The sequence below is a fragment of the Myodes glareolus genome, chromosome 22 (genome assembly GCF_982192425.1).
Source record: "Myodes glareolus chromosome 22, mMyoGla1.1, whole genome shotgun sequence".
Classification (NCBI taxonomy): Eukaryota; Metazoa; Chordata; class Mammalia; order Rodentia; family Cricetidae; genus Myodes; species Myodes glareolus.
This window is the reverse complement of record NC_142047.1, coordinates 50,708,450-50,843,409: the sequence shown is the minus strand read 5'-3', so window position 1 is coordinate 50,843,409 and position 134,960 is coordinate 50,708,450. Positions and strand designations below refer to the sequence as shown.

At 48.4% G+C, this 134,960-nt stretch overlaps 2 protein-coding genes across 3 annotated transcripts; one reads left to right on the top strand and one right to left on the bottom strand.

Annotated features, from left to right (window-relative positions):
• The first annotated feature begins 56,383 nt into the window (after positions 1–56,383).
• Zcchc14 (zinc finger CCHC-type containing 14) lies at positions 56,384–117,020 on the top strand. 2 transcript variants are annotated; one of them, XM_087900505.1, is made up of 13 exons: positions 56,384–56,980; positions 82,885–83,008; positions 97,566–97,639; positions 104,005–104,076; positions 104,915–105,024; positions 105,966–106,060; positions 106,142–106,196; positions 106,701–106,983; positions 108,417–108,508; positions 109,058–109,185; positions 110,440–110,580; positions 110,670–112,130; positions 113,389–117,020. In XM_087900505.1, the coding sequence occupies exons 1-13, from the start codon at positions 56,399–56,401 to the stop codon at positions 113,406–113,408; spliced, it is 3,237 nt and encodes a 1,078-aa protein (XP_087756631.1). In that variant the 5' UTR covers positions 56,384–56,398; the 3' UTR covers positions 113,409–117,020. The 2 variants fall into 2 exon arrangements, with proteins under 2 accessions (XP_087756631.1, XP_048293384.3); XM_048437427.3 differs by having other exon boundaries at positions 113,309–117,020.
• A 681-nt stretch (positions 117,021–117,701) lies between these two features.
• Positions 117,702–127,217, bottom strand: Map1lc3b (microtubule associated protein 1 light chain 3 beta). The gene is made up of 4 exons (XM_048437428.3): positions 127,066–127,217; positions 122,749–122,804; positions 119,720–119,826; positions 117,702–119,156 (listed from the first exon to the last, which is right to left on the bottom strand). The coding sequence occupies exons 1-4, from the start codon at positions 127,103–127,105 to the stop codon at positions 118,982–118,984; spliced, it is 378 nt and encodes a 125-aa protein (XP_048293385.1). The 5' UTR covers positions 127,106–127,217; the 3' UTR covers positions 117,702–118,981.
• Positions 127,218–134,960: the final 7,743 nt, after the last annotated feature.

Below are 134,960 nucleotides of genomic sequence, written 5' to 3'. Positions count from 1 at the left end.
TTAAACAGAATGTGCATGGCGGATTGACTAATGGACAAACTCTCTCTTCTGGAAATACAGACAGATGCCATTTCCAGGTGTCCCTTGCAGTCAGAGCTGCATATAACAGAGTGTGTTCAATGGCATTGAGATAGTCATGGTAGGCATCGTATCTGAGCCTGGCCTCTCCATCCCTGGGATATGCCAGAACTCAGCCCCTACACTGAGGCCCCAGATGATGGGGACCAACCACACAGAAGGTGCCTGCCTGCCTGCCCCGCTGAATTATCCAATAGAGGATGCACAAATTGTCGGTTAAGGTTATGTGAAAAGGGAGTCCGCCACCTTGATTCCCACAAATGTCAGAGTGAGATCACGGCAGCCACCCACACAGATTTGAGACAGTCATTTTGTCTTAGAAGAAAGAAAGCTGGTTGGGGCCGGGAGGACAGGCCAGTCAGTGAAGTGCTAGCTACACAGGCGTGAGGACCCGAGCTTGGGTGTCCCACCCAATTCTGTGAGCCCCTGTTCCCTGATACGGTGCACGCTTTCCGTATTGAGCCGCGAGCTTGGAACAATGTCCTAGGAGTTAAAAACAGACACACAGAGAGAGACCTGGATCATTTGCCCAAAAGGTAAATGTCAACTTTATTCAGCGAAATTCCAGGTTTAAATACTTGGGGGCCAAAGGACGAGAACACCCTCCCAGTCGGAAATGAGATCAAGGTGTTGGGTGCCACTGCGAGAGCCCTTGTTTGCAGGTGGAATTACCATGCCAATAGAGGATAAGGCTCTCTATGCTAATTCCCCTAACTGGTGGAGTGAGCAGAGGAGATGGCAGGAAGCTAGACTGGTTGAGTAAACAGTCCTGCATAGCACCTCGAGGAGCCAGGAAAGGCCTGGGACCCAACACTTGGGTCCTAGGCAGTTTAGCCAATCAGCAAGCTCCAGGATCAGTGAGTGATTCTGGCTCAAAAAAAGTGGAGAATGATTGTGAAAGACAGTAATACCAACTCTGGTCTCCATATGTGCATGCGCACACATGGACAAGCACATGGACACAGATACAGACATGGACACGTGAACACATACATAAGGAAGGAAGCTGGGGTTGAAGAAGAGGAAGGTTGCTTTTCTCGGCTCACCTCTTGAGGTTAGGGTTTGTCCCTTTGAATCAGGGACTCACTTACTTATGCCAGGCTACCCTGGAACTTGCCAATCCTCCTGCATCAGCTCCACATGCCAGGGTCTCAGGCTGTGGCACCTCCCTCCCCCGAGGAGCTTCCATTTAGATGCTGCAGGGGCCTGATCTTCTGCTTCAAACCAGCTCTCAAAGTTCTGACTTGGTTCCTGAAGCAGGTCCTTTTCCTTGTACGTCTGAGTTTGTGACGCTTGAGCCCATTCAGGTTGCCACTGTCCCTATTAAATGCTGAAATGACATTTGTGCAGAGAACTCCCATAGCGTGGGATCCGTGACTTGGGACAGTATACCGCCACCTGCCTCTTGTGGAAGTGGTCCTTGTCAGAGCCACACAGAGTGGACCATAGCCAGCATCCTCTGTGTGTGTATGTGTGTGTGTGTAAATCTGAAGTGATTTGGGTTATTGAGGATTTGGGTGGGGGGATGATGTTTTCCTCTCCAGTTTGCAGCAAAGAAACCTATGGCTCAGGGGTCCACTGACTTTTCCTGTGCCTTCAGATTTGCATATGTGTGGCCTCTGTAATAATCACTGGGCTCTACCCTGTAGAACTGCAATAGCCAAACAGATGTGACCTTAAATTCATTTCGTAGCATAGGCAGGTCTAGAACTTGCAATCCTCCTGCCTTTGGTCTCCCAGTTGCAGAACTGTGACCACGGCCACTGTAACTTTAATGGATCTCCAGTAGAACCTCTCCCCCAGAACCAACCTCAGCTGGATTCAGTCCGAGAACAACCGAGCCTGCGTGGCTCAACCGCCCTCACACCCTCAGTGAACACCCTGCTTCAGCTTCCAGGGCCTTCAAACAACAAAGAGCCTTCGAACCAGATCTGGAGGGACAGGGAAGGAACAGAGTCACCTCAATATACATCAGCGGTGTGACTCCAACAGTCTCCAACTTTTTACCCTGGTAGAAAGGAAGCTGTAATCCCAGATCACTGGAAAGCTGAGGCAGGAGGATTGCAGGTCATAGACCTGCCTGGGCTACAGGACTGAAGTCAAGGTCAGTTTAGCTAACCTATGGAGGACCTTACTCAAGAAAGGTGAAAAAGAGGGCGGGGCTAGGGCTCTGCAGCAAAGTGTTTGCCTAGTTCCCCCCCCCCCCGCCCCCGCAATGAGAGTGATTGGTCTCATTGAGAGTGATTGAGAGTGCCTGGTCTCAATCGCCTGTATTGTAAAAGAAACTAAAATAAATGAAAGGAAACGGGGAGCGGGGAGGTGCATGTGTGCACACACACCCCTACCTCTCTGGGGTGTGGTTGGAATAACTGCTGTTGTGCCAGGGGCTCAGCCTAGCTGCTGAACTGATGGACTGGGCTGTCATTCTAGAAGGGACAGGATGCTCTTTGGGGCTATGAGACCAAAGCACTTGAGAGCGAGCAAAGGCATTGGAGAGAGGCAGAAGTAATTAACAGGCAGGTCCTACGGGGCGGGAGGGAGAAATTGAGGGCGGGCTGGAAGCAGAGGCAGGAGGTGGAGCAGCTCTATAGCACAGGTGATGAAGGGGCAGCTTGTCACCTTGTCCTCTATCCTTGCCCCCACCTCCAGGCCTCTGCTCTCCAGGTAGCCAGAGTCATTGTCAGCACCATGTCCTCAGCAGGTGTTCCAAAGAGAGAGAACAGAGCAGCCAGGCTGCTCCCACAACCAGCCAGGTAAGTGGGCTAGCGGGCAGAGAGGGACAGCAGCCTTAGCAGGAGGACTTAATGTGAGGCCTGTCTGGATCCTAATGATGAGCACAAGAACTTGAGGTGAGGCCTGTCTGGATCCTAATGATGAGGAAACCCCATAAAAACAGCATTGGGTAGCTGCAGACATTTGAGCATGACTTCTGAGTCTTAGATCATGTGTGGAAATGTTGCTACTGGTTTCCAATGCCAGAATGCTGAGGCCATGTGGTTTGTTAAGAAAAGTCATTAGAAGTCGGGCGGGGGGGGGTAATATGCCTTTAATCCCAGCTTTGGGTGGCAGAGGCAGACGGATCTTTGTGAGTTTGAGGTCAGCCTGGTCTACAGAGTGAGTCCCAGGAGAAACTCTGTCTTGGGGGGAAAAAATAAAGGAAAGGAAAGAAAAGAAAAAAGGAAAGTCGTTAGTCAGAAAACACAGACTGTTGTGCTTTATACTGTTGTTACATCAGAGTAACCAACACTGAAATGCTTTAAACCTGTCTGAGGGCCGGTGAGATGGCTCAACGCGAAAGGATTCTGCCGCCAAATCCAAAGGTCTGAGAGTGACGCCCAGAACCTCTTGGTGGGAGGAAAGACCTGATCCCTTCAAGCTGCCCTCTGTCCTGGAATGTACAGGCACTTTCCTCAGCACCAAAAATAAATTAATTAAAAAGGAGATGATGTATAACTTCATTTAATTTAAAAGGCCGGAAGTTCCAGCACGGTGCCGAGGTCAGCACAACTGAGGTCAACACTCCAGCATGTGTTAGGTGCAGACCTCACTTTGCCATAGCCTGGCTTGGGGGTGTGAAGAGACTTGTCATGAATGATATGGCTGAGACCTCAGGGTGTCCAGGTACACATCCACAGCACCCTTACCAAATTACACACATTAAATACGGGCAGGGGGTGCTGGAGACATGGCTCAGAGGTTAAGAGCACTGACTGTTCTTCCGGAGGTCCTGAGTTCAATTCTCAGCAACCACATGGTGGCTCACAACCACCTATAATGAGATCTGGTGCCCTCTTCTGGCCTGCAGGCGTGGAGGCTGAATACTGTGTATAATAATAATAATTTATAGTAAATTTATAATAAATAAATAAATCTTTAAAATAAATAAATAAATAAATACAGGCAGGGCTTGGTATACTAATTTTACCTTAATAAGTCTACTTTTTTTTTCAGGTGAAAATCTTCTTTATTGAAAATACTATGGCCAGGCATGGTGGCACACACTTTTAATACTAGCACTTGGAGGCAGAGGCAGGAGGATCTCTGAGTTTAAGGCCAGTTATGTCTACAGATCAAGCTCCAGGACAGCCAGGGCTACACGAAGAAACCCTGTCTCAAAAGAACAAAAAAGATGGAGGCGGAAGAAAAGAGAGGAGAAGAAGGCCAGCTGAGCATCAGCATCCATGCACAATGGCCGCATGTAGACCATCTGTAGGATTGTCCACATACAGGCTCAGTGGACATCAGGGGTTGCAAGTCTGGAGGCTCTGAGGATCTCCACACACTGAGTCAGATTGGAACTGCTGGGGCAAAACCCTCAGAGGCAAACTTAAACTGAAACCATAAAATACAGGCCCGAGAGGGTCTGTGTCATTCCTGTCTGGCAGAACACCACTGAGGGGCTCAGCTGAGAAACGACCTGGATCCCGGCTCCACAGGATGTCTGAAGCCCCAGCCTCATCCATCCCAAGTAATCCCTCCGCCCCAGGCTTGAACAGGCCAAGTCTCTTTGTTCCTTACAAAACCACAAAACCAAGTGGGGGTAGATGGCAAATGACCTCAGCAAGATTGTCACTGAGAAGAAATGAAGTCAGGACGTGTGCATTTTGAAGTGGCGAGGACTCTGTGCTCCTGGAGCACTCTGGGGTCATTTCTCTTGTGCCCAAAGAAGTCAATGCTATTGGATGGTGGCACCCACTTGGCAAAATGGAGGCTTCCCTGCTCCCACCCCAGAAAGGCCCAACCTCTCCCTGGGATCCACACATTTACAATCTTGTGAGGTAACAAAACCAATGGGCAAGGGAAGGGAGAGACTTTCTGGCTGGTTATCTGCTTATTTTCATTTTATTGTGTGCAGTGTATGTATGCACATGTGTCTGCAGTGCCTCTGTGTGAGCGTAGAGGTCAGGGAGGCCTGAGGAGGATGTCAGGTCCCCTGACCTAGCACATCCCTCCTCTCTTCCCTGAGGTAAATTCTCCCACTGAAGCTGAAGCTAGGCTGGTAGTCAGCGTGCCCTAGTGATCCTCATGTCCCTTGCCCCTGACAGTTTTGGAGTCATAGGCGTGGGCTAGGCCATGCCTCTATTTTCACACGGGTGCTTGGGATTTGAACTCTGGTCCTCATGCTTATACAGCAAGTTCTCTGACTCTCTGAGCCGTCTCCCTAGCGTGTGTGTGTGTGTGTGTGTGTGTGTGTGTGTGCCTTTACCTGGGAGCTGCACATGGGCACATGCACACGAAGGTCAGAAGACAACCCTGTGTTGTTCTTTATTGACAAACCCACCTTGTTTATTGAGACAGGGTTTCCTATCAACCTTGAGCTTGTCAATTAGGCTAAGATGGTCAGTGAGGGGTGGGGCGGCCAGAAAGATGGCTCAACTGCTCTTCCAGAAGACTGGTGTTCAATTCCCAGCACCCACATGTCAGCTAACAACTATTTATAACTCTCCAGGATTTATAACACCTTCACATAGACATACACCAATGCACATAAAAAAAATGGCCAGAGAGTCCCAGGGATTCCTGTCTCTGCTTCTCTGACATCAGGACTACACATGTGCACCACCACAACTGGCTCGTTGCACATGGATCCCGTGAATAAAATCCACATCCTCACACGTGAAGAGCAAATCCTTTACCACTTGAGCCATTTCCCCCAGCCCCTCTCCTTTTTTAGAGTTTTGCGTTGCAGGGGTCACACTAAGTTTCCCTGGCTGGCTTTAGTTGCCAAAGTGACCATGACCACAGACTCAAGGACTGCTCCTGGCTAGGTAATATGGTCTTTAAGGCTTTCACTGTGAATCTTCCTTAACAGCCAGTCCATGCTGAGAGTGTTTGGAAAGGTGCTCCTGGAAGAAGAGCACCCACCTGGATGATGGGAGCCATGAGGTCCTCCCAGGTACATCCCTTCCCCAGGTTCTGTGTCTCCTTTCTCTCAGTGGGACTGAGATCTGCTGCTATGCCCACTTCTCAGATGGTATTCAAAGAGTCTCATGTCAGATCGGACCAGGATATCAGCCACACCCAGCAAAGCTTAACCAAGCAGGATCAGGTGTCAGTGGGAAGCACATTCCAAGGACCCTTTGGATGAAGCTCTCCAGGCACCACCACCCCATGAGGTCACTTCTGTCCCCCTGAGGACCTCAGTCCACTTTACACACAGCTCTTCACAGATCATGCCCCCTTCCAGGCCTCATCCAAAACAGCAAGTAGAACAGGCTGTGATTACTCCCAGATCGGTCTCTGGTTGCTGGCAGCTAATGTCAATAGAAGGGGCGGTGCAGAGCTGGGTGTGATCCGATGAACAGTGGCCTCCAGAACATCGACATCATAACCTACGGAGGTTGTGACTCTAAGTCAGGGAGTGATTCTAGGTGGCCTGATGACACCAGGAGTCACCACAGGGTCCTTTGCAGGAGGGAGGCAAAGAGAAATATGTGGGTGCTGGCCACTAAACTCAGGGTCGTATCCTGAAATGGACACTCCCTGGGTGAGCTGTGTCTGTAGCCCTGAGCCCACAGTGTCTGACTCTAAGACCCTCAGTGTTCTTCATCTTGAGAGTAAGGGAAGGAAGGGCTCCTCCTCCAGCCAGCAGTAAGCTCCCATCAGAGTGAGTCATCAAACTCAGGGGACAGGGGTATACAGATGGAAAGACAGCCAACCCTGACACTTGGACCATCTCCGTGTTAGTCAGATTAGCCTCCGGGCTTCTTTAGAACAATCCCTTCCCTGGATCACTCCCGCATTGCTGGTGGGAGTGCAAGCTGGTACAGCCGCTTTGGATATCAGTGTGCCGATTTCTCAGAAAATTAGGAAACAGCCTTCCTCAAGACCCAGCAATACCACTTTGGGGTATATACCTAAAGGATGCTTAACTGTGCCCCAAGGACATGTGCTCAACTATATTTATAGCAGCATTGTTTGTCACAGCCAGAACCTGGAAACAACCTAAATGCCCCTCAGCCAAAGAATGGATATGGAAAATGTGGCATATTTACACAATGGAGTACTACACAGCAGAAAAAAAACCAATGATATCTTGAATTTTGCAGACAAATGGATGGAGCTAGAAAACATCATTTTGAGTGAAGTAACCCAGACCCAGAAGGACAATTATCATATGTACTCACTTATAAGTGGTTTTTAAACATAAATCAAAGAAAACCAGCCTACAATTCACAATCCCAGAGAACTTAGACAACAATGAGGACCCTAAGAGAGACATACATGGATCTAATCTACATGAGAAGTAGAAAAAGACAAGATCTCCTGAATAAATTGGTGGTGCAGGAGAATTATCTGTATTCTGTCAATCATATTTTAATAAAACGCTGATTGGCCAGGCAGGCAGTATAGGCAGGAAAGCCAGACAGGAAGTAGAGGTGGAGCAAAGAGACTGGGAGTATTCTAGGAAGCTCCCTGTAACATGAGGGCCGGCTTGTTGGGATATCTGTCACGCCTGGCACCCCACAGCGGGCAAGTCCCAAAGAAAATCAATCACACAGAGATCTCTATAAGTTATAAAGCTGATTGGCCCATTAGGTCAGGCTACTTATTAGTTCTTATAACTTATGTTACCCCATTATCCTTATCTATGTTAGCTCATGGCTCAGTACCTTTTTCAGCTGGACAGGTTACATGCTGCCTCTTCGGTGGTCTGCGCAGGAGTGGCAGAGGGACTTCTCTGCTTCCCAGAATTCTCCTGTTCTCATTGCATCACCTCTACTTCCTGTCTGGTTTTCCCGCCTATACTGCCTGCCTGGCCAATCAGCTTTTATTAAAATATGATTGAAAGAATACAGACAATTCTCCCGCATCATTTCCCTCTTTTTTTTTTAAACAAAGGAAAATACCCATAGTCCATTTGTTGGGAATGTGGGCGTAGTATTTCAGGCTACTTCCTGCTGGTTGGGGGCGCTGATAATCTTATGGGGACCTAAAGAAAATTTAGAGTTATAATCAAGTTCTGACTGGAGTATCCTGTGAGTCTTGATCATCTCAGGCAGCAGTCTTGAATCTGTTCTGGATGTAGAACTCTGTCATCTGGGCCATCTGTTCCTGTCGGAGATTTCTCAGGTGGCCTCCCTTGGTCAAAGATGATTTTTCTTAACTCTGAATAAATCCAGAGCCTCTCATTTTCTGTGGAAACAAAAGCAGAATCTCTTCTCCAAAGTAACATTTCTTTTGACTTCAGTTTTGAAGCCAAGGTATTTTCAAAATACCTATCTTGGGTTAGTTCAGCAGCATTTATAAACAAAAGTCTTTCAGCAGCTGTGACTCCTTCCTCGGCATTCAAACAATTAAAAGAGAGCATAATAATATACAGTATCAAGATTCTCTTTGTATTTTCCATCTTTGTGTGGCTTTACTTTAACCTCTATTTCTTTTATTTTTACTTTTACTTTTTGAGACAGGTTCTCTGTATATCTTTGTCCTGGAATAACACTGTAGACCAGGCTGTCCTTGAACTCACAGAGATCCTTCCTTCTCTGGCTCAAAGTACTGGGCTCAAAGGTGTTTGCTACCACACCTTGAACTCACAGAGATCCACGTGTCTGTTCCCTCTGCCAGTTCTGCCCAGACCACCGGAGAGGAAAGATGTAAGCTGCCCAGCTGAGAAAGGTACTGAGCCATGTGGCTAACATAGATAAGGATAATGGGGTAACATAAGTTATAAGAGCTAATAAGCAGCCTGACCTAATGGGCCAATCAGTTTATAATCTTATGGAGTCCTGTGTGTGATTTTCGTTGGGAGTTGCCGGCTGTAGGGTACCGGGCGGGACAGAAACCCCAACAAGCCGGCCCTCATGTTACAAACTGGGAGCACGGGGACCTTGGGAGAGGGCTGAAGGGGAGGGAAGAGGCAGGGAGGGAAGCAGAGAAAAATGTAGAGCTCAATAAAAATCAATAATAATAATAAAAGAACAATCCCTTCCCTCCCTTGACACAGGGAGGCCCTGTGGTCCTTAGAATGGCTGGTCTCCATGGACCAGGCTCCTGGCTCAGATTCCAGATACCCTCACAGCTCTGAATTAACCACAAGGTTGGGACACCACACTGAGGCCATACTCAAAGGAGACACTAGGGGCGTTACTCTTTAGCCATTCCAGCTTCCCCAGAGCTCAGGGCTGGAGTTCTCTGAACTCCATTCTCTGCTGATGGGCAGAGGGAGGCCCAAGATGGGGAAGGGTTTACCTCATTTCCCTCAAGCAGGAGCATCAGATTCCCTGACACTTGGTCAAGGTCAGGTTCTCTGAGGCCTTGTTGGAGCCAGAAACCCAGGGTTCGTGGTAAGAGGGATAGGGCCTGGAAGTCTGAGACTCAGGGAGCTGCCCAGCACCTAATATCCTGTCTTCCTCATCTGTCCCTAGGGAACAACACCAGTAGGCCTTCAAGCGACTTTTAAGATGAACATCACGAAGTAGCCAGGGCTATCCTCAGCAGCTGCAAACCTGCTCCAGGGACTTCGCATCTTGGGTTTCAGTTGCCTTGTTGGGAAGTACAGTACTGGCAGTGACATCAGGGTGGTGGCAACCGTGCAGGGACTAAATAGAATGTGACTTAGGGCAAGATCATGTGCCCTGAAGACTGTCTGAAAGTGCGTGTGAGTGTATAGACAGCAACGGGCTTCCAGCATCTCAGCACCTGGGAGTTTGTCTGAAACGGTAGTTGTGGGCCCTGCAGATGCCAGGCCTGCAAAGTGGTGGAGCTCAAGAACCACCTGAAACAAACCCAGCGACTAAGAAGCCTAGGCAACTTTGAGGACCAACTCTGGGCTTACAGGGGGCGTCGAAGGACATGTGATATGCAGACAAGGTTAGCCAGTTTATCACACGGGCAGCCATAAGCCCTGACCTTGTCCCCAGGCTCGCTCAGCCACTGACAAACACAGCCTGGTAGCAGGCTACCTCATTCCTTCTTAGACTGACACCCCCCTCAGTCACCATCTGCTGCTTCACCTGGCACCTGGCACAGTCCCATCCTCCTGCCAGGAAGGGACAGTCCTGTTGCCTTGGACCTTCTCCCTGCTAGTTCTGCTTGCATCCTGCCCCACAGGGGGCTCAGAGCAAACAAGACCATGCTAGCTTGTAACAGAGTCACACTAGGGCAGGAGACGGCTTGGTGGCTCGGGGCTTGTTTTCCAGCCTCCGTCCTGGGCTCTATGTTGAAGAGCAGGTAACAACCACAGAGCACAGGATTTATAGATGCCGAGGGCCCCTTCCACGGCTCCGCGCTTTCTACAGATTCAGTTCGGGGCAGGGCGAGCACAGTTGGGAACATTTACCACCCTCCTTGAGGCCCCAGGCAATGCTGGCTTCTGGGAGAAGCCCTCCCCACTCAGTGGCCCCTAGTCCATGGACTGCATTCACTCTTGGGCCTCTGGACCTTGACAGAGGAGCCACACTGCCAACCTTGAGCACAGACAGGAGCCAGCAGACGCCCTTCTTGCCACAGTGGACTTGCTGTCCTGGCCAGGGCTGGCCATATCTAAGTGGGATAAGCGTGTGTAATGTTTTATTGCTGTAATCCCAGCACTCAGGAGGTTGAAGCAGGAGAACTGTTGTGAGCTCAAGACCAGTCTAGGTTTCATAGAGAGACCCTACTTTAAAATGAGGGACTGAGTAGGAGGGAGAAAAAAAGACAGAGAAGGAGGGAAGGAAAGAAAATTAGGAAAGAAGGAAGGATAAAGTTCCCTAGGGTCCCAGACTCCCCAGAGGTGGGTCATGTGACCAATTTCTGGATGCAGGACTAGAAAAACACCCAGCAGTTTCTCTTTTTACCCAAATGACACCCCAACACCAGCAGCCCCTCTTTGGTCCTTGTTTTTCTACCTAATAAGGTGCTTGGCCTTCCTCTGAGGGGCTGCCCTCAGCAGTCACTGTGTGTAAAGCCAGCCTCAGTAGGCTTGTCCAACTTCCCACTGAGAGGGCCACAGCCCTTTTCTATCTTAGCGAACATATCAGCCATGATTTGGGCCAGAGTTGAGTCTGGTACACCGAGGTGGCCCAGTGACAGCCAGATGGAAAGCCAGCGGGATGGCCAGCAGGATGCCATTCGAGAAGCCTGCCCCCACCCCTGAACTTGGCTTCTACCAACATTGGCCTCCACTGGGGCTAGCCTAGCCCCAGGAAGGCTGGCTTCTACCCTAGGAAAGATCCTTATCACAGGAGGTCTGGCTATACCCTCAATTTAGCCCTGTGCCCAGGAGACCTGTCTTAACCCCCGTAAACTTGGCCATTTCCCCGGGACAATAACCACACCCCCAACTTGGCCCTATAGACCTGATCTCTCCCCAAGAAGGCATGTTATCCTTATACACTTGGCCCCTCCCCCAGCTGGCATGGCCACACCTCCTCTATACCTTGCTCCTCCCCCAGGAGACACGACCCCCACTCCCCCACCTCTCACACTCCCCTCTCCGCTCTTGCGTTTCTCCTCCAACCGGGCTGCGTCTGCATCAGACTCTACCCTCTAGCTCCCAGACTCTACACTCCGTCTCCCAGGTTCCCACTCTGTTTCCTCCCCATTCACTGTGTGTCACCTCCAGTTAGACCTTCCCACCAGGAATGAGGATGTCCTCACCCTCCCTTCTGCAGTGACAGCCAGCTGCAACATCAACCTATCCCCTCTGCCCCCATCGCCCTAGCTACCCCTGCTGGCCCAGTTCTCAGAGCTGGTGGCCTGGGGCATCCTAATCCTGCTTTCCCTACCATCTTCTCACTTAATTCTCCACCGGTTCTAGGTCAGACCATTGTTACGACGAAGCCTGTTTGTATTACACTCCCCTGGGATCCACACCCGGGACTTGCTGGTTAAGAGAACACATAAATGAAGCAAGCAAAGGAGAAAGAAGAGGCAAAGAAAATCCCCGGTTTCCATAGCAACAACAAGGATGTAGTCCTGTGAACCAAGGAGCCTGTCTTCTTTCTGTGAACGGTGAGGTGCCGTTGTGAGCTGAAGTGGAGGTCCCCTGGGGAGGGGACAAGTCACAGGCTTTCAAGACAGGAGTAGACCTGGATTTCCTCTAATCTAGGGGTCCCTAGCTGGAGCACATCCCTGAGGGACATTCTGTGGTGGCCGGAGGTCATCACTTTGGTGCACAGGTCATTCGTACCACAAGAGCTATCTGGCCCAAAATATCGATGACGTCAAGGCCGAGACCTGAATCAGTTCAGTCCCTGCTCTGGGTTGTGCCTCCCTACCCCCGCAGGGTAGTCTCTGTCTTTGCTTCCCGCGATGGAAGCATGCTGCCTCTGGGAGCTGCTGGCCTGAGGTAGTAAGCTGGGCAGCAGAACCAGTGCTGGCACATGCAGGGGAGGTGGAGTATAGATCGCTGTCAGGAAAGCAACAGTGGGCTCCTACTGAGGGGTTTTCCTTCAGTAGAGGTTGGGGACAGAATGGAGGGAGGTGAAGGCCCTCCCTGCAGGGGCTCAGCCTGGAATCTCCCAGCCTGGAGCTGCAGGATCAGCACGGGAGAGACCAGAAAGAGAGGCAAGATTTGACAATTGTTTCTAGAAGTAAATTTATACTTCTAAGATATTAAGGTTTTGTTAGTGATGCTGGGGAGATGGCTCGGTGGTTAAGATTGCTCTTCCAGCAGGGCAGTGGTGGCGCACGCCTATAATCCCAGCAGAGGAAGGTGGATCTCTGTGAGTTCGAGGCCAGTTTGGTCTACAGAGCAAGTTCCAGGACAGCCAGGGCTACACAGAGAAACCCTGCCTCAAACAAAAACAAAAACCAAAAAGAAAAAAAAAAAAAGATTGCTCTTCTAAAGAACCCAGATCCAGTTCTCAGCACCAACGTGGAGGTTCACAACTGTCTGTAACTTCAGCTCCAGGAGATCCAATGCCCTCTTCCAGTCTCCCCAGACACCAGGCACACACACAGTGCACAGACATACACACAGGCAGAACTCCCTTACAGATAAAAGAAATAAAACAAAATACAACTTTGTTAGTGGTATGTGTTCTGAGCTACTGGAGCGGATATTTCTAACACATTAAAAGTAAGATTGTTAGGTTGTTAGGTGATGGGTAGTGGGTGGATGGGTAGATAGATCATGGATGGATAGTGAATAGGTGGATGGATGGATGGATGGATGGATGGATGGATGGATGGATGGATAGATGGATGGATGGATGGATGGATGGATGGATGGATGGACGGACGGATACTGCCTCACATGCCTTCCCCACCATGACTGACTTTATCCTCAAGGTGTGACCCAAAATGAACTCTTCCTTCTTTATGTTGCTTTTGCCAGATATTTAATGACAACAGTGAGTGAAGTGGATCGTTAATAGGTGGGTGAGTGAAGAACAGATGGAAGGGTGGAGAAGTGGGTGGGTGGAAGATGGAGGTGGGGAATTCATGGGTGGAAGGGCGGATGGTGGATGTATAAGCAAACGAGTGGAGGACGGATGGGTGAGTGGGCAACCTAGGGATGGTTTTGGTACAGGGCATCACTGTGGAACCGAGGCTGGCCTCTAATTGCAGGAGTCCCAGTGTGCACAGACAGACCTAGGATGAACAGACAGACCTGGGATGGAAGTCCAGATCTGCAGCTCACACGCTGGGGACCTGGGCTAGAGAGGGACTTGCCAACTCTTGGCTTTATCCTCGGTGAAACGAAAATGTTTGCAGCACCTGCCTGAGGTCTGGAGGCAAGAACGTGTGGGAACCATAAGGTCTCACTCCACTTTGGCTGCTGTGACCATGCCCTATATATACAGCAAAGCCACAGCCAGAAACCCCTGAGCCCCGGGCCTGTGGGCACTAGTTCAAGACTGGTGAAGACCAGGGGATGATTTATTTTTTTTTCTAACTTCACAGATCCCTGCATTCTCGCCGTGTCCCTGAAAGAACCTCTGTTCCAGTGGGAGCCGGTCAGGGACCCAGCCCTTCCATGTCCTCCTCTGGGCTGTGGAAACTTAAACCTCCTTATCCAGGGGCTGGAGAGATGGCTCAGGGGGGATGAACACTTGTTTCTTGTGTCGAGCACCCGGAGTCAGCTCCCACATAAAGGCTCATGACAGTGGGTAACTCCAATTCCAGGGCCTTGGACACCTTCTTCTGACCTACGTAGGTACCAGACATGCGTGTGGTGCACATACATAAATGCGGGCAAACACTTATACATTTAAAATAAATCTTAAGAAAATAAAAGTTCCCAGTACTCGGGAGGCAGAGGCAGGCAGATCTCTGTGAGCTCAAAGCCAGCCTTGTCTACAAAGCAAGTTCCATAAAAGAAAAGTTATTGGTCCCCATGGTCCTGGGCACTGGTCCAACCAGTGTGCTCTACCCAGACCAGTGGACTGGTGGTTTGCTTTTTCTTCCCTTCCTTTCCAACCTCCTTATTTGTTTGAGAAAGAGTCTCCTATAGTGTCTGTTCTGTAGCTGAGGCTGACCTTGAACTTCTGATTCTCAAGCCTCTACTTCCCGAGTGCTGGGATAACAGGCCAGGATCGCCACATGTGGTTTATGTGGTATTAGGATTTGAACCCAGGGCCTTGCACACACTAGGCAAGCACTCTGCCAACTAAGCCACACTCCCTGACGTTGGGCTTTCTGTTCCACCTGGAAGGAAGCAGGCCTAGCCTTAGGTGCCACCAGGCTGCTGGTCCCATGCTGGAGGCTAAGGAACAAGGAGGTTGTTCTGTTCCTGCCATGCCCCTAGGGCCCAGTTCGCCAGAAAACCTCTAATTCGGATGGCCAGGCCCCTCTTGCCACTCACTGCCCAGCTGTTTTCCTGGAAGTCCTGGCTGGGTGGGTCATGCTGGCCTGGCCCAGAGGTAGAGACATCAGCCAGCCATGAGTAAGCACAGCCACGGCTGGCCAGGAGGCTAGCTGGCAAAAAGTCCAGACTGTTGCCACTGGCCTTTTTGCCCTAGGTGCTGGAACCCTGCCCACATACTCCTGCCTCAGGGACAGGAGCAATGAGGGCATGCCAGACAAAGGTGACACGTAGGCAAAGGTAAGGCCACAGCCCTGAGACACGGGGATCAACACCGGAAGAGATCAGAGAGGAGACCCCTGCTGGTCCTCAGGGTATGGGGGTCTCAGTTCAACTACTTCCTCTTGCAACATTATTTTATTTGTTACAAAACAGCCACACATGCAGGTTCCAAAATATTCAGGAAATAAAAAGTATAACAAGGGCTGAGGACGCGGCTTAGTGAGCCGAGTGCTTGCCTACCTTAAACAAGGCCCTGGGTTCAACATCCCAGCACCGCATAAACTGTGCACAGCGACACACACCTAGAATCCCAGTATAATCAGGAGGGAGAGGTGGGAGACTGAAGAGTTCAAGGCCAACCTGGGCTACAAAGAAAATGTAAGGTTAGCCTGGGTTCACAAGCCCCTGTCTCAAAAAAGAAAAACACTGTCACCTTAGATCTTGGCACACTTGGGTCCATGGTTAGATGCTGAGCCATCTCCCCAGTGTGCGCTCTGCCGGGCCCACTGCCTGTCTGGTCTATATCCCATCTCCCCTGCTTTCCCCCTACCGCATGCCCCAGGTGGCCTACTTGTCCCCAGACCCCTGAGCCCTCTGTCTTCTTGACTAATAGGAGAATCTGGCCAGGAGAAGCTGAGAGGACGGAAGAGATGCAATTTATCCCATGGGCATCCTCAGCCCAAATCACTGTAGGTGGCAGTCATGACCCTCCCCAAGGACCTCTGCTCCCAGGCCCGGCAGCGTCTCTCATAAGCCTAGTGCTGTGTCTCCTCTTCAGTGGTGACAATGGGTTTTTTGGTTTCTTTCCCCCATGGCCATGAAAACTCTCATTCTTATTTCTTTATCTATTCTGTTATAAAAATCTTTGAGATAAATTCTAGGAAGTAAAATCTCTGGGTCCCTGGATAGGCACTTTACAGTGTCTGGCCGTCACTTTTGACGACTTCCATCTGAAGAAAGCAGCACCGTTTATCCTACGGACCCCACAGCAGGTTGTTTCCAGTCTCCCCATGGAGACTCATGGCAAAGGGGGACATCTGTACACTCCGGTTATCCTGCTGGCTGCTTTTATTGCACTGGGTCCAGAGAAGGAGCTTGAGGATCATTGAAGCAGCGTTTGGTGGTTTATATAAAACATGCCACTCTCAGCTGGATGGTGGTGGCACACGCCTTTAATCCCAGCACTCGGTAGGTAGAAGCAGGCAGATCTCTGTGAGTTTGAGGCCAGCCTGGTCTATAGTCCTGGACAGTCAGAGTTGTCACACAGAGAAACCCTGTCTTGAAAACCAAAACAAGCAAACAAAAAATGGGCCACTCTCACTGGACAATGGTGGTGCACGCCTTTAATCCCAGCACCCAGGAGACAGAAGCAGATAGATCTCTACGAGTTCTACAAAGGTCTACAAAGTGAGTTCCAGGACAGCCAGAAGTGTTATACAGAGAAACTCTGTCTCAAACCCCACCCTCACCCCCAAAAGATAAAATAAAACGTGTTGCTCTCATCTCCACCTCTGCAATGACTTTATCTGTAACCTGGCATTTCCCTATAGCCATCCTGTTTAGGGTCACCCTGCTCCTGTGTGACCTCGTCTTACTTGGTGACAACTGTAAATAACTCACTTCCACATAAATTCCTGTTCACGGGTCCTGGGATCAAACCTGAACATGGTTGTTCACAACCCAACCCATCATATCCTCCAATGAGATCAGGAGAGGCTGTTCAGGTGTGAAGGCCCCAGTGCTGCCGAGAACCCTCTGTCCTGCTGGGACCCTCTGTGTTGGGGACATCCAACCACACATTGCAGTGAAGGAAAAGAGGCTCTGGGAAGCTCAGCCATGCCCAAAGCCACACAGCTGAAGCGTGATGCAGCTGAGAGAACTCCGTAAGCAGACGCCACAGCACCGCAAGCTGTTCCCAGGACAGGCTGCCTGTGCCCAAGGAAGGCAGACCCGAGGGACTCCCCAGTCTGCTAGGAGAAACGAGGGGCCCATGGCAGCACCTGTCCTGTAGGACCCCGAGTAGCACAGATGCACTGTGCTGGTGTAGAATGAGCAATGTCTAGGATCAGGCCCTCCCCACGGGCATGACCCTCTCAACACTTTGGAGAGGCGGCCCTGGTGCTTCAGCTCATCACGACTTCCACGCCCCAGAAGAGGCCAAAAGCCTCAGACATGGAACTGAGGAACTATCCAACTTGCAAGGGAAAGAAGATGCTCCAGCCTCAGTTTCCTCACCAGCATCAAGGAGCTGGGACAGAGGCCCAAGAAAGCCTCCTGCAAATCGCCCAGGCTGAGCCACCTGCTGGTTGTCCTCGGTAATGCAGCAGCCTGCACCAGGTGGGGCTCGTGGTCTGTCTACCCTGAGCGACTGGTGCTCACAGCTGCCCAGTCAGTCCCTGTGATCCTTCTGCTGCTGCTGGGTTCTGCCTTCAGGGACCACAGGCTGTGGTGACCGAATGACCCAACTGCCTGTGATAGGGAGGTCCCCAAAGAAGGGCCAGCCTGGGGCTATCCCAACGGCACCTGGTATGGAAGCCACAGTCGCATCCCTGAGAACCAGATCCCGTGCTCAGCAAGTACACGTGCACACTGTTGCACACATATGCTCACACCCACATTCTCATAGGCACTGCATCATGTACTGATACTCATAGGTGAGTGTGTGTGTGTGTGTGTGTGTGTGTATGTGTGTGCATTCTCTCTCTCACACACAAGAATGCATGCTTACACACACATACTCATCTCCTCCCTGCACTGTACAGGGATGCTCTCTTAAGCGCTCCCAAGGTGGGAGGAAGACCTAGCTCCCTTCTCTGGGATCTTCCCAGACTTCCTATAGAGGACCCTGTTGCTCGCACTGCTCGGCTTTTCTGACTCCACACCACATTCGAAGCTTCCATTTTTTCCACGGTCGTCGCTTCAGAATCCTCTCTCACGAGTCTGCTGCGATTTACTCATCCTGTCAGTACTGACATGGTCACAGGCCCCAGCACATTGATTTCAGTTCAGTGGACAGGATGTGTGACTTCTCCTGGAGATGTGTGACCAGATATGTGACTTCTCCTGGAGAGAAGTCAACAAAGGTCTATGTGTATCAGATAGGAGGTAGAGCACAGACTGGAGGAAGGTCTCCACACACAGCCAGCTTAGTGAGCCAGTGTGTTCACTACAGCGTGGGTGAGGGTCACTCCCAGGAGCAGGGATCAGGGGTCACTCCCAGGAGCAGGGTTCAGGGGTCACTCCCAGGAGCAGGGATCAGGGGTCACTCCCAGGAGCAGAGATCAGGGGTTACTCACAGGAGCATGGGTGAGGGTCACTCACAGGAGCATGGGTCAGAGGTCACTCATTCCTAGCAGCACAGGTGAGGGTCACTCACAGGAGCATGGGTGACTCACTGACAAGCCCACTCCAGCATGGGTGACACCTCAGGACAGAAAGCCGTACACCATAGCTCTCCACAGAACGTGCAGGCAACCGCACAGCAGTTGTGACGACTTACAGATAGCCCTTACTTAGGCAGGGCCTCATGAGTCCTGCATGTTTCGGGGATTTCCTGTAGGTTTTGTTTACTTCCTGAGTCTCGTGATCCTCCCTCCTCTCTCCAGAAGGGAGTGTTTAAAATGGAAGGGAATCACCACCTAGACATGACCCCAGCCATGGGGGAGACACCTCTACTCTGTTGGACACTGACGACAGTGAGCCTCTGACCGAGTCACACACTCTTTCTTCCTTTCCCCGTCCATGCCTCAGTGTGGTCAGGAGTCTCAGGCTCTGCTAGTCTGCCGGGTGTGGATAGCAATCCACTGTGATCCCTGAGAGCCCTTTTTGACCAACTGTCAAGTTCCCTTCTTTGAGGGCAAGTCATGCCCTCTGCCCATCTCTCCATTCCTTGTGTGTCCTTTAGGTTTTGAGCTCTTATCAATAAGGATACTCTCCTTCCCTTGCGAATGACTTCAGGAAGCTTCTAACCCATGCCTGGGCATCCATTACTCAGGCCACGGAAACTCTTCAGCGCTGTGACAGGACACTTACCATAAATGACCTAGGAATGAAGGATTTATTTGGGCTCTCTGATTCAGAGGGTTCGGTCCACAGTCCTTTGAGGATCCTGGTCCAAGGTGAGAGGTACTAGCACGTGGCACAGATGCTACCTCTTGGCCAACTAGAAAGCAACCCAGAGGACAAGATACATTCCCAAAGGCACCACCCAATGACTTACTTCCTTTAGATAGGCCCCACTCCTAAAATTTCCAGAACCTTCTAAAATAGTGCCACTAGGGGGCTGTAGAGATGGCTCAGCGGTTAAGAGCATTGCCTGTTCTTCCAAAGGTTCTGAGTTCAATTCCCAGCAACCACATGGTGGCTCACAACCATCTGTAATGAGGCCTGGTGCCCTCTTCTGGACTGAAGAAAGAATACTGTATACATAATAAGCAAATAAATAAATATTAAAATAGTGCCGCTAGTGGGAGATCAAGAATTCATCCCACCAGCCTTCTGGAAAGACACTTCCCATCTAGGTTGTAAAGCATAGGTTTTGTTTTTGGGTTTTTTTTTTTTTTGGTATGTGTTTTGGTTTTTGTTTTTTAGCCCTGACTGACCTGAAACTCACAGAGATCAGTCTGCCTCTGCCTGCCTGGTGTTGGGATTAGAGGGTGTGCCATCATGCATGGTCTGGTTCTGTTGTTTTGAGACAGGGTCTCAAGTTGTTCAGGTTGGCCTTGAACTTGCTATACATCTGAGGATGTCCTTGAAGTCCTGACCACCCCCTCACTTCCAGCGTGCTGGGATGGTGGACACAGGCCACAGCACCTAGTCTTCCACTATTTGTATTTTGGGATCTTGTTAAAGAAGTTTTTCAGGCAGGTGAGCTGGTTCGAGGGGAAAGGCATTGCCACCAAGCCTAAGACCTGGGACCCACACTGTGGAAGAGCACTGCCTCCTGAAAGCTGACTTCTGACCTCCACATTGTGTGCCATGGCAGGTGCACACCCACACAGAATCAGTAACTAGGTGCAATGTTTTGAAAAGAGAACTCATTCCTCATGCCTGAGTCACACGTGTTCCAGGGGTTCTCCCAAATGTTCCACGCCTTTGTTTAGTTTGACACTGTCCTGGAATGTAGGTGTCCCTCCTGACCTTTGCTGGCTCCTTTCTTTTCTCTCTGCCACTCCTCATGCCACATTTCCACCTCTGAGTCCCCACCCCCAATCTATTGCAGAACCATCTGTCCTCTAAGGTCCGGGACCTGGTCCTGCCTTCCTACAGGAACAGTAATGACCAAAGACAAGATCCAGGCTCAGCCCAGCCCAGCGCTTCTGTCCCACGAGCCCATCTCCCAGCCCGGAACACCTGTCTGCTGGCGCATTTCAAATCAGTGGTGCGCAGCTGTCACCTGTGACATGGTGCCTGCTGCAGGAAGGGTGTGCCACCAAAACTGACCCCACTTAGGGCTCTGGGCTTTGCTGCTACTGCTCTGGGGTTGGGTAGCTGGGGCAAGATCCTCATCCTCTGAGCCTCTTGCAGAATGGTTGGGATTTCACAGGACTCCTGGGAAAGTCCAGGCCTGAGGTAGCTGTTAGCCATCCATTTAGTCAGAGCTGCAGAATCCTTCCAGTGCCTGTTACGTGCAGCCAGAACTAAAGGCATCCTTTGATCTCAGAGAAAATATTAGGTGTCTTCAGGATGCTGGGGCTGTGATGGCTCACTGACCTGTGCTCCTCAGCTGTACAGAGCAGAACACTGAGGCCCAGCAGAGGTGGCAGGCTTGCTCAGTGTGACACAGCAGGAGGAATTCCTACAGGTCAGGACTTCTGAGTGTCAGTACAGTATTGTTCATGGTAGACTCACGCAGTTCTTATGAGGCAACAAGCCTGAGACCTGCTTCCAACCAACCACATGAGCACGCTTGTGACTTTACCAGTTGTCTGTATTTGCAAGCTTGAGGCCTGCCAAGCTGGGGAAGCCTTTGCGGAGGCCACACAGCAGGGAACAGAGATGGTCAGGGACCTGAGGAGCCTCAGGTGACAGACAGCCACAGAATCAGGCTTTCTAGCCTGTAGCCAAGGAATTGAACTTGGAAGCAGACACTCCAACAGCCAAGTCTACAGGGAAAACTCAGCTCTACTAGTCCCTGTGGCTACTTCCTTGAACAGCAACCTGGACAAGCTGAACTGGATGACTCTGGACCCTCAGAAGCACCTAGATGATGGCTGTGTGTTGTTCTGAGCTGCTGCGTTTGTAGGTACATTTGCAGCACACATACCTGCTGGGTGCTCCTAACCCAAGATCAATTGTTCTGATACATCACCATCCTGGGTTTACATCATCATCCTGTGCTGTGAGCTGCTGCCAGCGCAGCCTGGATAGCCAAGACTGGTGGACGGGTGTCAGGATTGAGACACGGAGGCTTCTTTCAGGTGGAAGAACAGCAACTTTTATTTTGCCCAGCAACCTTTTATACCTCTACTCCTTCTGTGGAGACCCACTGGCCAGAAAGAAGACAAACATCCTTGTCAATTACAGACCACAAGGAAGTTCCTCTGTCAGTCAGGGGGAGTGAGGGCAGCTGGATCACAACAGCTGTGCTTACACCTTCATCATCCTGGGTTTACATCATCATCATCCTGGGTTTACATCATCACCATCCTGGGTTTACATCATCACCATCCTGGGTTTACATCATCACCATCCCGTGCTCACATCTTCACCATCCTGGGTTTACATCATCACCATCCTGTGTTTACATCATCACCATCCTGTGTTTACATCATCACCATCCTGGGTTTACACCATCACCATCCTGTGTTTACACCATCACCATCCTGTGTTTACATCATCACCATCCTGTGTTTACATCATCACCATCCTGTGTTTACAGCATCACCATCCTGTGTTTACATCATCACCATCCCTTGTTTACATCATCACCATCCTGTGCTTCCATCATCACTCCGTGTTTACATCATCATCACCATCCTGTGTTTACATCATCACCATCCTGTGCTTACATCATCACCATCCCGTGCTCACATCATCATCCTGTGTTTACATCATCACCATCCCGTGCTTATATCATCACCATCCTGTGCTTCCATTACCATCCCGTGGCTTTCTTCTTTACACTCACATCTAAGCATGGAGGCCATGCAGATGCCAGGTGCCATGGATTTCCCTTTACTGAACGAATCGCTGCCTTCTAACATGGCAGTTTTAAGTATTCTGCTTCCAGCCTCCCTTGTTAGCAGGCTGTGATACAATTGTGGGGGCCACTCCCCAGTCTTTTTGTGGCTGGGTCACTGGGTCCTGTGAATTTGAACTAATCTGCAAACTAAACCCTGGCTTCTCAGGCCTGTTGTCTAAGGAGTCTTCATATCTTGTCAGGGTAAGATCTGGGCTCTCCGGCTGATGGTTCTGTGGTAACCGCTGTGAAGGTCTTAGAGATGAACGGGCTGCCTGAGACCTCTGCCTGCTGTGGGCAGGTTCCATTGCCATCAGACACAAAGCAAAGGTCTCTTCACAGAGTGAAGACAGAGCGTGGACTTCTGGGGAAGTCGCATTGCTGGGTCCTCTGGTATCTTTAGCAGATGGAAGGTCATTCATGACAAGCTGAGGGAGGAAGATACTCTTGTGTCCTTCCTCAGATGTGTGACAAGGACAAGTGAGCGAGTAAGGCTGACCACGTGAAGATGTGCCTTTGGTGACGCAGAGAACAGTTAGCCATCGCCTGGGTCCACCACGCTGGTGTCTTCCAGCTGTAGAACGGTCTCGTGCCCATCTTGTTTGAGCAGTTGCATGGCGCTGTGCTGACATTTGTCATTGTCCACGTTGAGCCACCATGAGAAGTGAATTTGCCTTTTATTTTTTTTTTCCAGACAAGGTCTCACCATCCAGCCCTTGCTGACCTGAATTCACTATGTAGGCCTAGAACTGCCTCTGCCTCCTGAGTGCTGGAGTTACAGGCATGAGCCACCACTGAATGGTTAAATTTGCCCCTTGTTTCCCCTGGGCCTAGCTAGCACAGTTCTAGATGGCTTCATGGATAGACATAAACACAATCCAACAACTAACAGGCCCTCAAAACCCAGGGCTGTGGGGGGAGTTCCACCCCAGGTCTCTCTAATGGTGGCTACGAGCCCAGACCTCCTGGGTAGAAATCGACCACTATCAAGGCCTCCACCAGTCCCTGGGAGCCTGCTGCTTCTCATATTCCCTGTTGCCATGGCAACAGCAGACAATGGTTTCTGTGGAGTTCGGGTCTATAAATAATTTCTAGATCGGCCAGGGTGATGTGAGTGAGGTGGGCTCTGCCAGCAGGTTCTTGGTGGCCAATGTCACAACAGGGAAGCTGGAGCGAGGTCTTGGCCTGAGAGATTAGCTCAGGCTCTGCCCTGGCTGACTGGGTCTTTTCATCCTGAAGCAGTTAGAGGTAGGGCTGCAGCTGAGAGATCAGAGGCCGCCTTGAGCAGTGCAACCCAACCTGGAGGCTCAGTATACTAATCGGGAATTCCACGGGCTTCCTAAGGAGGACCTGTCTGTGGCTCAACACAAGCTCCTGGAACGGACGGCAAAGGGCAGCTGGGGAATCAGTTGCAGGAAGACGAGGGCAGAACTGCTTAGTGTTGAGTCTGGGAGCGTAGGGAGGAGCAGCTGGAAGCCCAGAGAAAGCGGGGGAAAGGACAGGGGGAGCAGGTCTCTAGGTGGAGTGTTAGAAAAACATGCACAAAGCCCTGGGTCCATCCCCAGCACCACACAGATGTGGCGGCTCACACCGTATCCACTGGGGGCGACAAGACAATTATCAGAAGTTCAAGGTCATTCTCCAATATACAGATTGACCCTATCTCAAAAATAAGTAAATAAATAAAAATAAGAGGCAAGAGATTGGGGAGATGACTCAGAGGTTAAGAGCGCAGGCCGTTGAGCCGGGCAGTGGTGGTGCACGCCTTTGATCTCGGTGAGTTCCAGGACAGCCAAGGTTACACAGAGAAACTCTAAGACAAAACAAAACAGACAAATGAGAAAGAGCACTGGCTGTTGTTCTTCTGGAGAACCTGGTTCAATTCCCGGCCCCCACACAATAACTCACAAATGTAACTCCAGTTCCAGGAGATCGGATGCCATGTTATGGGCTCTGTGGACACCAGACATGCATGGGGTGCACAGACATACATGCAGACAAAACACTCACATGCAAGCCCTGAATATTCCTCATATACTAGGTGAAGGCCGATCACCAAGCTTTGACCTGGACACCTACAGTCTCTGCTTTGGCAGGGGAGTGTGACCACATAAACACTGACCCCCTGAGGTCAAAAGTCAAGTGTCATAGCAACTCATAGTTGTTAACCGAGAAAATCTCCCCTCTTTGAGCAGCAGAGTGGGCCTGGGCACTGCTCTCGATTTTGACTCCGAAGGCTCCCGTGTCTTGGGAAGGGACTCTGACACTGCTGGAGTCACTTGGGTGTCAGCTTGGTGACAGGAGCCTCGGTAGCCAAGCACTCAGAAGACCCAGAAGGCAGAGATGGTCCTGACTTTGGAGTGTCTGTGGCTGGCAGATCCCAGTGGGTCCTGAGTTTTCCCTCAAACATCAGGAACGTTTTCTTCAGACGGCAATGGGTCCCAGGTGTGTGGCGATATCTCAGTGAGTAACGGCGCTTGCTGTGCCGTCCCAACGACCTGAGTGTGATCCCCAGATCCTATGATAGGAAGAGAGCGCTAACTCCCAAAAGTTTTCCTCTGACCTCTGAATGAAAAAAATAAACAAAAAAGGAAGGCCATAACTACTCCTAGGTATGGTGAAGGAGAAGGTTTAGTGTAGCTATGCCGGAGAGCGTAGCCAGAGGCGGAGACCTCTAGGAGAGTCCAGAGTGAACCTGACCCTGAGCCAGGCCATGGGAGAACAGGAGGAGAGGAGAGGGGAGAGCCAGGAGACCAGGAGATTGGTTTTCCAAAATGGCTGGATTATATAGGAAGGTCAGCCCAGCCCCTAGGCTGGAGAAGTTTAGGGTAGGGGACAGGGTATACTAGCCGTATCCTCAGTATGGACCGAGGGATCCTGAGAGAACCTGGCAGCCAGGTCCATTTTGGTATGTTGAGTAGGTCCCTCAGTTAGCCATTTGTCCCCGGTTTGAAACCTAACAACCTCCATATGTGTGCCATGACACACATGTACCCATGCTTACTTATCATGCACACGCACAGAATGATGTTAACAAGTAAAAAGCAGGTATGGCAACACATAGCCGTAATCCCAGTATTTGGTCAAGTAGAGACAGGATCAGGAGTTCAAGTCTTCAGATAATGAGTTTGAGGACAGCCTGGGCCCTGATTCAAGGGGAAAAAAAAACAAAAAAACAAAACAAAGCAAAAACACAAGAACAAAACAAAACAAAACAACACAAAACAAAACAAAAGAACAAGAAAACCCTTTTCCAAAACCAAGTTCCACTGGGAGTTCAGGAAGATGTATTCAGCTTGCCACAAGGGCTGAGAGGCCGTTAGGCTGGAGAACCCCAGGCTAGACCCACATGCCAATGATAGATGGAAATGCAGGTACAAATTTGGAGTCAGGATGCAAAAAGGTCAGATGAGGCCATGAGGTAGGGCCCTCAGGATGAGTTTAGCGCCCTGTAACAGACGGCACCAGGGGGCGCTCTCTCCTTCTCTTCCTCTGGAATGTAAATGAAGGCAGACACTAACACACCAGGGAGGGCCCTTACCAGTCTGGCTATGCTGCCCTGCTGCAGGTCGACTGCTCCAGGCTGGGACGCTGGTCTGGCCAGACCACCGAGGTCAAGGTGACAACGCACTATGACAGGTCACTTCTGTGGCAAGGGGAACGACCAAAGGGTGAGGTGGGGGTTCAGGAGAGAAAGTCCCACTGTCCCTCCACCCACACTGAGATTTTTACCTCTTCTTCCATTAAGAACCCCAGTCTGGGTTTTTCACCCAGGTCTGGGAGGGCCATCGCAGAACGGGTCATAAAAGGGAATGTCCAAGTTACCAGGTCTGGAGTGGTTTGTTTGGCAGCAATCATTAGCAAAAATGGCAGAGGAGAAAGCAGAGGAGAGGCCCCTCCATCAGAGCCTTTCTTTCCGAAAAACTAGAAAAAACAAGAGGCAGAGGAGGGATCAGCACTGAAGGGCCTGAGTGCTGAAACCAGAGCGGGGCCCAGTCACCTGAGGGCATCTCTGCCTTGTAGATAAGAAATCCAACCTTAGGAGGTGCTGAGAGAATAGTTAAGCTTCGAAGGGCTCCCCCACCCTCTCCAGTCTGCTCTCTCCTCAGGTAGAGCCCAGGGCACACAGTGTCCCCCGTTCTTGAACCACTGCTGGCCTTTGGTAGATGTCATTCTAGGGATGTGGCTCTGAGAGGGACTTTTGTTTTTTGTTTTATCAAATGGTATTATTAGTGTGTGCATGAAAACATGTGGGTGGGTGGGCAGGTGTGAGCAAGACGCGTGTGTAAGACACGTAGGTGGGCAGGCATGTGTGTGTAAGACATGTGGGTGGGCGGGCGTGTGGGCGCAAGATGCATGTGTAAGACATTTGGGTGGGTGGACGTGTGTGCGTAAGATGTGTGTGTAAGACATTTGGGTGGGCAGGCATGTGTGTGTAAGATACGTGTGTAAGACGTGGGTGGGCGGGCATGTGTGCATAAGACATGTGTGTAAGACTTGTAGGTGGGTAGGCATGTGTATATAAGACATCTGGGTGGGTGAACATGTGTGCCACAATGCACATGTTGATATCAGAGGCAACTTGTGGGGGTCAGTTCCACCATTTGGATTCCATGGATCAAACTCAGATTGCCAGGCTCGGCAGCAAAGCGCCTTTAACAGCAGAGCCAACCGCCCACATGAAACAAAAACAACAAATAAAAAACATGAACAAAACCTAGGGCACCCTTGGTAGCCCAGGCTGGCCTTGAACTCACATCGACCCTGAAGCAGCCCCTCACGTGCTGGGGTGACAGGTTTGCACCACCACACCCGGCTTGGGTTCTGCTCTTGCAGCAAGACACTGGGCCGTTCGTCCAGCTCTACTCTGCTAAGCTTTGCCTCCTGGCTTTTAGCTTAGGAATTACTGGACAAGGACACAAGCTTGTGAAATTCTTTTATAATTTCTAGTAGTGTTTCTCCTATACAATCAAGTTTTTTTTTTAAGGACTTATGTGTGTGTGTGTGTGTGTGTGTGTGTGTGTGTGTGTATGTGTGTGTAGCGGCCAGAGATCAAGGGTGTCTTCTCCACTCACTCCGCCTCCTTATGCCAACCCTCTCGGGCACTGGGCAGCTTGACAGAAAACACTATGAGTTGTGATGTGCTGATATGCACGTAACACCTGACTCTCTGGGGAGGGGGGTGGAGTGAGCTGTGATTGAAGATCCGTGGTTCCTTAAACGTATATTGGTTGATTCCAGGCTCCTGGTGTGGACCGCTGGACAGGGAGTTGGATGGATTCAGTGGGCTCTCAGGAGCCCTACCAGCAAGCTGCTGCAGCCCTGGCCAAACCACGGACTCTGTCTTCTGAAGTGAGGGAGTAGGACACCCTGGCTAGGAATGGCCGAGGCATTGAGGGGCTGCTGCAGGCGGACGAGAGGCTGAGCACTCTCCACCCCGAGTGCCAGGCACTTTCAATACCATCTCTATCCCACAGCTATCTGTGGCAGGAGAGAAAACTGAAGTCAGAGGGGTCACAGCGCACAGTGACACGTGGAGTGGGGACCAGCCACAAGTCTGGACATGTTCAAAGACTAAGTGACTTACTCATGGGCAGAGAATCCTCAAATGAGAGAGCTGGCATGCACAGAGGCCCAACTGATTCACAGTGCATTCTGGATCCTTCTCTGTAAAATGGGATGGAGATCCCTGGGGGAGTCCCTCTTTCTCCTTCCAGGGTGCTGGTTCATAAGGTTATTTAGCTTGGAAGTTCAGTGTTTCTCTTGGCCAGAAAACAGAAATCAGGTGCCAAGGGGAAGGGGCCAGGGCTAAGATGGGAGCATCCTGATCCCTTGTGCAGCCGTCCTGCTGGCAACTGTGGGACAGTGACATGCGTTCTGCCTGAATCTCACTTTCAGCTTCAGTTTGCTGAACTGAAAAAAATGATCAGATGGCTGGATGTGGTGGCACACACTTTTAATCCCAGCACTCCAGAAGCAGAGGCAGGCGGATCTCTGTGAGTTTGAGGCCAGCCTTGTCTAAAAGGTGAGTTCTATCTAGGACAGCCAGGGCCGTTACACAGAGAAATTCTATCTCAAAAAACAAAACAAACAATTAAATGACCAGATGACCAGGTGGTGGTGGCACACTTGGGAGGTAGAGGCAGGTGAATCTCTCTGAGTTCGAGATCAGCCTGGGCTACAGAATGAGTTCCAGAACAGCCAGGACAGCTAAGGCTACACAGAGAAACCCTATCTCAAAAAAACCAAAAGAAGAAAAAAAAATGACCAGACCAGGGACTGGAGAGATGGCTCAGTGGTTAAGAGCACTTGTTGCTCTTCTAGGGGACCTGGGTTCAATTCCCAGCACCTTATGGCCATTCCCAGGCATCTGTAACTCCAGTCCTAGGGACCTGATACCCTCTACCGGCCTCCTTAGGCACCAGGCAAGCATATGGTACACAGACACACACGCGTAAACACATGAAATACTTTTAAATGACCAGATAGGAGCTGGGGTGTGGCTCAGTGGGTAGAACGCTTGTCTAGCATGCACAAAGTCTTGGTTCAATTCCCAGCACAGCATAATCCAGGTAATGATGCAAGCCTGTCAAAGCCACCCTAGGTTACCTACGAGACGGAGGAGGAAAGGAGAGGAGAGAGCAGCTAAGGATGAAGTTGCATACCTGCTGTAATCCTTGTGCTCAGCAGACAAGAAGACTGCCCCAATATTAGGCTGGTCTAAATAGGGAGCTACAGGCCAGCCTGAGCTACATAGGGAGACTTTGTCTCAAAATAACAGATCTGGAGAGATGACTCAGTGAGTAAGGCGCTTTGCTTCGTAAGCATGAGGGTCTGAGTTTGGATTCTAGCACCTACAGAAAAGTCAAGCATGGTGGCACACACCTTTAATCCCAGTGATGTGAAGGAGGAGACAGGAAGATGGTTGGGCTTGAAGCTTGCTGATTAGCCAGTCTAGACAAAAATGCTAAGTTACAGGCTCAGTGATACACCCTGTGTCAAAAAATAGGTGGAGAATGACACCCATAAGACACCTGACACTGACCTCTGACTTTCACAGATGCACAGGGCCTCCGATCCCCTGGGAACTGGAGTTGCAGATGGTTGTGAGCTGCCATGTGGATGATGGGAACCTAAATCTTCTGGAAGAGCAGCCAGTGCTCTTAATTGATGAGCCATCTCTCTAGTCCCAGGGATATATTTTCTGTTAATTTCATTTCAAAATAATCACAACATCATCCTGAAGTATTTTTAGAAGTCATGGTGGGGTGGGAGGGGCTGAATAGATGGTCCATTGGTTAAGAGCACAAGACCCAAGTTCAATTCTTAGCACCCACATTGGGTGGCTCACAATCTCCTGTAACTCCAGCTCCAGAGGGACCCCACACCTCTGGCCTCTGCAGGCATTTGTACATACATATGTACATACATGTGTATATACATATACAAAATTAAAAGTAATAAAAATCTTTTTTTTTCTGTTTGTCTGAGACAGGGTCTCTCTACACAGCCCTGGCTGTCCTGGGACTCGTTATGTAGACCAGGCTGGCCTCGAACTCACAAAGATCCACCTGCCTCTGCCCCCTAAGTGCTGGGATTAAATGTGTGCAACTCCATGCTCAGGAAAGAGAAGCCACCGGACAAGGGGATGGAGCGAGGGCTCAGTGGTTAAGAACACCGGTTGCTTCCACGGAGAATCCAGGTTCACTTCCCAGCACGCATATATACGATGACTCACAACACTCTGTAACTCCAGTCCCAGGGGATCGGGTGCTCTTTCCTGACCTCTGTGGCACTGCACACGAGCGGTGCGCCAACATACCTACATGCAAGCAAAATATTCATCCACATAAGTTTTAAAACACTGGGGGCAGTGAGATAGCTCAGTAGGGAAAGGTGCTGGCTGCCAGGACTGATAATCTGAGTTTGATCTTTAGGAAGCACATGGTGCATGGAGAGAATTGATTCCTACAAGCTGTCCTCTCTCTCTCTTTCTCTTTCTCTCCTCCCTCTCTCTCCTTCTTCCTCCCTCCCCCCTCTCTCTAAATTGATGCAACTTAAAAAAAAATTAATGTCATTGTGTCAATGTGGTTCCAAGAGCTGTTGAGACAGATCATTTCATTCCTTTAAGCTTTCAAAAAAAAAATAATGAAACTGGATTACAAAATAAACAAACAAACAAATATTTTTTTCCTTGATTTCAATAGAGCAAAGTGTAGGGTGCCCTTGAAACTCATACCCTCTGAGGAAGTGCATAGTGCAGCTCACAGCAAGCAGAAGGCTCTGGCCCTGAGGACTCTTTGCTTGGTTTTGTTTTCTTTAAGACAGGGTCTCACTGTGGGTGGCCTCAGACTCACAGAGACCCACCTGCCTCTGCCTCCTGAGTGCTGGGATTAAAGACAGGTGCCACCATGTCTGGTCCCACACCTGTTTTGTAAAAACAGAGTCTCCCTAATTGCCCAGGCTGGCGTGGAACCAACCCTCAATCCCCATCTCTGCCTTCTGAACGCTGGGATGGCAGGTGAACGCTGCCATGCCTGAAGACTCAAGAAAAGTCTCCTCAATTGCCCTGTAAGACAACTTCGCCTGCCACCTTCGGCTGCTGGTTTGCCCCGTTTGTCTCCCTTTCCCTTCTAAAGGGAGGGGGGAGGCTGACGTCCCAAACCCAGTCTGTCTTAGGCAATCTCGGTGCCTTGACAAGTTAAACGCTTAACTGGAATGCTTTGTCGTTGTTGTTTTACTGGAAGGAAAAATAAAATAAGAACCAGCGCTCCAAGGAAGTGTCTGGTAACAGAGTCCCACGTGCTCATGCGGTTCAAGCCGCGTGACAGGCTCTGCTGCTCCCTGGGCTCGTCCCCCTACTAACATGCTCTCTTAACAGCAGCCCAGAAGGGCTGGCTGGGCGCTGCCTTTCCCTCAGTGCAAACAGACCGCTCATGACGGCTGGTGTCAGAGACGCCTTGCAGAACCCGCAGATGTGCCAGGGAATGGGGGCGGGTAGTGTAGGGAGAGTAGACTCACCCAAACAGAGCTAGGTCCACTGCACAAAAGGGGGCGCTCAGGGCTGCATAGTGTCCTCCGAAAATCTGCAGGCAGCCCTGACCGCAGCATGTTGTTTTGCTTGGAAATAGAGTCTCTCTGTTAATGGAGTTCATTGGGGTAAAGTCAGGCTGGATCTGGGGACCCTGGGCATGACAGGGGTGTCTTTGTAAGAAGAGCAGAAGTCAGAGGGACGCATAGGGGAAGCCATGTGAAGATGGAAGCAGAGCGGTGTGGCCAAAATCTGCGGGACACCAAGAACTTCAGGAGTTACCAGGAGCTGAGAAGTCACGGCAAGTTCTTCCTGGAGCTGTGGGGTGCATGCAACTGCCCACACTTAGACTTTAGACTGCTCAGTCAGACACTCTGGAAAACACATTCTTGTTAGCTTCCTCCTTGGGCATCTGCCATGGCGGACATGGGAAGCGCACCCAAGCCATATGATGGAAAATAAAAAGTTATCTCTGGCAGTGGTGGTGCGCACCTTTAGTCCCAGTCCCAGCCCATGGGAGGCAGGCAGATCTCTGTGAGTTCGAAGCCAGCCTGGTCTACAGAGTGAGTTCCAGAACAGTCAGGGCTGTGACACAGAGAAACCCTGTCTTGGGAGAAAAAAGACCTATTTTTATTTATGCATATGCACACCTACGTGCTGAGCCCTCGGAGGACAAAAGAGGGCATCACATCCCCCTGAGTTGGGGTTACAATTGGTTGTGAGCCACCTGAGGCAGGTGCTAAGAACTGAATTCTGGTCCTCAGCAAGAGCAGGGATCTCTCTTAACCACCGAGCTGTCTCTCAAGCCTCTGCATTGGTAAGGTTATCGATGCATAGATGTGAGTCCACTGATGAAGCTACCCTCCAAACAACTGTGCGGTAGGTCGCAGAATATTCGGTTCCGTTCATTCGCAGGGTTACATTGTTATAGATTATTTAAGGGTGGCTATAACCCTCCTTCAAACTTGTCATCACTTGTAAACACATCTTCGGAGCTGCTAAAGTGCAATATTAGAGTTGGCGAGATCTGGTGTTAACAGCCCCTTGCGTCATGGATGAGGAATGTGAGGCTCAAGTCAGGTAGCTGTTTCCAGGGAGAGCCAATATGGCAACTCTAGACCTAGTGCATTGGCACTGTCTGTACCTCCTCCCTCCCAGATGTCAAGCTGGGTAGAGCTTGACATCTACCCAGCGCAGAATGTCTTAGGCTGTGCCAGTTACTACTATTCAGGGTCCATTCTTCCCACCTTCTTCTTTTAACATGTTAACATTTTACCTTCATTGTGGCATAGTGATCGCTCACTGAAGACTACATGTCCCAGCCTCCCTTGCAGTTACATGTGACCATGTGACAAAGTTTTAACTGACTGGATAGGATCTGAAGAGGAGGAACCTTCTAGGCATCACCCTTTGTAAGGAAGTGAGTTCCCATTCATCTCCCCTTCCCTTTGTGCGGCTGAAATGTAGATGTGTTGTAGAAGCAGAAGCATGCAGCGTAGGGCTTAGGCTACAAACCACATGTTAGGGTTGGCAGGCAAACCCCAGAGAGGCCTGTTGGCTAGAACTGCTTAATCCTTGACAGTTTCACAGGAAATAATCTGCTCTCGCCTATAAGGCACTGTGAGTTTGGCTTTTGTTGGAGCAGCAATGCAGATGAACCCACACCTTTAATCTCTGGGCACCCTGGGGGCTGTCCCTGTCCTCTGAGGGCAGTAGGCTGACTTACCAGGGATGAGAATCAAGTACCTAACTCAAGGTTGAGCCCAGAACCCGGACATCAGCACCCTGTCTGACTAGGAAAGGAAAAAATAATTCTCCCTCTACTGCCTTGCCCTTCCCCTGTCCCTACACCCCCAATAAATAAAATGTCCCTGTGCTAGGCAGCCCCAGACATGCTATTCCGTGCTATAATAGGCCCTGAGGAACATCTTCTCTCCTCCCCATCAGACATCCCCACCTCCCCACGAGGAGACCCCTGCCCAGTTCCTCATAAGCCTGATGAGGTGAACTCTTTCTGCCCCCCTATCCTTTGTCAGGACGGGGCCATTTGTGACCCAACCTGGGCAGCTGCCTGGAGTTTGCCATCTCTCTGTCCACGGGGATTGTCTAAGCTTGAGGCCTTGATCACAGAAAGGAGGAAAAAAAAAACCAAACTGTTTGTTTTGGCTTCTTGTTTCAGAGGCTTCAGTCTGTCATGGGAGGGAGGGTGTTGGAAGATTGACTCATACCATGGAGGAGAGAGAGTGTGGAAGGGAGGAGGAGAAGGGCAGAGAGGGGAGAGAGAGAGAGAGAGAGAGAGAGAGAGAGAGAGAGAAAAAGAGAGAGAGAGCGCTCACCTGCAATCCCTAGCAGTTTCCTTCTCGCCTTTTACTCCATCCAGGCTCTCAGCCATGAGGTGGTACCCCCAGCATCTCAGGGCTCCCCACACTCCCGCAGACACACTGGTGTGTTACAACCCTCCTCAGCTCTTCTCAGGTCAGTCTAGTCGACAGTCAAGATCAACCGTCCAAGGCCCTGAGCCGTGGGATGAAACACTGTTGTGACCTTTCTGCTCTGCGCCATGGGAGGGGGGAGGACCTGGGGGACTCAGCCCTTAAAGCTGGAACTGTCTGGGTCCTGTGTGCCCTGCAGTTGGTACTGACTGCCCCAGGGGGCTCATCAGGCCCTGGCCTGCGTCTCTCTGCTGAACCTAGTGTGGACTCACACCCCACCTCCACACTCATCCGTATCACAGGGCTTCTGGTTCAAAAGGCTACATGTCACCAGAGCAAGAGAATCAGGCAGAAGCCATGGTACCTTTTAAGACCCAATCGTAGAAGTCTTGTGCGACTTCTACCTTTCCAGAGACAAGGTCAAGAGGAGGGGTCTGAAGGATCCTTGTTCACACTGTAAGAACATTTGGGTAGACATTAAGATAGAAACCAAGTTCAGAACATACAACCTGGTATGTATGACATGTGGGACTGCCCACCATTTTCCTTTCTCAAACAGACAAACCTACCTATGAAATGACCCTAACACAGTAAAGACAAGGGTCCCTTCTTAGTCCCTTCTTAGTCCCCCGATCCAGTGGGACCTGAATCCAGACTCATGAATGGATTTCTTTCCATTTAATAAGCCAGCAAAGGGGCTTTCGTTGTGAGTTAGTCAGTGGAGTGCTCATCCAGTGTGCATGAAGCCTTGGGTTCAATGCCCAACAGCTCATGAAATGGTGTGCAGTAATGCACATCTGTGTGGCAGTGCACATCTATGTAGCTGTGCACATCTGTGTGGTGGTGCACATCTGTGCGGCGGTGCACATCTGCGCGACAGTGCACATCTGTACGTCAGAGCACATCTATGTGGCAGTGTACATCTGTGCGGCGGTGCACATCTGCGCGACAGTGCACATCTGTGCTGTGGTGCACATCTATGTGGCAGTGTACATCTGTGCAGTGGTGCACATCTGTAACCACTAAACTTTCAGGAGGTGAAGGTGAGAAAGTCAGAAGCTTAAAGTCATACCAATACAGAGGGTTTTTTTTTTAAATTCTTATTTTGTGTGTATTGGTGTTTTGCCTAGATATATGTCTATGCACTGTGTGTGCCTGCCCACAGAGGCGGGAAAGGGCATTATTTGTTATAGCCAGAACCTGGAAACAACCTAAATGCCTCTCAGTCGAAGAATGAATAAGGAAAAATGTGGTATATTTACACAATGGAGTACTACACAGCAGAAAAAAAATGACGTCTAGAAATTTGCGGGCAAATGGATGGAGCTAGAAAACCTCATATTGAGTGAGGTAACCCAGAACCAGAAAGACAAATACCATATGTACTCACTCATAAGTGGCTTTTAGACACAATGCAAAAGCAAAACAAAACAAACAACAACAACAAACAGCCTACAATTCACAATCCCAGAGAACCTAGACAACAAAGAGGACCCTATGAGAGACATACATGGTTCTAATCTACATGGGAAGTAGAAAAGACAAGATCTCCTGAGTACATTGGGAGCACAGGGATCATGGAAGAGGGTAGAAGAGGAGGGGAAAAGAAGGGAGGGGAGCGGAAATATATATAGCTCAATAAAAACAATTTAAAAAAAGAAAAAAGAAAAAAAAGAAAGACAACTTTGCAGAATATAGCATTCTTGGACCACAAAAAAATTATTTGGGCCATTAAGTGTAACTCATTGTCAAAGTTTGTTGTGATGGTACAATTACACACACTTAGTTGTTACAGCTGGTAGCTGGTCTTCTACCGTTGGCATTCAAGAGAGTCCTGAGTAATGCCAGGAGTGCATGGAGGTGCCCAGTCGGTACCAGGACACTGGCTAGTGCTGTTAACTTTCCTTTGCTTGTGTGTGTGTGTGGGGGGGGTTGAGATATTATAGCCCAGGTTGGTCTTAAACTCACTATGCAGTCCAGACTGGCCTCCAACTTGTGACCCGTCTGCCTCAGCTTCCTGATTATAGGTATGTGCCACCATGCCTAGTGTTGCTGATGCTTCAAAGGGACAGCTCTCCTCTGTCCCTGACTGGCAGATGCTTCCCTGGTGTGCACTCTCATGCCCTATGGATACAAGCTTTTGTTCAGCCAGGTTTCGTTTATTAGAATTTAATTTATCCACTTATTGTGTATGTGTGTGTGTGTGTGTGTGTGTGTGTGTGTATGTGTGTGTGTCATATGGGGAGTGACACACACCTGCCGTGGTGCACTCATGGAGGTCAGAGGAGAACTTGAGGGTACTGGTTCCTTCCTCTCAATTTGTAGGTTTTAGGGATTGAACTCAGATTGCCAAGCTTGGCCGCAAGTACCTTTACCTGCTGAGCCATCTTGCTAGCCTTTCTTGGGGTTTTTACTACCCAGAGCATCCCCTTCTTGCCCTGAGGACAGCACATCATCCATCTTACAGCCTCTGGATGGTGTTGTGAAGTGGCCTGGTTCAGGGGTGGGCAGCCCTAGGCAGAAACTTTCCTCCAGCCTGGGTCTCTGGGAGGGTGGAACATTCCTCCAGCCCGGGTCCCTGGGAGGAACAGCAAGTTTGCAGGACTGATACCCATGCCATGCCTGGCATCCACCTGGTGACTAATAACAGCCCTGCAAAAGGGGTCTTATCCCTGTGTCACACAGGAGAAAATAAGGGGGGGTGGCTTATTTTGGCTGTCAACCTGATATCAGCCTAGGGAAGAGAAACCCTCCCTTGAGGAATTGGCTCTATCAGATTGACCTGCGGGCATATCTGTGAGGTATTTTCTTGATTGCTAATTGATCTAGAAGGGTTCAGCCCACTGCAGGTGGAGGGCCTGGGGTGTGTTTACAAAAGTAGCTGAGCAGGCCAGAGGCTCCCGTAAGCAGTACTCCTCTGTGTTTTCTGCTTCAGACTTCAGTGTTGAGATTCTGCCTTGACTTCTTTCGATAATTAACTGTAATGTAAGTTTAAATAAACCCTGTCCTCCCAAATTGCTTTCTTTTCTTTTCTCTTTTCTTTTCTTCTTTCCTTCCTTCTGTCCTCCCTCCCTCCCTCCCTCCCTCTCTTCCTTTCTTTCATACAAATCAAACCAGCACATGGAGGCAGATAAAAGTGGTCCACTATATCCAAGAGCCACAACTGGGAAGCTGGGAAGCCAGGCGTGAGGTCAAACTTTCTTCATCACGGGTCCAAGGAGCCTGAAGGGGCATGGGAATGCAGACTAGGGGAGAGAAACACAGAGGCGGGTGGTGATGTACAGTAAAGAGGGGGTGCTCGGCGGGAGGAAGGGAGGGACTTGGCTTCTGGAGAGTCCAGCCTAGCCAGCTGAGAGGGGGTTGTGTGGTTGCAGACCGCCCCCTGCCAGTCTCTTGGCGGGGTGGCTACAAGTGAGTCACACTCCCCATGCCTGCCTGGCCCCCCTTCTGCCTGGTCCTCAGTCTCATGATCCAAAGAAACAATGTGTCTGAGGTTGCCGGATCTGGGAGGGAGCCCTGATCCGGGTATCTAGGGATGGGAACCTCATCCTCTCTAGGGAGGACCCTAGTGACCTTAGCATTGGGGGAGCACTACATCCACAGAGGTCCGACTGAGCTCTTTGTAAAATGGAAGAGTCTGGAAGAAGCAGAATCCCCCTTTGGCCTGCATGCCCCACCCCCCACTCCCAGAGCCACTCCCCTGCAGCCTTCCTGGGACCTAGTTGTCACCTTTCCCTGGAGAGACTCCCTGAGACCCCTGAAGCAACTACCCTAGCCCCATCCCGGCTATCCAGGGTCTGCTTCTGTGATTACAGCCACGGAGTCCTGGCTGGAAGATCAGTAGGGGCTCCTCCTGCTCATCAGCTCACAACCTCCAAGGTTCTTGAAGGGGCCAGCAGCACCCTGGGCCTTCAGGCCCTGGTGGGAGGGGCCCTGCCTCCTGTGGTGCCAGTACAGACTGAAGACGGTAGAGGGATCCAGCAAGGGAGGCAGCACCCTGTGCAGTTTGCAGGGAGGGTGCTCTTGAGTGGGGTGGGGCTACATGTGTCAGAGCTGCTGAGATGCCAGGCAGGATGTGATTAACGTTGCAGTGGGTGTGACAGCCCTCCCGCCTGCCAGCCCCCAAGCCCATTGTTCAGCAGCCCAGCAGCCCCCTTTCCTTTGCCCCACCCTGCTGCCGCATGCCCAGCCCTCCCTCCCCCCCCGCATGTCAGGTCCCCTCTGCTCCCTACCCAGCACTTATCCATGGTGCCAGCCCCCTAAAAATAGCAGCCAGCCTGAAATGTAGGCCTGAGGCGGAACTCCGCAAGACGCAAGACAAGGCAGCCTCCCCCTGGTGCCTTGGCGCAAGCCATTCATGAGCTGTCCACCCAGAAGCTGAGCTGAGGGCCTGCCTCTGCCTTCTGCTCTAGACAGATGGAAAGCCATTCGTAGGCTTCTGCTTATGGCTTGGGCACTGGTTGTGCTTCTGCCTTTCCAGGGACACTCGTTTCTCTCCAGGCATCCTCTCTCCAGGCCCTCTATATCTCCCTGGGTTCAGCCTTGGCATGAGATAGGACAGAGGAAGACTGGCCATGACCAGACAGAGAGCTTGTGGTCCTGCACCCCTCTACCTCACCTTCATCCCACGGCTTGGTCCTGGACCCCTCTGATCACATCTTGTTGGTATCCTTGAAAACAGCAGAAAACAGGGCTGGAACAATGGCTCGGGGGTCAAGAGTACTGACTGCTCTTGCAGAGGACGGGGTTCGATTCCATGTAGTGGCTCACAACTGTCTGCAACTCCAGTCCTGGGGGATGCATACCTTTTCTGGTCTCCAAAGGCATAGCACACACAGAGTTCACAGACGGACATTCAGGGCAAACAATCATATACACAAAATAATTTAGATTTAGAAAAAGTTAGCAGAAGAGCTGAGTGTGGTGCTGCACACTGGTGTGGGAGAATTGTCTGTATTCTGTCAATCATATTTTAATAAAATGCTGATTGGTCAGGCAGGCAGTATAGGTGGGTCAACCAGACAGAAAGTGGAGGCAGGGCAATGAGAAGAGGAGAAGGCTAGGGAGGAGGAAACTCCCTCCGCCACTCCTGCGCAGACCACCGAAGAGGCAACATGTAAGCTGTCACACTGAGAAAGGTACGGAGTCCATGTGGCTAACGTAGATAAGGATAATGGGGTAACATAAGTTATAAGAGCTAATAAGAAGCCTGACCTAATGGGCCAATCAGTTTATAATCTTATGGAGTCCTGTGTATGATTTTCTTTGGGATATACCGGTTGTGGGGTACCGGGCGGGACAGAAACCCCAACAAGTCTTGTGTTACAGCACACCTTCAGTGTCAGCACAGCTGTGAGTTCAATATATACATATGTGTGTGTGTGTGTGTGTGTGTGTATACTGAATTGTGTTGTGATCCAGCTGCCCTCACTTCCCCTGACTGACAGAGGAACTTCCTTGTGGTCTGTAATTGACAAGGATGTTTGTGTTCTTTCTGGCCGGTGGGTCTCCACAGAAGGAGTAGAGGTATAAAAGGTTGCTGTTTTTCCACCTGAAAAGAAGCCTCTGTGTCTCAATCCTGGCACACATCCCCTCCAGTCTTGGCTATCCAGGCCGCAATACATATACACACATACACATATATGTTCTGGTACATATATGACCTTGGAAGAATGCTGGAAACTGGAGTGGCTCTGGAGGCTGTAGCAAAGCCCTGAGGAGTCCTGTGTGGCCTCTGGAAGCGTCCTCCTCTCATCCTTAGATGCCGTGACACGTTAGTCATGACACTGCGTTGGTAAGCCCATTCCGGAAGGAGGGGAAGAAATGGATGGAATGCATCTTCTGAGGTTCATCCTGCAGAACATCTGCGAGCCTGGTGTGTTGATAATACCCCAGCACTTGGGAGATGGAGGCAGGAGGATGATGGGTTTGAGGCCAGTCTGGGTTATATGGTGAGTTCTGGGACGTTACTCAAACAGAAACAAACTATGATGGACCAGGGCGAGGGCTCTCCCCTGTTGGCCCCGGCACTCTAGAGGTGCAGTCAAGGGGTCAGGAGATCAAGATCATCCTTGATTACACGGCAAGGCCCTGTTTCTAAACTATAGCCTGCCAACAAAGCAACAAACACACCTTTGTGTCATAAATACCAAGCTGAAAAGTACACACTGTGGTAAAATGTTGTAACTTGGGGATATACCCTTTTTAAAGGTTTGGTTTATATGTTTGGGTGCTTTGCCAGCATGTGTGTCTGTGCACCACATGTGTGCCTGGTGTCCTCAGAGGCCAGGAGAGGGTTCAGATTTTCTGGAACTGGAGTGACAGGAGGTACAAAGAGCTATGAATCACTATGTAGATTCTGGGAGGGGAGAAGGGGAGAGGGAGAGAGAGGGGGAGAAGGAAGGAGGGAGGGAGGGAGGGAGGCAGGAGCAGAGAAGTTTGAGACAGGGTAGGATTCTATTTTGTTTTTTTATTTTACTTTATTATTTTATGTTATTCAGTCAGGGTCTCATTGTGTTGTCCAGTATGGGGGTGATGTAGGAGTCCCCTCTATATGCTGTGAATATGTTTCATTGCCATTGGTTAATAAAGAAGCTGCTTTGGCCTATCACAGGGCAGAAAAAAACCAGGCAGGATACTGAAGGAGACAGATGCCGGAACCTGACAGGTAGGCCACAGCCTTGTGGCAGCACACAGATTAATAGAAATGGGTTAATTTAAGATATAAGAGTTACAGAGGCAGGTGGATCTTTGTGAGTTTGAGGCCAGCCTGGTCTACAAGAGCTCATTCCAGGACAGGTTTCAAAGCTACAGAGAAACCCTGTCTCAAAAAAAACCAAAAAAAAAAAAAAAAAAAAAAAAAAAAAGATATGAGTTAGCCAGAAATATGTCTGAGCCATTGACTAACTAGTGTTGTAATTAATATAGTTTCTGTGTGGTTATTTGCGTCTGAGCAGTCGGGGAAACAAACAAACAGCCTCCATCTACACGGTAGTTTGAAAGAAAACAGCCCCAATAGGAGTGACACTATTAGGAGATTGGGCTTTGTTGGAGTGGGTGTGTCCTTACTGGAGGAAGTGTGTCATTGTGGGGGTGGGCTTTGAGGTCTCATATATGCTCAGTTCACACCTATTGTCTCACACCACTTCCTGTTGTCTTCAGATCAAGATATAGAATTCTCATCTACTTTTTCAGTACCATGTCTGCCTGAACACCACCTTATTCCCAGCCATGATAATGGATAAACCTCTAAAACTGTAATGTTTTCCTTTATATGAGTTGCCATGGTCATGGTGTCTCTTCACAGCAATAGAAACCCTAAGACACCCAGGCTGGCTTTGAACTCACAGATATCCACATGGCTCTGCCTCTGGAATGTGCCTCAGGATTAGAGGTATGTGCCACCATACCCAGCTGACTTGAGTTTTAAAAGGTAGTGTGTTGAGGAGATAGCTCAGTTGGTAAAGTGTTCACCATATAAGCATGAGAACCATGTTCAAATCCATAGTGTCCATGGAGAAAGCCAATCTTGGCGTTTCATGTTGCAAGCCCAGCTGCAGGGAGGAGGAAAGAGAATCCCGCAGGCCCACTGGCCAGAAAGTCTAGGTAGCTGAATTGGTGAGGTCTAGGTTCAGCAAAAGACCCTGTCTCAAAAAGCGCAGTGTAGAGAGACGGAAGCCTGGAGACACAGCTGCCCTTCTAGGTTTCCTCCCGCAGCTATGGGAGCGCACTGATGCACGTGCCATAGATCCATTTACCGTTGCGGAAAGACAGTTTACATATGGACACACACGCTAGCTTTTCTCAGTACTCAGCAAGCTGTCTTTGGTCTGTGTGTGGTGTGTGTACATGTCCATGCAGACAGGTTCATGCGTGTGTATGCAGGCCAGAGCTAGACATCTGGGGACTCCTGCCTCAGCCCCTGAGAGCCAGGATTACGGACGCGGCCACCGTGCCAGGCTTTTTCCAGCTTATGATTAACTTTGGCTCTCAGTGCTTTTCTGCTTCTGATTTAATAATTAGACTAAGATAAGCACACCTCTCCTTCCTCCTTCCCACACACCAGCTCTTCCCCCTCTGCAAGGACTATTCTGCCAAAACTTCCTAATGGTCCATCAGGGTAGGAATATGGAGCCATTCCCCCCAAAGCCACACAACTGTCAGTGACAACATTGGGATTCAAACCTTGGGGCATTCTGGCCCCAGAAGAGGCTGTAACCATTCCATGATCGACACAAACTCAATAGGCTAATTCTTTTTTTTTTTTTACTTTTTTTTTTTTGAGATAGGGTTTCTTTGTGTAGCCTTGGCTGTCCTAGAACAAACTCTGTAGACCAGGATGACCTCGAACTCAGAGATCTGCCTGCCTCTGCCTTCTGAGTGCTGGGATTAAGGTATGCACCACCACGGCCTGGCTTCTTAAAAACAGAGAAGGCCGATGACAGAGCTCAGAGGGTAAAGGAGCTTACTGTTCAATCCTTGTGACCTTAGCTTGATCCCTGGAACCCACACAAAGGTGGAAAGAGAACCTGACTCCACAGGGTTGTCCTCTGTCTTCCACACGTGCTGTGGCACATGCCCCCTGCGTAATAATAAACAAAAAAAATATTACTTTTTATTTTCTTAAGAACATAGTTCAACTTGGGTGAAGAGCATGCAAGAAAAATGCCTGCCGTCAGCCATGACGCTGTGGCGTGCTTCGTGACACCAAACGGCCCCTGTGGCTTGAGCAGAAACGTCAAGCTTCGGGTGTTGGGTACAGAGGTCAGGCACTGTGGCAGAGCAAGGCAAATGAGGTGTGGGTACTCAGTGCACACTAGGACTGGGGCGAGCCCTGCGTTAACTCGAGGCTGAGCTGCTTTTGCCCAAAAGAGCCACCGAGGGACAGCTGGGAGCCTTCCAAGAGCAGGCAGTGCGGGCTCACTTCCTGGAACTCAGCTGAGCCTCTTTCTCTAGGAGACCCCAGACGTTGTCCAAATAAACAAAAGGCTGCTGGGAAACGGTGGCCAGGAGGTCAGGGAGGCTGGTGGAGCCCTGGGGGGGGGCAGGGTGGGGGAGGAGGAAGTCAGTGGTTCCTGGGATCCTGGGATTGTGGGCTGTGGGCTCTGTGGCTAGCAGCTGGCTCCTGGAGACTAGGCTCTTCTCAACAAACAGCCCATGTGCTGGCAAGCCTGTCCCTGCCACACAGACTCGGAGGGTGAAGGGGGGTGAGGCACTGGGGACCATGACTGTACCAGGCTGAACACAGATGCTTGCGTTCATTCTTAGATTCCCCTGGTCCTGCAGCTTCTTGTAAAAGTTACAGACTCTTGAGCCTTAGAAACAGACTGGGGCTCAGGAGGTGACCAACCATAAAGCGCTCTCCTTGCGAGCACGGTGACCTGAGTTTGATCCCCAGAACCACATTAAAATAAATCAATAAATAACAAAAGCTGGGTGTAATAGCATACACTTGTAATCCTAGCACTGGGGAGGCAGAAACAAGGAGATCCCTAAGGTTCTCTGGCCAGCTGGCCTAACCTATTCAACAAGGTCCATGCCAGTGAGATCCTGACCCAGCTACAACAGAAAAGTCTGGAAGGTGCCTGAAGAATAATTCCTGAGGTTGACTTCTGGCCTCCAGAAAACAGAAAGGCAGGCACGCCCGCACACACACCCCCCGAATAGGGGCCTTCACTGGGTACAGGTGTATATAAATTCAAAGTGGTTTTCATCTGAGGATCAGGAACACCATTGGCCACTCCAAACTACTCATTTGCCTTGTATCTGTGTCCATCCAGGGCCTGAGGATGTTGGGAGGACGCTTTCTCCATCAGTCTGTCTTCAAAATGACCCAGAATGATACTTTCTCTGGTGCATTTGGGACCAGAATTTTAGAGGCCGGAGGGGCCAGGACTGCCCTCTAGGTCTGTCTGGCTATGGGAAGCTGAAGATTCCTTCCAGCAAACTACCCAGAAAGGGGAGGTATAGGGAAGAGTTCCTTCATGTTTGACACATCCCTAAGACTGAATAAAATCAACACTAAACACACCCGTCCCAGTCTACCCACAAGACCCCTCTAGAACTCTGGGTCTTTTGTCACCTGCTGTGTGGGTATCCCAACACACTGCATGCTGTGTGCACATGGTCCCCAACTTATGTGACTTCCACTTCACTGTGACATGAGAACAAACCCCACGTTGTGGAAGCTGTTCTTGACTTTCTCCTGGGCGAACGCTACAAAGTCCCTCTCTGGTGGTGCTGGACAGGGACACCAAGTGTGAGAATCCTGTGTCGTGTGCTGTGCTGGCGCAGCTGCCTAGCGGACATTTTCAGTTTATTGCATGAATTCAAGGATGGCTTGCTGTGACAGTCTTGTGACAAACCTCATTTAGGAGCACTGGTCATCAGTCTGGAATTTTTCCAACAGGCCCTACACACAAACTTGTTGGGTTTTGTGTGCGTGCGTGCGTGCTGTGTCCTCCCTCTCTCACACACAGGTATATGCCACCCTATCTAGCACACACCAGGTCTTTTGTAGTGTGAGGAGATGATGTGGGTTGGGCATCAAGGCTAGGAAACCAGAGGATCCCTGCTTCATGAATGCATTTATTTATGCTCCCTCATGGAGAACAAACATCCTCAAAAAAGCCTGGGGATCCCTGTGCTGGTCCAGTGCTGTTCTCCCGATTCACTGAGAGACTCAGGGGACCGTCTGCCTCACCTTTCCAAGTGGGCTGAAGTCCTGCGGGCTCTGCTTGTTCTTTTGACTTCTTGATGTCTTTCCAGGCAGGACTTGGTGAGTAAACCTCTGCTGTACTCAGCTCATGCTTCTCTTGGGTCCCCTGGCCATCCACACAATGTTGTGTGTGTGTGTGTGTGTGTGTGTGTGTGTGTGTGTGTTCCTGTTGCTGTAATAAATCACCCCGACAAAGCCACCTAAGGGAAAAAGGGCTATTCTGGCCCATAGATCAAAGGTGCAGTTTATCATGGCGGGGAAGACAAGGCAGCAGGGCATGGGGCAGCTGGGCATATCGCAGCCACAGTCAAGAAGCAGAAAGAGATGCTGTTCAGCTGGTTTCCTCCATTTTATACAGTTCAGGATCCCTGCCCAGGGAATAGCCCTGCCCACAGTCAAGAAGGTTGTTCCCTTGTTAATGAATATAGTCAAGACAATCCCCCACAGGTGTGCTCAGAGGCTCACCTCCATGTGGTGCTGGGTTCTCTCGAGTTGGCCGAGTTGACCATTGACACCAGCCATTACCGTTGGCAAATGAGATATAAGAAGGAATTTGTTAGACGGTCTCTCAGAAGAAGAAAGATGGGTTTAGCTTTTAGCTCTGTAAGGAGGTATTACACCTTTGTCTCCTGGTCCTGCATTCACTGCACGGTGTGAGGCCCGGAGCTCTGACAGACAGAATGGTAGTACAGAAACGATCCAGAGACTTGTGAGCATTGTCCCGGACGTAAGTGACCAACCCTGGGCTTACCGTCCTGTGAGAAAATAAATCCTGTGTTTATGTCACTGTTCATTGCAGCCTATGACAATCCGGCATTGCAGCTGCTACTGGTCACGGGGATAAAATGCTTGGCTAAAGGGACTTAATGGATTTATTTGGGCTCACACTTTTAAGAGGACAGTATGCTATGGCAGGGAGGCCATGGCTGAGAGCTGCTCGCTCTTTGTTCCCGGAGAGCTGTTCGCTCTTTTTTCCATCTCAGCTGATCAGGAAGAAGGAAGACTGAATGGAACCAGAGGAGGTGAAGTCAGACCCCTCAAGACGCAGCTCCCAGCGGCGGTCCACTTCTTCCAACAAGGCTCCGCCTCCTCATGGGACCACAACCTCTCTAAACAGCACCATTTGGGAGCCAGGTGTTCAAACACACCTGTTTGAAATGTCTGTGAGGGACATTTCACAGCATAGTGCAGCAGACCAGAAGCCACGGGAAGGGATTGTTGGGCTCAGAGACAAGCTATTGCGACCCCCTTCTGGTTTCATTGGCATTCAACAATGCATACACCCTGACTGCTCCTGCAGGCTAGACCCCAGGAGCCTGCCCTGAGAGCTTCTGGAGAGCAGGTTATATGGACATTGTCTTCTCTAGAGACACAAAAACAGCCAGCGAGCAGCATGTGTCTTTCAGAACATTGCCATAGCCAGGACATGGAAGAGTCTCGTCAAACACATCACTGATGCAAATCTGAAATTGCTAGATGGGGCTGGAAAGATAGCTCAGTGGTTAAAAGCCTGTATTGTTCTTGCAGAGGACTCGAGTTCAATTCCCAGCACCCACATCAGGCAGCTTACAACTGCTTGTAACTCTAGTTCCAAGTATGGCTCTAACCTGAGGTATATGCACATATACAGACATGCACACATGTACACTTAAATAAATAATTTTTTTTAAAAGAAGTTGCTGGATCAAGCCAACCAGCTCCCCAGTTCCCCAGTACAGTTAGTGATTAGTGGCTAAAAATGTTACCTGTTTGGTTTGGTTTTTGTTTATTTTGAGATGGGGTCACATGTAGCCCAAGCTGGCCTCAAACTAAGCTAGCTAAGGATGACCCTGAACAACCTGACCATCCTGCTTCTACCTCCTGAGTAATGGGATTACAAATTCGTGCTGCTATACCTGGTTTTTGCAATGCTGGCAATAGATTTTGGGGTTTTCCTCATAATGGGCAAGAACTCTACCAACTGAGCTACAGCCCCAGCCCACGTTGCTTCTGGGAATTCACGTTTTTCATTTGCTGACTTAACCTTGATGGCCCAGCAATTTGCTTCCAGCACAGGTCTTTCCCATCCCATTGGGGATTATTGCCAAAAGATAAGGAAATACTAACACTGTGCTGGAAAACTTCCATTCCGCAAGCATTCCAAGGGAACACAGAGACACTTATGACTACTCCTACGTGGGGGATAAGGCATAACATTAACGAAGGAAGGGCCGAAGTCTACAGTCTGCACAGAAGCGGACTTTGTTTGGAAGAAGCATTACCAAGGCTTATACAGGAAGTTGTACTGACCACTGACAAGCACTGATTGAGCACCTGCTGCATACACAGGATCCACCGAGCATTGGAAATCCACAGTGACAGGGTATTAGAACAGTCCTTGCCTTCTCTGATAGTGGTTCTCATCCTTCCTAATACTGCGACCCCTTAACACAGCTCCTCATGTCGTGGTGACCCCCCCCAGCCATAATATTATTTTTGTTGCTACTTCATAATGTAATTTTGCTACTGTGAGTCCTAGTTTAAATATCTGCTCTGCAGAGGGTCTTGGGTGACTTGTGTGAAGGGGTCTTGACCTGAAGGTCGAGAGCCTCTGCTCTAGGGGCTTCTGCTCTCACTAGGTTCTGTGTTGTGTACCAGCAGCACTGACTTCCTGCCAGGACAGCACAAGCTACAGGGTGTTTGATTATATGGATGACCGTCCTGATGGTCTGCACAGGTGTCCCTGCGCAGGAGTCATCTCCGGAGAAAAGGATGTGTTGGGATACCAAGGAGGATAAAGGGTTAGAAAAGGACCACAGGGTGACAGTGGATGTGCAGGTTAAGAGCATCTAGACCCAGGGCTGGGAGGCCGTTCAGGCAGTAAAGTACTTGCCCTGCAAGCAAGAGGGTCTGAGTTCAGTCCCTAGAACCCATGCAAAAAGAGCTGAACATGATGACGTGTGCTTATAGTCATAACACTGGGGAGACAGGTAGAGCCCCGAGGCTTGCAAGTCAGCCAGCCTAGCCTGATGGGTGGGTTAAAGGCGAGCGAGAGAGGCTGTTTATAAAAAACAAAGTGGATGGTGCCTGGGGAAGGGCAGATGAGACTGTAGTCTGGTCTCCATGTGCACACATGTGCAGATGAACACATAAACACATACACACAAACTACAGACCCCCAAACTTTTCCAAATGGGTTGGGGCTAGATCATTCACACACACACACACACACACACACACACACACACACACACACACACACACACACACACACACACACATTCCCAGAGCCACTGGGACTCAAGCATAGGGGGCCGTGCTATCACAGTGGGGAGAACAGGCACTGTAATCAACAGACTGATCTACTTCCTGTCTATGCCAGGCAACTGGCCTTCTGAGCTTCAGTTTCTCTGGCTGTAAGGGGTAAGGGTATCACACTGGTAAAGCCACGAAGAGCCACCGCAACGAGACGGTTAGCAGGGCTGAGTCATTTGCCTCGTTCACCCACAGGATCTGAGATACTGGCTGCCATTGTGGGTTCCCCTCCCACACAATTGCCGTGGGGACCCAGTGTAATCAGGACCACATGCTGTCCCCACTGCCTGACCTCTACACGTGGGGACAATGATATACTGACTTCAAAGTGCACCACAAGGGTGAAATGAGCCATGAAGGTGCTCTGCCTTCTGGCATCGCTTCCCTTCCTGTTCTTGATGCCAAAACCTTTACTCTGGTAGGCTTGACAGCCACAAGACCTAGCTCTGCCACTTGCTGTGTGTCCTCTGCAAGTGATTTAGCCTCTCTGTGGTCAGTATTTTGTCTGTTAAATTATGACATGTAGAACTGTGGTATATTAGAATTAGTCCACAGGAAGTTGCCAATCATGTCGGGGTGTCGGCATGCACACGCATGCACGCACACACACACACATTTGTCAAGCACAGATGCACTCATAGTCATGTGCGAGAGATGCTTGTGACTTTGAGAGCCCTGGCAGCCAAGTCTACCAAGCTACTGCAAAGGTCCACCAAGCTTTGCTACCTCTAGCTCTCCCAGTACGCTGCTGAGGCCATTTCACAGGGAGACAGGTGTGCGACCAGGGTGAGCTGCTAGCTGTGAATTAGACAGAGGCCTGCAGGGGAGTCATCCAGCTGAGAACAGAGGTGGTGTCTGGAGGGATGATGTATTCACAAGCCACAGGATAATAGAGAGGTCCTAGCCACCAAGAGCTGGGGGTCTAGAGCCACAGGAGGGAGCAGCTTGCCTACTTTAATGGCAGACCTCTGACCTGCAGAGCCAGCAGAGAATATATTTTTATTCTTTTATATTTTAACCACCAAGCTTGTGGCCCTTTATAGCTGTCTTAACGAGCAGGGTTAGCTACTGGTGTTAAGGGGTTGGAGAACTGGCTCAGTCATTAAGAGTGCTGGCTCTTCTGGCAAAGGACCTGGGTTCAGATCCCAGCACTCACATGGTGGCTCACAACTGTCTATACCCTTAACTCCAGGGGATCTGACATCTTTTTCTGACCTCCTCCAGTACCAGGAACACGCCTGGTGCTCATACACACAAGCAACTTTTTAAAAAAATAAGTTTAGATAATTTTTTTAAAATAAATGCTTTAAAAATAAATTTAAAACTGGTGTACTGAATGTCTGATTAGGGGCTGAGGTATAGCTCAGTTAGTAGAGTGTCTAGAACACACGAAGCCGTTTGTTTTAACCCAACCTCAACATCTCATAAATTGGGCACAGTGACACACAACAGCAATTCTGTCCCTTAGAAGACAGAGGTAGACCAGAAGTTCAGGGTCATTTTTGGGTATATAGTGAATTTGAGGTCAGCCTAAAAAGAGATTTTACTTTAAAATTTATAATTGTAGGGTGGCGAGGGTCTTCCATAGTGCAGCCATGTGGAGATTAGCAATTTTGTGGGGTTGAGTCTTTCACTTTTATGTCAAACTCAGATGGCTAGCTTGCACCAGCAAGGTCTTTACCCACTGAGATGTCTCACCTATCCCACACTTTATTTTCTGAGCAGGGTCACCCTATGCTGCTCAAGCCGGCCTTGAATTTGCCAGGTACTCCAGACTGGCCTCAAACTCAATCCTCCTACCTCAGCCTTGCAAGTTCTAGGATTACAAGTGTGTAAGACCACACCTGTCTTGCCTCGAGTATTTTAGATGTCTACTCTCTGTCACTCAACTAGTGTAGTCTGGGTGTGTCCCCTGAGACTATCAGAACAGCAGTGGAGGCAGAAAGGCTTGACTGGGTGGCATGAGGAAGCCGGTCAATTCCTCTATCTTTCCTGTTTCTCTGGAATGTGATCTTTCTATGAACCCCAGCCCAACCCAGAGGAGCCAAAGTCCACGACTGGTAAAACTGTCCTCAGTATCTCCCTTAGCATGGACTTGAGTCCCCTGAACTGGGAGACTCGTCCAATAGGTCAAGGTACAGCAAAGCTCTTTACTGCCCTTGTACCACCATTGACAACAGCACCACTGGTTTGGAGACATGCCAGGGAGCCAATTTAAAAAACATGTATGTATTGATAGTGGTGGGACAGGCCTTTAATTCCAGTAAATAGGAGGCAAAGACAGGCAGATCTCTTTGAGTTTGAGGCCAGCCTGGTCTACAGAGTGAGTTCCAGGATAGCCAGGGCTACACAGTGAAAAAACAAATAAAAATTATATCTGTATATCTATACAGGACTTAGTGGTTAAGAGTCCTTACTGATCTTCCAGAGAACCTGTGTTTGGTTCTCAGTACCCATGTTGTAGGACAGCTCACAACCTCCTATAGCTCCAGCTCCGGGGAATCTGACACCTCTGACTTCTGTGGACACCCTCACTTGCAGGCACATACCTCCTCACATAGCTAAAACTAAAATAGCCTTAAAAGTGTATTATCTACAAGCACATATATATCCACACATTTTATAAAAGTGTTTAAACGTTTTTATTATACAAAAGTCTTTATAAACAAATCTATCTTAGATGAAACCAGGACTAGGGGCGTGAGGAGTTGCTCTCCCTACTTTGGGGTATTTTGACATTTCCCTAATGTCTCATTGAAAGGATGAAAACAAGCAGAACCCAACACCCTGTGAGGGTGGTGAGTTAGGCATTGGCTTTAAAGCACACTATTGTGGAATATAGGAAATACCACACAAACCTGGAAGGAGCACACACACACACACACACACACACACGAGAGAGAGAGAGAGAGAGAGAGAGAGAGAGCGAGAGCTAAGCAGCAGGCCATGAGAGACCCCTGAAGCCATGGACTGTGTGACCTCAGCTCAGGGACCTACCATGCCAAGACTTAGTTTCCCCTTCTGGAATACAAAGAGTGCCTTTGCCAAGTGGTATGCATTTTTTAAATTTCAATAATTTTAGTTGTGCTTTTTGACTTTTTAAACCATGAATTCTGAGCTGACAGTGAATTCTATGTAGCCCGGGCTAGTAATCCTCTTACCTGAGAATCCTAAATGCTGAGATAACACGTGGGAGCCACTCTACCCAACAAAGGGTTTTTCATGTGGAAAAGCCCCTAGGGAGGGAAAAACAATTTTGATTTCTCTTTTTAAAAGTATATGGTAAATTGTTTTAAAAAATCATTCCATTCATAATTCTCTAATCATGCTCATTTACAAGGCCACCAAGACAAAGTCAAACTTTTAAGATTAAGAACAAAGTAAAATTTGTATATTCAGTCAGCTAAGCATAACAGAAATGTCAGCGCCTTGGTTTGGTTTCAGCATTTTACCAGCGTTTTCTTCTGCCCGTTAACCTAGAGTTAACAGTTTATGATAATGTGAAAATGTATGTACAAAATTTCAGTTTAGTTTGTTTCAAAATATTGAATATATAAAAAACATGTTTCTAAGCCGGGCGGTGGTGGCGCACGCCTTTAATCCCAGCACTCGGGAGGCAGAGCCAGGTGGATCCCTGTGAGTTCAAGGCCAGCCTGGTCTACAAGAGCTAGTTCCAGGACAGGCACCAAAAACTACGGAGAAACCCTGTCTCGAAAATCAAAAACAAACAAACAAACAAAAAAACATGTTTCTATTTTAAAATAAGTTTCTTGTAAGATATGACTGGAAAAAAAGAAAGAAAGAAAAGAAAAAAGAGAAACCCCCTAGGGGCCTGGAAGCAGAAACACCACACCCCAGGAATAGTGCTTCCATTGTGTGTGTGTGTGTGTGTGTCTGGGGGGGCTACAACACCATGGCACATATGTAGAAGCGAGAGGACGACTGGCAGAAGTAGGCTGTCTCTATATTTGGGTTCTGGGTAGTGAACTTAGGTTGTCAGGCTTGGCAGCAGGTGAACTACCTTGCTACTTGGCAGCAGGTGAACTACCTACCTACTGAACTACCTTGCTAGCTCCATTGTTTTTAAGGCAGGGTCTCTTGATGTTTCTGTAGTGTTACATATTCAGGCCAGCTGGACCTTGAACATCTGGGAGATTCTGATCTCCACGTTCCTCCCATCTTCCTGTAGGAGTGATTACAATGGTACTCTGTTACCCATTGAGCCGTCTCATTGGCTTTAGGCTCCTGTATCTCAGGCTGGTGTTGATGTTTTGATCCTTCTGCCTCAGCGGCCTGAGCTGTAGGGTGACAGATGTATGCCACCACACCTGCAAGGACTCTCCATTTTAAATAGGAGTCCAGATGTTTTTTTTCCTGTTTCCATTGGGAAAACAGGACCTCCGACCCTGTACTAGACATTTGGGAGAACAGCTCTGCTATGGGCAAACCTTGCCTGTGTAACTGCCAGGTCCAGAAGTTCTGGGGGCAGATACCTGCTTATGGCTATAGGTGACCTCAGCGGTAGAAGTTAGCATACAGAAGACAGGCTTGCTGCCTTGGGCTGGCAAAACACTGAGTCAATGAGTTGTGCCTACGATTCTTCCCTGGGAAGGGTGCCATCAGTAGGTGATTGACATGCCAGATTCCACTTCCAACATGAATAAGCTGCCCTGCCAGACTGGTGTCTGGACTGTTTCACATCTGGGAGCTGTGATTTGGATGGCAGCACCAGGACCCAATTCTGAGGTGGTGGTGTTAGGAAGTTAGGTCTGACATAAGAATCACATCAGTAGGAGCTGGAGAGATGGCTCAAAAGTTAAGAGCATTTGGTACTATGGCAGAGGACTTGGGTTCGGTTCCCAACACCCACATGGTGGCTCATAACCATCTCTAAGTCCAGCTCCAGTAGATCCAATGTCCTTACTTGACCTCTGTAAGCACCAGAAATACATGTGAACATACAGAGATGCAGACAAAACATTCATACACATAATATGAAAAAAATTTTAAAAAGAACCCCACCAGCAAGTTAGGATTTACTTGAATAATAGCCCCCACTTAGGGGCTTAAGGTCCCAAGACCTCCTCAATCACAGCAGGCTTGGGCCAGGGGACAGAGGGACAGCTAGAGCCTGTTCCCTCTGCCCATGTATCCATTTCACATGGAGCTCTTTGCCCTAATCAGAGCCGTGTTTTGGTTTGTCTTCATGGATTCATGGCTGCTGGGCCCCCATGTTAACCTTTCTCCCTGGCTGGATGCTGAGGCAGAAGAAAAGCAGGATACTGGCATGGGAGGGGGAGGACACTTGGGGAGCAGGGTGATGAGCAATCCCGCAGAGCTGAGATTACTAGTACAGATGCAGAAACAGTTATGGGCACCTCACACCACTGGGCGGCTTGCTCTGGGAAGTTGGGGTGACCACATTTCTGTAACTAAGGAATCTGTGCTCTGCTCAGTTCTTTTGACTGGACTTTGTTCTTCCAGATCTTACTCCCAAAGGAAGCCATTTTGGAACAAATATACATACAGGCAGGCAATCCAAGCTACCCTAGATTGGACTGCACTTTGGATGGTTTCAGGGTCCATATGCATCAGCAGCACCCCACACCTGCCTCTCCAGGCATGGGGGTTTGGGACCTGAATGACAGTCAATTTACAGCCATCTCTGTTCCCTGCAAACCTTCCCCTGTGTTGCTCCCACAGACACTCAGCAGCCCTTCTGGCTCATCCTGAGCCCTAGGGTTAGTTCCCAGCATGCCCTAGGAGCCCCCAATATTCAGTTCTCTAGTTCTTTGGAAGGAGACAAACAGGCACACTGAGGAAAATATGTAAGGAAGCCTGCAAGCCCTTGAACCCAGGCAAACATAGAGTGGAAAGTTCAGGAGTCCACAGCCCAGGCTGTGCCAAGGAAGGAGCTCTGAGCCCTGGGACCTGCCACAGACACTCAGAGCTTTGCAATATGAGGCCTTGAGTAGGGACAGCAACAGTGGCACGGACAGTGGCTATCTCCTCCCGGGACAGTGTGCCACTGAGCTGAGCTGGGAACCATGAGAAGGGAGGCTAGGGAGCAGAGACCTCTAAAGCTGGGTGTGTGGACTTGGGTCTTACTCATTTCTAAAGCCCCAATCTCAAAATGAGGTCTGGTCCTATAGCTGAAGCAAAGGGGGAAATCATCTCCTGGTTTCCTGTGGTTGCCCGACCTCCATCATAAGCTACATCCTCCTCCCTTGGAGACCTTGATCTAGAGTCAAGGTGTGGTGGCCAGCATCCCCACAGAAGGCACAGGGGAGGATCTGGCCCGCCTCTTGCCATCCTTCAACTATCTGTAAAGATCTTTACAGTCATCTTCTGCCCTTGTCTCCTGTGCCCAGGAAGACACGACTTTTCTATTAGGATATTCTCATTGAATTTGGGACCTAGCCTTAATATGGCACAGTGTCTCTTGATTCTGGCCATTATTGTATCTGCAGAGACCCTATTTCTAAATAAGGCCACATTTACAGGCTCTAGGTGGACACGAACTTTTGGGGGGGTGTTATTCAACCCAGCATGGCCTTAATTAACACACCATACAGCAAGAAGGAAGAACTCCATCCAGAGCCTTCTATGGTTCCAAGCCCTGCTTTCCAGCTAGAAAAAGCTTTGGGTAACACCCATGACCTCCAGTGGGCCCTGCCAGGTTGGGCTCTAGGCTGCCTTTACAGATGAGGTAACTGAGGCTCAGAAAGGTTAAGTAGGTGGCCAGGTCTCATAGCCAGTCAGAGGTGGGGCAAGGCACCCAGGTGCCCATGGTTTCTGGGGCATTCCTGCAGCAAGTAGTGGTGTGTTGTATTCCAGGTTAGGCTTCTTTGCTTCCTGGCTCTCAGACTTAGGGGTGGATGTCTTCTCAGCAACTACAGAGAACTATGATTCATTCAGTAGTTTGCCCTAGGAAACCAGGTGGGGGACAGTGGACTCCCCAGGAACCCTACTTCCCCCTAAGCCCTCCAGCACACCGGGGTAGTCAGAAAAATGCTTCCAAAGGGCTTGTTAGGGCCGGGGAACAATTTACCGGCTCTTGGCGGACAATGTCCGTTCAAGGTGGGAGATGCAAGGCCAAGAATGTTCTGCCTAGAGTTTTCAGCACCTTGGACCAGACGAAAAGGATCTATTTCCTGGCTTCACAGACTTGGCTGCAGACTCTGCAGCGGGGCTCAGCTTGACCCAGGTCCCGATACCCTATGCCAGGAAGGGACCTAGGGCATCAGAGAATGTCATCCAGGAACGGGAGTGGGGTGTCTCAGTTTCTCTGTCTGCACAAGGTGGGCCCTGCATCCCAAATCACTGCAAGGGGCTGGGTGCCCGCCTCCCCCTCTCCCAGATGCATCCCGGTGCCAATCAAAAGCCAGGGTTGTGGCAGTCCTTGAGCTCTGCCCCTGACCGCGGGTTTGCATTTTCTCGGCTCCAGGGCCCGAGGTTTCCCGCTGGCAGGGCGGGCTGACTGGCCGGTTGACAGACCTGGCTGACAGATCTGGGGAGACGGCTTGCTCTTCCCATCACCTTCGCCCTAAGAGGGCCTGCCGCCTCAAAAACGCAGGTGCTCGCCCACTGTGAGCTCACCACCTTCTCAGCAGCCCCCAGGGAGGGTATTATTACCCGCGTCTTCCCCGGGAGGCGCCTAGGGGCTTAGGGAGAAATACCGACGCCCAAGGTCACACAGCTTGACTCGGGCAGTCTGAGGGAAACCCGGCGCCAGTAGTTCTTCTAGGTCCATCGCCACCTCCTTGCCATCACGTTCGTGAATAAAGCACGAAGGCCCAATGCCCGTCTTTTCCCAAAAACAAGGCTCCGGGCTAATCTGAGGGAACAAAAGCACCCAAAAATCCATCCCGGGTTTTCCATCACTCCGATTCCCGCCGACCAATCGGCTGGCTCCGGTGGTCGGGGGGGGCAAGTGAAGGTGGTCCCGGGGTGATCGACAGTCCCTCTCAAAGGCGGGGCCTCAGCTTCGACCAATCCTGCGAAGGTTCTGGGCCGAGTCCGGGAGCAGGACAGGTGGTTGGGCCAATCGGCGTGGGGGGGCGGGTCCGGCCAGCCCGGGCTGTCGCGAGAGGCGGCCACCCCGCCCACTCCGCTGGCCGCGGCCGCCCGTGCTCGCGAGCGCGCTCTGCTCAGCTCCGACGGCCCGGGCCGCGATCCGTCCGCGGGTCCGGCTGGATCACTCCGCCACTCCAGGCCCGTCCGGGCGCCGCGCCCAGCCTCGCAGCGGGTAACGGCCGGCCTGGGCGCAAGCGCAGGAAGCGGCATGGCCGGGGCGGCTCCGTCGGGGGGCGGCCCGCACTGACAGACCCTGCGGCGCGCGGGGAGATGGGGGCGGCCGCCTCCCGGGCGACGACGACGACGACGAGGAGCGGCCGCCGCCGCTGCCGCGCACCGGCCGCCGCTGGGGACGGGCGCGGGCAGGGCGCCTCCCCGTGAGCGGCGGCCCCGAGGCCGCTCGCCGCCCCCAGCCGCCCCGGCCGCGGCCCCGGCTCCGGCCGCCGCGGGGCCCCTGGCGGGCGGCTCCCCCGGCCCGCGCGCGCCCGGCCCGCGCCCGCGTCCGCGCCCGGCCCGCGCGCGCGCGGCCTCGCCCGGCCCCGGCCCCGGTCCCGGCGCCCGGCCGCGGCCCTGCGCGCCCCCCGGCCGCCCGCGCGCGGCTCCCGGGCCCGGCGGCGGGCGCGGCGCGGGCGGCAGCATGGTGGAGAAGCGCTGCCCGTTGCAGAGGGACGGCGTGTACCGCTGGTTCTCCGAGCTGCCGTCGCCGCAGCGCGTGGAGTTCCTGTGCGGCCTGCTGGACCTGTGCATCCCTCTCGAGTTGCGCTTCCTCGGCTCGTGCCTGGAGGACCTGGCACGCAAGGACTACCATTCCCTGCGCGACTCGGAGATTAAGGCCAACAACCCGGCGGACCTTGGCAGCCTCACCAACCTGACGGACGAGGTGGTGCGGAGCAAACTGCTGGTGTCGCTGGCGCTGCTGGGCTCGGAGCAGCGCGAGGCGGCGGGCGTGTTGTACCGCACGCTCACGCACACCGACTCCATCATCCACAACTACGGGCTGCAGCTCAACGAGGGACGCACGGGCGATGAGTTCCTTCTGCTCTTCACCATGGCCTCCAACCACCCGGCCTTCAGCTTCCATCAGAAGCAGGTGCTGCGCCAGGAGCTCACGCAGATCCAAAGCAGCCTGAACGGCAACGGCGGTGGTGGTGGCGGCGGCGGCGGCAAGAGCGCGCCCGGTCCCGGCGGCGCTCTGCCCACCTGCTCGACCTGCCACAAGGTGAGCGCGCGCGTGCGGTGGGGGCAGAGCGCCTGGGGACCTTCCCTGGCTGGCAAGCAGAGGACCCACTAGGGACCCGGTGGCCGGCGTCAGTGCGCAGCCCCTTTGTGTGCTCTGTGTCACAGCCCACGCTGGAGACGCGATAAGGCCTTTGTCCTGTCACCCGGTCTCTTAGGTGACAGATAACAGTTCAGCGAGGTGTCCGACTTGCTCTGGCCAGAGCTGGTGTTTCGGAGAAGGCTCTGGAACCTTGGCCCAGGTGGGCCCTGCCCCTGCCTTCCTGGCACAGGTGTCCCCGGGCCGGCGGGAGGGCGCGCGCGCGTGCATGGCAGGGGTACGATGTACGCGAACGTGTGTATGCGTGTGCGTTCGTGTGGTTTGTGCAGGCTAGTGAGCACGTCTGTCTGGAGAGCCTGGCCGTTGACAGGGGCTTTGCAGTCCCGGCGCCTCTATATGTTAGTTGCCACTAGTGACCCGCTGTCAGGGAGAGCCCAAACCCACTGAGGTGGGATCCGGCCTAAGATAAGTCAGCTTGCTGGACAGCGAGGGCAGGCAGCCTGACAGACTGTTCAGAAATGCCAGCTTTGGCCCAAGTGTTTGAGGATTGGTGCAGCACCTGCTTCTGATGGAAGCTGAAGGCCCGATTTTGGAGGCCATGGTGACGAGCAGAAGGAACTCATTCTCCTGTGCCCTCTTAGCCTATAGTTGTGGATGGGCATTTGAACCTTTGAAGGCAGCCCTGGATCCGGGAGCCCATATTTGCTGTAAGAGAAAGTCTTTTCAGTGCCAGGGGACCATTGAGGTACCACACTGTGTCCTTGGCAGTAGGAGTCCACAATTGGGCCTTCTGCCCAGCTTCTCTGCAGCCTTTGAAAAAAAATTTTTTTAAAGTTAAAACTCTAATAGGCTTCCCCTGCCCAAGGTGAACAAGATGCGGTGGTCAGGAAAGCAGGCTTTTTTGTTTTCTTTCAGCTCTCTTTGAACCTTGGGTTGTGGCTTCTCCTTTTTAATGTCTTCCTCTAAGAAGTGGTTGTGGTTCCTAGATGGGCTTCTATGGTGTCTTGCCTTTTCAGTGACATTTACCTCTGAGACTGTGGTTTTTCTGTTTTGTTTTTTCCTTGCCCCCCCCCATACAGTTTCCCACCTCACTTCCCTATTGTGTACTGGGCAGCTGTTGACAAGAAAGGCAGGGCCCAAGGCAATTTCAGCTCCCCAACCTAACAGACTGTCCCCTGGCTCGGGAGGCTAGGTTGCTGTGGTCTCCTCATCTGCAATTAGTTTTGCTCAAGATCATGCACTTGTCGTGTGCTTGCTGTAGCCAGACTGCTGTGAGTGACACTCACAGTGCATCCAGGGTACCACTCTGTGTCGGAGATTGTGACACTGAGTTTAGTAGGGTAGTCGATTCAGAGTAGAAGTGTCTAGAAAACATGTCTCGGGTCCTCTTCCACCTACAGTGTTGGGGATGGGACCTAGAACCTTGTGCATACCAGGCAGGTGCTCTGCCCTCGAGCTTCACCCCACTCTAGCCAGCCCTCGGAGTGTCTTGTTTAAGATAGTCTTTGTCTCAGGCAAAAGTCCTTTGAGAGATGAAGGAGTTAATCTAGTCCCCAGGGTGTGGGCACTGGTCACCAGCTGTGTAACCTCAGCCTTTGTCTCCAGTGCGGTAGAAGCTGGGCTAAAGTACTCCAGAGGTGACAGGGCAGCTGGCAGCTATGCCATTAATATAGCCTTCCCGACCATGCTGGCTTTTCAGTGCGTTTCACAGAAGTGTGCGTTGTCTGGCTTAAATATCTGTCTTTTCTTGGGCATCACAGCTCTTTCAGGAGTTATGTGGGCCTGACAGGGTTGGGGTCCTTTTTGGAACATTAGGGACACTGCTTGACCCTGGAACAGGGTCTCAACTTAGCAATGAAGGCTGGGTCATGTTTGCCCAGGTCCAAACAGACTTTTTTCTTTTTCTTCTCCCTGGCTCTTAGAAGTCACTCCAAAGGGACTTTAGCTCCTTTAACTGAACTTTGGGCTCACTTGTAGCTCTGCAATTGAAGGCTGATGGTGTGCTTGGGGAGGGGGGATCTTTGGAGGGTGAAGTCCAGCTGAGTACCTGCTTAGCACTGGACTGAACTGGACCTGGGCCTCCGTGTCATCAGGAGAAGGCAGCCCTTGCATTCCTTCCTAAGTGTCGCACTTGCTCTTGAGGCTCTGCCCTCAGAAATGAAGATGTGGGTTGCTTTTGGATGTCTTTGTCTGATTTAAATTTTTATTTCTTTTAACTTTCTGAAAAAAACTCACTATTTGTAGTCACTTCTCTAAGCCCTCACTTTTCATTTTGTTTAAAAATACAAAATGTTCTGAGTAATCTAGGAGATTAAAAGCGTGGTTTATTGATTTTATTTTCTTTTTGTTGTTGTTGTTGTTTGTTTGTTTTTTCAAGACAGGGTTTCTCTGTAGTTTTGGAGCCTGTCCTGGAACTGGCTCTTGTAGATCAGTCTGGCCTCAAACTCAGAGATCCGCCTGCCTCTGCCACCCGAGTGCTGGGATTAAAGGCATGCGCCACCACCGCCCTGCTATTGATTTTAAAGACCAGCATCTCACTGTGTTGTTCACCCTGGGTTGGGAGTCGCTATCCTTCTGCCTCAGCCTACTGAGAGTTGAGAAGATAGGTATTCACCAAGCCCAGCTGTGAATGGCATTAAATAGGCATGACTTATTTCAGAAAACCATTTGCTGTATCATGCACACTAGTATGGAAAGCTGAGGGGCTGCAGGGCTTAATTTCCTGAGTGCTGCCAATGCTTTCTATCCTCTAGACATGGTCATAGGGTGCTATAGTGAGAACAGTGTTTGCATTTTATTTAAATAAAAAAGCCTTGGTTTTGGAAGCAGGTTAAATCAAGACCTTTGACTGGGCAATGAGGTACTCAATCTCAGTACTTAGGAGGCTGAGGAAGGAGGAGCTGGAGTTCTGCTGCCTGGGTGACTTGTACACTTGTTCAAGTTGGTGGTAGGGAGCTGGTGCAAGAGAACATTTACTCTGAGTTGTGCTGGTTAAGGGTGTTGTGTCTGTAGTCATTATCATGATTGAACTTCAAGTCATCTGATCATTCTTGAAAGACACTCTGAGCCATCACTCCCATTCACCCTACTGGTCCCTCAAAAGACAGGTCTCTCGAGACAGGGTTTCTCTGTAGCTTTGGAGCCTATCCTGAAACTAGCTCTTATAGACCAGGCTGACCTCAAAGTCACAGAGATCTGCCTGTCTCTGCCTCCTGAGAGTTGGGATTAAAAGCATGCATCATCACTGCCTGGCTGCCCTTTTTTTAATGGCTGAGTAATATTCATTAATCATGTGGCTGAGGTTTTTTGGATTGATGCTTAGTTGAGGTCTTTCATGGTAAACTCCTGAATGCCCAACATTAATACATGCTCCTTGGCACTCTGTTATCACATGCCATTCCAAGGGACTTCATTCTTGGGGTGGACTGCCAACTGAGGGACTGCTGGGCAGTGCTGCATAGCTGTCAGACCCTTTGGGCACTATGGTTACAATGGCAGGTGGAGCTGGCTGTGGGTCTGTCCTATTACAGGTGTGACCCTGGTGTCTGTTCTGCAAGCCAGAACTACTTCATAGGGGTGTTTTTCTCTTAGAGGAAGTGTAGCACGAGTAATAAAAAACCCAGAGACAGATATTGGGGTTCAAACTGAAAAAATAAGAGAAGCAAAGCAGCCAATTACTAAAGAGCTCCTACCTCTGTGAAGTCTTCAGACAGAAAAGAGAGTGAGTTCCTGTCTCATTCCCGCCTTACATTCTTCTCTAGTGCTGGGATTAAAGGTGTGTGCCGAGTGCCTGACCTGTATGACTGACTAATGTGGGTTAGCTTTGCACTCTGATCTTCAGGCAAGCTTTATTTGTTAGATCATAAACAAAATAGCACTATAAGGAGGTCTGAAATGGTGTGCTGCATATGGTGTGTATTGGGGTCCAGGTCTTGCTTTCTGGCACATGTCTGTACAATTGCAGAGCTTGGCTGTGTGTATCCTAGGGTTTGCCTTGTGCAGACAGCAGTGTCCACAGACTACAGATAAAATTGCTAATAAACTCTTGCCCGAGACAGGCTACACTTCTGCTTGGCCAGTTGTCTGTGGTAAGCTCTTGCAAGTTGTTGCAGTTCAAAGGTCAGACATTGAGGCAGTTTGTCCTGTGGGTATCATGTGAGGAGCAGATGGCTTCGCTTGGTTTCTCTTATAACCCTGAACACTTCACACTGCTGCCAAAAGCCCCCAGCATTCTAAAGAGCTAGAGTAGGTTGTATCTTCAGAGGACCTGGGACTGAGATGCTATTTCTTTTCTCCAGGGCAGCTGGATCTTCTCTCCTGAGTCCACTGTCTGTCCACATTGCTCCCAGTGTTTCTACCTAGGTGGGAGTACTTCAGTGCATGGCCAAAGCATTTTCCTCTTCACAGTGAAGTGCATGACGTGGGCTTTTAGACACCCTCAAACTCTGTTTTAATGGCCTTCTTAGTGTGGCATGATCTCCAACAGTAAGCAGAAGCCTAGTCATGTCTTAGAGTCATAGCAGGTTCTCTTGCTGCCATGGAGTGGTGTGGCTGTGTGGCTCTGAAGTGACTGTGTTTTTCCCTCACGTTGAGCTCTAAAATTGTTGCTTTCACGGTAGTCAGTCCATGGTACACCTTCGTCACCATTTGAGCCCCATCTAAGCTGTGTACTGGAGCATCAGAACCTGGAAGCTGTCACGACAGGACAGGGTCTTATACATAGCATGGTGGCATTGTGTGCGTAGGTAGCTAGCAAATGCCCCAAGTCTTACTGCTTTTCTGAAGCCATGTTTGCTGAAGTTCCATGCACCCATGCATGAAGTGCCATGGGGCACTGTCCATTGTGCCCCAGTCCTGTGTGTCATATTTACCTTGCCTTTGGGTTGAGAGCGCACTTACAATACACAGTTTCCAAAACATTGGCATGCAATTTGCTAAAGGTGCCGCCCAGGTGTGTTGTGTCTGTAGGCTGGTCTTGCACCAGCCAGCTTGCCTACCCCTCCTTGACCACAGATAGGAAGGTACAAGCCTTTAAGAGGTTTTCTCTTGATATTCTGGCCTTGACATCTCTGTTCCCTCCCTCAGACCTCTACTTGAGTTGTGTCCTCTGTTTCCTCAGGGACGTTGCAGGGTCAGATGTCTGAACTTTGCTATTTCCTGTCTCCCTTCTTCCCCTTCATCACCTTTGACCTCTACTGTTTTTGTGTTTGGTTCTTAAGCATGTTCATTGGCTTTCTAAACAAAGCTAGCCATCCTTCTTTGTCCTTCCTGAACATGTGCCCGTGATGTCTACTCTCATCTTCAGATATACCCAGCCTTCTGTCACTTCCTTTTGGCCTCTCGTTTCTTTAGCTAAGATGTTTGATTTTTTGTTGTTGTTTGGTTTTTTGAGACAGTGCTTCTCGTGTAACAGCTGTGACTGTCCTGGAACTCACTCTGTAGACCAGGATGGCCTCAAACTAACAAATCCACCTGCCTCCTCTTCCTGTGCTGAGGTTAAAGGCATGTGCCACCACTGCTCATCATGCTAAGTTACTTTTTTATTGGTAGGAATTTAGTAGTTTCTTGATTTTTTTTTTTTAAAGTTTAAGTAGGTTATGTAATCAGAGACAAGTGGCCAAAATGGTATAAAAGGACTTTGGATGAAGAGTTCCCTCACCAGGCCGGATGTTGCTCCTTTCCTTCTCTGGGGCTTGGGCTAGTTAGTTTTACATTTAAGGTGCTTGCTGGCCATGGTGTTTTCCAGTCAGCACTTTAGAGGCAAAGACTCTGCCTCAAAACAAAGTCCTCAAAAAAACAAAAACATAGATTTTTGTCTTTTCCCCAGATACCCAAACCCTTTTGTAAAACAGTTCTTTCTAGAACTTTTGGGAGAAACTTACATGTTTCTTCCTCCTACATCCATCTCTTTAACTCTTTCTGTGCAGTCTATCAGCATCACGTGTGCCTACCATATAAGTATGACTGAATTGTTCACCTTGTCCTTGTAAACATGGCCATTTACCTGCCATTAGTGTCACCTGCACCATTCCAGTGATACATCTTGCTGAGTACTGACAGGCTCTGTAGTGTGTGTGTGTGTGTGTGTGTTAGTCTGTGCTCTTTAATACTGCAGTAGAGTGTAGTATGTGTGTGTTAGTCTGTGGACTTTAAAGCTGCAGTAGAGTATAGTGTGTGTGTGTGTGTGTGTGTGTGTGTGTGTGTGTGTTAGTCTATGCTTTTTAAAGCTGCAGTTGCAGAGCCGGGCAGTGGTGGCACATGCCTTTAATCCCAGCACTTAGGAGGCAGAGGCAGGTGGATCTCTCTGAGTTCTAGGCTAGCCTGGTCTACAGAGTGAATGCCAGGACAGGCTCCAAAGCTACACAGAGAAACTCTGTCTCGGGGAAAAAAAACAAAAATAAATCAATAAAATAAAATATTAGAGTTGTCTGTGTATGTGTAGTCTGTGTTGTGTAGAATGGTAGCAGAATGCTCCTAGCTGCTTGCTCCTTTCCCCACTCCTACCAGTGCAAAAGCAGACCTTGGTCATTGCCATTCAGAGAGAAGAACCATCCTCAGGGTCCTCTCCAGGTGATGTTACACATTTTTTCTGGTCACCAACTGTTGGTATCTCTTTGTGTTCCCTATGCTTTCCTACCAGGGAGTGAATGGGTCTTCGAGTTCTAGTAGTACCTGGACTTCTGAGGACATTGACTCCAGGAAGAGTTTTGTTTGTTTTCCTAGCTTTGACTTTTCCAAACAGTTTGGTTTGTTATATCACATATGGCATTTGACCTAAGTAGAAATTTGTTATAGAACAAATCTACTATAAAAGATACATATGTGACATATGCGTGTTAAGCATGACACAGCTTAAGAGAGGGTGCTTCCCAGTATCATCTGGTGAGAACTTGTTCAGTATCTTTCCGTTGAATCACCCCATCTGGAATTGATTTGGTGTGAGGGACAAAGCTCCTTGACTGTACACCCAGTCCCTTTCTCAGCACTGTCTGTTGGATGGTGGTCCTTCCTCCCGAGGTGGGACTGCTGTCACCACACACCTCATCACTATCTGAATTTGCTTCTCAGCTCTCTGCATGGTTTTGAGGATGTGTGGGACTTTTTTGTTTTTGTTGTTGTTAAATTTTTAATTAATTAATTTACTTATTTTGAAATGGAGTCTCACCCTCTAGCCCAGGCTTGCCTGCCTGGAACTCATGATCCTCCTATCTTAGCCTCGCTAGGGCTAGGAATATAGCTGTGCACCATCAGGCTGGCTCCTGTGAAGGTGCTGTGGACTCCCCTCTGCCGGGCCCGCAGTTCTCAGCATGGCATGCCTGTCTCTACATACCATTTTCTCTTGCAGTTCCTGCTGTTCTCTGACTTCTCCACACCATGAGCCTGTACAGGAGCGGCTGCTCCACTGCCCAATTAATGGCTCACATATTCCAGTCTTTCCGTCACATCCTTTGAGATTTTCTACCCAGTATGATCATATATGCCTTTGTGTTTCTGTTGAAATACTCACTCATGGGAGCACAGAAATGGTGATCATCCAGCTTCCCTGTCTTACAGCTCCAAGGAACATCTGTTCTAGCCAGTGAGAGAAGGGAGGGGCTGGTGCTGTGGCCAGTTCCTGGTGGAGCTCCGTGGCATGGCAGGAACTGTTTTTCTCATGTACTGTGGGCTGTTCCCAGGGAATTGCATCCTCTGTGTCCTGTGTAGTGGTCTTTGACTTGATCTTTCTCTGGTGCTGGCTGCATAGCTCTCAGGTAAATGCTGTGCCATGGTTCTGGGCTTCGTGCTGTCTTCACTGCCAACACATGGAACCCACAAAATCCTGATTAGGTACACTGAGTGGTGAGGGCCCTGTGAGGCTTTGGACTGTTTTCCTGTGGTAGTCTGGGGAGTTTAATTCATTTTTGCAGAGTAACTGTTAGTCCCAAGAAAGGCTTGTGTATACTGTGTTCCTTTTGTGTTCATGTAACCCTGGCTTGTGACGAAACTGGGTGCTGTGGTTGCTAATGATTAGAAGTAAAGGGAGGAGACGTGTCATTCCAGTGTCTAGCCTGCTTCTCTCTTAGTCTAACCAGTGATGCCAGGTTCATCCTCAGGAGGGAGAACCATGGAATCATTCTTGATTGTTTGGGAACCACAGGGAAGTATCAGCAGAGTTCCTACAAAGGAATTAGTGTGCCCTCAGGCCTTGTACTGACCTACAGTGAGCCTCATTAAAGCACATGCAGGTGGGAAGTCCTAGATGTGCCCAGTGCAGCCACAGGGGATTCTGCAATTTGCAGTTAAGATTTAAAAGTTTATGAAACAGAAACCCAAGCCCCTCCCCCATCACTCTGGACATGTGAGAATGATGCTTGGCAGTCTCTTGGTGCTGTTTGGTTAAAGTTGAAGGGGCATTTGAAGGTGCCAGGTGGCAGCTGTGGGAAGGTTGGTGTGGTACACCCATGTATTGCCAAGCTCCAGGCTTTTTGAGATGGGGTAGAGGCTTCTGTGCTATGCAGGGTGCTAAAGGTCAGCAGGCACAGCACAGTCTTCTGAGAGTGTATTTGGGTGTGGGTGCCTGCACCGGAAAGAGAGCAGGAGCCATCTGGGGGTGGATGAGGAGGCTCTGACTACACTGTCTTCCCCTTCAGAGTCATGTGAATGGGAGATAGAGAACAAGGGTCCAAGAAGGGAGGATGGATGATAGCTCACTTCTGCCATGTGCTCAGCACTGTCCTCCCTGCATTCCAGGGACGTGTTGAATCATCACTACGGAGTTAGTTGACCCGTGTTCCTCTTTTGGTACCAAGGAAACAAACAGGTAAGCCTTAGCAGTTTGCAAAGGTGATATCAGTTGGTGACTATTTTTGTTATGTGAAGACAAAATGATGACATTTAGTTCATTGTTAGAAATGAAAGGAATCTCAGGAGAGTGAGATGGGAAGGCAACTTGGTGCTAGGATGCTGCAGAGGTGGGCAGGGCCATTTACACACCAGTACTTCTCTGTCATTCAATTACAAGCAAAACTTACACTGGGTGAAATGCACAGTTTCCTTTGCTTTTTTTTTTGTTGTTGTTGTTGGTTTGGTTTGGTTTTTTTTGAGATAGGGTTTTTCTGTAGCTTTGGAGCCTGTCCTGGAACTAGCTCTGTAGCCCAGGCTGGCCTTGAACTCACAGAAATCCACCTGTCTCTGCCTCCCAAGTGCTGGGATTAAAGGCGTGCGCCACCACCCCCTGCCTTTTGCCATGTATTTTGACAGCTGTGTGAGCCAGTGTGACACAAGTCTCTGGCAGGGTAAAGAAGGGGCCATTTTCTACTCCCTTGCTGTTTTCCACTCTGTTTCTGCCTTCATCCTGTGCTCTCCTCGGGCTTTTTTTTTTTTAATTTAACTTTATTTTATGTGCATTGGTGTGAAGGTGTCAGAGCCCCCGGAACTGGGTTTTCAGACAGTTGTGAGCTGCCATGTGGGTGCTGGGAATTGAACCCGGGTCCTCTGGAAGAGCAGTCAGTGCTCTTAACCGCTGAGCCATCTCTCCAGCCCCCTCCTCAGGCTTTTTTGCTCTTTTTCTTTGTTCTGTTCTGCTACTTTTCTGTTATTGGTTACTTTCGTGTACTCTGAAGGCTTCATTTAACAGAGTCATGGAATTCGGTTTTATCTCCTGCTTCTTTTACATTGTGGGGCTTCATGGTGGATCTTGTGGTAACTTGGTGCTGTCTTACCTCTCAAGTCCACTTTGAGTGTGCAGTATTTCACACCTGTGGTGGAGGCTACCTTTGTCCGGGCCGGTGGGGGTGGGTGTATTCCTATGCCAACAACAGAGGCCCTAAGCCTCACAGTGCATTGTAGTAGTTTGCTTCAATAGGATTTTTTTTTTTAAATCAAGATGAAGATAGATGCTGGACTGAAGCTCAGTGTGGCAGAGTACTTACTTAGTGTGCACAAGGCCCTTACACCTTACACACACACACACACACACACACACACACACACACACACACAGAGGAGGGAAAGAGAGGGGGGGAGAGGCAGGAAGTGGTGCCACATACCTATAATTCCAACATTTGGAAAGCTGAAGTAGGAAGGCCACAAGTTCGAGGCCAGCTTGGGCTACAGGACAAAACCACATCTTGAGTGAGTGAGTGAGTGAGTGAGTGAAGAGTCTTTTACATTTGCTCACATAGCAAAGATGCGATTTTTTTTTTTCTTAGAAGATGCACTTGGTACTGCATCCTTTGAGCCTGTGCTGGCACACAGCTTTGCTTTCCCTGTGTCATCAGAGATGCTGATACTGAGTTCAGGACTTTTGGTTGATGGCTTTTTTAAAAGTGGTGAGCCGGCTGGCTGTTCTGAACCTCCCTCTTGTCTGTGTCATCCTCTGGCTAGGCTCAGGGTCTTCTTGTATTGGTGGCTCTGCTGTGTCTGTGTGCTCTCCTGAGCTCTCCTGTTGGGTGCTTTCTGAATGTTTTGGAGCTGTGAATTTATACCTTTTGATAAATTTGGGGGCTTCAGCATCATATCCCAGTTGTTAATGTCTATTTCCAGTGGGGGTGCAGTTGCAGGCATTTACCTGCTGTTGGAACACCTCCATGAATTCATCTTCAGAGCCATTGAGATGACAGTGTCTTGTTGCCTCTAGTCTGCTGCTAGGCCTTCCCGTGGGCTACTAGTTCAAAAATGTCATTTTCTGGTTCTGAAGTTTCACTCTTTTTGGTTTTTGTTGTTGTTTATTTGTTTTTTTGAGACAGGGTTTTTCTAGACAGTTTTTCTAAACTTTTGGTGCCTGTCCTGGAATTCACTCTGTAGACCAGGCTGGCCTCAAACTCAGAGAGATCCGCCTGCCTCTGCCTCCCAAGTGCTGGGATTAAAGGTGTGCACCACTACCGCCCGACTTTGAAATTTCACTTTTAAAATTCCATTTTCTTGAAGGGTATGTTCGCATACATTTTTAATCTCAGCACCCGGGAGTCAGAGGCAGGTGGATCTCTGTGAGTTCTAGATCAGCTAGAATTAGTTAGATCCTGTCTCAAAAAAACCAACCAACCAACCAACATCATCCCCCAAACCATCTCTGTTTTTTTCTTGGTGCCCTTTTGTTTTTCAGCCTGTGCTTCCCTTGTATTGCTTAATAATACTTCCCTGCTCTTCCTACCCGAGACTCTTTACCACCTTAGTCGTTTCCAAGAGGCTTTTGCTCTGCCAGGGGCGTATTTTTGTTTCTCTGGTTGCTTCTTGGATTCTGTGAGGGAGATATTGTAGGACCTGTGGATTGCTTCTGAAGAGTAAGGATGCTCAGGTTGGCTAGGCATCCCACACATTTCTCTTTCAAATCCATGGTTTATTGTTCACACACCAGGGAAAGAGAAACTCTTAAGTGACACCAGTATCCAGGGGGAGAGTTGACACATGGGCAGTGGGTAGAGGTGACACAAGCCAGTCACGAGTCTGTTTTGTTTTCTGAGACAGGTTTTCTCTGTTTAACTGTCCTGGAACTCACTTTGTATGACTGGCCCCCCACTCGCAGAGATTTGCCTGCCTCTGCCACCTGAATGCTGTGGTTAAAGGTGTGTGCCACCACTGCCTGGTCCGGTTACAAGTCTGAATGACCAATGCACAGCAAGTCACCATGTTCATATCTACAGTGAGTGGGTTCTGACTCTGCATAAGATGCTGCTTGAGAGTAACAGAGGTTAGCTAGTTACAGCCTCAGTTGTGCTTATCCAGGTCAGCCAGGATGCCTGAGACTTAGCAGTCACTGAGGTCAGAGCCAAGCCAGAGGCAGGAGCTCCTGGTGGGAGATGTGGTCACTGAAAGGGTCCTTTGCTGCTAGTGTGCATTGGAGACCAGCATCTGCTGAACTGCTGGGAGACTTGGTTTTTAGAGCCCTTCAGAGCATTTTTAGTCTTCCAAATAAACTTCCAATTGGTGGGGTCACCAGAGCTTTGCACCTAGGTGCTTGCTTCTGGTGGCAGGATGTTGAGCGGAGTGCTTCCATCTTCCTTTTCTTTATTTTTGTGTTTTAGGTGTTCCTATGCATGTAAAATGTCTTGGAACCAGCTCCATACCTGTGTTTCTCAGAACTGTGCTGAGACGTGGCACAGTTGATAGGTTGGGTATGGGCATCTCTCTTGGAAGTATTGGGGTTCTCTTTGTGTAGTTGTACTGAAACTCTACCAATAGGCTGTACCCCAGATCAGCTCATGGCATGGGTTCCTTCTCCCTTCTCTGGGCACAATGGGTTGAGATACCTACCCCTTGTCTGTCCAGTGGTAGTGTTGCCAGTGTTTGTTGCCCTTGGTGCTGTTCACCTTGTCAGTATTTGTAAGTTTGAGCTGGTTACTGGATAAGTCTATTGCTTTGGCGGTGTGGAGCCCGTGTTCTAAGGCTGCACAGCAGTCACATTAGCATTCTACTTGCTGTGGAGGGTCCATCTTAGGCAGTTGAGTTTTTAGTGAGTTTACTGTGATTTGGCCAGTTCGCACAAAACTCCAGAGTGGAAACATGCTTCTGAGCCAGACTCAGAGATACACACCTGTGGTCACATACCCTGAGAGCCTGAGGCGCGAACATTGCTTGAGCCTAAGAGTTTGGGAGCTTAGGGCTGGTCTGAGCAAGGTAGCAAGACCCCTTCCCACTTGTTAATGAAACATATTTCTAGCCAGAATATTCACTGTAACAATATTGTGTATAATATGTTTTTAATATCAGCAGTCCTTGGGATAAACACCCACAACTGTGCCCATTGCTGCCTCTTGGATGTGGGATTGGGGACCTAACTTCCACTTGCAGGCGCAGAGCCAAGGGTAGCAACTGCTTCCTGGGTGTAGACATCCTGGGACTCTCCTATTGGGTGTTCCAGGAGGACAGCTGAGGAATGGTTTGTGCTTTACTTTAGATGGAGTGGGCTTCTTGTACTGTGGTTCATTATGCCTTTAAACTTGGACCCTGGGGGCTGGAGAGATGGCTTATCAGTTAAGAGCACTGGCTGCTTTTCCAGAGGACCTGGGAACTGGGTTCAATTTCCAGCACACCTAATGGCAACTCACAAAATGTCTGTAATTCCAGTTCCAGGGCATCTGACACCCTCTCTGGCCTCCTGGGTCCTGCACTCATGTGGTACACAGATAAACACACAGACAAAACACATAAATAAAATAAAAACAAATAATCGCTTAGTGTGGTGGTACACACTTTTAATTCTAGCAGTTAGGAGACAGGCAGGTAGGTCTGAGTTCAATGCCAGCCTGGTCTATATAGAAAGCTCCAAGTCAGCCAAGGCCTCTGTGGGCACCTTCACTCATGTGTACATACATATACATGGAATTTAAAAAATTTAAACTTGGCTTCTGAGCATTCTCTCACCTTCATGATTATGATTACACCTCACTGCTGATAGTGGACCTTTTTCTGGCAGCTGTGGCATTTCCTGCTTCTCCGACCCTAGCCAGACAGCCCCTCACCACATATCATAGAGAAGACACTGAAACCAAAGCCTGAATCCTAGGCTGGCATGCATTGCACAGCATTCCTTCTGCCTGTGTATGTCTTCTGACAGTGCTGGTGGCAGCTGATTCTGTGATTATGACAGGCCCCATTCTAAGCTGCTCCCGAGAGCCAGCAGCTTTAGTCTTAAGGATGATACAAGCTTTTGGAGATGCCACCTGCTTCCTCTAGCTGCATGCACAATCAGTGCATGGCTGAGGGTCCCCAAGGGCATGAGTGCAAGCCATGGCTCTTGATTATAGGAAGATGATAAGGTTTAACACCCTGTTCCTCCTCCTTTCTCTCTCTATACCTGGACTCACTGCAAACCTCCAATGGAATGCTGTGTAGTAAAGCAGAAGCTGTAAGCGGTTAGGCTGTAGCTAGTCCCAGTCAGCAGTGATGGTCCCTTGGACCTGCCTCATACCATGTCAGAAAGGGCATGGTGATGAGAAGCAGGTTATTATTTTCAGGGGCATCTTCTGTGTACCATCTCAGCCCTCATTACATCTATGGAGACATGTGTCAGCGTCATAAACTAGTACCTGGTCACCAGGAAGAGCCTGTTTACACAGTTCCCAGCCTCCTTTTCGTGTCTAGCAGGGTTCTTCCAGCAGGCAGGGCTCTTTTGCTGACTGTGTTGAGTAGCTTCCTGTGCAGGATGTGGGAATAGCTTGTGGTGGGGTGTTTAGGCCCTCAGAGCTGTGTCCTAGCAGACCTCACTGGATGTGGAAGAAGCCCATTCTCCCACCACCTTGAGGATTCCTCCCTGTGCCTCTGCCACAGTCGAGCAGTCTCTTCTTTTCTCTCCATTTTCTCTATCTGTCTGGTAGGAAACATTAAAAGGAATTTTCTTTGTGGAAAGTGGTTTTGGTTAGCATTGGCTTTCATTTGCCTAAGTCAGCAAATAGCTTTCTCTATTAAACTATTTTCTTGTTCTGGTTTAGAGACACAAAATGACTATTTTAGTTAAAGTGCTTACAAATCAGTTTTATTTTTTTTTCTTTTACATTGACTTGAAAGCATGTAGCAGATGTTACTCTTTCCTGCTTAGGCATCGCTGGTAGTTGGCTAGACTGTGTTTGGGTAGTAGTGCCAGCTTCTGTTGCCTTGGCTCGATGCATACCCTTACACCCAAAGGCCCATCCCCAGGTTTGGTAGCTCTTCCTGCCAGTTTGGTCCCAGCTCCATGGTGGTTTCCTGACCACTCTCTCATCCTCTCCACTTGATTATCCTGAAGTTGTCATCTTCTCAGTGAGAAACAGGGCATCTGGGATCTTTATCAGGTGCCTCTCTACCCATCCCACAGTCCTGGGGTAGTACCCTGGGACCTAGCTTGTGGAAAAGGGTATATGGAGGCTGTAGAAGGCAAGCACAGCTGTGTGTACCTTTCTGAGCTGCTTGTACCTCGTAGGAAGGCGTCTATATTTAGACTGGATCTTTAGCTTTTTTTTTTTTCCTAAAAGTTGTGTTTGCTCTTTGTAGAAAAGTTGAAAAATAAAAAATTAGAAAATAAAGCCAGACGTGTGTACCTATAACCTCATTGTTCCAGAGACTGGGGCTAAAGGATCACTGTGAATTTGAGGCCATTGTGGGCTATAAAGTAAGACCATCTCAAAAACTTACCTTGTCTTTAACTACTTTACTCTATCGCATCTGTTCTGATACCACTGGTGCTGAAGGGCCTGACTGGCTCCACCCTGTGACTGCCAGTGCTTATGCCCAGGACCATTCCAGGATGCTGCTGGAGTAGCTGAGGGCTCACTTCCTGCTTCCTGTGTTGCCTCCTGCCTGTGGGCAAGGTCCTGTCACATCTGGAGGACTCCTAAGAAGCAGGAGAGAAGGGATATAAGTGCTGTGAACTCCTTGGTTTTTCTTTTCCTGTGTTCCCAGTGGCTGTCAGCTTGTAGACACATTTTCCTCTTTTCACATACCTGTGAGCATTTCCCTATACATTTTGTTTCCTCTGATTCTATTTAAAGGACTTCTGATCTGCACTTAGGAGGCAGGCGGATCTCTGTGAGTTTGAGGTCTACAAGAACTAGTTTCCAAAGCTACAGAGAAACCCTGTCTTGAAAAAACAAAAACAAACAAAAAAAGCTCTCCTGGTCTGTAGTCAGACAGCTGTGGCTTTGTGTCACCTGTGAATTTGATGCATGTTGATGTCATTGATTTTCATTCCGTGAAAGTGAATTGTGTCTTCCTACATACAAGTCCTTTGTTACATTGCTGGTTGGTGATAGCTTAGGAATCTGTTGACTCCTGGGTAGCTTCAGAAGATCAGAATGCGCAGAATGTCACAGTTAGCTGTGTCCTGCCTACTGGCTGTCCAGCAGTGGCACCAGTCAATACTTGCCAGCTAAGACTTAGACTGTTACCTGTCTTGTTATGGTGATTTTGTTTAACTGAGATTTGGGTAATGAAATGACTTCTCAAGCTGTCATTGCTAATTATAGATGGACTGATGGTCTATCGTGATGGACATATAAGAAGGATCTGTTTGAAGGAAGAGAGACTCCCTGTATTCTATCTAATACAGGGAGGTGGATGTTGGGGTAGCCATCTTCTCAAGTTGTCATTGCTAGTCTTAGATGGAGGGATGACCTGTTGAAATGGACATATAAGAAGGGTCTGTTTGAAGGAAGAGAGACCTCCTCTATTCTAACACAGGGATGTGGGATGTGGATGTTAGGGTGGCTGCTTGGAGTTCTGCCCAGTACCAGGGGAAGTCCAGGAAGGCAGAGAGTCTCTGAGGATCCATGGCTATGACCACCCTCCTAAGTGGTCATGTGTTTTTCATTGTGCTGTCAGGGGCAGTACTTTAGTCCATTGAGGTGACTTAGCAGCCCCACTGTGTGTACCACAGCAGTCGTAGTAACAGTGTCTAGTATCTGTCTTCCAGCTTGGTAAACTTTATAAATGCATTTTAATTACCATCAAAGCCCTGTGAGCTACTTACTATCATTTCCAGGTTGCAGTGAAAGAGGTTGTGACAGAACAGAAATGAAATCTCCTGACCAGTCTCATCAGTGAGCAAAAGGTCTGCAAACTGTGTGCCCATGTTATCTGCTCATACTCTTGTTCACCTTCTTTTCTTCCTTCCCTCCCTCTCATCATGTAGCTTAGGATGACCTGGAACTTGTGATTCTTCTGTCTCAGCTCCCATGAGTTCTGGGACTGTAGGTATTTGCCACCATGTCCACTGCTCTTCTTGATGTCATTGCTGCTGTGCTTCACTCTTTTCTTCCTAGCTGGGCATGTGGCCCTAGACAAAGTGTTGGAAGTTGTACTCCAGTTTTATTTGTAATGTGGGGATAACTTGGTGTGTTATGTGGGCTGATGTGTGTACCTACTCCAGCAGCTCACTTCCATTTCCTGTTGGAACAGTGGCACTGGGCTATGAGAGGCCCATGCTTCCTCTGCTTGGCTTGTCTGATGCATCTGTATTGTTGGGGGGCTCTACTTCCAGAAATATGACTGCATGTGAGCATGTCCTCTTTGAAAATGGAATTGCTGTTTAAAAATTAAATTTCTAAAGATTGTTTCCCTGATCTATGAATATTAAAGTGAATTTATGCATAGTTTTAAAGAAACCTGCTGTAGCTCATGCTCTTGTACAGTGTAAAGATTTATCACTTGTATTGGTTTAATAAAACACTGATTAGTCAGTAGCCTTGCAGGAAGTATAGTTGGGACAATCAGACTAAGAGAATTCTGGGAAGAGGAAAGATAGACATGCAGTCTCAAGCCAGATACAGAAGTAAGATGAGAATGCCTTACTGAGAAAAGGTATCAAGCCACATGGCTAAACATAGACAAGAATTATGGGTTAATTTAAGTTGTAAGAGGTAGTTAGTAACAAGCCTGAGCAATAGGCTAAACAGGCTATAATTAATTTAAGCCTCTGTGTGTTTCTTTTGGACTGAATGATTGCGGGACCGGGCAGGAAAGAAATTTCCATCTACAGAAGCCTATAAATGTGAGCTTTTTCACAGGATATTACAGTCTAAGGAAAACCTTTTTTAAAAATTGTCTATGTTTGAGGAACAGTTTTTAGTTATCATGATAGGACTGACATCAGCCATCAAGCCACAATACCCCCATGACTTACTTCCCTTTAAGTAAGATACAAGTCCATCTGGTCTGATTATCCATATGCTAATGTTCTAATGCTAATGTCCGTTGTAGGAGTTACCTAGCCTTTGGTCTGACCCAGGAATAATCCTTTATTTTGAAATGTCGTTGTAGTCGGGAATGCAGAATCTTCCCCCCCCTTTTTTTATTGATATTTATTGAGCTCTACATTTTTCTCTGCTCCCCTTCTTGCCTCTCCCCTCCTCCCTTCAATTCTCCCCCAAGGTCTTCATGCTCCCTATCTTGTCTTTTTATACTTTCTACTTCTCATGTAGTTTATATCTATGTAAGTCTCTCTTAGTGTCCGCATTGTTGTCTAAGTTCTCTGGGATTGTGGTTTGTAGGCTGGCTTTCTTTGCTTTATGTTTAAAAACCACCTATGAGTGAGTACATGTGATAATTGTTTTTCTGTGTCTGGGTTACCTCACTCAAAATAATGTTTTCTAGTTCCATCCATTTCCCTGCAAAATTCAAGCTGTCGTTATTTTTTTCTGCTGTGTATTACTCCATTATGTAAATGTACCACATTTTTCTAATCCATTCTTCGATCAAGGGACATTTAGGTTGTTTCCAGGTTCTGGCTATGACAAAGCTAGGAATGCAGAATCTTGAGGTTCACCATGGACCCAAGTTAGACTACACATGTGCCATGATTTGGAAGTGCTTGTTTTATTTTGTTTTACATGACCCTGGGGAATCCAGTCTAGGGCCTTGCATATTCCAGGTGAGACTCTGAGTGAACTGAGGACACTCTGCCCCCTTTTCACTTTTTGAGACAGGCCATCACTAAGTCACCCAGGCTGACCTTGAATTTGGTCTCTAGCTTGGACAGGCCCTGAACCTTCCATTCTCTTGTTATAGTCTCCTGGTTAACTGAGATTACATGCCTATGCCACCAGGCTGGATGTATAGGTCTTTACTTATGTCTGGATGTACCAGTTCATCTCTATGTGCTAGCAGATATACCTCAAGAGCCAGGGGTATGCTGCTTGCGGCCAGTGGCCTGAACTCCACTCCAGCAAGGTCCTTCTGAGCAGGCAGCAGCACTAGAGCTCAGGTGATCTCTACTGGGACCCCAGGAGAGAGGAGTGTGTCTTGTGTTCCGGCAGGTGCTGAACATCAGATCTGCCTGCAGCCATTGCTTGTTGGTGCCTGAGCAGAGCTGCTGAGACCCTAGTGATGACAGCTAGGCAAGATGGGAGTACAGAGAATCACCTGGAAATCAGTGCCACTGGGGCCTTTGGAACTTGGTGCTGTAACTGAATGTCTTATAGATATCGAGTGCTTCTAAATGGAAGACATTGTTGTATGTTGCAGAGGATCCCTCCATGAATAGACCAGCCCAAAAGGAAAAGAAGAAACAAACAAACAAAATGCAAAACAAAACCATGCTTCGCTGAATGCTGGCAGTGCAGCTGTTTAGAAGTGAGAGGTACTGAGGGAGCCATATGGACAAGGACAACAGAGCCCAAGGTCTTACGGATGGGACTTGGTGTCTATTGGGCCAGGGTGAGAAGTAGGGCCAGGTAAATGAGATGGTGATGCCCACCTGAGTCCCTGTGGGCTGTGCCACAGGCCCTGATGGCCTTGGAAATGTTGACCATGATGATGAAATAATAGTTAGTTGGAAGGGAAAACCTGTGACCTTTCCTTGGAAATAAAGTAAGGTACTCTGCTCAGAGAGGATTTGAACTCACAGGAAGAGCTGGGCAACAGAGTGCCTTGACTTAGCCTATAGGCTTTGCACAGGATGGTAGGGCAACATGTGAACATCAGGTCCACTGGGGCTGTGCTGAAAGTGAGTCAGAGAGTATCTCTGTTGAACTGTGGGTCATGTGGACAAATTAACCTAACCAAAAATAACTTAAAACAGCATTTCTGGGAATTGGAGTTGAAGGCAGCATTCAGTGTAAACAGAAGAGCAAGAGGCGAGGGGAAGAAGACCAGACAGACAAACAGGCAGACCATTTGACCTTGGGGTCATCACTTCTTAAAGCATTTTTCCCCCTGCATGTGTTTTCATTACACAGCTAGCTCACAGCTTTGCCCTGTCCTAGACCTGGCCACTGGCCTGGGGACAGCAGCTCTCAGCTCTGGGCTGAATCTAACAGGGACATAGGAAATGCTTCCTGTTGTTGTCATTACTGAAGTCAGCTGGTAGGCAAGCCGATTCTTCGTGAAATGGTCCTTACCTCCTGGGTCTCAACATCTGGCCCCACACAAGGATAAACCCCTGCAGGACTCTGGCCTGGATGTGTAGGGGTACCCTAATGAGGCAGCACACCCCCTCTCTGCCTTCATATGTAGGCTGGGGGTAGAAAGCTGGGTTTTGCTAGTGGGCTCTCTGGTGATGGAGGATGCTGGTTTCCTGTGACTAGTCAGAACAATTCTGGTCCCTTCTTGGAATCAGGATGTAGAGTCAGGAGCTCAAGCAACCAGGATGGGTTGCTGGTGGCTGGCGGCCATATACTGAGAAGTTATATATATGCTACTCACAAAGTTGTGTGAGAATCTTGTCTCCCAATAAGGGTGTGTCTTGTTCTTAATGTTCAACTATTAAATGATGAAAGCTGGTAAACTGAAGGCTGCTTGCTGTGCAGTCCAGTTTGGTTTGAAACTCAGGGTCCTTCTGTTTTGACTTCCAAGTGCAGGGATTATAGACATATGTGAAATTCCAGGTTTATAATTTAACTCTTTTCTGTCTTTTATGATCATATTTTATTATTAATATGTGTATATACATGATGAGGTGCATGTCTCCATGTCATTGTGTTCATGGAAGTCAGAAGACAACCCTGTAGAGTCAGTTTTCCTACCTTTTTACTTTGTTTTCAGGGATTGAACTGAGGCTTGTAAGTCAAATGTTTTCATTTTTCAGTTTTCATCCACTGAGCCATTTTACCCTGCCCTCTTCATTGACCTTCCTTCCTGAGACAGAATTTCATGCAGCCCAGGTTAACATTGAACTTGCTGTATAGCCAGGAAAAATACTGAACTTTTGATCCTTCTGCCTCTACCTCCTGGATACTAGGATTATAGGTGTGAAATATCGTGCCTGGGGATCTAACTTAGGGATTTGTGAATGCTAGGCAGGTACTCTGCCAACGCCTCCAGACCCAAATTTAACTTCCTTGATAACTTTTTGGTAATGTCTTTTTAAATTAAATGAATGACCAGGATTGTTTCCTTGAGTTCTGTTGAAGTTCATAGAGACTGGCTGGTGGCACACTGCTTATAGGCATCTGTTGTGCTCTGCTGGATACTGGGATGCAGAGTAAGCCCTTTGTTGTTGAGTCAGCGTCTCCTAATGTAGCCCTGGTTGGCCTGGAAATCACAATGTAGGTCAGGTTGGCCTATAACTCAAAGAGATCCACAATCCTCTGCTTCCCAAGTACTGAAATTAAAGGCATACATCACCATTCTAGGTCAGAATAAGCTTTCTTGATCCCAGTTTGACCAGGCTTCTACTGAGTGACTCTGACAAACTGGGTAGTGGTCTATTGTTGGAGGAGGCCACTTGAAAATAATCACTCAGAAACCATATTATTTGTTATACTGTTTGACCAATAACTTAAGCATATTTCTAGCTTGCTCTTACATCTCAAACTAACCCATCTACATTAATCTGTATATTGCCACGTGGCTGTGGCTAACCAGCAAGGTTCCGGCACATCAGTCCTCAGCTGTGGCTACATGGCTTCTCCTTGACTCTGCCTTCTTTCTCCCAGTATTTAGTTTAATTTTCCTACCTAGCTCTATTCTACTAAGCCACTGGCTGAAACAGCTTTATTCATTAACCAATAAAAGCAAAACATAGAAGGACTTCCCACACCATTTCCCCTTTTCTGTTTAAATAAAAAGGAAGATTTTAACTTTAACATAGTAAAATTACATATAACAAAACAGGTATTAAGCAAGAATTACAGTTACAATATTTATATCTTTTATCATAACTAAAGAAAACTATAACTTTTTATTCTTCAACTCCATCAAAGACTCCAGAAGTACATTGTAAACAACTTCCAAAACTCTAGAATTGACAGAGCTATCTCGCTGCCTGAACAGTCACCCAAAGTTCTTCTATAATGTTGGGGCATCCATCTTCAGCCTACAGGCTCATCGTATCCAGCAGACTTTCCCATGAAGCAGGGAACTTGAAGAGTTCATCAGTTGCTTTCTTCTGTGTCCTGCAGAATGTCTTGCAGACTCTTTATGAAGCAGGAACCTCAAAGGACAGTCTCACCTTTAGGCAAATTCAGTAGTCATTTCTCTGTGAGTCCTGCATGTCCAGTTCACACAGCATACCATCAAGCAGTCCAGTCAAGATTGGTTTCTTGCCCAAATAGCTAACAAATTCCATAAGGAGCCTCTTCAATGCTCATCATCCTCTTGAAGTAGATTGTTTCTGCCAGGAACATGTGTGTCTCATGTCATGAAAAGTCCTAAGTTCTTAAAACATTTTAAATGCCATATTCTGAAGGTGTCTGAAAGATTTGAAGAATACCTATCTAACTGAAATATATCTCTATATGTCTAGAAAACCTAACTAACATGACTACAAGCTTGACTATTATAGATGACTATTAACCTATATTTCTTAATTATACATTACATTTTTAAATAAGCTGCACAAACACAATACCCTAATCAAGAGCAGAAATACACATTTAACAAATTGACCTTAAATTTGTATCAATAGACCAAGATCCATACCAGTGTAAAGTATCCATCTCTATAGCATACCCCCTTTAAATGTAAACAAACATTTATAAACAATATTTGTGAAATTGGGTGAAGTTCTCTCCAAACTGCTTCCTGCTTTTTGTTGGGTGAAGTAATTTTTTTAGGGGTGTTCATAGTGACCTTTTTTTGGGGGGGGGTATCTTGGTCTATCAAACCACATTAGCCTGGAAGGAATCCACAGGTTCTCATCTTCTGTGGAAACAAAAGGAGAACTTCTTTTCCAAAGCAACATATCCTTAGGCTCAAATTTTGAAGTCAAGGTAACCTCCAAAACATATATTTTGGTTTAGCTTAGCAGCCTGAACAATAAAATGTCTCTCTGTACTTAGCTCATTTACAGTCAAAAAATTCAAAGAAAACACAGTAATGTACATAATCCAGACTTTCTGTGTATATTTCATTTTTCTGTGCCTTATTTTTTTCTGTTTCTTTTTATGCAAGTTTAATATTTATTTTATTATCCTTACTCCTTTAATCTATGTCTGTCTGTACTCTTTTATATTACATTTACTGTCCCTTTACTGTTTTTCTTCTCTCTCCCAAGCCGACGTACATATTTTTAAACACACTGTGCCTCGTTTAGAGGCCTTTTATGTCTGAATCTATCCTATTATGTATCTAAAATCCTTTTCTGTTCAGGAGCACTTCTTAAAATGCTAAGCAGCATTACCAGTCTAAGGCTGCTTTGCCTTTTGACTCTACCCAGTCAGTCCATCATGGCAGAGGTCTGTTCAGTGCGAGCCATGCTCACAAACCCATTTTCAGGCACACAGCAGGTCTATGTTGCTATTAAGCAAGTTGTAGCACTCTGCTCACAAACCCTATTTAAATTCTCAGCCTCCTGAAAGAGTCAGAGTTTGTTCTGCCACAGCCCAGGAAGCCTCAGTTTCAAAACCTCACATTTTTTTTTTGTTTTGGGTTTTTTGTTGTTGTTATTTGTTTGTCTTGCTACTAATGAGTCAGGAAAACCTCTCTTAAAGGAATCATGCCTCTGCTTGCTTCTAGCAAACAGAGCCCACCTGAGAAAATGCTGCTACCAAAAAAACATGCTTAACTTTGTTCTTTTGTGTCTAAAATTCTTTTTTAAGCTTTCTCAGATTTTACGTGGATATAGTTGACCACGTTGGTGCACCAATTTGTAGCCACTCTGACTCAAAATAATCACACAGAAACTGTATTAATTAAGTCATTGTTTGGCCAATCACTTAAGCATATTGCTAGCTAGCTCTTATATCTTTGGTTAACCCATTCCTATTAATCTGTATATCGCCACATGGCTGTGACTTACTGGCGAGGTTCTGACACGTCTGTCCCCAGCTGCAGCTTCATTGCTTCTCCTTGACTTCACCTTCTTTCTCCCAGCATTCGGTTTAATTTTCCCACCTAGGTCTATTCTTCTAAGCCACTGGCCAAAACAGCTTTATTCATTAACTAGTAAAAACAAAACATAGACATAAGGACTTCCCACACCAGTCTGTGCCTTCATTAAACTGCCTCTGTCTACTTCAGAGCCTCAGGGCATAGCCTCTGAACAGCCAGTGCCACTGCCACCACCAGGCAGGTAACAATGGGAAGCCATGGGCACATGGCTAGAATATTAGGAGCAGGCATGTCCTAATGCTCACTGCTTAAGGTACAGGCTGGACCAAGAGTAGCTGCTAGTTCTTCAACTTCCTGCTCCATGGTACACACAGTAGGCTATTCAGTCATGGAACCCACAAGTCTTTTCCCAATTTTTAAGATCTTGGACCTTTTTCTAATATTTGAAATCCTAAGGTAGGACTGAAGTGAAAACATTGCTATTTTTTATTTTATATCTAGTCTATTTGTGCTATAAATTTTACCAATACTGATAAGGAGGGGAAATGGAGGATAATGCAGTCCACTCCTTCCCAGTGGCCAGTCAACTGCCCAGGGCTTGTGGTCACAGTTCTGTATGTGTACACAATAAGAATCTTCTCCTTACACCTGGCAATGGCAGAAGCTGTCAGTCTAGCTTGGGTGTCCGATATAAAGTTTTTTTGTTGGTTTGTTTTTGTTTTCTTTTTTTTTAAAGATTTATTTATTTATTATGTACACAGTGTTCAGCCTCCACGTATGCCTGTAGGCCAGAAGAGGGCACCAGATCTCATTACAGATGGTTGTGAGCCACCATGTGGTTCCTGGGAATTGAACTCAGGACTTCTGGAAGAGCAGCCAGTGCTCTTAACCTCTGAGCCATCTCTCCAGCCCTCTCTTTCTTTTTTCCCTTTTTTTCTTCTTTCTTTCTTTTTTTTTCTTTTCTTTCTTTCTTTTTTTCTTTTTTTTTTTTTGACACAGGGTTTCTCTGTGTAACAGTACTGATTGGCCTGTAACTTGCTTTTGTATACCAGGCTGCCCTTGAACTTACTGAGATCTGTCTGCTTCTGCACCTCAAATGCTGGGATTAAAGGCATGCGCCACCACTGCCTGGTGATAATAAAGTACAGTGTCTGGTTTCTTCCTGTGTAAAAACTTAATATGGTGAATCCTTTTTTGTGATGGCCCTTTTTCTGGGGAGATGCAACACGTGCCTTCTCACCCTAGATGGGGACCCCAGGGCAGACCAAAGTATGGATTTGGTTAAATTTGGTGAGCCAGTGAGTTTTACTGAGGTTACTTACATGGCTATAGTAAGGGGTTACTTACAGGAGCATAAGTGACTCAAAAGACAACTGTATCACCAAGGCCCACCCCAGTAGGGGTAACAACTCAGAGCTGGGAACCTGGAGCAGACTGCACTGCATGCCTGCAGGCAGCTCAGCAGGTTAAGAGAGTGCCCATTCCAGATGCCTCAGATGCCTGCTCTTTTGTGCATCTCTGGTTGGTTTTTGCTTTTTCCAGGCAGCTGTCTTGGTCTTAGAGTCTTCTTGGCAACTGTTCTCCTCTGAGAGTTAACTTCACAGCTTAGCTTCACATCCATCTTCTTGGCAGCTCAGCCACAGCTGTGCTGCTCACTCCCTTCCATCAGAATGGACTCTCAGCTTTTCTGTTCATTCTGGCAGAGAAGGACCTAGTGAGTCTGGTCAGTTTCAGGGATTTCCGGAAGCTATTTTGAGTTGTTTACCTTCCTGCTCCAGAAGCTTCCTTGCAGGATGGAATGTTTCAATCTCTAGAAGTGGAATTGTTATGGGATTATCTTAAGTGTTTTTCAAATTGTACTTGGCCAGGTATGCTGTGTTCTTTTTCTGTGGCTTCCAGAGCTCTGTGGAATTTGTTATAAGGAAAGCATTTAATTTAAAGACGTAAAAACAGGCTTTTGCCACATGCTACAGTGGCTAAGACTGGTGTTCTGTCTGATGACCTAACCTAGACAAAAGCCCAGGACTGTTTATGGGTTTGGGAGAAGCAGTGGATGGTGGTGTTTCATCTTTCTCTGGAAGAACATTGTGTTATGGTAGGAAAACTCAGAGCTACATTTGTGTGTATAACTTTCAACAAGAGACAGCTGTGCAGAAAAAAAATAAGAGGATAATATTTTGTCTCCTCAGATGGCGCCCAGAACTGAGACCCCTGTCAGCAGCATCAACAACAGTCTGGAGAATGCATTGCATACATCAGCACATTCCACGGAGGAATCCTTGCCCAAGAGGCCTTTGGGAAAACATGGCAAAGGTGGGTGAGTTATGCTAGACATTAGTGAGAGGTCTCAGGTGCAGGGAGACGGCATCCACAGTACAGAGCTGTGGACTACTGGGGCATAGTGTCATTAGTGAGAGAAAAAGAGTCAGCTCAGGACCCCCAAGACAAAGTCTTTTTTAGCACAAGGGAGATTTATTTGCCCCAGAGGGACAGAGGGCAGATAATAAGAGACAAAGATGGAGATAGAGGATGAGAGAGAAGGGAGAGGGACAGGGATATTTGTCCTGGAAGGACAAAGGACTGCCTCGATAGAGAGGAGACAGATGTGGCATGTAGGAAAATGGTGGTTTTGTAAAGGTACAAGGGTGAATCCTATGTTAGGATGAGGTATTTAATTGACCATATTAATTAAGTGAGCCAAAGGGAGTTTTTCATTGCTGGACCTCAATATTTTGATAGTTGGACCTTGGTAGTCGACCTCAGGAGGAGGAAGTGGCCAAATAAGGGGCTAGACCTTGGTGGCTAGCTTTAGGGATGCAGTCTAAGGGTTTTTAGCGAGGCAGAGAGAATCAGGAAGAAAGGTAAGGCCTGCCATGTTTTCCACATTTGAGCTGGCCAGAGTCCAGACGTGTTCAGAGGGAGTTGTTTTCTTTCCAGTTCTCCCAAGGAACTCAAGACCACATTTCAACGATGTAAACTTTAAATACTGGTGTTTGTTAAGGAAGAAAAAAGAAAGATTTAAATACCCTCTGCTCCTCACACCAGAACCAAACCTAGAATCTAAAGCTGCTGGGCCATAGAACACTTCTTTCCCAACTCAATGGTCTTCTGAGACTTACCCCATGCTGATGTGGTGACAGGTACTCCTATCTTCACTCACTCAGTGCCACCAGCCTCAGTGAATGTAACATGACGGGCCGGCTTGTTGGGGTATCTGTCCCGCCCAGTGCTCCACAGCTGGCAAGCCCCAAAGGAAAATCAACTACACAGAGATCTCTATAAGTTATAAAGCTGATTGGTCCATTAGGTCAGGCTACTTATTAGCACTTATAACTTATGTTACCCCATTATCCTTATCTATGTTAGCCACATGGGCTCAGTACCTTTCTCAGTGTGACAGCTTACATGTTGCCTCTTCGGTGGTCTGCGCAGGAATGGCTGAGGAACCTCCCTGCTTCCCAGAATTCTCCTGTTCTCATTGCTCCACCCCTACTTCCTGTCTGGCTTTCCCACCTATACTGCCTGCCTGGCCAATCAGCGTTTTATTAAAATATGATTGACAGATACAGACAATTCTCCCACACCATTTCCCTCTTTTTTTTTTTTTAAACAAAGGAAAATACCCATAGTCCATTTGTTGAGAATGTGGGCGTAGTATTTCAGGCTACTTCCTGCTGGTTGGGGGCGCTGATAATCTTATGGGGACCTAAAGAAAATTTAGAGTTATAATCAAGTTCTGACTGGAGTATCCTGTGAGTCTTGATCATCTCAGGCAGCAGTCTTGAATCTGTTCTGGATGTAGAACTCTGTCATCTGGGCCATCTGTTCCTGTCGGAGATTTCTCAGGTGGCCTCCCTTGGTCAAAGATGATTTTTCTTAACTCTGAATAAATCCAGAGCCTCTCATTTTCTGTGGAAACAAAAGCAGAATCTCTTCTCCAAAGTAACATTTCTTTTGACTTCAGTTTTGAAGCCAAGGAATTTTCAAAATACCTATCTTGGGTTAGTTCAGCAGCATTTATAAACAAAAGTATTTTAGCAGCTGTTGCTCCTTCCTCAGCATTCAAACAATTAAAAGAGAGCATAATAATATACAGTATCAAGATTCTCTTTGTATTTTCCATCTTTGTGTGGCTTTACTTTAACCTCTATTTCTTTTATTTTTACTTTTACTTTTTGAGACAGGTTCTCTGTATATCTTTGTCCTGGAATAACACTGTAGACCAGGCTGTCCTTGAATTCACAGAGATCCTTCCGTCTCTGCTTCCTCAGTGCTAGGATTAAAGGTGTGTGCTACCACACCTTGAACTCAGAGATCTGTCTGTCTCTGCCTCCCAGGCATTAGGATTATAGGTGTGTGCTACCACACCTTGAAGTCACAGAGGTCAACTACCTCTGCCCCTTAAAGTCTCAGAGGTCAATGTACCTCTGCCTCTCAGGCATTGGGATTAAAGGTGTGTACCACCATACCCTATTTCTCCCTTTCTTTCTTTTTTATTTTTAACGACTTTAACCTTTAGCCTGCATATATTTTTAACACACTGTAAACTCTTTAGAGGTTTTCTTCATCTTTGAACCTCTCTTTACTGTATCTCTCTCTCTTTTTTGACTACATGAGTCTTTAAGGAGAAGATTAAAGCCGTGGCTTTGACGGCTAGATCCAGCCCATTTCTTAACTTTCCAGCCTCACGGCTGAGATACCAGCCAGAGCTGTGTTCACTGCCACAACTCTATGGTGTTTCAAGGTCCTTGCTAGCAAGCAAGCTGCAGCATTCTGCTCACAGACCACACTCAGTCGGACTGCCTGCCTGAAAGAGTCAGAGATTGCCTTGGCAGGACAGCCCAGAAAGCCGACATTTTAAAACAGCACAGCTTATTTCTTGCTATAGCTTAAAACCGAAAAGCATGCGTCCAGCTTTTCATCAACACCATTTAAGTGTTTCGTGGCAGGACCTCTTAATGAGCTGCAAGGTTTTGCAGCTAAAGCTGAGTCAGGAAGCCTCTCTTAGATGAGAGCCTTGCTTGCCTCTAGTAAGCAAAGTAGACCCGAGAAATTGCTGCTACCAACAAAACATGCTTTACTCTATTCTTTCCCAAGCTTTCTCAGGCTTTCTGTGGATTCTGTTATCCACACATTGGCGCCAAGTGAAGTTCCATATTCCTCGTGCCACTGAACAAGTACAATTTTTAAAAGTGTATTTGGAGAGTGGGTTTGCTGAGTGTAGATCTGCAGCTGATGAAACCTCTCACCACAGGCCCTGGGCTTCCTCTCTTTCTGCCAGATTGATTCTGAAAGCACCTGGGCGATTATTTTAAATTAGATGAAGTTATTTGTGGGACCAAGTCTTAGCAGAGTTAGGCAGGGACATCGGTCCTGACTGGTCATGTACCTTGAGGCTCCTGGGAGTCTGTCCATCCCTACTCATGATTTGCACTGCTTTGCTACTCATAGCTGTTGTGCCTTTTGTAAGTTGAGCTGGTCCTTCTGCCCTTCTCTGTCTCTTGTGTCCCAAGCATCAGCTTTTTATCCCACAGGTACATTCCATGCTGTTGCTTTAAAGGCCTGAGCTCACTCTATGTGGAGTGCTGTCTGCTCTGCTAGATTGCAGCTCAGGGTGTTTCTGCTTTTTTGCCATGGTGCCACATCTGTGTCTTAAGACCATGGCACAGGGGAGAGTAGTGGGTGACAGCAATGCTGGAAAGCCTATTCTCCCACCTTGCATTAGCTGCAAGGTCACAGTGCACATGATGCAGGCTGTTCCCAGGAGACTATGTCCCTCTGTTTTCTGTTTGTCCCACCAGGTCTTCCTAGCAGTGTGACCCCAGAATGGAATTGGCACCTAGAGTGCAGGGCTGTCTGCTGGGCCTCTTGTGAGGCCTGATTGTTTTCTGTAGTACTCTCTAGACCAAGTAGGGTATCCACGGTGCTTTTTCTTGAGACATGACCAAGACCCTGGGTTGTGGAATATAATTTCTTTTTCTTTTCTTTTTTCCTTCCTTCTTTCCTTCCTTCTTTTCTTCCTTCCTTCCTTCTTTCCTTCCTTCTTTTCTTCCTTCCTTCCTTCCTTCCTTCCTTCCATCTTTCTTTCTTTTTTAAAGATTTAATTTTATGTGTATGGGTATTTTGCCTGCATGTATGTCTGTGCCATTTCTGTATAGTGTCTGTGGAGGTCAGAAGAGGACATTGGTTCCCTGGGACAGGACTTACAGACAGTTGTGAGCATGGATGCTAGGAACTGAACCCAGGTTTTCTGGAAGATCAGCCAGTACCCTAACCTGGGTATAAATTAACAACATGGCTGTTGTCTGCTGCTCTCTGATTGTATACTTTAGTGCTGAGGAGGATAAAGGCTCAGCAGCTGTAGCAATGGCTGTGGTGGAGCACACTGGAGAGATTGTCCTGTAAGACCGTGCTGTCCACTTTTAGCCAGTCCAGCATTCCACCACTCATCAATAACCCAACACCAGGAGTTTCTTCTATCCAGCATAGGCAGGTAAACTAGCTGAGTTTTTGGTGCCTTTCTCATGATCCTTTCTCCTGTGCTGGGCATTAGTCTGTGGTTACTGTAGTCTGAAGTTTTACCTAGTTTTCTCTTAGAAGTCTTTTTTTTTTTTTTTTTTTGGTTGTTGTTTTTGTTTTTTTGAGACAGGGTTTCTCTGTAGCTTTGGAGCCTATCCTGGAACTAGCTCTTGTAAACCAGGCTGGCCTCGAAGTCACAGAGATCCGCCTGCCTCTGCCTCCTTAGTGCTAGGATTAAAGGCATGCACCACCACCGCCCGGCTCAGAAGTCTTATAGTAATATGATGGAGCTTGCAGAATAATCAGGCTTTGGGCAACATTCCTAAAACATCTGGTGTTCCCACTCTCACAGTGCTCTCAGTGATCCTGAGAGCATGGAATCGGAACCCGTATTCCCAGGAGTAATACACCCCATTTTCCAGAAGAGATTTAAGTCACAGGTGAGCTCCTGAGACACAAACCTCCTGTGCTGTGGGGATGAAGAGAGTGGGAAGGAGAATGAAAACGTTATTGCCAGAGAGCACTCACTCTCGGTGCTGTTTCTTATCTTTCTGTGTAGGAGCAGAGGTCTTGGTTTGATACGGAAGTCCACAGGCCTGGTGATTGGTTGTCTCCCTTCCTCCCTGCCATGATTTGGGACCATTGTATAAAAGATAACTCATCTCAGGTCCTAATCCCTGTGCCAGTTGTTACTGGTGCCAAAGGATTAGGAGGTGTAAGAGGAGACATCCCCAGAGATGCTCAGTGTAGGAGGTTCTGTGCCTTTACAACTAGAACTAGAGTCTGTCTCTGGCAAGACAGGAAAGGGGCTGCTTCTGTCACCTTGATTAAATGGCAGACCTGAAGTAATCTCTGAACTCAGGTTCTTTTTATTCTTAAAAATGTTGGACTTGAAGGAGTTTACGTTTACGTATATCCTGTCTGTAGCAACTTTATACCATCAGACAAAGTGAAGTATTTCAACCCGAGAACTGTACTGAGGCTGTGGCTTTGTTATGTAATGTTATTATGATGAAGAGCAGTTTAAGTACTGAACCTTGAGCCAGGCACTGATGGCAAGCACCTTTAGTCCAGCACTCAGGAGGCAGAGGCAGGCAGATCTCTGTGAGTTCAAGGCTAGCCTGGTCTACAACGAGAGTTTCAGAGCATCCAGGGCTACACAAAGACACCCTGTCTCAAGAAAAGCAAACAAACAAAGACTGAACCTCAAAAGTCTTAGACTTTTCTTTCTTTTGTTTCATTTTTGTTTGTTTTTCGAGACAGGGTTTCTCTGTTGCTTTGGAACCTGTCCTAGAACTAGCTATATAGACCAAGCTGGCCTATATAGCAGATCCAGAGATGGATCTGCCTCTGTCTTCCAGTGCTGGGATTAAAGGTGTGTGCCACCACCACCTAGCAATATTTTGTTTGTTCTGTTTTCTGAGACAAGGTTTCTCTGTGTAGCCCTTGCTGACCTGGAACTCTTGTTTTAGAGCAGGCTGGCCTCAAACTGACAGAGATTCTCCTGCCTCTGCCTCCTGAATACTGGAATTAAAGGCAAGTTCCACCACACCCAGTTTATTCTTGGACTTTAAAAAACTCAAAACACGAGCATGAGTTTTAACAAGACAGGAACTGGAGAGAAAAGCTATCTTCTGAAACCACAGCTGTGTGCTGCCTCTCCTGAGGTGCACTGGGATCGCAGTGTGGCAGGGATAAAAAGCCTTTGTGCATGGAACATCCTGGTTCTGCGTTTGATTCTCACTGTGAGTTAGCAGAGTTCAGAGCTTTGCAGTGAGTGGCTATCCCCCAGATCACACAGTTTTATTTTACTGTACTTACTACTTTTTTGGGTTTTAATTTATTATTGTCATTATTATTTTACAGTTCTGAGAATCGACCCTCGGGCCTTGCACGTGTGTACTAGGTTAGTGCTGTCCCCCTTTCTAAGCAGGCTGCTCACAGCCTTCCTCAGCAGTTCTCCTTTGAACCAAGGCACATACACAACTAGCCAAATGACTGATTCCTCAGTTTCCCTAAAGAAAATGAGGCTGAGGATTTGGGATTGAGGGATGTTCCTCTCACAATTTCTACAGTCAGTGGATGAGTTGGAGGAAGTATAATGTACACCTTTCACTTTCAAACTCTACTTTGAGCTAATATCTCACCACTTTAGATAAATATAAGAATCTGGGCTAGAGAGGTGGTTCAGCAGCCTAGAACACAGGCTATTCTTTAAGAGAACCCTGGTTTGATTCCAAATAATGACTCAAAACCATACTAACTCCAGTCCCAGGAAATCCATTGCTCTTTCCTGACCTCTGTGGACATCAGACACACATGTGGTACACATACATACATGTAGGCAACACATACATGCACATAAAATTAAGAAAATTAAAAAAATAGAACTCTAAGAACCTTGCAACTATGTGTGTATATACTGACTCTTGGAGAGTCAATACTGAACATCCAGATGTGTCTTGGTAACAGGGTTACCTACAAGTGGCAGGTGCTGTGCATGAGGGTGGTTACAGTGCTGGCATGGTTCTCCATGTGCCCTGTGTAGAGGTGCCACATGTATCGTAGCTTAGCTGTTGTATACCTTGTGCCCAATGATGTTCTTACGGTTTTTGTATATATTTTGAGAAGGGGAAAGAAGGATAGTCTTTGAATACTCTGTGTGTTTACCCCTTGGCTGCCCTTTTTCTTCCCGAAAACTGAAGCTCCCAGTTCATTTTGTATAGCTCTGCGGATGTGGACTCTGCCCATTTTCATTAGCCTGAAGTTGTGGTTCTCTGTGACTTCATTCTTGCTGATCATGGAATGCTTGACTGAATTGGTTTTACTCTTTAGTTTTGCCAGAGGCATTCTGTCTGCTGGCCTCCTTTAATGAGAGTCTTCCTGCAGTGTGCGATTGGCTGTCTGTATGCCAGTGCCATTTTTCTCTGGTTGTTTTTACAGTTTTCTTTGGTCCCTATGTGAGATTTTTCTTATAACTCTTTTACGTCTTGTACCAAGTCTGGAGGATTTCCAGCTGTTACAGACTCACTCTTCCTCCTCCTCCTTTTCAGCTGGCACTCCAGGGGCTGTGCGTGCTGTGCCCTCACTATGTCAGAGCCTATAAACCGTCCTCCTCTTTAGACAGGACACTTTTCTTCTTCTTCTTTTTATAATTTATTTATGTGTGTTGATGTTTCACCTGCATGTATGTCTGTGTGAGCCTGACAGAAGCCCTGAAACTGGAGTTACAGACAGGCGTAAGCTGTTGTGTGGGTGCTAAGAATTGAACCCAGATCCTTTTGAAGAGTAGACAGTGCTCTTAACCCCTGAGCCATCTCTCCAGTTCCAGACAGGACACTTTCTTTGCTCTATAAATTCAGTCCCTCTTGTGATTCCCAGCCTGTTGTCCCACTGGATGTTCTTATGTCATATTTCTGTCTGTCTGTCTGCCTGCCTGCCCCCCCCCCCCGTGTCTCTGTCTCTCTCTTTCTTTGTGGTTCTTTTTGCTTTGCTTTATTGAGGCGGGATCTCACATAGCCCAGGCTGGCTTCAAACTCAACTGCATAACTGATGATGACCCTGGACTTATAATGTCCCTGTCCCTACCTCTCTAATGCTAGGATTAAGGTTTGGCTACCACACCCAGCAGATTGATTGTTCTGGTACTGATGGTAACTATGGTAACTAGGGGTGCAGAGATGGTTTGTTTTCTCCACTGAGCACAGAATTAAAAGGTAGGAAAGAGGTTTGAAAAGCTAAGATAGAAAGAAGATACTTTGATAACAGGGCTGTAACCTGGGAGTCGCAGCAGAGCCACTGTACGATAACCAGGGAATTTGGATCTGCTCTCTTAGTTTCATTAATAAAATAATTTAAGAAGGGACACAAACTGGGTGGTGGTGGCACACACCTTTAATCCCAGCACTCAGGTAGCAGAGGCAGGCAGATCTTTGTGAGTTTGAGGTCAGTCTGGTTTACAGAACAAGTTCCAGGACAGGCTCCAAAGCTACACGGAGAAACCTGTCTCAAAAAAAAAAAAAAACAAAAAACAAAACACACACACACACACACACACACACACACAAAAGGTGGGAGGGGTAGGAAGATGACACACAAATGGAAGCTTGAAGGCAATTTACTAAAATCTGAAAGGAAAACCCAAGGCAGGCAAGCTATAAATCTCACAGCTGCCTGGAGGGGAATAGAGGTGATAAGCTAGTATAGAGGGTAGCCACATAGCAGCAAGCGACTACACAGAGGGTACTTTTGGAAAAGATCATGGAAGCCTAAAGCAATAGTTAGGAACTGTAAGCACATAGTTAGACCTTAGCCATCTGAAAGAAAAAGAAGTAATTAAATCAGGAGCCAGACTGACTTAGCCAAACCTGCCCCATGTGGCTTATAGGGACTGCTAGGAAGAAAAAATATCTTACAGTGAACCTGCATTTCTAGAAATGGTCCCAGTCTTTCTTTTCTTTTTCCTTTTGTTGTTTGTTTTGCTTTTCAAGACAGGGTTTCTCTCTGTTGCCCTGGCTGTTCCAGAATTTACTCTGTAGACCAGGCTGATTCTGAACTCAGAGATTTGCTTGCCTCTGCCTGTCAAGTTCTGGGATTAAAGGTGTGTGCCTGGCTGGTCCCAGTCTTTACTTTTTTTATTTTTAAATTTGTTTTTGAGTTTGTGCTGGCATGGATATATGTGCACCATGTGGTGTCTGGTGTCCACAGAGATGATAAGAGGGCATCAGATCCCCTACAACTGGAGTCATAAACTGTTGTGAGCTGCCATGTGGGCGCAGGGAACTGAACCCAGGTTCTCTGAATGAGAAGCAAATATTCATAATTGCTGAGACATCTCTCCAGCCCCCCTTACTTTTCTGTTCCTGTAGTAAAACACAATGACCAAGGCAACACATAGAAGGAAGAGTTTATTTTGCTTAACAAGGTTCCAGATAGTTAAGAGTTTAGAATGTTAGGTCAGCGGCAGTATACGGCGTGGTGGGTGGGGCAGCACGCTGAAAGCTCACAGCTTTGAACCAGAGGCACAAAGAAGAGACGGAAAACTGGAACTGTCACAAGTCTTTTTAAACTCGTAAAGCCCCCCGGATGGTGGTGGCACAGGCTGCTGGATCTCTGTGAGTTTGAAACCAGCCTGGACTACAGAGCAAGTTCCAGGACATCCAGGGCTACACAAAGAAACTCTGTCTCGAAAAACAATCAAAACCAAACCAAAAGAAAAAAAAACTCTTTTAACACGTTTCAGTGACATACTTCCTCCAACAATACCACATGTTCAAAACATCCCCAAATAATGCCATCAACTGGGAACCAAGTGTTCAAGTGCCCAGACAATGGAGGACATTCTCATTCAAACCACCATTTAGGACCAGAGTTTGGTTCCCAGCACCTAAATGTTGGCTCAAAACCATCTATAACTCCAGTCCTGGAAGGTTCTGTGCCTTCTTCTGACCTCCACAGGCACCAGGCACCCATGTGGTATACATACATATATTTCGGCAAAACATTCATACACACAAAATAAAAATTTTGAAAAAATTTTTAAGAAAAAGGGAATTTCAGGTAGCTTGTTTTTCACAGGATGGTCCTAGCCCTGTGAACCTGGAGGCCTAGTCCTGTAGGACTCAGTTTCTTTTTGTTTCTGCTTCTTCATCATTTCCTCCTTTCCTGTCCCTCTGGTTTTGTCCTCTAGGTGAGAACAATTGTTGTAGCTCAGAGCCTGGCAGCATCAAGCCCCAGTGCTGTCTGCATTGGTCTGCTGTGCTATAGTCCTGTGGAGCTGGGCTAGGGTTTCTCTGCCAAAGTGACTACATGAGGCTTACAGGGACCCAGTAACTGCCAGTTCTATGAGCAGCAAGCCTCATACCACCAGCAGGCTCTCTGAAGAGAATTGTGAGCTGACCAGAGCCTATTGGAGAGCTCATAATTCCGTCATATGCTGTCATGGTTGTGGCCCTAGCTCTGGTCTGGTCTCGTCTGACGTCACTCTCATGGTGGTTGAGAACAACTGTCCCTGTCCTGCCCCTGGACCCTGGCATGCCTCAGCTGACTTGTCCACATAGTCCTGAGTAAAATCCAGGGGACACAGTGCCAGCCCTGCACATGCTTCTCTTGAGTACCTGCTGTCAGCCTCATGTCTGTGATCACACAGTTCAGTGCAGAGCTGTGTGGTCATAAGAACCCACACACTGCTTAAGTTCCCAGGTGTGGTGCAATGTATCTCCAGAAGATAGAGGAAAGAACAGCATTGGGAGCCAGTGCTCAGACCTCACCAGTAATTGTAGGAGGTGGGTATCCTTTGGTCAGAGTTGATCAAGAATCAAAATGCCGCACAGTGCAGAGGGGTGTGTGCATCTATATACCTTGCTTCAGCCTATCGGTGCCTGTGCACCAGCCAGATCACTCCTTCCTCACTCAGTGACTGATGATTAAGGGGTCCATATGTTAACTCTGACTGACTGATTTTGAACTTGAGGTCTTGCATTTTCTCTGTGTTAAGTTTTGCCCCAAAGTGCTAAAACATTCTGTGGGGTGAGAGCCATACTATACATTGGTTTCCTTGATTGAAATTGTATGTAATTCCTGAGTATTTATGTAGCTTGATTTCTAAATAGCATCAGAAAGCATAAATAACCCTTGGAAATGCTTTTCTGTGACTGTCATTATTTAATTAGGCTTATTTTGAAGCTGAGCATCAAAACAGACTACACTTGGTCTGGAGAGATGGCTCAGCAGTTAAGAGCACAGACTGCTCTTCCAGAGGACCTGGGTCTGATTCCCAGCACCTACATGGCAGCTCATACCTGTCTAATTCCAGTTCCAGGGGATCCAGTGTCCTCACACAAACACACATGCATACAAAACACTGCAGATTTAAAAAGACACCAATGCACATTTTAAAAAGTTCAAAACAGACTACACAACCCACTGTCCCAAAAGCCTCATGAGATGCTGAGCCTAGATTTGATTGTGGGCAGCCTGTGTCCCTGCGTGGGTGTGATCTCTGGGCCCACACCCAGCACCTGTCTTGTTGACAGTAAGATATTAAAATCATTTGAGGAACTTTTGACTATCTAGTGCCCTGTTAAAGCCTCTTCTTTGCCATTCCTGAAGCAGCAATGGCTGCCAGAGAGGCAGTAAGGGAAAGATGGTGAAACAAGCTGGCTGCTGGTGGACACGCTTTTTTTTTTTTTTCAAAGATTATTAAATTATGAAAGTTTCCATTTCCGCCCCTCCTCCCAACACCCTCCCACTCCCCCCTCCCCCTCCTCCTCCCTCTCCATCCCTAAGAGCAGTCAGGGTTTCCTGCACCGTGGAAAGTTCAAGTACCTCCCCTCTCCCTCCAGGTCCAGGAAGGTGAGTATCCAAACAGACTGGATCCCAAAAATCCAGTATATGCAGAGGGAACAAGTCCCAGTGTCATTGTCAGTGGCTTTTCAGAAAGGCTCCGGGCCAGCCACATTCAGAGAATCTGGCCACATTCAGAGAGAATCTAGTTGGATCACGTGCTCGTTCAGTCCCAGTCCAACTGACCTTGGTGAACTCTCATTAGATCAGTCCCCTTGTATCAGTGGGTGATCGCACCCCTCGCGGTCCTGAGTTTTTTTTCATGTTCTTCCTCCTTCTGCCCCTCATTTGGACCATGGGGGGCTCAGTGGACACGCTTTTAATCTCATCACTCAGAGAGACAGAGGCAGGCCGATCTCTGTGGAGTTGTTACACATCTGAGAGCATTCACTGTTGGAAAGGTGGAAGGCGGGAATCAGCGCCACCTGTAAAGGAAGGGCATCGCGCGGCTCTTTACGCAGGGTTCTGGAAAGGTTCTGCCCTAAAGGCAGCTAAAAAACTGCAGCGCCCATTGTGTTTAAAGTCTCTGACCTCCTTGTCCCAAGGAGGAGGTGGCAGCACCCTCTTGTTGTCGCTCCAGCCAGCTCTACAGGTGTAAGGTGACTTTGGTGTGAGAATCATAATTACCAGTTACCAAAAGCCCAGCAGTTGCCTGGGAGATGAGACTTTTCTTGTGCATGGTGCTGCTTGGAGATGCCTGGCCTCTCAATCTCACACCCTTCAACTTTGTTCAGTTGTGTGAGTTTTGTCTTTTGTGGTGTTGGGACCGGAACTCTGGAACCCAGGCCCATAAACATACAAGGCATGCACTCTGCCACAGAGCCAGCCCAGTTCCTATAATCATGGCCTCTATTGTCCCCAACTTTGAGAGTAAACTGAAACATGGTGTTTTATTACATTTATTTACTTATATTATTTAGTGTGTGTACTGTGATGTGGCACATCTGTGGAGGTCAGAGGACTTATGTGAGTTGGTTCCCTTCTTCATCTCTTGGGTCCTGGGGATTGAATCAGGCCATCATGTTTAGTGGTAGGTACCCTTAACTGTTAAGCTGCTGCCCTGACATTAGGAGCCTGGAAGAAGAACCTACAATGAGTTGGGTGCTGAGGCTGGCAGCAATAATGTGGTGAGATCTGCACTTGGTTTAAAACATATTTCGTGGGCAGTGGGCTGCCTAGGAGTGCTTGGCCTGGCTCCAAAATGCTTTTATCTGCAAACAGCTAAATGATATTCATCTACTTTGCCTGTTTTCCTGTTCAGCTCTGAGTCACTTCCCTTAGTCCAAATGGATTTTTCCTTTTTCCTTTCTCATACACCCTGATACTCTTTGGTTTGGGAACACTGGGTACGGATTGATTATCTGGGCAGGGCAGGCAATGGTCCTACAGTCTGTTGCTTAGAGAAGGAGGATTGTCTAGAATGGTGTCACCGAGTCTATGTAGAGGGGTTGCTTCCAGCTGACTCTAGCTGAAGGAGTGGCTGGAGTGGCAAGGATGGCAAGAAATGATGGCACATCTCTTCTTCCAGTGGGTTCCTATCTGCCTCCATTTCTGCTGCAGCTGGCGTGTGCTAGTGCTGAGTGCTCTGCTGTAGTGTGGTACAGCGTCCAGACTGGGGCTCTATTGTAGTGTCTGTCTCTGCTCTCAAGTCCAGCTTCACTACAGTGGGTGGAGAGCAGCTGTCAGTGGTACTAGAGCAAATTGTGTAGCCATGTGCCAAGAAAGCTGTTCACACAAATGGGAGGAGGTGGTTTGGTCTGTATGCTAGTCAGTTCAGACAGCACTAACAAAAGACACTTGAATATGGGAAATGTCCATTTTCATCATCCAAAGTAGTAGCCCCACACACGTCTGTTCAATACCTAGACGAGAATTTAGTCCATTTTTATTTCATTTTAATACATTTAATCAAATAGCACAGTTAGTGACTCCAGCATGGAACATCACAGGTATAGGAACCTCCCAGTGTGGCTTCATAGAGCAGGGTAAGGTTACCACTGCCGAGAATTTTTTTCCTCCTCTAGATCTTTTGTCTGTAAAACTTCTGGGTTGTCCCTCAACATCTCACAGTACTGGCATTCTGGAAGGCTCTGTCTTTGCTGACCAGAAGAGTATACCTGCAGGGAGTGTAAAGTCTAGTGAGTGTGTCACCGTCCATCACTAGGGTTCAGAGTGTACAGAAAGCTCTGCAGAATATGGAATCCTGGAAGCTCAAAAAACATAGCAATCCTTCTCAGCTGTGGTCTTCCCCAGTTGCCTGAGCAATGGGTTATGTGACTCTCATGCCCATGCAAAGTGACTGCCTGGAAGAAGCAGCCGAGTTCCTGGATGGTATCAGTCAGCACTGTCGTCTGGGGGAGGATGTGTGTGCTCAGATAGCTTAATTGTGAACACATGTTTGGGCTTGCCTGGAAACAGTGCTATTAGTTTAATGGTGTCATTTCATTTCTAAGGAGAAAGGTTTGGAACATGAAGTAGAGCAAGACTTCAGAGTTCCATGGTGACAGCAACTCTCCTTTAGTATGGTCAGTTCCCAACCTCATGGTCATGTCACAGTGCCTGGGAACCACTGTAATTCCTCCTAGACCTTGCTGTTGGAACTTCCATTTTTGCCCCAGTGGCAAAGCTGAGCAACAGCGCACAGGTTGGTGGAAAGACCCTCAAGACTGTGCCAGGCTTCTTCTCATGCAGAACATTCACTGTGGGAGACATGGTTATAAATTTCTGAGGAACTGAACACAGTTTTTGACTGTCTTGAAGGATGGCACAAGGGCTCACAAATGTGCTGTCCCACTCAGGCTCCCTACACTCCCTTTCTTGGAATTTGGTTGGTATCTGAGTATCCCTTAGTCTTCCAAGGTGCCAATATCAGCCTGAGGCTGGTGCAGGTGTTGCTCAGGTCTTGGTTCTGGCAGCCTTATATGGACTAGCTACTTGTCACATGCCCAGCAATCATTTGTATCTCAAAGTCTTACTGCATTCTTTAATTTTGTGTTTGTTTTTGCAGTGAGTGTTGAAAAAATAGACCTGAAGGGATTATCACACACGAAAAATGACAGAAGTGTTGAGTGTTCCTTTGAGGTAAGATGCTGTTTTCCCTCACCTTGGAGGTATGGAGGGCACACTTGTTATGAGTAGCCACTTCATGTGCTAGAATAAAAGCTGTGTTGCTTACAGAGCAGTGGTGCTGAGTAAGATGGAGCCTGTCTGGGACTGGTGTCTGGGGTGGGCTAGGGTATTGGGGGACAGCCACCTTCTCAGGGAGAAGCTAAGCTCTAAAAAACATCAGTTCAGTCCTTGTCACCTGTAACTAGGACAGTGACTGAACCTGTTTGTGGCCTTCCTCCCTAGGGGAGGAGAGGCTTGGTTGCATTCACCATGGGTCTGGAGGCTATGACACTGGGCACTCCAGGATAGCAAGTCCCCTAGATGAGACACATACAAGCTGACTACGTGGCCATGACCAGTCAGTCTATACAGGGGCTTGTGCTCAAAACTAGTGCACCATAGAAAGGGCTGTCTTGTGTGAGAGCAGCTTGCCATAACAAAGACTTAGACAAGCCTCAAAGTTCCCTTTACTCTCTGTTACGGTGTTCAGGGAGGCAGTCCCAGGCCTCCATCAGAATACAGTCCTGGCTGACTCTAGATTTTACCGTGAACATGTCCGTAGGATATCGTTTTTGTAGTCCAAGATGGCAGCTAGGGCTCTAGTGCTCACTTGATGGTAGGCAAGATGGAGACTAGGGAGAAGGAACATGCTCAGGAGCAGCTGGAAAGGCTTCTGCTTAGGTTTTGTTGACAAGACTTCAGTTTCTTTGTCTCACTTATCTTCAAAGGAAACTGGGAAATGTATTCCTGGTTTGTATCGGGGTTTTGTTCCCCACCTGGCATGTGGGGTAGCTGTTTCTCAGACTCTGTCTTCAGACATGGACAGATCATGAGCATATGCCCTGGCAGTGCTGGGAAGCACACTCACAAGAGACTCTTGTTTAGTATTGTGTGTGAGTCAGGGTTGCTCTTTAGGAGGTGCTGTATGGTGAGAACGCTTTGTACCACAGGTGGGATCATTTCTGAGACCCCCCAAAAAAAAAAACAAAGAGGGGGTAGGGGGGAGAAGGAGAGAGAAAGCTCTGGGAAATAAACAAGTGAAAGGCTTCTGAGCCCAGTGCTAAAATGTGCTCTTTAAAAGCTGCAGCTAGTAGATAGGACTGCTGCGCTCTATAAAGCTGTTTTCTAGGCACTGAAGAGAATAGGTGGGCTAGTCATAAGGCAGAAAGGGGCATGAAGTCTACAAAGTCTACAGAGAGCTCTCAGAGCAGCCGAGTAGGGGCGGCGCATGCCTTTAGTCCCAGCAGTTGGGAGTCACAGACAGGTGGGTCTCTGTGAGGTTGAGGCCAGTTTGGTCTACAGAAAGAGGGAGAGAGAGAGAAGAAAGAAAAAATAAATGGTTTTAAGATTTGGACAGAGTCCTAAGAAAGAGGTATGTCTGGTCATTAGCATGTGTGGAGAGGTATGCCAGCAGCCTCATAGCTGAGGCACGGTGTTAAGGCACTATGGAAGAGCTCTTGGTGTGGGAAGGGTTTGTTTTGTGATACTGTACAGCTTTGTTTGTGATGCTTCAGGATCCAAGATGAATGGTGTGAGTGTCTGCGCTAGGAATCTGCATCCCCAGGGCTGTACTATCCACAGGGGACACTGCTCAAGAAGGACACAGAGAGGCACAGTGACTCAGACTCTTCCTCCAAACAGGTGTATACTGTGGAAACCAGTTACGTGCAACTCTATAAAATGCAAACTACTCCATGGTGAGGGAGCATGCCAGAAAGCTTTTATGTAAACGGTGAAGTCTGCTGAGGGCTTAACTGTCCTGAGTAAGAGATGGCAGGTGCCACAACATCCAATCACACACTTGTGTGTGGCTCAATATCAACTATAATCGAAAGTGAACATTTTTTTTTCTTACTTGTTCTTGATAGGGTCTAAAGTTTTGCTGTGTACCCCAGGCTGACTTTGAGTGTGCTTCAGCTGCCCAAGTGTGGCTTACCATACTTGGTATCAAAATCTTAAAATGTTATTTGAGAATCAACATACTCCACACGGGCTGGTGGAGTAGAATAGAAGATAGTGAGACTAGTAAGTCAGCAATAGCTGCTTCACTGTGCCTCGAGCACGGGACAGCTTGTGGTGAGTGGGGTGTGTCCACATTTGAAGTGTCTGTTGGGCTCTGTGTGCTTAGGGAGAAGCTCAGAGCTTCCTGCCCAGTAGTCTTTTGTGATTCTCTAGAACTCTGGTGGCTTCCACTGTTTTGTGGTTAGGATTTCTGTTGCTGTGATAACCCTGACCAAAGGAACTTTGGGAAGAAAAGGTTTTTCAGCTTACACTCTGAGAGAAGTCAGGACAGAAACTCAAGACAGGTATTTAGAGGCCGGAACTGAAGCAGAGGCCGTGGAAGAATTTGCTTGCTTTACTGGCTGCTCCACATGGGTTGCCCAGCCTACCTTCTTGGACAACCCAGGACTAATCTACCCAGGGTGACACCACCCACAGTGGGCTGGACCCTCCCACATAGGTCATCAACCAAGACAGTGGTTACAAACTTGCCAAAGGCCAGTTTGCTGGAGTCACTTCCTCAGTTGGGGTTGCCCTTTCCAAAATTACCCCAGCTCGTGTTGAGTTGACAAAGGTCTAAGGAGAGCACAGTGTTTCCCAGCACGGAGTTGCTCAGGAGGCGTCTGCTGTAGACAAGTGTGAAGCTCCGTGTTCTTTTCCACAGAGTTAGTTTTAGTTTTGCTACAGCTGTACTTGCTGGTCCTTAGGAGGCCCAGCCAGAGTCTCAGGAAGCAGATGGAGGAGTGGATCTGAAGAAAGTGATGACTGAGTCTCTCAGAAGTGTGAATTGCTCCCTACACCTGCCAGTGTGCAGGAGAAACAGTGGAGGTGTGCCATTTCTGAAGCACAGTCACTGAGAGTGTGACTTGAGTTACAAGACATTATTAGTATAAGTACACCCCTCCAAAGCCTGTTGTATCTTGTCCTTAAAAGTTTGCTTTCATTTGAGAGCATTCTTCAGTGACGCAAACCAGCCAATACTGAGTCTGATGCTTTTCTGTCTCACTCAGGTCTGTTCTCTCAAGAGTTGTGGTTTAAGACACAATCTCATTGTGTAGCCTAGGCTGGCCCAGAATTCTTCATCCTGTCTCAGCCCTGGATTATAGGAATTGTCAAGAGTTTTGGAGTTAGGGTATGAACCACTGTCCTTACTGAGTCATCTATTTTTAAGAGTGGCAGGATATTAAGAACTAGCTGGGCAATACCATTTTCATGCTTCCTGTTGGAGATGCCTCATCTATTGCCCCCCCACTACCCTCTGGTGGTTGGTAATGGAATGGTCAGTGTTTCTTGTTTTCATTTTATGCTTTTTTGGGTTTTTGTTTGTTTGTTTTTGTTTTTTTGAGACAGGGTTTCTCTGTAGCTTTGGAGCCTAGCGCTTGTAGTCCAGGCTGGCCCCAAATTCACAGAGATCCTCTGCCTCTCGAGTGCTGGGATTAAAGGCGTGCACCACCATCGCCCGGCTTTTTTTTTTTTTTTTTTTTTTTAAAGATAGGGTCTCTCTATGTAGTCCTGACTGTCCTAGAACTCTCTGTGTAGACCAGGCTGACCTTGAATTCACAGAGGCCCGCTCCGCCTCTGCCTATTTAGTGCTGGAATTTATGGAGTATGCCATCATACCTAGCTGGTACTGGAGAAATGGCTCAGAGGTTAAGAGCACTGCCTGCTCTTCAAAAGGTCCTGAGTTCAATTCCCAGCAACTACATGGTGCCCTCTTTAGGAAGAGACATGATCAGTTGTCCTCAACAACTTAGACCATGAAACTCATTATGGACAAGTTCAATAGAACCACCATATACGGGCTGCCCGTGCATGGTTCAGCATTGCCAGAGCATACATTTCATTTCATTTTCTCCCATCATAACTGGCTTGGCCATGGCTTTCCTGAGGAATGTAGGAACATGCTTACCTGGTTTCATTCTGGCTGGTTCTGTGGCAGCCTTGGAGTTACCTGCCTCATCCCTCTTATGGAATTCAATCTGCCCTGGCATCATGTCCCTGTTTGGCTTTGGACTTTCCTCCAGATCCTTCCCTGGGGCCTGTGCTGCCTACTGTGCCACCATTGCCTCAGCCAAGCTCTTCTCTCTGTTCTTGGCATCAAGTCCCCTGAGAATGTGGATTGCAGGCCTTCATCCTCTATGCTGTTTTGTTTTTTTTTCCTTAAAATGGTTGGGAATGACCTGGAGGGATGGCTCAACCGTTACAGGTTAGGCTCACAACCAAAAATATAAGAGTTCGGTTCCCAGCACCCACGACTGTCCTTTAAAGTATTTAAAAAAGAAAAAAAAAGATGTTTGGGAAGTGTAGATGTTCTTACAAGGTATCTTGTAGGCGGGGTAGGGCCATCTACCCAGCACCTGGCTAGTTCAGAATAAAGCACATGCCATTTTGGTGGCTCTAGACAGAGGTGCTGCATGTAGATAGGAAATAAAGCTGCCTGTGGAACTGGCCTTACCCTGTGTGTTGCTCATTTCTTGTGTGATGAAAGATTTAAGTCAGCCTCAGTGTGGCTCTGTGGCTCTTGAAGGAAGTAATTGGTGCTGTGTGCCTCAACTTTTCCTTCAGTGCCTGCTCCTGGAGGTGGATGGCAGATGCCAGCTCTGATGGGGTACGTTCCATTGCCATGCTTTTGTGATGGCCTGTCTTCCTCCAGCGCTGTGTTGAGGGGGTGGAGAGTGAGCATGAGGCCAGTGCAGGCCTGGACCTGGCCAAAAGTAGGTACCTTTGGAAGTGAAGCAGGTCCCTGGGACCAGACTGTGAATCCTCCGCCCTGTGTTCTTGCCTGTAGTGAGGACCCCAGGAACACACACAGGGCAAACCGTGCCATGGCAGGGGTTAGACTACTGCTTTCAGCATGGCTGTCCTACTGCTCTTGTTTGGCTGTGGACTTTGTGCTTTCCTTGGGTCAGATTGGGAGGAAAGACTCCTGCTAGAAACAGTTTGCCAGCTGTCTCTACTCAGGCTCTGGGTAACTCAAGTTTTCACCTCAATCTGGGATATCAGGGTTGATAGGGCACAAACTTAGGAACCCCAACTTTGTGGGATTGTTGGAAGCCAAGAAGCACTGAGGCATCTTTCTACCACGTGCACAAAAGTTGGGGTGGAAGCCACACTCCTAGCAGCAGGTAGCTCGGTGACTGTAGATGCTGTACCTATGAAGTCATGGCGCCTTCTCTCCATCTGCTCTGACTTTGTTAGTGCTATCACAGAGTGCCAGTGCTCATGCACACAGATCCATGTGGATCCCACAGATGAGAGGAACGTGACTGAACCCTCCCAGGTCAAGGGTGTCTCAGCTGTGCAGAGAAGGGAATAGGGGCTTGGCATCTTGAATTCTTGCCTCTATACCAAGGTAAATGTGATGTGTCCCTTTTGGGCAGTGACTTCTGGATTTTAGACAAAATTTATGTGTTTTGTATCTCCTGGTTGACCTACTCCTCATGCCGCCTGCCCTGGCCTTTCTAAGTGGGTTCATGTTATCTTTTGCACAGAGCCCCCCACAAAATCCCACACATATATACCTGCAAAAGTAGCTGCGTTCAGGCTGCATGGCAGTGTTGTGAGGAATAGGCTTGTAGGAATGACAGGAGAGCTCAGCCAGTGCCAGGAGCTTTATGATGTCAGAAAATCATACAGGCCCCAGTGCTATGAGTTAAAGCAAGTGCCAAGCCCGAAGGCATGTGCAGTTTCTGACTCTTCTGGCCTGATGAAGCCTTCCTGTGGAGGACTTCTCTTGTTCCATGTTTGTCGTCTGCCTGAGGGCCCAAGCCAGGCCTGGGCTCAAGTGTTCATATAGCCACAGCACCTGTGTGGTACAGACACCTGCTTCCAGGTGAAGAGGCAGATTGCTGGTGCCTTGATGCTATGTCCAGCACCACATGCACCATGAAGAAAAGGGAACATGCTGGTGCACATGGGTGCTTAGGTGGCAGGCGATGCCACTCCCCCTTGCTCTAGTGACTTGGTAGTATGTGAATGGACTTGGGTTTTATGACTGTTTTTCTTCACCACAAGTCAGGAGTGTGAGTGTCCCATTCTGGCAGTAGTTACTATCTGTGAGTCCTGGACAGTTGGAAGCTTGTTTTGTTTTTTTGTTTTGTTTTGGTTTGGTTTGGTTTGGTTTTTTAGTTTTTTTTGTTTTGTTTTGTTTTGTTTGAAGATGGGGTTTCTCTGTGTAATAGCCCTGGCTATCCTGGAACTCGCTCTGTAGACCAGGCTGGCCTTGAACTCACAGAGATCAATTTGCCTCTGCTTCCCAAGTGCTGGGATTAAAGGTGTGCACCACTACTGCCCAGTTGTGGTATCTGTTTTTCAAGGCTTATTTATTTGTTTTTAAGGTCCTGTGGTCTGATTCTTCAATAACATCAGTAACCAAGTCTTCCTCAGAAGTAACTGAGTTTATTTCGAAGGTAAGATGACCAGGGGCTCTTTAAAAGTTCGTGGTGCAGTGATAGCAGTGGCTTCTGTCCTTCACCTAGTCAGACTGTCAGCAGAGAGGGTCAGAGATCACATGCATGAGCCACCCCACCTCTGAGAACGCTGACAGTAGTCTCCGTGGCCCTATATTCTCATGTCTTTGAAATTTTTATTGAATGTTAGATGTTATGTTTGGAAGACTGTAGAGTCTGAGAAAACAGTAATTAGCCTGTAGTAGGTTCTCCCCTGCCAGGCTGGGAGTGAGGTCCTTGAGTCAGTGTACACAAGAGTGGCTGGCTCTGGTTGTGATCATCACATCTTCGATGGGCTGCTGCTTCCTGGGTCTTGAGCGCCAAGGCCTTGCTTACCCCCAATACACCAGTGGGACTTTTCCTGTTTGTGTCCTCTCTCAAGAATAGGCTGCCAGTGCCATTACCCGGTGCTAGACTTATGCAAGGTGAGAGGAGGAGTCCATGCTCTCCTGCCCTGGCCATCGTCCTAAACTCAGGGGCTGTTGTGCTGGGGTACTGGAGGCTAGACTTTGTCAGAACTGCTACTCTTTGCTTTTTTTGCAGGCCTGGTCCATTTGGATTCTGGTCAGGAACTGGCCCTGTGGCTCAAACTATATTAAACTCAGGAATAGTTACGATGAGTAGATCGTGGGGCTTCCCCTGCCTGTAGTATCTTACATGTGTACAGAACCCAAGCATCTAGAAAGGTCCAAACTGTCTTACCACAGATGTTCCACAGACCCCTTGCCAAGCCTCTTGTAGCAAGACGGAGTGCTGCTATGCTGTGGAGACAGACCTTCTGCTTTGTCTTTTCTTTCAGTTATCCCAGCTCTACCCTGAAGAGAACTTAGACAAGCTCATTCCTTGCTTGGCTGGCCCAGATTCCTTCTATATGGAGCGTAACCATGTGGATTTGGAAGCAGGTCTGAGGTAAGTAAGGTTCTTGGCCAGGTGGCTGTGGCTGCTCTGGTGTGGGTCTTTCCTTTATCTCCAGGGCTACCTGTTGTAAAGGTTTGAAAGATATAGATACCCATAGGGTGGGTTAGCGGTGAGGTGAAGGAACCAGAAGTTTGTGCTGTATGGGGTTTGCTGTCCTTGTGAGATGATGTAAACAATCAGCTCTATTGTCTGGTTAGCAGCTGAGGCTATGACGGGGCCGTGGTGGCGCATGCCTTTAATCCCAGCACTCAGGAGGCAGAGGCAGGTGGATCTCTATGAGTTCGAGGTCAGCCTGGTCTATAGAGTGAGTTCCAGGACAGCCATGGCTACAGAGAAACCCTGCCTCAGGGAAGAAGCATCTGAAGCTTGTCAGAATGAAAATAGGTCTTGAATCAGCCAAACCCCCACACATGGGACATACAGTGTTGAGGCTCACCAGCTCTGTCCTGTGGTTTGGTTTGAGACTGAAAATGACATTGAATTTGTAATCCTCCTGCTTCCTAAGGGCTGGGGTAAAAGGTCTGCTTCACTACACAGTTGATGTGGTACTGGGGAATGGAACCAAGGGATTCATGTATAAACTCTACTACCCAAGGCACAGCTGGTTCTCTAGTGTGTCCTCTGAGGGCCCTTAGGATCAGTGTCTTCACATTGTGACCTGGTTCCAGTGCTCATGTCACAGACTCTTGTAGAACTTGATGTGTTCACTGTGAGATACGAGAGAAGGGACTTGAAGGGAACTATACAAATTGAATAAAAGCAAAGAGAGTATCAGGCATGGGACTAGTTTGTTTTGTTTTGTTTTGTTTTTCTCTAATGTCTCATTCTCTTGGGTGAAATTTTCAGATTTTTCCCACTGTTAAGTTTACATGCATGTGTGGGTTGGGGTGGGGGAGATTTCAGTGCTGACAAGCTGCCCTGTTACTTCCTAGGTATTTGGCTTCCATACCTTCGCACACACTGAAACATGACCACGTTAGGAAGTTCTTCAGCACTTCATCTCCCACCCAACAGCTCCAAAGTCCAAGTAAGTTTTGAAATGGTTAAAAACAAATTAAGCTACATTATTGTTTGTAAGTCTCTGTGACACGTTTTTCCTACTTTATAGGTCCTGCCAACCCCTCCCTTCCTAAAGTAGGCGCCATGATGGGCGTATCTGGAAGGTGAGCGGTCCTCTCTAGCCACCCTGGTCAGCACTGCCTCCCATGCATACATATATAAGCAGCTGCTGTCAGAGCTGTCTGCCTGACCTACATCTTGGATAATGCCAGGAGACGAATTGGGTAGAGAGAATCCAGTTTTTGACTTCCCAGTTTCATGGTTTTTTCACAGTGCTGAGTAACTTGTTTTAATCATGATCTATTGGTATCATCTCGTTCCTTAGAAATGACAGACACCGGGTAGCTCAGCTGAATCTCTGGTGCACATGGACACACATAGCATGGACACACACACAGGAATATCCCTGTGGGCATTGCACTGTGAGGAGGGAAGTCGTAATGGGGTGGGAGTAGACAGGACACTAATTAACCCCAAGTATGCCATGACCTGAACCCCAGATGCCATAAGGGAATAGGTGCCAGAATGGGATCCCTCTAACTAATCTTCTGGTGCCAGGCGGCAGTCTGCAGAGCAGCGCTTATACTCCACCATCCCCTTTGCTGCAGGCCAGTGTGTGGAGTGGCTGGAATCCCATCCTCGCAGAGCAGCACCCAGCACCACCTGCAGCACTCGGCCAGTGCATCTGCTTCCCTGCCCCACTGCTCCCACACAGGGGGTGCAGGCTCAGCACTGGCTTACCGGACCCAAGTGGACAACTCACCTACCATCCTGATGCCCTCTAATCTGCAGGCTCCTCAGCCCCAGGAGCAAAATGGGATTTTAGACTGGCTGAGGAAGCTACGTTTGCACAAGTATTATCCCGTCTTTAAACAGCTCACCATGGAAAAGGTATGTTGACTACTCAGATACTCAGAGGGTCTCTGGTAGGCTGTGCCCTGTCCTCATTCCTAGAGGTGTCAAGAACTTGGGTGATGATCATATTGCTTGGTGTTAAAGGGGACCAGGATTTAACTACCAGGCTGCCTGAAGCCAAAAAAGTAGGATTTGTCATAAGCAAGTAGTTTTTCTGAGTGTTTCAGGTCTTGACAAGCCAGGGACTCTGTGACTTGAATTGGCTCCATCCCTCAAGCTGCTGTAGGCCAGTGCTCATACAGATACCATTTGCTCCTCTTTGAAGCAGCTTTGGTGTAACTCATGCTGTGTGGACTCAGTTCATAGAGTCATGCCTTGGACTCGAGCAAGTGGGGGCTCAGACAACCAAGGCTACATTAATAGTCAGACCGGGAGAACAAAAAACAATACCAGATTGTGGTGACGTACGCCTTTCCCAGCAATTGGGAGGCAGAGGCAGGCGGACCTCTGTCAGTTCGAGGTCATCCTGGTCTACAAAATCTAGTTCCAGGACAGGCTCCAAAGCTACAGAGAAACCCTGTCTTTAAAAAAAAAAACAAAAACAAAACCAAAAAACAAACAAAAAAAAAAACAGACCTAGAATCATGGAAGAGACCTGCTCAGAGAACAGTGTTTTAGTGGATAGTTTTGACTAGGGATGCCTTTTGACTTTTCTAAGTCTCAGTGCCTCTGGCTAAGCCAAATGATACCTGCAGAAGGTGTTTGAAATCTGAACTCCCCCTGCTGGGCAAGATGGCTCTGTAACAGCTCCACACATCAAACTCCACTGTTAACCTAGAGATGGAGCTTTGGAGACGGCACACGCGGCATTTGTGCTTGCCATGCTGCTGCTCGTGGCGCTTGAATCTTAAGGACAAGAGATTTTCTAACATTGATCATAATCAGTTTGAATTTTCTACTCAGAATTATGATGAGATGACTGAATCCCACAGCTGGCTGTGCTGTGGTATGCCAGTTGTCCTGGGGTGTCAGGCTTGTGGGTTCCTAGTTACCATTTCATCTGGATAGTGCCTTCTTTTAGATTACCTGGGTCCTCACCAGGCTTCTGAAGGTGACTTTCCAAAAAGAACGGTCTTACAGCAACCACGCTCTGCTTCTGTGTGCAGAGATTGCTGCATACCAATGAAACCTGCCCAGAGGACAAGGACAGCCTTCAATTGTAAATAAGTAGTGGCTAAAACTATCCAAGGTGTACATCCCTTGGTAATGCCTGGAATGCAGGGACCAGAAGGCTGCAGGGTACCTGTCGGCTGCACTTGTGGTAAGGTGCAGAGGAGAGACCACAGCTCTTTGGAGCTTGGGAAACAGTGTCCATGTCTCTAGTCGTTTGTTTACTAGCCCTTTGATCTGTTAGCCTGCAGAGTCCCCATGGTCCTCTCAGTAACTGGCTTTTGTTTCTCCTGTGCAAGTTTCTGAGCCTTACTGAAGAAGATCTGAATAAATTTGAGTCCCTCACCATGGGAGCAAAGAAAAAACTCAAGACTCAGTTGGAGCTGGAAAAGTAAGCATGAAATCATTTGATGTATGCTGAATGTTGGTGACACACATCTTTAATCCCAACACTTGGAGGCAGAGGACGGAGAATCTCTGTGAGTTCGCGGCCAGCCTGGTCTACAGAGCTAGTTCCAGAACAGCAAGGACTACACAGAGAAACCTTGTCTTGAAAATACAAAAAAAAAAAAGAAAGAAAGAAATCACTCAATGTGTACTTTTCTGGGTGTGGCCACACTGCAATCCTAACCCTGAGACTGAGGCAGGAGGATAGGGATTTGAGTTTGAGGTAGTCTGGGCTACATAGTGCGACTGTGTCCCAAAACACCAAATCAACAGAGAATAAGTTGTGTTTATCTTAGTTTCTCATGTGCTAAGCAGTGTTAGAACCTGCAGGTTTTAAATGTCAGGGTCTGGGTTACTTTATTTCTTACCCAGTCCTCTGGTGATGCCCAGCATCATAGGTGGAGCTTTGGCCTCTTTGGACCTGCCTGGGAGGTGTATTGGAAGCTGGAGTGTTTCGGGAGAGGAGCTATCTGACTATGCTTGTTATTCACAGGGAGAAGTCAGAGAGACGGTGCCTCAACTCCTCAGCCCCATCCTTGGTCACCAGCAGTGGAGTGGCCCGAGTCACACCCACCAGCCACGTGGGGCCTGTGCAGCCTGGGCGCAGCAGCCATGCTGCAGGTGTGTGAGGGCCTGTGGTTCAGATGTGTGGCATGTGTACAGGTGTGGTATGGTATTCTTCTGGATCGGAATTAGACTTCAGCTCACTCTTGTTTTTCATTTACAGGTTTTAAATGTTTTCTTTATCCTGACTCTATAGGGTTTAATTCAGGAAAGTGATTGCTGTGTTTGTTTTTGTTTTTGAGACAGTGTTTCTCTGTAGCTTTGGTGCCTGTCCCAGAACTAGCTCTTGTAGACCAGGCTGATCTCGAACTCCCTGAGATCCTCCTGGGATTAAAGGCGTGCACCACCACCGCTCAGCTCACGAAAATGATTGTATGGATGGCCTTAGGTGCCAGACACTAATGCCTAGTAGCCTCAGGTTATTTAGACACTAGTGTCTAGCTTCAGGTTATGTAGGCAGCATTGTTAGACCCTGAACTCTTAGGCTGTGAGGGGAAGCAAGATACAGGCCAGAGAGATGAAAGGCCCTTGCCACGCAGGTGCCTGTCATGAACTGTTGCCTGGTACCCTTTCCCAGACCACTATTGTCATTCCTGTCTTCCCATTGGAGACTTGAGAGACTTAGGACTTGGGTTTTGCCATACAGTGTGGCACACACCTTTAGTCCCAGCATGTAGGAGGCAGAGGCAGGCGAATCTCTGTGAGTTCGAGACCAGCCTGGTCTACAGAGTGAGTTGTAGGACAGGCTCCAAAGCTACAGAGATACCATTTCTGTCTAGAAAAACAAATGAAGAAATAAAACAAACCAAAAGAGGATTTGGGTTTTCAACCTCTGTCCTCTTCCTCTTCCCCTACTCCCTGTCTGTGGAAGAGGTGGGGACATACGAGTCAGTGGCTATGTTGTCCTGCAGGAAGCACTGAGCATTGCTTTTTTCATCAGCAAGATGTGATGGATGCAAAAGCCATGGCAGATTGGTAAGAGACAGATGTCCATCTTGGACAGTTCAGTCGCCGTAGGGAGCCTTTTTGACAGATAGTGTCCATGGCTTCATGGCTTTTCTGTACTCTTGAGGACGGGACAGGACGTCCCACAGTGACTGGACATTGACCTTGCAGTGTACTAGCCTGGGTCAGAAGTGCCCCTTCCTTTGATCTAACTATATGGCCTTGAGTAGCTGGTGTCGTGCTCAAGATTCTTGGATCTTAATCTGACCATGATTGGGGACCATGTTTCCTGGTGTTCCTGGCAGGGTTCTCTTGCCTGTGGGTGAGTGCCACAGAGCTATTAACCTCTACCTGCCTTCTCCACAGAGCTGCGGGTGGAGGTGGAGCCACCAGCTCACCAGCTGCCCCGGGAAGGCAGCTCCTCCGAGTATTCCAGCTCCTCCTCTAGCCCCATGGGTGTGCAGGTGCGAGAGGAGAGTTCAGACAGCGCTGAGGAGAGCGATAGACGTAAGACACCTGTGCTGTGGCCTTTTTGCTGCCCCACCTTCTGAGCTTCTGCTGGGTGCACACTGTGCTAACAGTCTCTCTGTCCTCAGGTGTGGACATACATGTTGAGGGTACTGATAAGGAGAAGCCTGTGATGCTGCTGACTCACTTCCCATCCAGCTCTGCCAGACCCACAGCCCAGGTTCTGCCTGTGCAGAACGAGGCTGGCTCCAGCCCTGCAGGTCACCATCCTCTGCCCCCACAGCTGATGCCTGCAGCTTCACACCTGGCACCTGTCCGCATGCTGAACTCGGTGCACAAGTCGGACAGAGGCAGCACAGACGTGAAACTCCTCTCATCCTCTGTTCACTCGCTTCTGTCCCTGGAGGAAAGGAACAAGGGACCTGGCCCTAGAAGTGGCACAAAAGTGGACAAGAGCTTTGGCGGAGCTGTGCTGGACACACTTCCCTCAGCAGCACCCCATCCGCCAGTACAGGTCCTCTCGGGCCTTGTAGAGAACAATTCTGTGTCACCCACAGTCTCCTTTGGTCCCCGGGCCAAAGTTGTGCATGCAGCCACACTGGACAGGGTGCTGAAGACGGCACAGCAGCCAGCCCTGACTGTAGAGACCAGCTCCGCCACCACAGGGACACCAAGCACCGTCTTGCATGTGGCCCGGCCGCCCATCAAGCTGCTGCTGTCCTCCTCCGTCCCTGCTGATGCTGCCATCTCTGGGCAGACTTCTTGCCCCAACAACGGACAGATCAGTGTGCCCCCTGCAATAATCAACCCCCGGACTGCTCTATATACAGCCAACACCAAAGTTGCCTTCTCTGCAGTGAGCAGTGTGCCTGTGGGCCCACTGCAGGGCAGCTTCTGCGCCAACAGCAACACTGCCTCCCCTAGCAGTCACCCCTCTACGTCTTTTGCGAGCATGGCCACTCTGCCCAGTTGCCCCGCCCCCAGCTCCAGCCCTGCTCTCTCCTCTGTCCCTGAAAGCAGCTTTTACAGTGGTGGTGCTGGCAACAGCTCCCCAGGAAACATTCCTGCCTCAAGTCAGAACCACCACCACCACCACCACCATCAGCAGCCCCCCGCACCCCCACAGCCTGCGCCGCCCCCACCTGGCTGCATTGTGTGCACGTCCTGTGGTTGCAGTGGTAGCTGTGGCTCCAGTGGCCTGACTGTCAGCTATGCCAACTACTTCCAGCACCCATTCTCTGGGCCATCCATGTTTACCTTCCCTTTCCTACCCTTCAGTCCCATGTGCAGCAACGGCTATGTCAGTACCCAGCAGTATGGTGGTGGCTCTGCCTTCCCTGTTGTACATGCACCCTACAGCGGCAGTGTGACTCCAGACCCCGTCCTAGGTGGACAGTCCACTTTTGCGGTGCCACCCATGCAGAACTTCATGGCTGGGACAGCAGGGGTGTACCAAACCCAAGGCTTGGTAGGCAGCACCAATGGCTCCAGTCACAAAAAGAGTGGTAATCTGTCCTGTTACAACTGTGGGGCTACTGGCCACCGTGCTCAGGATTGCAAGCAACCGTCCATGGACTTCAACCGGCAAGGTAATCACTGGGAGGTGCTGTGTCTTCCTTGCTGTGCTGTCGTGGCTCCTGGGAGAAGTACCCATGGCAGCTTGGCTTTTTGAAAACATAGTAAACTTGTTTTTAAAGCCAACTTATTTAAAGGGGCCTGAGTTCAGTTCATGTTAGGCCATTCAACTAATTCAGCTGTAATCTCAACTCTAGGGAATCCAGAGCCCTCTCCTGGCCTCTGTAGGCACCTGAACATATGAACACACACACACACACACACACACACACACACACACACCTTAAAAACAACAAAAACAAAAATTATGGCCTCAGATCCCTGTTATCTAAATAATATGAGCTGGATGGAACTTGCAAGGCTGTGAGCTGCCAGTGATTGCTGCCACCTCCTGGAGGGTATGTGGAAATTAAGGGTGTGGCAGTTAGTTAAGGTTTCCCCAGCCAGTAGCTCTGCTGCTCTTTCGGCTCAGGGTTCAGGGCGGATGTGTGGTGTGCCCTTGTGTCCTGCTGACTGGCTGCTTCTTCCTTCCCTTGTTTTTTATCTCCTATAGTGCGTCTTGGTTATTCAAATTTCGTTGTCTACTGTATTATAGCAGACTTATTATTTTGTTGTTGTTTTATTTTCTGGTTTTGAACTTGTCATGGACTCCAGAGTGCTGGGATTATTACCATTATTACCACTCCCCTGAATCACTAGGCTTACAATTGCTATGTGTTTTGGGAAAATTACAATAAAGTTAGGAAAGTTGGTCCCACTTTGCCTATCTCTGGGTTACCAGCACCTCCGTCTAGGTTGTGCAGTTTCCTGTTGATCTTCACCATCTGGAGAGCTTTTAGAAGCCAAAATCTGTGACCTGAGAGATACAGTGGTGGTCCAGGTAGCTGCCTCCCTTCCCAGAACTGACCTGCACCTTCTAAATCCAGGCCTTTCCTGCCCACCTGTGTGTACTGCCAGCTTCTGGTGCAAGGTCCATGTCCAGAGAAAGAGATCCAAGGCTGTGATGAGAGCTGTGATGCTCTCCTTGTTACTTCCCCAAAGAGTCTTGTAAAACCGTGATAGCCAGCTGTGTATGACAGTTGTCAGTCCTAAGCGGCAGCTCAGGGCAGGTGGGTGATGTGTGCACTTCTACAACTGACTCAGGCTTCACCCTCTTCTCCCTCTTTCTCTCTCTGTCTTTCTTTCTCTCCAGGAACTTTTAGGTTGAAATATGCCCCTCCAGCAGAAAGTCTGGACTCTACGGACTGATCCTTTTTTTTTTTTTGGCAACAGAACATTTTATTAAGCCATGAAAAATCCCATAGAGAACTGAAGTCAAGTTGCTGTGGAGCCATGGAGACCTAAGGAAAATCCCATGGAGAACTGAAGTCGAGTTGCTGTGGAGCTTAATATTTTTAACCCAAAGGTGCTTTACTTTACTATACTGGATAGAGAATCTAGCATAGAAGTGCGTCAAACTCGATTTCATTGCCAAAATCCTAGTTTGGAGCTTGATATAAGGATTGCCTAGTGGACGTCTCCACAGCAGTGATGTGGCCACCACACAGTTGTTGCAGTATGGAGACTTGTCTCCTGAAGATCGCTGGTCCTTCTAGGCTCACACACAAATTCCAGGGCAGCTATGCACGACCTGAGTCAAGACTGCAGGTCGGAGTTCTCAAGTGGAGTTCCCCAGTCGGATCCAAGACCCCTATGGGTTAGGAAGTGCCAACTGGATTTTGCTGTTTCCTAGAGTGGGCGCCTCACGTCTGGCTTCTTAAGGATTGCACTACCTGACAAGGACCTCTTCATTCTGGGAGGCAGACTCTTGGACCCGACAATGTAGGGGACTCCATCAGTGGGCATTGGAGTTGGCACCAGCAGGCTGCTCGGCCTAGTACACCCGTGGTTGCAGGGTGTTCTTCTGCAGACACTTGGAGCAGTTCCAGGTTTTTAATATTTTTTTCTGTAAACAAATTTACACAATATTAGTAGATAAGACATAGCTCACTCTCGACAACTTCGTTTCTAAGGGTCCAAGTCCCAGGGAATCCAGTCACCGAGGCTTGAGACCACCCCTCCCATTGGTGGCTTTGAGCCTGCTCTCTCCAAACAAGAACCAACTCCTGAGGACACGGGAATGACTCAACTTTGTGAGTTGACTGTGACCGCTGCTCCTCATTCTTCAGGAAGCTGGCAAATTGTCATGTCTCAAGTGGTTTCCCCAGGACCCCAGCCCCAGAGCTCACTGCTGATGAATTCACACTTGAGACAGACATTCAACAGTAATACAGGCCTGTGATTTATGAACAAAAGACTGGAAACTGTCAGCTTCTTTTGTGTTAGGCTGTGTGTTGATAGTTAATTCCGTTAAAATCGCCTGGAAAACTTCAGTAGAGAGACGCAAGACTCCTCGAAACCACTCACCAGTTACAGTCCAGACCGGGGCGGGGGGGGGGGGCTCACTCCTCAGTGGGGTATGAACCTGTCTACCCACCACAACGGAGGCATGAGGAGCTTAGACATTCAAGGTTAAAGGGAATTTTATGCTCAAATAATGTTATTTAAAATGCTGAAGCCTTTGGTGTTAAAAAAAATTAATGGTGAGATCTTGCCAAGGATTTTCCAGCTTCATATTTATGGAGAAGAAAATCTCAGTCCTTAGACCATTCTTCAGATGGGACAATCACCCTCACGCAAAATTAGTGTAAATCACAAAATACCCTATAACTGGAGGCGCTGTGATGCAAGGCTTCATATTCTAAGATGGGCTTTCTCTCCGTGGAGACCACACGGAAGGCTTGAGTGTTGTCGATTCTATGCAATGCAGGATTGATAGACCTCAGTTCTGTCCATGGCACACAGTATCCCATCTGTTCTGAGGTGATGGTGATGAGGCACTAGGGGATGCTCTGTTGATCTCTCACTCAGTAACACTACAGATGTCAATACAAGAACTGACACACTTTGCCTTAAAGAGCACCAGACTGGGATCGGTCGCATTGTGTTAATAAGGAAGACTTAGAGTGTTCATTGATGTTTACGATTTTAATATTTCTGAAGGCCGTTACAGTGGCCTGGATATGTGCTGAAAGCCAAACTTTTAAATTTTTTGGTTTTTTTAAACAAAGAAATATTTTAAATAAATCCTATTTCAACACAGAAATTGTTGGAAACTGTCTCATAGCAAAAGAAAAAAATCATATTTAAGTTTTTTGTTTTGTGGTCAATATAGGGATTGGAAGTGTCTTGTTACCCTTTCAGCTGTTAGCCTGAAAGACAGCAGTCTGCTGTGGCAACTCCCACGTGATTTGTGCCATTCAGCTGAGGGGAGCGAGCCCCAGCACCATCTCAGCTGTCCAGGCGACAGCAGTCTGTGTCTGGAAGCCGCCGGTTGTCTTTGGAAGAGCTTGTGTGGCATATCTGTGAAGCCGGCAAGGATTACATCACGCAAAGGAGCATGCACAACATGGAGGCGTGGGCAGATGTTTGCAGGTAGGGCTTACTCCCAGAGCCTGTAAAGGCCATCAGCACGGCCAACGCTTAACTTCTTCACTGGGAGACTTCACTGTTACACACCAAACAGACCAGCCCTTTCCAGTCATTTTCCTAAAACTGCTGTGTCAGATGGCAGTGGTACCCAGGGGGCGCATGGCCCTGGGACTGCGGCGTCAGTTCTGATCCTGTGTTAACATCTCAGGGTAGGAAGTAGGATAAGCATATAGGAAGGAGGGCACAGTGTTGGGATAAAACAGCTATATGACCTTTTGTATTGTTTAAGCAAACTACTCAATTTTCTACCTTACTTTCTGGTTTTTATTTCATGCTTGGTAGTTAAAATTGGAAAGTGTTTTAACGCTGAAAACTCCTAACTTCTGAAGAGCACTGAGGAATGGGAGCTAGCTCTTACAATAAAGACAAAATACTTCTTGAACATATATACAGTCGAGTATTAGGAAACCAGCGGCACACTCATCTCCCAAAGATGATAGTAGCCTGTTAATGCAGTAGTTAGCAGCTTCCGTGTGGAATTCCAGTTAGGCTTCCAGTCCTTTCTACAAGTCAGACTGGCTTGTACTACACGCACGTGCAGAGGCGGTCACAATGGTGGTACCTTTGCTACATGTGTGCCATGACAGTCCCTTGAGGACAGCCCGATGGAAACTGGGTCTCACTCTCCTCACTCCGTCCCTGCCACTCTTTCTGCTTCCTGGCATTTGGTCTGACATACTAGTTTTACAGCCAGCTAGTGGGTGGCATTACTTGCTAAAGTCTTAAAAGTTAAAAGGATGCAGGAACTCTATCTGCTCAACCTCATCCCCAGTGGCAATCTTGGGGAACCTGAGCAGGGATAGCCGTCCTTTCCAAGGTGCAGGTGACTTCCATAAAGCAAGTCAGGTGGCCTAAGAAACCATGGGGTCCAGAAACCGGACTGCTGGCCTGTCCCAGTTTGACTGAATGCAGCACCTGTAGTCAACACTTGGCAATATTTCAGAAAAACCACATACTGTACTGGCAAGGCCACGTCCAGGCCACTGTCCTACCACAAGGGGGCAGTGGCCCAGCCCTCAGCACAGGTCAGTTCTCACGCACACACAGAAGAGGTGTTGGTACCAAGACTGAAACCATCACAGATTCTATTGGGCATATTTTCTTTTTAGGAATGAAGGACAATTCTCCCCATTTTTGAGCCATTCTTTTGTCAATTCTACAAAATTGCATGTAACTTTATAAATATTTTTAAAAGATATAGTTTTGTAAATATTTAATATTCTGCTAATTTGATTTTGAATTGTAAATGTCAAGTATTGTTTTTGGGGTTTTTATGTTTTATTATACTTTGTTAAAAAGGAAAAATGTACATTTTTAGACTGTTTTTATGAGTAAATTTAATGTACGGAAAATAAAAATTTTAAAAAACTCAAGTGTTTGATGTTCCCAGATCTTTGTCACAGAGGCAGAACCCTCTCCCAGCTCAGTTCTCTTCTCACAAGATGAGGCACCTTCTTTTTTCCCTTTCTTACTTTCTCCAAGGTCCCCAGATTTGAACAGTGTCCTCCTAGTACAGATAGACAGGGTAAAGAAGTTCCAGCTGCACCGTCTTCTGACAGTCACACCCCGAGAATGTGGTTTTCCAGGACAGCGACAGCACTGCCCAGACTGACTTGACCAGTATTTTGCATTGTGAGGGTTGCTGAGGCAGAGCTGCACCTAGACGGCACCTGCCACCAAAACCTCAGATCCAGAGCTGTCCAGTTTGACCTGGACAGTGTCTGCAACCCAAGTGCAGCTTTTTGGGCTGGTCAGGGGAGACTCTTGGACAGCTTTTCAGAGCCTCTGTTTGCTCTAAGCTGAAGTTACTTACACTGGTTCCCAAGTGCCAGCAGCTGTCACCCTGTGGTGTGTGTGTTCTGGTGGGCAAGGCCATCATGTGAGTTCCCATAGCACTGACATCATCCTGACAGCTGCCAGATCAGTCAGCTATGCAGAGAGTTTAAAAGTGGAGCAAGTGGCAAGGTGTTGACCAAGGACAGGAAGATGCCCTCCCCTTCAGCACACTGCAGGGCCCAGTTCCCACACTGACATCATGAGATGAACAGCTCTCAGACAGGTTCAGTTGTGCCTTTATTCACTTAGCGCATCAAAGTATACAGGTGTCCTATAAATGAAGGCCGCTCCTCTGAGCAGCATTTTTAAAGCAGTATTACAGGAATCCTTATTGATCGCACCGTAGTTATAAAAATCGGGGACATAATGACGTACACAACCTACACAAGACAGGTAGTCAGAATATACATGATGTAAATAAAACAACATTGAAAGTTATCAAGTGGACAGCTGCATGCAGGGAGTGGGGGAGGGCTGCCTGTAAGGAGCTAGGGTAGGAGGTGGCTATGTTGGCTTCCCTCCATGACAGCAGGCAGTTCTCACTGAGATTCTCAGATCACAATGTGAGTAACCAAGAGTGGTCTGAGTGTCACAGTGGACCACATGCAGGGAGCCGGAAGCAATGGTTTGCTTTAGTTGGAGCTGGCCATGGGTATCTGTCAAGAGCACGTTATCTCCTGCTGTTGTCACAGCTGTCATCTAGTGAACGGACATGGGAGAATCTCAACAGCTGTCTGATAGAACTACCTTACAAAGACAGCTATACACTGACAAATTATCTTATAGCTGTAAGCCAAGTGCAGATAGAGTGCATTTGAACTTCAGAGTTCAGGCTACCATTTGACAGCTGCATCCTAGTGCCAACACTGCACACCTGCTTGCTCCCTTCCCCGAAGCAGGTATGGGCCAGACAAAACCAAACCAGAAGAAAAACACTTTGCAGCCTCTTAGGAAGCTAGACCAAGCGACCCCTTGTTCAAGGCTGGAGCTGGCCTCTGAGCAGTGGTTGAGTGTCTGTGGTAGCATCTAAACAGCAGCAAGTAAGCTTCCCTGCACTGCTGAGGGTGAGCGTTATGGTGCAGCTGGGGGCCTCCACTAGACAGCCTGCGCCAAGGGATCGCTTAGGCAGACTGCTGAGTGAAAGCCCTTTGAGAGAAGGCAGCTCCCAGGAAGACTGTGCCCCTGATGCTGTTGTTCCATTTTAAATTCCTACTGAGGAGAAAAGTCAAAATAACTTGGTCTGTTTTATTGGCAACTTAGGATGCAAAGTATTTTATTTTTAAACTTCTAAAGTTTGAACACAAGAGAGCCTAGTTTAGGTGAGTTTCCAAGCTGAATGCGCTTGCATGGAGCTCAGTTTCTGGCTGACAAACGGTTCCTAACACCCTAGGTGGGCGCCTACGTTCTGATCTGTGAGTGGTGAGCAGACCAGCATCCGCTGGTAACGTCCCTTTTTTCCTTGGTAAGGGCTTAACAAACATTAGGCATAGTTCTGGTCTTACACAGCCAGTGCTGTTCCAAATGTCTCCTGGGAGGCATACACCATGTACAGAAAGCCGTCTTCATCTTTCTCACTCTCGTACACTTCAGAGATGGGTGTGGACACGCTCACCATGCTGTGCCCGTTCACCAGGAGGAAGAAAGCTTGATTGGCATTGAGCTGTAAGCGCCTTCTGTGGAGATAAGACAGTGGAGAGACTCAATGAGGTCTCCAATCTGTGCAGAACTTGGGCCACTTAAAAAAAAAAAACAACTCACTGATCTGGCAAAACTAAGCAAGCCCACAGCCCTCTTCTTAGCATGTTACAGAACTCTGGTGGTTGGAATTGGACTGGTTCTGTATCTGAGGCCAGTTTGAAACTGTCATCCAAATAGCCATCACTATTCAAAATCTACAACCGGCCACAGACTTTAAGGTTACTGCAGCTCTGGGTACACATTCTCTTACTAACATCCACTTTCCAAGTGTTCCTGACTGTTTACTGGGATGGGTGATCTCAGACAGGCCAGCAGCAATCCACCATACCTAGCAATCTTTTAAAGAACCATTATCCAGTATGTGTGTCCAACCTATAGACCTCAGATGTGATGCCATCTATAAACAAGCTAGACCCCATTCACAGCTGCAGAGGGAACCTGCCTGCCTTACAAGGACATGGAAGAAGGAGGAGGCTGACACCAAGATGGGAAAAGGAGAAGTCTCACTCAAGGAAAGAGACACAAAGTAGCCAAATACCTAATTATCTTGATGAGCTCACTCATGTTCACGTGATCAGGTACAAGGAACTTGGTTTTGTCCAGGACGGGCAGTTGCTTCTCACCCTTGTATCGCTCTATTATCACCTGCAAAAGCCAGAGACATTTAGCCACAGGCACAACGCTCCCCATGCTGCGGCCAGCATGTGCCCTGTAGAGTTAGGCCTAATCTAGTCTTCCCTGTGACACTTGTGTGACCAGCATTCATTCACAGCTCTGTGACACAGGACATGCAATGGCTACCAGGCACCCTTTTTTGTTGTTAAATTGTATTAGGATTAAAAGTGTGTGTCCCCATACCTGGCTGTTTTTTAAAAAAAGTTTCACACTGTAGCCCAGGATAGCCTTTATCGCATGGCTATCCACCTGCATCACCCTCCTAAGTTCCTAAGTGCTAGGATCATAGCCATGAGCCTCATCATACCCAGCAATATATACAGTTTTATGGATCAGATGGTTGTGAGCTGCCATGTGGGTGCTAGGCATTAAACCCAGGTCCTCTGTGAGAACAAGTACTCTAAACCACTGAGTCATCTATCCAAAAAAAAAAATCATACCACACACACACACATATACATGTTTGTTTTTGTTTTTCAAGACAGGGTTTCTCTGTAGCTTTGGAGCCTGTCCTGGAACTCGCTCTGTAGACCAGGCTGGCCACTAACTCACAGATCTGCCTGTCTCTGCCTCCTGAGTGTTGGGATTTAAAGGTATGCACCACCATGGCCTGTCCCCCCACCAAAACTTTTTTTTTAAAGAAATGTTAAAAGCAGCTGGGTGTGGTGGTGCATGCCTTTAATCCCAGCACTCAAGAGGCAGAGGCAGGTGGATCTCTGTGAGTTTGAGACCAGCCTGGTCTATAGAATGAGTTCCAGAACAGTCAGGGCTGTTACACCGAGAAACTCTTCCTTGAAAAACCAAACACAGCTGGGCGGTGGTGGCGCACGCCTTTAATCCCAGCACTTGGGAGGTAGAGGCAGGTGAATCTCTGTCAGTTTGAGGCCAGCTTGGTCTACAAGAGTGAGTTCCAGGACAGGCTCCAACACTACAGAGAAACCCTGTCTCAAAAACAAACACCAAAAAACAAACAAACAAAAACCCAAATACATAATTTCATTAAAAATAGTTATAAAAACCCTAAAAGCTATGTATGCATATGTGGCACATGTGTAATCCCAGTATTTGGAGGCTGAGGCAGTAAACTGCCTTGAATTTAAGACTAATCTGGATTACAGAGACCAGCCTCAAAATCCAAAACTAAAGAGAAAGCTGTTACAAGATCTGAGCATCGATGGAAGAAACAACGGCTTCCATGGGCATCCACCCAGAGAACAGAAATCCCTGCCTGGTCGTGGCACGGCAGAGAGGAACACGACCATGTGTTTCTGGAGGGAAAGCACTTGTCTGCACATGCTCCCTGGATGTGACCTGCATGTGCTTCCTCTAAAGACTGTCTCAAGCTGCCATCCCGATCCCTGCGAGATTCAAAACTCCATCCTGTGGCTTACTTAGAAGCATGGCATCCATGGGAAATGCCAGGTGTGGGTGCCACACACCTGGGTTCATGAGGCAGACCCTCCACCAGTAGGGTAGTGAAGGAACATAGAAGAACATAGAAGGAACATAGAAGAAAGACCTTGGCACTCTCCTAGAAGGCCAGAAGCACGGGAACACTAGAGGGCTGTCCCCGACCCCTTTCCTTGTTCACTGCCCTGAGACTGCCTCTGAGAGGTCACAGCCCCTTGTTGGGAATCCCCATAGTGACACAATCATCTCACCATGTCTGGCTCCCTCTCCAGTTCCTAACTTCTGCTTTTCCTTCACCAATTTTGGAAGATGTACAGGTCATGGCGGAAGACGTGGCTGGCTGGTCTGAAATAGGACTCTGCCCTCAAGGTTTCCAGCCTGAAATGCCTGGGAGTCAGCCACTGTGGCCACCCTTTTCTCAGCTAGGCAGCACTGAGCCTGGCTCTCATGCTTGCTTGGCGTCATGAGCAGAGAGATGGGCAGCAGAGTCTCTGCAAAGGTTCTGGAGCTCTTGTGGGAAGGAGCTGCGAGCCTGCGCCCAGACCACAGCCCTGCAGGAAGTCGTGTGCAAATCCTGGCAGGCTTAGGCAGCTGGGCTTCCTGCAAGCAGGTCGGGCAGGCACTCAAAATGAAGGATGGGTTCAGTCCAGGAAAAGCCACTCCTCATGGGGCTCTGCCCAGGAAGCTCCACCCCCATGTAAGGACAGCCTGGGAAATGTCCAACCAGCGCAGAACAACATGTCCCACCTCCCCCGACCTACAGCAACAGTCCCGACTCCTCCCTTCCCAGGGATGATGGGGTTGGCGGGAAAGCTACACAGGGACACACCTGCAGGACCTGGTGCTGGGGTTCCTGCCTAACACAGGGTCACACCTGCATGACCTGGCGCTGGGGCGCCCTTCCAACACAGGGACAGCTGACATCCTGAGAGTTTAAGTGTCAGAGTCATGGCACCAGAATTCCTCCCACAATGTGGGGACTGGCTATAGAACACTGAGCGACTCTGAACCCTGGTCTGTCCATGCCTGACTTCACAGCTCTGTGTAAAGTCTGCAACCAGGGAACACAGCATGGGGGGGTGGGTACTGATGGTTGTCTATCAGCAAGACACTCAGTTAAGACACCGAGAATCATGTCCCTTCATTTACAAAGCAGCCATGCCACCCTGAGGACTACTGATTCCCACATACGCCATCCTTGTGTCCCTAGCAGTGGGGGCTGGAGCTTAGTTCAGTAGTCAAGCCCTTGGTTCAATCCTGGGATCATCGGGGGGGGGGGGAGCTAAGTTCTAGCCCATCTGTCCCTTTCCCCTTTGACATGCACAAGAGCAACAAGTTCCGATTAGGAAGAAATGCATGTGGTTAGGTGGGCACACAGAGCCTGACAGCCCAAGGGCTCCTGCGGGGGTGGGAAGGAGCTGTCTTGTGGGGCCAGGGTCCCCTCTTGCCCAGAAGTATAATCACAGTCACAGTAGAACCTACCGGGATCTTGGTGGGGTGCTGCTCCCGGATGAGCCGGACATCTTCCACTCTTTGTTCTGCAAGAAAGAAAGAGACAGAGCTGAAGAGATGGCTCAGAGGTTAAGAGCATTGGTTGCTCCTCCAGAGGTCCTGACTTCAATTCCCAGCAACCACACATGGTGACTCACAACCATCTGTAATGAGATCTGGTGCCCTCTTCTGGTGTGCAAACATACATGCAGGCAGAACACTCTATATTTAATAAATAAACCTTACTTAAAGAAAAAAGAAAGAAAGATGCATAGTGATATCAGGGGCCATGCTACCAGTTCCTGCTGGTGACAGTCCTGACTGAGGTAAGGCAGAGCAGCAAGGTCACCTTTCTCTGGACTTCAGGGATGGATCACATATCTCACTACTGAGCACTGAGGTGGTCAATGGGCCCAACAGCAGCAGGAGGTCTATCAGGCAGCTCAACACAGCCCAGAGGGTAAAACCCTCATTTCAAGGGGCTGCGAAGCCAGATGTATAGCCACACAAAGCAGATTAACCGTGTAACCTGGGGGAGAAGGGGGTGTCTCCCAATGTCTCCTCTGACAATGTCTGTCATTCCTGTCAAGCTTTGTTAAGTTTTCAGTCTAATGCAATTTTCACTCACAACTTGTGGTTAAGGGAGGGGAGCCCCTTGGCACTATTCAGGATGTGTTTTAATTATTTTCTAAAATGGTCTCTGTATCATAGGCTGGCCTCAAACTGGAGACCCTCTTGCCTGAGTCTTCCCAGCGCTGAAATTACAGCTGTGCACCTGGTCTACCATGTGAAACCCTCTCTCAAAACACCCCCCCCATCAAAACCACACGAAGCCGCCTGCTGATGAAACACTTTCCTGAGAATATGTTTCATTGTTGGGTTCTGGAGCTAGGGTCTCCTGGAACACAGCTTGGCCTCAAACCCATCCGGTAGCTAAGGATGACCTTGACCTCCTCAGCCTCTCTACCTCACAAGGCTGGGAGGCAAAGAGCCAGTCTTATCTTTATTTTCAACGTTGTACCAGGCTTTCTGTGCCCAGGACTCAGCCATACAGCTGGAGACACGTCACTCATGAAAGGAGGAGGTGGCGTTAAGCAAAACAAACCTAACAGAACTCTGATGCTTTGGAGAACACTCACGGTGTGTGCAAATAGCTTTGTGAAAGGTCTTGAGAGGGCTCCAGAACAAACGCTGCTGTCACCACATGGAGACAAATTGTGTCACTGCCAACTGCATTTGGGTCAAATTTTTTTGATCACCCTTAGCAAAGACCACGGAAATAACTCCTGTGTTAAATGCAACCACATGGCTGCATTCCCATGTTCCCAGCCAATTCTTAACATCACCTTAAGCAAGGACTCGGAGACTAACGAGGAACATGGCTCCACAGACAAGGAAGAGTCCTAACTGGTATTTCTACTGGTGGTTCGTTCCTCTTGCAGGAACATTCAGGCAAATTCAGCTGCTACTCATAGTAAACTCAAGAGGTTGGGGATGTGCTTAATGACAGATTAATGCCTGGCACAAGTCGGGCTCTGCAGAGCCAAGTCACCAGCACCTCTTCGGTTACCTCTGTGCCCTTCTCTGCTCTGAAGAGCTGCCTTAGCTCTCTGCACCCATTTCCCTGCCACCCCACAGATGGGGTGGTACCATCTACACCCGGCTTCCTGCTTATAGCTGCCGAATGCTCCGGGTGCAGGATAAGTCACTGCGATGAACTCAGCCTAACAAGTAGCCGCACACACACCTGGCATACATTCCACACTCTGGGGCTGCAGAAATGGCTTACTATGAACACTGACTCCTTGCGCAGAGGACCCAGGTTCAGTTCCCAGCACCCCCATGTGGCTTACAGCCACCTGTGACCCCCTTTTCTGGCCCCCACGGGCACCAGCAATGCACACGGTGCACAGGCATACATGTAGGCAAAAGAACCATACACATAAAATAAAAGCTTAACTCACAGGGTCCAAACCACAGTTGGGCAAGCTCGCTCTTTTACAAAAACCGGGCACGGTGGTTTACACCTTTAATCCCAGCACTGGGAGGAAGAGACTGGAAGATCTCTATAAATTCAAGGCCAGCCCAGTCTGTGTTTAAAATAACCAGCTAACCACTACCAACAAAAACCTAAATGAGTACGTGTTAAGATGGGAACATTCGAGGACTGGAGAGATGGCTCAGCATTTAAAAGCACTGGCTGCTCTTCTAGAGATCCCAAGTTCAATTCCCAGCAACCACATGGTGGCTCACAATCATCTATAATGGGATCCAATGCCCTCTGCTGTCGTGCAGGCAGACATTCAAGTAGAGCACTCATGAAACACATAAATTTTTTAAAAAGATGGGAACATTCAAGCAGAGTCAGATTTCTTCAAGGAGAAATAGCTATCACCGGTAAGCGGAGAAGAAGATGGTCAAAGGGCTACACCATCAGAAACCACGAAGACATTCTGATTTGTCCCAAAATAAGGCCCCAAAGAGAAAGACGGGAATAGTTTTGTTTTTTGTTTGTTTGTTTGTTTTTTGAGACAGGGTTTCTCTGTGTAGCCTTGGCTGTCCCAGAACTCACTCTGTAGACCAAGCTGGCTTGGAGCTCAGAGATCCACCTGCCTCTGTCTCCTGAGTGCTGGGACTAAAGGCGTGCACCACCATGCCCACCTAATAACTGTCTTTTTTAAAGTAAACAAGGGACAAAACTGATGGCCCATAGGACGTGCTCAGCCTTTGGCTGGCTGCAGGGAAAATGAACTGGGGCAAACCTGAAAAAGTGGGGCACTAAGGGCATGCTGGGGGCCTCTGTAAGCAGACAGCTGCTCAGAGGCCATCAGTGTGTACTGAAGACGGGTTCTTTAACTGTAAGGGCGTATTTATCATTCCTGTGTCCAGTTTTCTGCTGCTCAGGACTATCCTGAGGAAAATGAGCAGTATGTGGGAAACAGGTTTGTTATTAAATAAATGGATCACCCCCGGGGGGGGGGGGTCGCTGTAATCACTTTTGAAAAGAGTGCACCCTGAAACCATTCCATCAGTTTTCACTTGTTTTTCCCAGACAGGGTTTCTCTGTGTAGCCTGACTTTCTCTGAGTTCAAGGCCAGCCTGGTCTACAGAGTGAGTTCTAGGACAGGCACCAAAGGTACAGAGAAATCCTGTCTCGAAAAATCAAATAGATAGATAAAGTAAAATTGAAGTTGGTTCTCCCGTCTTTCTGGCCTCCAGAATGTCTTAAGCCCCTTCCAGCACTGGGGATGATGGCTACTTACTGGAAGTGCAAAAATTTATGATAGAAAGCTAATGGGATTCTGCCACTAGGCGGATCCTGAGCTTCACTGGTCTAAGCCCCACCCAAGTTCTTTAGCTACAAAGGGTCTGTTTGGGGTGAGTTCTAAATCCACCCAGTTAGCACCCCCTCAATGCAGATAGGACACTCCAGAGCTCCACCAATCCAAATACCTTAAAATGGAGATGCAAGAGTAATCTTAGCCATCACAAAGGGGCCGCTCCAAACAACGTCTGTATGGCAAATCTCTAAACTCTGTGCCCTCAGTCAGGACCACTAAAGTTAAAAGCAAGGAAAGCAGCAGCCATCAGACCTCTCGCTTTCTTCACAACTGCTTGGGGTAGGGGAAATGAAGGCGAACTCGGGGGAAACACCTAAAACGCGTTCAAAGATAAAGACGGAGCTTGGGAGAGTTTACCTTCAGTCACACAGGGGATCCGGGTCCTGGCTAATATGCACGTCTCACTTTTCCCATCCCCCCCCCTTACTCCTCATCTTTCTTGACGACTGTTCCAGAATAAAGATCACTACAAGTAAATAAGCTAGCTGTCAAGTTTCCGTTATGAGACAAAGGCGATTTTTCCTACCCAAACGTCCCCAGGCGACTGCTGGAGCGGAGCGGAGATGGCTGGGTACTACCTCGGGGGTTGCGGAGCGTCCGGACCTGGGGCTCCACTGAGGACACAGCCGAGACAGCCGCGGCTACGGTTCCCTCTGCCACCCGGGTTGGGTTCCCAGTCCCGGCGGGGACGCCGAGACCACCGAACGACTAAGGGGACAAGCCGGGCCCGGGCTACCCAGGAGACTGAGCCGGCAGAGCTCGCTAAGCTGGGGGATTAAGAGGGAGACCCTACCGGCCCGTGCTGCATCCTGGCCCCTCATGACACCACCGGGATCCCGATCGCCGCCCCCCACGACACCACTGGGACCCCGAACGCCGCCCTTCACGACAACGCCGAGAACCCGATCGCCGCTCCTCACGACACAGCCCGGATCTCCCACCCCAGGGCCCCGCACGCGGCACGCACCGAAGCTGCGGCGCTGCTTGAAGGTCTTCTCGGACGGCATGGCGCGGGGGTCCGGGATCGGAGGCTCAAGCTCCCGCGACGGCCACTTCCCTTGTGTCTCCTCAGCCCGCAGCTGAGTCAGGTGACCTGCGGCACGTCAGCCAGGGCGGGACCAAGGGCGGCCCCGACAACCGCCATGACTGGAGTGGCGGAATCCAGGACGGTGTGCGCGTGCGTGCCGGCGGCCAAGGAACGGTCTGTCCTGCGCGTGCGCCGACCGCGGGGTGGGGGGGGGGGGAGGTACTGGTGAGCTGCCTGGCCGGGTGCCGAGGACCTGCAGACACCGGTCCCCCTCTGCCCACGCATGGTCTGGCGGGTGTCCCAGTGTCTGCTCCCTTGACTGATGTCATTTGACATTCCTAAATTCTCAAAAAAAAAAAAAAAAGCCTCCTTGAGGCCTGCTAAATAATCTTTATGTTTAGGAACCTCAGGACGCCCGGTGACTTTTCATTGAATCTGATCTTGTGGCGCCTTCCCCTGCGTGCCCTGTGAGGCCACCAACACAAGTATATACTCCTAGACTAATCTTGAAGAAAAGCAAGGTCTCAGGAACTCCAGACTTGTCTGTTGGGGTAGGTTAAGGTCAATTACGTGTTCCCTCAAAAAGTTGATGCCCCCCCCCCCACCCAGTGTTCGGTATGTCCATTTTCCCTTCCTATAAAAGCCCCTTTGTGTATCACTGAGTTCCTGAGCATGGCGTTTAGGGGGACATGGCTCACCTAGACTTCCCAGGGTGTCCATGTGTAGCCCTTCTTTCCTTCCCACCCCCTCTCCTCTCAAGCTCTGGTATGTGAGCCCTCAGAGTCCTGGAATACCAGCGCAAGCCTGATCCAGCCCTGATCCGCCTCGGGAAGTCCAGGAGGACGGTTCTGTCTGGAGAGCTTTATCTCAGCTGTCCTTTCACTGACAGATACTTTCACCTCAGCTGACCCCTGAGAGACTTTTATCACAGGCTTGTCACCGCTTCTACTCCTGCTGAAGACATCTGCTGCGGCAGAGCCTGGGCCTGCCCACTCCTCAGCCATGGCTGCCTAGGTCTAGCACAGGCTTCAGTTTGTCAGGCCATGACCCTCAGCTTGTCAGCCTCTGTCATAGCCTCAGGTCTGAGCCTCAAGCTCCCTGAGAAAGGCAGCGCCGCCTTCCCACTTCTGTTTGTAGGAGCTGGTGACAGGTACAGAGCGCAACCAACAGTGTTGTCAGCCTGTGTGTCATGCCATGTCTGTGCCAGCCTAGTGGCCTTGCAGATCTACTACCTGACCCTGCACCGTCCCTACACCCCAGACCTCTTTCTTTAACTTTGGAAACATCTTTCTTCACGGGCTGTTTGTCAGGTATTGCCTTGTACCTCAAAGTGAACAGGAAGCATTCAAAGCTTATTATTGAGGAAAATCACAGAGGGCCGTCCCTTCTTGTTTGCACTGTTGCTTGCTCGAGGGCTGTTGTTTTGTATGAAGCTGCTGCCCTAAGACCCAAGAAGCCAGGCATGGTGGCATGAGGCATGTCAGTCATCCTAGCACCCTGGCTACTGATGCAGGAGTATCGAAAGTTTTAGGTAAAGTTGGGCATGGTGCAGAGACCTTTAATCCCAACACCAGAAGAGAGGCAGTCTGATCTCTGTGAGTCTGAGGCAGCCTGTTCTACGTAGCAAGTTCTTACATAGTGAGGGGTAAGGTAGGATGGGACTGGCAGGTGACTCATTGGTTAAGAGCTCAGGCTGCTCTTGATGAGGACCAGGGTTTGGTTCCCAGCACCCATATGGCAGCTGAACTGTAACTCAGCTCTAGGGGATCTGACCCTCTATTCTGGCCTCTTCAGGCATCAGGACCCACATGGTACACATGCATACACACAGGCAAACATTCATCCATATGAAATAAAAAATCTTTGTGTTGCCGGACGGTGGTGGTGCACGCCTTTAATCCCAGCCCTCCGGAGGCAGAGGCAGGTGGATCTCTGTGAGTTCAAGGCCAGCCTGGTCTACGAGAGCTAGTTCCAGGGCAGGCTCCAAAGCTACAGAGAAACCCTGTCTCAAAAAAAAAACAAACAAACAGAAAAACAAACAAACAAACAAAAACAAAACCTCAAAAAAACAGCATTTGTTTGGGTTATCTTTTGTTATTATTTTGTTTTTTGAAGACAGGATTTCTTTCTGTAACTGCCCCTGGCTGTCTAGGAACTAGCTCTGAACTCAGAGATCCGCCTGCTTCTGCCTCCTGCGTGCCGCCCCACCCATCAGAACCCTATCTTAAAAGATAACAAACAAACCAATAAACAGGAAAAGAATGGACGCACCCAAGCTAAAATCTAGGTCCAAACATAGATTAAAACTAGGAAGAGCTGGGTGTGGTAGCCCACACCCATAGTCCAGTTCCCAGAAGGCTGAGGCAGGCAGATCTAGACCACCACCTGGCTTATATCTGTTGATTGATGGATGCTTTCTTCAGCCTTTCTCTAGCTGTAAAACCCACCTCCTGCACCTGGCTCAGGAAAATACAGTCTGGAGTCCTGACTTGTGCAATGAATTGTTGCCTTGACTTCAGAACAAAACATAAAGCAAATTAAAATCTTCTAGGTCTCAAGGAATGTAGCCAAGTGATATAGTGTTCCCAGTCTCTGCAAGACCCCGAGTTTGAGCCCTAAGATACAAGAAAAATCTTCAAGGTGTAGCTTTGCTCTCTGACAATGGAGGAGCTGCTTGTTTTTCTGGGTGTTTATGAGAGTAAGCCTTCCCTGCTGAAGTTTTCCTGACTCAAATGCTACTGTGTATGTGTATTTATTTACTTTTTTTGGACCCTGCGATGGTGATGCTTGTCTTTAATCCCAGCACTTGGGAGGCAGAAATGGGTGGCTCTCTTGAATTTGAGGTCAGCCAGGGCTACACAGAGAAACCGTGTCTAGGAACACACACACACACATACACACACACACACATACACACACACACACACACACACACAAACAAACAAAGAGGAAGAGAAGAAAAGAAAGAAAAACAAATGGGCTTTTTGTGTTGCTGAACTGCAGAAAATACAAGAAAAGGAAATGTCTTTTCTGGCTTGTGGCAATGGGGGAAGGAAAAGCTGTTTGCCTTCCCAGGGGCAACCCAAGCCTTTTACTTATCAACAAAGGTTGCAGAAGGGGTGACCAGGGTTGTTCTTTGTCTTTGCAGTGCTGAAGTCTACACTTTTGGAAGCTGCTTTGATGCCACCCCAAGTTCTCAATGCAATGTGAACCTAGACTCATACATCCCAACACAATCTCGCCTCCCCCAGGAGAATGGCAGTTCATACTCACCAAGTATGGATTCTATTCAGAGCAGACTCATTTTCCTTCACACACAAACACAAGAATCAGACTCGTGGAAATTTGTAAACAGGGGTGTGCCTGAGTAGACATGAGTCACCTAGGAAATGCCAGTTCACCTGAGTTTGTTTGGCTTTCTTTAGTAGTGCAAGGAACTGAGTCAAGCCTGGCACACACTCAGCAACTGAGCCCAGCTTCCAAAATACCCTAGGTTCCAGCCCCAGTCACCCAGTCAAACTAAGACAAAAGATGCATGGCTTATATGATACATAGAGTGTGATTTATTTTGAATATCCACTTATGTGGGTTTGTGTGTGTGTGTGTGTGTGTGTGTGTGTGTGTGTGTGTGTGTGTGTGTGTGTTTTGAGACAGGGTTTCTCTGTGGCTTTGGAGCCTGTCCTAGAACTAGCTCTTGTAGACCAGGCTAGCCTTGAACTCACAGAGGTCTGACTACTTCTGCCTCCCAAGTGCTGGGATTAAAGGCGTGTGCCACCACCGCCCGGCTATGTGTATCATTTTTATCCAAATGTATTTCTGTATACCATGTGTGTGCAGCATAGACCGGCCTTGGATCCTCTGGACTGGAGTTACAGACCATTGTGAACCCAGGTCCTCTGGATGCTCTAAACCCCTGCGACATCGCTACTCCCCCTCCCTCCATATTATTTACTTTCAGCAATATGATTCTTCCCTCGAGTCAGCACATATACAGTGGAAAAGAAGGAACACAACGTTTCTACAGATTTATTGTTTACTCGGAGAATTTTCTGGTGCTTTTAAATTTAATAACTGCACTCTGGAGGCTGAGGTCAGAAAATCTTTGTGGGTTTCAGGCCACCCTGGTATACAACAATGAGCCCTTTTCTAAAAATACAAAGTAAAAACAGGTGTATCAACGAAACTGCTCATTCTTGAACCCAGGCGGTGGCACTTTGAAAAAATTTCCACCTCACTGAAAACCGACACCCGTTTCCAACGACGAGCCTTGGCTGAAACCTGAGCACTCCGGAACGCCGGAAGCCAGGACACCAGAAGACGGGAGGACACTTCCGCCCCGAGCACAGCGCCGAGGTGCCACACTCAACATGGAGTGCGCAGGGGCCCCAGACGTGTACAGAGCCGAGGGGCCTGCGCACGCCTCGCCCCGCCCCTATCGCTCTCTGATTGGAAAAAGCCGCCCATCTACTTTGTTGTCTGGGAAGCTATTGGCCAGCTGCGCAGTCACTCTCAGCCTCACCTGCTCTTTAGAACAAGTAAACAAGAATTGCTCAAGAACGCCTCCGGGAGCAGGGATGTCTGTTGACCCGCGTGCGGCGGGGACAGCGGCCTCGGGGAGACCTCTGGGCCACTGGGACGGGTTTGCGTCGTCGCTCTGTCCGTTCTCGCCTCGGGGCCGTTCAGGCTTAAAAGGTCTTGGTCGTGCCTTGGCCCCGTCCTGGCGCCTGGTTGGGGCCTTTCCGGCACTTCCCACCACCTTGCACTTGGCTTCTGACTCCCGGCACGGACGAACTGTTTACGTTTTATTATTACTTCTTAGGGCTCATACTGGAGCCTGGGTTGGCCTGAAACTCTCGTTCCTCCGGCTGCCTCAGCCTTCTGGGTCTTCTCCGTGCTGACATTACAGGCGTGAGCCACCATGTTTACCCAAAGTCGACACTTTATTTATGTATTTATTTATTTTGAGATAGAGTTTCTTTGTAGTCTAGGCTGGTCTCGAACTTAGAGAACTGCTTGCCTCGGCCTCCCGGGTGCAGGGATTAAAGGTGTGTGCCGCCACCACCCGGCAAAATCAACATTTTTTGCTTGTTTTTTTCAAACTTGGTTTGACGTAGTTTAGGCTTGACTTCCAATATAACCCTGGGTGAACTCTTGATTCATTAGCCCCCATCTCCCAAGTGACTGACTCTCTCTCTCTGAAATACCCGCTTTCAATAACTTTTTAGAGCCAGTACACTGAAAAACAAAGCATGGTGCCCCGTTTTCCTATTTTCTCTCACGACCACATCACTGTTGCAAGCCTGGTTACTCCTCCCTGTAGTTTTCCCGCTTTTACTAGGAATGCAAGGCAGCAAAACATCTTAAGGATGACACACCAATCTGGAGAGACCCTGTGCTCACCCGCTGGGGTCTCTTGCCTTCTTCCCCACAGTCTGTGCTGGAGTCTACCCAGTTCTTTTCCTCACCTGGCCAGGCATGTCTGGTGGCGGGCAGCTGTACACACCCTTGCAACCGCTGCGTTCTGCCCTCCGGTCTTACCCTTCCCTCTGCTTTCCTTTAGGAGTCTCCCTTCATGGTGCCCTCAACCACACACACACACACACAGACACACGTTTAAACCTAGGGTCCACTTAGGAGAGAAAATGTGTTATTCGTCTTTCTGGATTTGGCTAATGTTACTTAGTAGAATCATCTCCAGTTCCATCCATTTTCCTGCAGATATTGTGACTTCGTGTTAATCTTTATAGCTAAATAGAATTCCCTCGTGTATATGCGCATTTTCCACACCCATTCTTCAGGTTTCTGTCGCACGGCTCTTGTAAAAGAGAGCCAACTGCGGTGAACACTGTGTAAGTTATCTCTGGCATGTGGACTTTGGAGTCCTTCAGGTTTGCGCCCAGGAGTGGCATCGCTAGATAGTTCCATTTTTAGATTTTTGGGAACCTTGATACTGATTTCCGTAGCATCTGCACCAGTTTCCATTCTCATGGCACTGCAGGGCCCCACCGTTTTCTTTCCAAAGCGCCGCTTTTTATCTGAAGGTTTGTAAAAGAACTTGGTTATTATATGCAGTAGAGAGACCTATATATTTTATGTACTGGTTAATTTTTACCTGTGCGTATTAAACGCTCAAGCAAAACAAAATGTGTTTGTGTACCATGAAACATAATCTTGCATGTTCATCAGCATCCCACGCTGCACTGGAAGCCTGAGCTGGCTTCCCAAAACACCACCTTCGGGATTGCATCATCCTCCTTGGTCCTGGCTGCATCTCCTGTTTCATCTGCTCAGATTCCATTCTGGCTTGAGCCTTCCTTTCACGCCTTTGTGCTGCTCAGTCTCTGCTTCCTGGCAGGTCTTTGCTTTCCTATCCTTGTGTATGTCATTGTCTGGCACCACTCTCAGCGTCCTTGCTAAATTAGTACTTAACGAGTACCTCAAGTACCTGCCTCTTCTTTCCAGAACACTCTACCTCTTGTGCTTTTCCCCTAGCTAGCTTCATTTCCTTATACATGTACATATTCTTTGTAATTTTTCCTCCATAGGTTTTTGGGTTTTTTTTTTTTTTTTTTTTTTTTGTGACAGGGTCTTGATGTTGATCTCTGGCTGGAACTGATTGCTTTGCCGATCAGGTTGGCCTCGAACTCACAGAGTTCTGCCTCTGCCCCCAGAGTGCCAGGATTAAAGTTATGTGCCACTTCCTAGGTCTCACCTGTTTTTGGTGATATTTTGTAGTTGGGGATTGAATTCAGAACCTGCACACTTTCTTGTAACCACAAATGCTGCTTCCCCAAAGCTCCTTTCTCTGAGCAGAAACATTGCTGTCCTCTGACTGACAGTTACATATGCTGTGTAGATCTGGGTCTGTCTGTCTAATGTTTTCCAGTTCCAAAGTTTCAGAAGTAAACATAGGTACATTTATTTTTATAAAGTGGAAAACTTAGCCAAATTATTTTATGTTTTAATAAGCACTCAGTTTCTCAAGGGAAGGTTTGCTGTATTAATCCCTTTCTGCCCAGCTCCTGTTATTGACATTGTGGGTTGATAGATTTGTTTTCTGTCTTTCTTGAGATAGGCCGTCACCTGCAGCCCAGTGAGTTGCCTGCCTCAACTTTTGTTATGGGTCTTAACTCACTTAGAGATCAGCAATGACCATGAATAAATTTAAATTATTATTATTATTCAATTATTAGATTTAATTTATTTGATCAATTCACTCTGTACACCAGGCTGGCCTGGAACTCAGAGATCCACCTGCCTCTGCCTCTGAAGTGCTGGAATTAAAGGCGTGTGCTACCACTGCCCTGTTCACGAATACATTTTAATAAGAGGAAGCTTTTTATTTCTGACACCTGGACTGACTGGGGTCAGGTCTGCACCTGAGAGCATTCTCAAACGGCAGCACCTAACCATATCAGCCCAGGGCCTATAAAGGCAAAACCCCAAGGTGACATGGATTCAGCCTATTTGTAGGCAGGGTCTAGTTTTAACACATAAAGGAGCAGAGTAAGCAAGTTTGATTACAAAGCAGAAGTAGCGGGATGGATCAGTGGTTAAGAGCACCGGCTGCTAGGGCATAGCCTGTACCAGCTAGGGGCTTACATGGTAGAGGCATTTTTTCCCCCCTTTTTGGTCTTTCAAGCATTAATTTTAAACTCTTAATGTAATGTTAACCACCCCACTTCCACGGGGCTGGGATTTGAGGAGCTGCCACCAGGGCTGGCTTTGTTGTACCAGAGCGAGTATGGCACTTTGGAATGGGAAGACGCTCAAAGCAGTGGCGCCCAGTCCCGTGAGGTGGCTACAAAAGCTGATGCAACCACCAGTCCCTCGGG

Coding starts and splice junctions, on each gene's coding strand:
- Zcchc14 (XM_048437427.3), top strand. CDS start 56,399: ATGGTGGAGAAGCGCTGCCCGTTGCAGAGGGACGGCGTGTACCGCTGG. Junction 108,509..109,057: donor ACTCAGTTGGAGCTGGAAAA/GTAAGCATGAAA, acceptor TGTTATTCACAG/GGAGAAGTCAGAGAGACGGT. Junction 112,131..113,308: donor CATGGACTTCAACCGGCAAG/GTAATCACTGGG, acceptor CTTTCTCTCCAG/GAACTTTTAGGTTGAAATAT.
- Map1lc3b (XM_048437428.3), bottom strand. CDS start 127,105: ATGCCGTCCGAGAAGACCTTCAAGCAGCGCCGCAGCTTCG. Junction 119,827..122,748: donor AGCACCCCACCAAGATCCCG/GTAGGTTCTACT, acceptor TGGCTTTTGCAG/GTGATAATAGAGCGATACAA. Junction 119,157..119,719: donor GAGCTCATCAAGATAATTAG/GTATTTGGCTAC, acceptor TTATCTCCACAG/AAGGCGCTTACAGCTCAATG.